The sequence below is a fragment of the Mercenaria mercenaria genome, chromosome 16 (assembly GCF_021730395.1).
Source record: "Mercenaria mercenaria strain notata chromosome 16, MADL_Memer_1, whole genome shotgun sequence".
In the NCBI taxonomy this organism is placed as follows: domain Eukaryota; kingdom Metazoa; phylum Mollusca; class Bivalvia; order Venerida; family Veneridae; genus Mercenaria; species Mercenaria mercenaria.
Window position 1 is genome coordinate 50,520,962 of NC_069376.1, and position 144,179 is coordinate 50,665,140.

The following is a 144,179-nucleotide window of genomic DNA, read 5'->3' on the forward strand; positions in this document are numbered from 1 at the left end:
TTTTCATGAAACTTGGTCAGAATGTTTATCTGATCTCTAGGTCAAATTCGAATCTGGTTCATGTGGGGTCAAAAACTAGGTCACTAGACCAGATCAAAGTAAAATCGTGTTAACACTCTAGAGACCATATTCTAAGTTTGAAACTCATGAGAATTGGTCAGAATGTATGTCTTGATGATTTCTAGCTCAAGATTGAATCTGGGACGTGTGGGGTCAAAAACTAGGTCGCTCGGTCAAATTAGAGGAAAAGCTTGTAAACACTAGAGGCCACATTTATGACCCAATCTTCTTGAAACTTGGTCAGAATATTTATCTTGATGATGTTCTGGCCAAGTTCGAATCTGGGTCATGTGGGGTCAAAAACTAGGTCACTAGGCCAGATCAAAGGAATATCTTGTTAACATTCTAGAGGCCATATTTTAAGTTTGAATCTCATAAGAATTGGTCAGAATTATTGTCCTGATTAAATCTAGGTAAAGTTGATAAAGTTCGAATATGGGTCATCTGGGTACACAAAACTAGGTTGCCCAGTCAAATCAAAGAATATTTGCAATAGGGGCTGCATTTTTTATCTGATGTGCATGAAACTTGGTCAGAATGTTCCTCTCGATGAAATCTCGGATGAGTTTTTATCTGGGTCATGGGGGTCAAAAACTAGGTCACCAGGTCAAATAAAAGAAAAAGCATGTTTACACTCTAGGGGCCACATTTTTTATTCAATCTTTATAGAACTTGGTCAGAATGTTTGGTATCATGAAGTCTTGTATGATTTCGACTCTGGGTCATGTAGGGTCAAAAACTAAGTCACTTGGTTAAATCAAAGGAAAAGCTTGTTTACATTCTAGAGGCCACTTTTTTGCTCCAATCTTCAGGAAACTTTGTCAGAATGTTTTTTTTTTTATGAAATCACGGACGGGGTTCTTATGTGGGTCATGTTGGGTCAAAAACTAGGACACTATCAAATCAAAGAAATGCTTGTTTACACTCTGGTCACATTTTTGGTCTAATCTTAATGAAAATTGGTCAGAATATTTGTCTCCATGAAATTTACAACGGGTTAAAATTGGGTCTGGTTGAGTTAAAAACTAGGTCACTAGGCCAAACCAAAGAAACATCTTGTTTACACTCTACATGCGACTTTTTTGCTCTAATCTTCATAAATCTTGGTCAGAATGTTTATCTCCTTGAAAACTCAGATGAAGTTGAAACTTGAAACTGGGTCATATGTGATTCAAAAACTGGGTCACTAGGTCCCACATGTTTACGCTGTTATGGTGTTTACTCTGGTGAGCGACCTATGGCCATCATGGCCCTCTTGTTTTATGGATTTGTCAAACGAGTTTTTCATTAGATTCCGTTTTAATAAGAACAATGAGTTTGGTTTTGAAATACAAGAAAAGGAAACATCTCACCATACATTTATTTTTGATGTGGTGTTCTAATAAACAAAGATGAAATCATGAAAGGGCAGTAACGCCTTGAAAAAGTCGTATGTCTGGAACATGCAGAATACCTATCACTCCTGTGAAATTAGACATTGGTGATGGAGATGAAATCCAGGCAAGAATTTCCATGTAAACTCAATCTATAATAATCAACAGATGAAATCCAAGCAAGAATCTCTACGTTGACTATGTTTAAAAAACAAGTGGTCATGGAGATGAAAAATGGGAAATGAGTAGAACATGTCTGCAATGCAAAATATCTTGGCGTTGGTTTAGCTACAGATATAAACTGAAATACGCTTACCACTAGAATACATTCAAAAGCAAATATGTCAAAAAATGTCAAAACAGCTGGAATATGCATCTACCATATAGCATCCACAACCACAGCAAACACGCAAAATAAAATATGGTTCAACGCCGCGCACTTTGGTAGGGCACATCTCTCTAGTGTTATAGAACTGCAGGGATTTAAGACTAAATAGGTGCTCTCTTGAACATAGAATGTTGGATTTTAGATAGTCTAGTTATGTTTTATAAAATCTAGAATCTACCGTCATCTTGTTGCCATCAACTTTCCAAGTTACATTCAAGTATCTAGACAGATGCACCGGCTTAGTTTCAGGCAAGTACAATTCACCTCTGATTGTCAAAACTTTTCATTCTTTCTTAACTCAATTCTACTGCGGAATAAACTGCCTAGCCATATAGTTACCATCCTTGACCTTGAGGATTAATAGACAAGAAAGCAATGTGCTACTTCTTACCTAATTCTAATTACATTATGTACAATGCTAACCGTTTTATCCAGTTTTACATTCTCACTTTAGCCGAATTTGGACACATCAGCCTTTTAGAATTCTTAACAAGTCGACGTGCACCCCATGTCAAAAAGTTGACCTTATCAACCTATATAGATAGACTTACTCCGATCCCACGGCTACTAAATCTTAGCTCCACGACCAAACAAACAGTTGTGATAAGAGCTGTCGGCACTTCACTGGTTTCAGATTGTATTAATTTACATTTTGTTTTAAATCTTAATTGATAGAGCTTATTTCGGAAATCGGAGCATGCAACACTTTACTACAGGTTGACTGTAATTGTTTTAAAATATTTTGTTGTGATGTTAATTTAAGGTTTCTTGTCCCCTAAATTCAAAGTAAAATTAGAAAAATAAAAACATCGTTGAAGTTACTTTGAGACAATGCAACTAAATGTCGTTTTTTCTCTCTCTGAAATTGCGTGATGGAAAAATGGTGTCTGGTTAATCTGACTGGTACACGACAATGTCAGCAGAGAGTAAGCTGCGTCCCTTTTTATTTTGAGATGAAACGATTGTGAAAGGAGAGGGTCACTTTGTTTCAGGCGACCCAATCGAGACAGGAAAACGACAGGACTATAGATCGATTTACTTTATATACCTCGATCTTTACTACATAAATAGGTATGTCAAACTAATCGCTTTAATTCATCTAGAAGAATGTTACATTTTTACATGTACTGCGAATAAAGCATTTTACCTTTTCAAGATACACATACGAATTAGTCATTAATTCGTTTCATGTTTTTTTTATAGCACTTTACACGAGCAGTTTCGTGCCTTTCAGTAGTTACCGTCGTCGCCTAGCTGGAGCTACTTTTATTTATACTGTCTTATCACCTTTGGAAAACAGCGGGGATAAAGTATAAAGGTTTGTGTGGAATAAAAAATGGCACAGACTGGACATATGTACATGTACAGAGATACAACCTGTCTGTTCCAGAGATAGCCTTACTCGTTTGGCGTATCGGGATGTCTTATTTTATGATCTGATATTTTATAGTTGTTATCCCTCTAACAGTCAAAATTTATCACGCTGTCCCGAAACGTCCTATTATTTGGATTATTCCAGAGAAGAACAGATCGGAAGCAAGAAAAAAAGAAGAGATTGATTTCAGTTATCATATTCTGTTACTTCCCGGCGATTATATGCATATGGTATGGTGGCTGATTTCTGCCATTTCGTGTTTTCGTGTTGGCGGGGCGAAAACACGACAACACGAAAACTCGACAAAAATCTAATTTGTCGAGTTTTCGTGTTGTCGTGTCGGCGGGGCGAAAACACGACAAATTTTACGCGAAAACTCGACGTTTAAAGGGCGCCGACACGACAGATTTAATTATCTGTCGAGTTTTCGTGTTGGCGGGTATAAAGATGTCGTGTCGGCGCCCTTCATTTGTCGTGTTTTCGCCCCGCACGACAAATACATTATGGTCTGAAATTCTATCCATAAGACACCAGCTATCGTTTAATGGAATGGAAAGCACAATATCTTTAAAAAAAATACCCATATTCTATCCTAGGTACGTTACTGCCACCTGTGATTTGCGCTTGCATTAAAAATGTCTTAAAATGACTGTCTTGTCATTTTAAGAATTAAAAGAAATATCCAAAATCGTCTTAATTAGCTACATATTGTTAGATTGGTATGTTCAGATTGAATGATGCTTTTTATAACTTGATATAATAATTATTTCAAAAGAGGTAATAACCGTTTAGCATACTTACGGAATAGAAGGACAGGACGTCGTAAAACTTGTTTATAAAGTCAAGTCTTATAATAATTAAAAGAGAATGCGTAAGTAGGCCTACTTTTTTCCGCATGTTTAAATAATCCTGCTGGTGTCTCACTCGGCTACATATGACAAACAGAATTCACTGCATACGGACCAAAAACAGGCAAGTTAGTGATGGGTTTTCAGGACCAATCATGACACTTTTATCAATTTGCAGGTTTTTAAAAATGCGACACTTGCCGTACTAAAATTTCTGAATGATTAGATTAAAATGTGTATGTTGTCGGGTAGATCTGTCTCGGTCGGTAGTTAGAGCACCGTCCGGAACGGTATTCTGAGACCCGACTTCGAGTCGTTGTCTGGCTGCATATTTTTCTCAACCCCAGATCTATGTCATTTAGCGCCTTAAGCTAGTGGTCACCATAACGGCATATAGGGCCTAACTAGCTTGTTTGTCCCCCGACGTCTGCAATTGTTTCATTTGTATTTTTTTTAAGCTGAAATTCCATGCGGCATTTCAAAATGGATTGGAAATATGTCGCGGAATAGAACTTTTAGGCCCGCATCCAGGGCTGGACCAAGGGGTTGCCCATGCCCCCACCCCCTCCCTTATTGTGGCAAAGGAATAATATATTTTCTCAATATTCAGACTCAAATATTCCGGGGGTGGGAGAGAGAGAGAGAGAGAGAGACCCCTTGTCGCCCCTAATACGAGCGGAAGGCCCCCTCCCGTACCTACCCCTACTCGCGGCGCCGGTGACGCCTTCGTTACGTTTTCCTAACTTTAAAAATGGAAGATTCTAATTTCAAAGGCATCAGAGATCTGAATAAAATAGTTTTCATTCGCATTTAGGTGGATCTGCCTAGTAATAGAAAGAGCATTGAAACTAGAGGGTAAACGATTGTCTTAATAACCACATGTAGAGGTAGGATATTAAAAGATATCTTATAGACGTCTACGAAAAAACGCATTTTGCGTGTGGTATTAGTTATTCCCCTTCTAGATCTATGTAGGTCAAGATCTAAAAATAAAGTATTAACTATTTTGGCACAGGCATGCACAGAATGATTAGATCTACATGTAGCTCTAGATAGATCTATATGTATATAACCCTTTCGTGAAGGCAATTCCATTATTTTAAATAAATTTTAATTTAAATTGAGTTTTTTCTTCGGTGAAAAAATCATGTTGAAAGTCAGTTTACAAATAAATAGTTATATATTCGTCAAGGTCAAATGAACATAAGTGAAGAAACCGAAACCACGTGTGTTTCTACACGCGGATCGATTGCTTATAAACGCCTGTATAACATTGATGGATGGCTGGTAAACACAGGAAAGATTCTCGAGTAGTAAACGATAGAAAAAAAAGTTTAGATCATTTCATGCTGATGTTAATAAAAAATTGAAAGGCTTAAGAACCTCTGATCCTAAATCTTATTGGGCTCTTTTAAACAAGTATTCAAGTGAAAGGAAGACTGTCTTGAATAAAATTTGTAGTGAAGTAATTTTAATTATAATCATTTTAATAAGCTTAACCAGAATTTAAACGGTGAAGGCACCCAGTTTGATGATATCAGTCTTGAAGACCTTCATGCATCAAATGAGGAGTTAGATGCACAATTGTCCGGAGCGGAAATATCGACAGTGCTAAAATCTTTAAAAAATGGTAAAACGTCTTCAATTTTGCTGTTTTGATGTTATGCTGCATATTTTTTGTAAATTGTTTAATGTTATTCTTGACTCTTCCCGGATTTACGGGAGCAAAGGAGTAACTTTACCATGGTATAAAAATACGGGTGATGTAAATGATTCCGATAATTACAGGGACATAACTATATTAAGCTGTTTTGGTAAACTCATTACTACTGTATTGAATAATCGTCTTAACAAGTATTTAGAGTCATATGATATTTTGTGTGAAGAGCAAGCTGGTTTTAGAAAAAAAGTATGGTACCATAGATCATACAATGTATAGTCTCTTTGAAGATGTTAGTTGATTCTTATTTGTCAAGGGGTAAGAATTTATATTGTTGTTTTATTGATTAACGTAAAGCTTTTGATTCTGTTGATAGACTTGCCTTATGGCAGAAACTGCTTAAGTATAATATTAATCGAAAATGTTTGAACAATTGTGCATAATATGTACGATAAAGCAAAATCATGTGTAAAATCTAATTATAAGCTTTCAGAATTTTTGTAAGTAATACTGGGATACGTCAAGATGAAAATTTTTCACCTGTATTGTTCTCGTTATTTCTGAATGATCTTACACAGTTTATGTCAGACAAATATGCTGGTTTATGTACACTTGCTGATGGTATGAAAACGCTATCAAGTTACGAAGATTTGGAGGTATTTGTTAGACTTTTTCTGCTCCTTTATGCCAACGATACTGTCATTTTGGTGGAAAGTGCTGATGATCTTCAGACTGCATAATGCAATGCTAGAATACTGCAATGATTGGAATTTAGAAGTATACGCTGCTAAAACAAAGGTTGTAATACTTGCTAGGGGCAGGAATCGTTTGGAAAATATACCACAATTTTCTTTTAAAAATCAAAACCTATAATAAGTACATGATTTTTTTATCTGGGTATTCAATTTGCGGATAATGGTAAATTTGCTAAAACTAAAAAACGTCTTGTCAACCAAGCCAGGAAAGCTATGTTCTCCTAATTCAAAAAAAAGCTAGAAAACTGTTACTTTCTGTTGATTTCACAATCCACTTGTTTAATACAATGATTGTTCCTATTCTTTGTAATGGCTCAGAAACTTGGGGTATAGAAAATCTAAAGATTATTGATCAGTTTCAGCTAAAATTGCATAAAAGTATACTAAATCTCAAGCAAATTACTCCTAATTGTATGTTATATGGAGAACTTGGGGTTACTCCAATATCTTTGCAAATAAATAGAGGATATTTGTTTGTTTCAGTGAAATATCAATTTTATTTCACAAGTGAGCATCAAAAACTGATATTTTCACGAGTGGCGTAGCCACGAGTGAAAATGACTTGTTTTGATGATCACGAGTGAAATGAAATTGATATTGCAGTGACACAAACAAATTTTCTTTTTATTTCATGTGTAAAACTCTACTTTTGTTGCGTAATTTATAAAATGTCGAAAATCGCGGGAAAGATCAACAGAAAGCATAACACAAATGACGTCATTTTAACGACGTCATCTTCATTATGGTCCCCGGTATTCATAACGCTCGATATACAATTTGACTTCAATCGCGACGGAGGACCGGAACTAGTGCGGCAAAAAAAAACAGTGAAAAATAAAAATGATAATCTACTGTTTCAAAACTGTGGATTATCACTTTTATTTCACTGAGAAAACTCTATAATTCACGTGAAAACATAAAATAAAAAGTAGAATTATTTATTACTGGTGTTAGCTATTGAACAGTAAAGACGATAAGATTCGTAATATTTTATATGAGACTATATACTCAGTATATGTTAAATATAAAACTGAATTACCATGGCTATCTTTTGTTAAGGATTGTTTTATCAAATTATTGAATAAATCAGTCTGTACCCAGTCCGCTTAATTTCAAGAAACTTGTTAACACAAGACTTCGAGATCAGTTCATTCGAAGTTGGAATTGTGATGTTCAAACTTTAAGCAAATGTTTAAACTATCGTATACTAAAGTATTTAAGTCAGAATTTGTATTTGAAGAATATTTTAACATACTGCCTTAGCAACTTTCTTCAGCTTTGTTAAAGTTTAGATGTATGAATCAATAAGATGCCAACTGAGAAAGGTCGATTCTTTAATATAGATAGAAACTTACGAGTATGTACTTAAAGTGATGCAAACCAATAATGACTCCAATTAACACCCCCGATCGTGTCACCATCACCACGGTAACACACTAATCTGGACAGCGTGTATTGTGAAGCAAACTTTAATATACTATACAAAATATTGGGTCCGCCGATCTGCGGCTCCAACTTTTAAGTTTACAAAAAATCGTTTTTGGGCAAATTATTGGTGCCGCGATCGCGGCCCCAGTTCCGACGCCCCTGTAATTGGGTGATGAATTTCACTGTACACATTTTGTAAACAGTAGACGTAAATTTATTAAACCATATTATTATAGGTATCATAATATATCGAAATTTGAAGAACTTATAAACAGTAGAAACAAAACGCTGTAACGAAATAATAACAACCTGCAAATAATTTTGATAATGTTCTATCATTAGTTTTCTTCTTTAGAAATTTGATAATGATGCATAAATTAGTTTATCATTTGTCAAGTTGTGGCTGTTTAGAGGCTAGTCATTTTCCCGGGGATTTTGGACCTTTGCTATAAATTGCCTTTGTCCGGAATGTGGGAGAAAATATTAGGAGTACAATGTAATTGTTACTCATTCTCCTTTTACTTAGTATAATTTTCTGTGTTCCGGTTGTTACATGTTCACATTTTATATTATTTTGTATTTTATGTCACATGTTCTTATGAACCATGGCAGTATTAGATAAATCTTGAAACCTTGTATAAAATTTCACGAAGATTGTTCAAATTGTTCCAATACGTAAAAACATGATCTGCATAGCTTAAGGAGGAACCACACTATAACTTTTTTTCAGATCCCACGTTATTGACTGGTACCAACAAAAACTGGAAGATATTTCTGATTTAGATCTGTGTATATTTTTACGTTTAATGCATCAGTGACGTTTCCATGACGTCGCAAACATGACCACTTCGCGCACTTTTGACGTCAGATATACGGGGGAAAATCTGCCTTGAAATTATTGTACTGGCAATATTTTTTAACGTAAACCCATAAATTATACATGAAATGAAAGCTGACATGAAACTCCAGACGACGATTTAATCGGAATTGCTCTACGTTTTCGCGTAATAAAATGAGAGCCAAAAAATGAGTTTTCTTTTTACTTAAATTTTCCACAAAAAATAGCTTCGCTCAGCATTAAAAAAAATTCCATCCGTAATTTTTTTACCAAAATTGAATATGTTTTACACTAATACGCCCTGTAAATATATAGTAAAAACACAGAAAGTTTTACCGTGCCGTTTTGTGGCTATAAGAACTTTTTAGCATCACTACAGTAACATTTTTCGACGCTGAAAAAAATGACGTGAATGTGAAGATATGGCCCTTCAGGTTAGGCAAAAAAAGTTTGTTTCTGGTAACATGCTAAACAAATGGGGTAGGTAGCTAAAGTGCCGCCAGGTTTTATTAACACATTTACAATTAACTATAATATAGATTTTTTATTTAATGATGATTTAATCGGAATTGCTCTACGTTTTCGCTTAATAAAATGAGAGCCAAAAAACGAGTGTTCTTTTTACTTAAAATTTCCACAAAATATAACTTCGCTCAGCATTAAAAAATATCCATTCGTATTTTTTTGTTATTAAAACTGAATATGTTTTACATTAGTATGTTTTCTGAATAACAGTCAAAATTTAGAAAGTTCTGCGGTGTCGTTTTTATGTAATTAGCTGTTATGCGTTGATACTAGGTCAACAAATTTACGTTTTCTCGACGTCACCGTTTCAAATTGTTTTTGAAGGATTGACAGGTTACGTAACGTTCAGATAAACGTGAAATTACATTACTTATACCATTATTTAGTAATTGTGGTAGCTTTTATGGAATGTGTAATCACACAGACGGTAATATTATCATTAGTTAACATACTGCCAGATCCGAGACCTGAAATACGGAAATATTATGTTTCTGCGAGGATAAGAATAGGCTGAGACTATGGCATTCGTTTATAGTGATAAGAATAATTATCACATCAGTGGAAACACTAGTGTAAATTTCCTTTCAGTGACCTCATTATCTGCGTGGTCATATTCGAAGTTATGCAAGATAATAAAAATGTATTATTTGAAACTCTTCTAACATATACAAAATTATTGCTAATATATTTTCCGCAAAAGAGAGTTATAGACCTGACCTGAGCCTATTTAACAACGCAAATAGTTAACATATTCTATATACTTTATATAAAGCGTACCATATTTATGTAGTAATTTTACAGAAATGACCGAATTTGTCTATAATAGCATAAAATATATACATTTGTTCAGAGCAAATTGGCCGATCGCGATCACGTGCTTGGTGTGGTCAAAAAGACATGTAGACTCAGATAATAGCGTGTAGTTCTGCACGGATTTCTCGACGCATATTTTACGATTTTTATCACTTCTTTATTACTAGGTATACGATATATTACTCTAGATATCTTAATGAAAGTAACATTCATTTGTAGAACTATTCAAGAACTATTTCATAAAGGTATATCGCAAGGTTCAAACCCGACCCCAAGGGTCGTCCGGGCCTCAACATAGGTGCCATTATGTCAAAAAGCAAAAACATTACGAAAATACACTTTATTTTTCTGAAAAAATATTTTACATCAACTAAGGCTCTTAAGTAAACACATCATTTTGGCGAATATCAATTATTTCTATGGAAATAAATAGTTTTAGGTAAGGTTTGTCCGTCTGTACGATCTGTAGACTTGCTATAGGGACCGTATAACGCTAATCTTGGTCGCATTTTTTCGAAAAATTCATCAATTTCTTTTTATTATAATAAGCGTTAAGAGTAAGATATCAAACTGAAATTTCTTTTAAAAAGTAGTTGGAAATATTGTCTAATCGAATATGAAAACAAATTGTCTTCCCCGATGAGCATGCCGTCGGCAACATTTGCTGAACTTTGCCATTTTTGGCTTAAAATATTTGCCGTAAAATAAGGAAAAAGTACTTATAAAATATTTACTTTGGCGAATAACTGCAAATTAAAACTTGTTTTGACAGAAAATGACAAAATTTGAAAGTTTGTGACAAATAAGACAACATCTTTTCGTCCGTCTGTACGTAATTTCGGAGAAAAGCTGTATTTCCGTACTTTTCCGTACGGTAGAAGGCAGTGTTTTTCATTAACTTCACATAATTGTAGAATATTCCAAACACAAGATATTTGAATGAATGAATTTTTATAAATTATCTAAACATTGTCTAAGCAGATATGTAATTTGTATATTTTTATCGCCGACGGTTTCGTCGGAGGACCGTCTCAAAATGTATCATTTTTTGTGGAAATATGCATATTTCTTCATATATTAAATAGAGGGGCTGGCCTTGTCAGAGGAGTCAAATCTTCATAACCTGGTGTCTGATTTTAATAAATGATACCTTGTTGCGAAGGGCAAGCAAGTACCTAGAGAAAACAGGCCACGTCAGGTTCGAACCCGGTCGACTAGGGGTCAAGGTCATAGGTCAAATTCCGGTAATATTCTCAAAATATGAACTTTTCAGAGCAGTCAAGGCAGTCCTGAAAACTCAAGCACTACCTTCACTGAGTCCAATGACCTCATTGCAGCAATTCTCACGGCTCCCCGGGGCGGGCCAGCTTAGTCTTGGTCAGCACCCTACTGCAAATAACAAGTTTGGTCATTTTCTGATACCTGTCCTTAGCTCTGATGGCATCATATGGACTTGTAAGTAGCTTAAAATGTAAAGCTAAGACATCTACAAACATTTATATATGGTATAGGTAGGTACCTGGGGTGTAGAGACTCGAACAAGGGTCAAAATGTAACATAGTGTCATTATCAGCTGAAATTCAGTATGAATTTAATACAGTATCGTTCCTCCATGTATTACCTCCACTGACACATATGGCTCACCCAGGTTTTCGAACATAGTCTTAATCCGTAGCCAAAACCCATACCTAGTCGACCATGTATTAAAAGGGTACAAGTTAATGTCAAAAGGGACCCAACTGGGTCGAAAACCTTCCAGACATGGTCAAAAAAGCCATTTCGAACCTACTTTGTAGCCGTGACATGGCCTTATACCTAATAATAAATATATTACAGTTAATTGTAACTGTGTAAATGAAAACTGGCGGCACCTTAGCTACCTTCCCTATTTTTTTAGCATGTTAGCAGAAATAAACTTTTTTTGCCTAACCTCAAGGGCCATATCTTCACATACACGTCATTTTTTCAGCGTCGAAAAATGTTACTGTAGTGATGCTTAAAAAGTTCTTATAGCCACAGAACGGCACGGTAAAACTTTCTGTTTTTTACTATATATTTACAGAACGTATTAGTGTAAAACATATTCAATTTTGGTAAAAAAATTACGGATGGATTTTTTTATAATGCTGAGCGAAGCTATTTTTTGTGGAAAATTTAAGTAAAAAGAAAACTCGTTTTTTGGCTCTCATTTTATTACGCGAAAACGTAGAGCACTTCCGATTAAATCATCGTCTGGAGTTTCATGTCAGCTTTCATTTCATGTATAATTTATGGGTTTACGTTAAAAAAATATTGCCGGTACAATAATTTCAAGGCAGATTTTGTCCCCGTATATCTGACGTCAAAAGTGCGCGAAGTGGTCATGTTTGCGACGTCATGGAAACGTCACTGATGTATTAAACGTAAAAATATATACAGATCTAAATCAGAAATATCTTCCAGTTTTTGTTGGTACCAGTCAATAACGTGGGATCTGAAAAAAAGTTATAGTGTGGTTCCTCCTTAATATGGAAAATATGAAAACAAAAGCTCCTTTAAACCCGCTGGTTCTATTTTGAAAAGTTCTTAGAGTGATTCTCTACCATGGCAAGAGTGTTTAAATTGTTCTATCCGTCAATAAATGACTGCTATGGGTCATGGTAATTATTCCCATACTAATCATGCAGTAAGAAACTGATTGCCTAATTTTCAAATAAATTCCCACAAATTTTATGTTCGTTGGGAAAAGCATTGCCGGCAGAACTGAAAGTAGAAAATCCATCAAACATCATCCCCTCCACAATCATTAGTTTTGCATTAAAAAAGAAATACAGGATTCTTCCATAGGTGGTCATCTACTGTAATTGTTCAAACAGTCTTCATTTGTCAAAATAGGCTGCTGCAGTGAGACTATCTTCGGCATTAATTCTCATGCACTGAGCTGTACGAACGCATTGAATGTACACTATTATACCTAGTATGTTAAGCCTAACCCCTTTAGACAGTATAGTGTACCCTCAATACGTACGAACATCCAAAAGAGGCTATTTAAAGTTGGCGAGGAAGGTCAATATTCCCTGTATTATTTGACAGGAATGTTTCTTGGATGATTTTAAAACGAAAATATTTTCTGAAGTATTTAACATAAATCATGTACTGGTACTAATTTCATTTACATCTCACTTTCACATGTTTTGTATGTGTTTGTATTTGTTATTCATAATCGGTTTAAAAGCTCATTAATAGCTGATATTGTTTTCTTTATGCCTTTCAGTCTTTTGTTTGTTTTGGGTTTAACGCCGTTTTTCAACAGTATTTCAGTCATGTAACGGCGGGCAGTTAACCTAACCAGTGTTCCTGGATTCCTGGACGGGATTACGTTTATTTACACTGTCCCGTGTCTTTGGAACATGGTGGGGGTAAGAGTGAGGTTGGGTGCGCACCATAAACCGGTTTAAGCTCCCCAGCGGTGTTTTTGCCACTGACCGTTCCAAGGCGGTGCCCCACTGTGTTCCTTTGTTTGTTCGTTTTGTCCTGATGTGTTGGCTTTGTGTGTGTGTGTGTGTTCCTTTGTTTGTTCGTTTTGTCCTAATGTGTTGGCTGTGTGTGTGTGTGTGTGTGTGTGTGTGTGTGGTGCACGCGTCTGCGTGCTGTGGGTTTCGTTTTGAGGAGGCTGCGTTTTTGGTGCGTGGCATTCCCTGTTTGATATTTGTCTTTGTTTTTTCTGTACCAGTACAATCCTGTTCTCTGTAAGTAACTGCCAACTTCCCCACATGAATCAGAGGTGGAGGTCTAATGATTTCAGACACAATGTCGTTTATCAAATAGTCACAGAAAACATACGCCCCTCCCGAGGATCGAACTCGCGACCCCGCGATCCGTAGACCGATGCTCTACCTACTGAGCTAAGCGGGCGGGCCACCCTTTCAGTCTTATATTAGTCAATGTGAAATAATAAGTTTTACACGACATAGAAATATTATTAAATAAAATAAATGATGTAAAATACAGTCAGATATCTTTTGTGACAAAAAGCTGTGTTTTATTATCTTATCTTTTAGTTATCCTGTATACTTAGAAGAACTAGCTAACACTATACATATGTATAGATTTCGTGATCAGTTTGTTCAGAACTGAAATAACTACGTTCAAACAAAAGTAAATATTAGATAAAGTTGCTTTTGCATGCTGTGTGATTTTTTGTTTTGTAAAGATTAGATTTTCTCATTAAACAAATTTAAATTATTTTTGTGGCCATAAAGTCAACTAACAAAAACACATCCGCAGTTAAATATGCTTCTCATTTCCCCGAATTAAGTAAAACACATGCCACTAATAGATGTGTAGCAAACACACCGTGATTAAAGACCCACCACGACCTAGTGACCTACTTTTTTCACCCATAAAACCTTCATGAAAATCATTCTTATAATACAGGTAATATGTTTTCAGGCGGACAATTTAGGCCCTTCCTGAATAAATGTGTTTTCACAACTTCATCTGCAATCTTATTCAGTCAATCTCTATTCAGCATAGTTTTAAAAATAGATGAATAACTATCTTACACTGTAGAAACAAAATTTGATTGAAATTTAACTTAATACACTGATTTATGTACATATTGTTACATTAATTCAATAACATGTTAAGACATTAAACACACTGTCTTGGCCTAATATACGTCACCGTCAATTTGAAACTAAATTCTTGTATATCTCATATTTTTCATGCAAATCATGTATAATTACCATCACGGAAATACAAAAGAATACAGTTATTTTGTGGCGTGTCTTTAAATCGATACTGTAATGTCGGGCTGCTTTATTCAAACTTTGTTTACGTTCACCACAGTGTCACCGGTTACTTTCAGTTTCTGTTTAGAAAAGTTTTTCAGCAAAAACATGTTCAAACAAGTGGTAAGTATCATAATTGAAAGTTTTACAGCAGTTTTTAACAAAATCTTACGCATGATACAATCTTATACATGATACACTGATGTGATATTTTGTTTGCCATTTCGGCTTATTGATCAGTATGTTCGTCTGCAAAACAAAAAATCACGTGACCACTTCCTTACAATTTCTTTTCAACTATGGAACAGTGAACATGTAGGCTTCCCATAGTTTGAAAAAAAGAAAGAATGATTCTTACAATATTTCCCAGTTTCAACATGGCTGCTTGTAGTTGACGTTGGTTTGCCACATAAAATGACATTTCCTTGAGAATCTTTGTATGATTAGAAGGGAGAGGGACTAAATGATTGCATATTGATAAAATATATAAGTAAGCTGTACTTTCTTTATTGCACTTAATGGTAAACATTAACCAGATCGATACAATGGGTTCCAGGCAAAACACTGGTGACATTGAACCACTAATCTGAATATGGCTCTTCACTGAGCCTGCACTGTGGGTTGCGCTTTGGGAAAGCTGCGTCTTTAGAACGTGGCCAGTCACCCTGTTTTTAAGACTGTGGTGTTACTTAATGCGTCTTTGTGTTTCCTTGTCTTTTGTGTTTTTTATCATGCGTCTATCAAACAGGAATGAATTTCCGGATATGGTCTGATCGGGTGAATTGAATATTGACATGTATGTGGGAAATAAGGGAATTTATCTGGTTTTACATATAGCCAGGTATTCATTTAGAAAGAATAAACAAAAATATCACTGTAGCAGCTGACAAACAGGTAAATGACTCATATAAATTATTGGTTTATTTGATACATTGCGGCGCATGAACCACGTTGGGCAGAGGTTAAATCATGACGTCATGTAGCGGCAGATTAGAAAATAGCTCTCGTCATGTATATTATTCCCGCTATTTATTAACAATGTAAATGTTGACCGATCTCTGTATGAACATATCAGGTAAATTATATGTTGTAGTTCATTTGGAAACTTGGCAGATGTAATGTTTTGGGTGTCATAAGTTTGTCAATGCCTTTCTTGAATATAAAAATAGATGCATAACAGCACAAGCAGTGACAGAAAATTAACAGATACAGGAAGTGCATTTTTTTCTCAGTGGCATGACAGTAGTGCCTATTGGTACAGTTTGGTCGCCAATAACGGATCACTTATGAGTTTTTTTAGCAATAATTCATTTCATCCTACAAAAACTGTTTATTAACTGTTCAGATATGCATTATTATTCCCTTAATAAAACAAAATTAAAAAGATTTTAAAAGATTTCATAACAGTGTAGAAATGTTGTTTGTAAGTCATCATTGTAAAAATGTTGATTTGTAAGTCATCAGTGTTTTCTCCAATATTTAGCGGATCATATTCACCAATACCGGATCACGTGCCAGTGTGTGGGGATCATCTTAAAACCATAAAAAATAACAGAAATCAGTTGTTTTGCATTCTTTAATAGAACATCTAGACATAAGTAGAATCATACTTAAAATTTTCAAGTTTTGCTGTTTTTATTAACAAGACAATGGAAATAACCTTTAAGAAACCATTTTTTTTAGTCTAACCAATACTGTTACCGAAAATCTATTCTATTTTTTCCAGTTCCATTACACCACCTTCTTTGTTAATTTTAAGCAACTGACCGAGTTGAGCAAAGTAAAGATCAATATATCTACTTTTTTTTTAAATGTAGTTACATGGCAACACAACACCACCAGGAGCCGGCAAATCTTTTTGCACTAGTTAACTGCTAATGGCAACTTCACTACAACTTGCTTTGATAGCTACAACATCTTTGTAAGAGCAAATTATAAGTCATTACTTGGTAATACTGGTCTAGAATGGTTAACCACTTAGTTGATGTAGGTTTCAGGTCACCTTATTTCGTTGAAAAGAAATGGGAGAGTTGTCTGCAAAATTTCACTTTCGAAGTGACTTTAATGAGGCGTGATTTCTGTGTTGAGCAAATGCTGGTCAAGCGGTTCATTGACCTTGATTGTGATGACGCAACAAAAGTAAATAAATATTTTTGTATTCATAGTAACTGTTGTAAAACATATATATTCATTACCACAAAGTTTCATCACCTTTGATAAACTTTTTAAAAAAAAATGCAGAAAACAATTATCAAAAGTGATCCGGAATTGGGGAAGATCTGCTATTGGCGACCAAACTATATCCTTCTCAGCAAGGCAGGTGTGTCAAAAGCATTTCTGTTTTTTGGCACAAGGTATATTTCAGCTATAAGACTGGTTTATAATAAATTCTGTAAGATGATAAAATCAAATTGTCCAACCGAACGCCTAGCCTCTAACCTGTCCTCTGTGGTTTTTATAGGTGTCTGGTATACATATCAGTTTATCATTTATGAATTACTAAATTTTTCTATTAAAGATATCCAATGGCCATTTATCTTTCACCTAAATATTTTAGCATGACATTAGATGTTTACTTCAGATGCATTAAATCCTCATAAACTATATTTAGCTTAACTAAACATATAAATTATGTTTGCATATAAAGCTGCATTCGTAATTAAATGCCAGCCATGCAGTAACCAGGTCAGAGAGATGGCCTGTTTGCACCAGGCTGGTCCAATTGACCTATAACAAGACATGTACACATGGGCCTGATGAACCATATTTGTCATAAATATCAAATTGTGATGAAAAACTTGTAAAAATATGCGCTTAGAAACACATTCGCAATCTTGTTTTGGCGTGTACCTTTACTTCTGAGCATGCACTTCGTGCTCAGACAAGCTACATAAGCTGCCTTGACTAGATTATTGCCGCAGATCGAAGAGAATATGGAACAGATTTAGAACTGTCAGTAAAGCAGAAGTTATTTGCATTGAATATATGGTAATTTTCAACTTACATTATTTTGCTGTGTTTCATCAGTTCACCACCATTTTGCAATTTTCCCAGCTGTATTATGATCATGTGGCTGAAAGTAGCCATTTGATGCTGGTGAAAGCAGGAAGATAACTGAAATAGTATAAAAGGAGATAAATGTTTCCATATTTTAGTTACGGATGCAGGGGGATACGAATATGCTGTTGCATCTTAAATCTCTACGTTACCATACAATTTTTGGTTGAGTAGGGTCTCTTCAGTACTATATGAAATAATTGTTCATGTTTTGGAATGTGAATGTTGAATCTAAAATAATATACTTTTGAACTATTGTATTATATTTTAGATAATGAGCTGCTTAACTACATCTGATAACATTTTTGTTAAAAAACACTGCTGCTCATCAAGTTACTGTACTTGTTTACATTAGTGTCCAGGGCTCCAGATAAGATGCGTATTAGCGTAAATTACGCTTTGAAATAATGCATATACACATGTCTGCTAAATTTTTAGCGTATAAAAACGTACATGAAATTACAGAAATGCATGCAGTGACTTTTTACTAGCGTAAACAAAATCTGAATCATCTGGATGCTTTACATAACAGAGCACGATCGGCATTCATTCTGCCACATTGAACGTACACAGGCATTGAATGGTACTCTATAAACCTAGGTTAAACTATATTATACACTCAATTTGTGCGTAAATCAAATTGTTGGGAATTAATATTGATGGTAAGGTAGTGTATTTTAAAGCGGTGTCGATTTAAAATATCAACTTCCGGTGTGGAGTAAACAACAACATGTCTCTTTCAAAGAATGTATGAAGTGAACAAACGTGCTATGCATTCTTTAAACCAACAAAAAATGATTCCCAAAACATTGTTAAAGGTATATATTGAATAATCTATTGGATTTGGCAGTGAGTGTGAAGCTAAAGCAAACCAATGGAGAAAAAGAAGCAAAAACTTGAATGCTGAATTGAAACTGAACTGCAAACAAATTCATGGGTGTTACACCCAATAAATATGTTTTAAAACTCATTTCTGTTTTTTTTTTTGTCATTTAAAAATTTTCAGGAGTAAAAATACTCATAGTCAATTTCAGATTTTACCATTTTACTCATTCGCAGGAATTATGATGAGTAAATACTCATAGGCCAAAAAAATTATCTGGAGCCCTGAGTGTCCAAGTTGTTCCGATACAGATTTTCATGAATAGTAGTTTCAAAGATAATGTTAAGATAAAGTATTGTGTTAGAAGATTTGGTACACTGAAAGTAATGTGTACTGACAGAAATCCCCTTTACTATTTTTTGTGATCATGTCACAACCGTGCTAAAGGCTTTAGCATGGTTGTGACATGCCCTAAGTATGATCACAAAAATTAGAATTTAACACCTTCATCAAACAATTATTTTTAAGAGAATGCAATCGTAGGATATTGTATGGACAACGCAGGCAAGTTGTGCAGAGCTCGCAAAGAGTCCATCCATAGCTTGTACAATGCTCTTGGGTTCGTATGGCGCTTGCAAGGCACTCGTACGGTGTCTGTAGGTACTGTGTTTTTATACCACCTTGAATCACCAAGGAAGTTGTACGGAGCCCGTACGGTGATTGTAACGCCCTGCCATCTTAATATCGTACGAACATCATACGTTGACCGTGCGAGTCCCCTATGAAAGTCCTGTGAGCATCAGCAAGCCTAGCAGTTTTCCAAATCCGTACAAGCTCTTCGAGGCCTGTGCGGTGCCCTTACGGGGCTCTTGCGAGCTGCTCCCGACTCTATGAGCTCATAGAGAACATTTTCACCAAGTTCCTGAGTCATCTATGAGTTCAAAAAATCCATACGACGCTCGTGCGAGTCAACGATGTCGGTAAGGACGCTGTACGCCAAAATTCGACTGAAAACCTACTCATACAGAGCTCGTAGCGTTCTTGTAACTGGGGTATTACCCAGTTCAAAATAAGATCTTTCAACTAAACACATTATTTGGTGTCAAAGCGCATATTAATTGTTAGTATATATATTATTTTCTAACTTGAAACATGAATTACTTTTCTGTTTTGAGCCATTGAAAGAAAAACAACAACAAAAAAATACAAGCAAGAAATTGACAAGGTTTGGCAGATTTCACATAATAACATAAGTTTTTCATTGATTAAAACTTAGTGAGTCTGATGACTGGACTGGCTAACATTTGATGAAACAAATCCCAAATTTTCGTTCTACATTTTTTTTTCAAAAGTAACGGGAAAATATACACTTAGTGACTTTGCAAGGGAATGGGTTCGAATGTCTTGGCCTGGATAGAAAGCCTACTCCAAACTTAGGCACAAATTTTGAAGCAGTCATAAAACACAAGTTAACATTATTGTTGACAATCAATCATTGAGTAACCCTTTCTACTGGCACACCACAAACAGATATGTCTTTGTTTAATATTGTGCAAATGTTTTCCCACTTATGGAATTATTTTAAAAGTGGCCCACCTGTGACTATTCCGCTGAAAGGTGAAAAAAAACACTGTAATGTTTGTACGGTGTTCCAGCTAAGTCAGTTACGGTTAAATCAGACAATGAACTAATTAAACCATAGTACAAGAAAACTCAAATTGCTCAAGGTGACAAGGGGATGTGCAAAATGCTCGTAATCTAGAGTTTCAAGTGATCCAGGGAGTCGGATGCTTGAGTGACAAGCAGTGTTTTAATGATACATATTACTGTCCCCCTGCCCACTTAAAATCTCAAATTGTTTTTTATACTTAAAAGATGTTAGTACACACAAAATTTGATTGATTTTAATATCTGAAAACAATTATACTGAAAATTATTACAAAATCTTTTGAGCAAAACAAAAAACAACTGCCTGTTTTCTTGAAAATACTGTGAAAGTGCCAAACACACCACCTCAGTGGGCCCTAACCCAGTTCACCTTAAAGTTTGGGAATTCCTCGCAGATTATTTACCAACCCTCAATTTTTTTTAATGTCTTATCATTTTCTTCACTTATGATTACTTTTCAGTTCATGGCAACAATGACATGAAAAACATTTTAATATAGTCTAACAACATGAACTTTGGTCGTATTGCATCATGGTCTGCGGTGGAAGTCACCTAGAATAATTTTGGGCACCTTAAAAAGTCGGTTAATAATCTGACCAACATAATTGTTGTTTCACTGTTAGTAAATCACTGCATTGACACTGTGCAGGTAAGTGTTTATTTCAAGTTATATTTTTGCTTGATTATACAGTGTGTTCCTAGAGATATATGATACCAGCCCCAGTGCTGGGGACATAACAGTTATAAAACGTCTAATTTAGTTAAAGTTTTGGGCATTGTTAAAAGTTGATATCTTTATTAAAATGTTAAATTTAAAATAATATTGGTCATTTATAAATACATTGAGTTATGCATATTGACATTATGCTTCCAATGTTTAGAGATAGTACCTAAGTTTTTCAAATCATAGGTTTGAAGTTAAAAAACTTTGAAATGAAGACAAATGTCCATATATTCTCAAAAAACAGAAATATAGACAATATTTTAACCAGAAGTGCGGAGTTATTAGCATTTAATATTTTCATGTTAACGAAAATTTTGTGATCAAGGAAATGTAACTCTTCTTGAACATGGAGTGCATAAACGTCAAAGGGACATAATATAGTCAATATTTTCTAATTGGGTGCATTTGATTTAACATTCAACTTTGATCTGAATTGCTAAATAATGATCCATGCTACTGTGTGCTAAAAATTTAGAACATCTGGAACAGTCTATTAACAGCGAAACTATGCTTTAGCATAATCTAAATAGTTAAGCTCTAACTGGGACTCGAACCCAGGACCTCTCACACCTAAGGCAGACACTCTACCACTTCCCTATAACAGCAGTAGCTAATAGCTATGCAGTTTAATTGCTAGTTACATTGCGTGAACTGGAACAATAATCGGTGAACTCTGGATTATCGGCGTATTCGCTTTGTTACCTAACGGCAATTTTTGTGTAAAGAAAAAATATAATCTAATGCTGCCAACGTCATAATCAGTCAAATCTGCCCAAATTTCTCTGACGTGTTGTTCAGAGTATGAACTTACTAACTGGTAGTACCAGTGAAATATTACTTACACTGAATCTTTTATATTTTTTTTTTTTTTTTTTTTTTTTATATTTTTTGCCCTTTTTGCAGCTGTTGAACGGCAAAGACGGTGAGTTTTGTCCAAATATAAGTAATTATTTTACCAGTTTTGAAAGGATTTCAATTGATGGGAAATTACAGTTACAAACTAAATACCTTTCTGCAACACATGGAGTCATTAGCATTCACTGTCAATCAGTATTATGACTAAGATCGACTGTCATTCATTCATTTCAAAGTTTCATAGACAGAGTCCGTTGTTTACATTTTTATCGTAACCGGTGCACTTGTAAAAATCACTTTAGTTTGAAAAATCAAAGTATGCGAAGAGCTATGGTACGGTCTCTACAATGTTGTTTAAGGTTTCATAGGTACAGTCTTGGCTGAAGAAAAAAATAATTTTGGAATTTTAGCTATGAAATTGGGGAAAAAAACACGTTTTATTTTCTAATGGGATTGGCAAATTGTTAAAAAAAAATGAACAAGACAGCTGTTTAAGTTTTGAAGCACTTTTACTTTATCCCTATAACAGTGGTTTATTTCTGTTTGAGGGGAAGGGTGGCAGGGCCTTTTGTGATAGAAATTTCATGTTGTTTGCTAGAAAAGGGTTTTTCTACATACTTTATAAATACTGTTCTGATGTGGTTATAAATTCCCAAACTTACCAACATGTTTCAACAGTTATAAATCCTGATGCTTATTTATTAAGATGAAAAGTTAACAGAATTTAAACAAACTGGTGTTTAGTTACCATATTAAGCAAAACATTTTCATTAAAGTAGATCATTTATTTGCCATCAAAACACTACACAATATATGAACTATTAATATGCTATTTCTAATGTAAAGCATGCAGTATTTTTTTAGTTTTCAGTCATCAGAAAAAAAGTGAAAACTCACAAAAATAGGGGACAAATGACTTTTGTAACTTTTTGGGGGAAAAATTCACATCCAGAATTCCTTAAATTTATTGTACATGAAAAAAATCAGTTAACATCTTCCATTCATGACAGGAATCTCAGATCTTCAAATTTTATAACTTAACTTTGCAAATTCCTAAACCAAACTGAGAGTTTTGTAGAAAATCTCATATTCTGGTCCTAAGACCTGGAATGACGTACATTTGTCCGTGCATCATTCAGAGATCACTGAGAAAATTTAATGTTATAGGGCTTATACTGTCAGACTGGTTGTATTTGATTTACAGTATCTTAGTAAGTAACAACTTAAAACACAACACAACAACTATGCCTTGTATACAAAAATTTAAATGTACTTCTATACTTTGATAATTATGTACAAAGAAAGATTGTTATCATGCTTATGCCTTGTAAATATTTGTAAATAGAGAATATTTGTTTGTTTTGGTGTAAGATCGAAATATATTTCACCGAGTGAACACTAATCTGCATTGTATAATGCAATATTTTAACAAGTGGCGCAGCCAGATGAGTGACTTAGGACCACTATACCCCCTCGTAATGATGTAGGTTTACACTTGCCAGTTTATTTTTAAATAAATCCCAAAGTTCTGTTTAACAATTATTTGAAAGGTATTTTTTTATCAAAACAGGAGATATTTACTTTTCCAGTGGGGAATGGGGCCAAATACTAGACCTAAATTGGCCGAAGGAAAGCATTGTATTTCTCGATTGATTTGCTTCAAACATAAAATACTTACTTTCATAACTTATATTGAGGAGTTATTTGTGCATATTGATATATCAAAGTAACTAATTGTACTTTTCAGTTAGTTTTAGCTCGACTTTTTGAAGAAAAAGTAGAGCTATTGTACACGCCCCTGTGTCAGCGTCGCCGTTGGTTAAAGTTTTTTAAAAAGTCAAATATCTCTGTTACTATCAAAGCTATTGACTTGAAACTTAAAATAGTTATTTACTATCAAAGTCTTCACCAGGAGAAACAATCCCCATAACTCTGATTTGAATTTTGACAGAGTTATGTCCCTTTTTAACTTAGAAATTTTTGTTAAAATTTTTGATAAAGTCAAATATCTCTGTTACTATTGAAGCTTTTGACTTGAAACTCAAAATAGTTATTTACTATCAAAGTCTACACCAGGAGACACAATTCCCATAACTCTGATTTGAATTTTGACAGAGTAATGTCCCTTTTTAACTTGAGATTTTTTTTCATGACAAATCTCTAATTCAGAGTCAAAAACTGAGAAAAGTCGAGCACGCTGTCTTACGGACAGCTCTTGTTTAGAGAAAGAATAAATGGCCAAATGTTAAGGAGGTCATGCAGTCAGTCTGTAATTGTTAAATAGGTGTGACAGCTGTGCCAAGACATTATATTTTTATGTGATTTCTGCTACAAGATATTCAGTTGCAAGCTTTTTGAAAAATGGTGTTAAGCCCAAGAAAACTAAGACAACATATCAATGTTAGCTGGAATTAGGACAGTGTACAGATATATAGGAAACTGTAGGTAGCAGAGAGATTGTAGGTGTACTAGTTACCATTCATAATAAATGATTGGTAAATTCCTGTAGACTCTTGTCTGGCAGTACTGTCTATACTAGAATATATGAAACAGACAGGTATAATATAAAAGAATATTTCTGAAAATAATTAATTATGATATCTGTATTGTTTTCTATTGTTGGCAAAAAAATTGAATGCATTTCTTCCCATTTTCAGGGGAAGGAAGTATCTTCAATGTATTATAGTTAATAAAATGCTCTGACATGGCAGGTTCAATTTAGTTTGTGGCCAGTTTTTCTGCATTCTCGACTTTAGGGAAAAATTCATATCTGACAGTTAAAATGATTGAAGATGTAAATTGACTTCGTCTAATTTTTTCACATTTTTAACTGTGTTACTACATTCTATGTTTGACTATTCACGCCATGTACCCGGATAATCTTAACTCTGTTCGGCGACCCTAACTCAGTGCCAACATGGCGGATGTAAAGCCGATACAACTTTGTTTTCTGTGTAATTACGATGTATAAAGGAATGTTTCTGTTGTTATATCTATCTCCATTGATCAAGTGTATATTTATTTCAAAATATATCATGTTAAATATATCAACCTTTGTGTATTCAGGTGGAAAAATGACGAACAAGGCAACTTTTTTAATGAAAACTTTTACAAAAAATCTTTAAAAATACTTCTATGCTTTTGATGCCTCGACTATTTTGTTGTTTGAAACCTAAGATATACTGCTTTATAGGCATCTTAACACTATGTTGTTAACCCACTACATGTTGACACAATACATGTTCAAATGTACTGACAGCGAGAAAAGGGATAAAAACCTAACTTTGATTTGATAAAAACCGAACTCAGTTTACATGAAGAATGGATAAAAACCTAACTTACACGAAATTGTGTGACGGATAAACACCTAACTGACTAGTATTCTATAGAAATGAATGAGTTGACATGTACATGGTCTGATTATTGTAAACATTACTTTATAAGCGGTATTGTCTTCAAACTTTGTCATTAATTTTAAGATGTTACATGTATGCCCACTACAGTCAAATATTTTTTCATAATTTTAATATTATGCAAATAGCAATGTTTGGAAAAATCTGGATAAACCCTAAAAAGTAACTCAGTATAAAAGTCAAAATTATTAATATATTTACATAAGAAATTATTTAATACCACCGATGTTCGAAGTTCTGTAGTTCCCAACCCTATCTCCCTCTCTCTCTCTCTCTCTCTCTCTCTCACACACACACACACACACGCACACACACACACACACACACACACACATTCTCTCTCTCTCTGTTTCAGAAGAATTGTGTTTGTTTCAAATCTTGTATATCGTATAGTGTAAGAGATTTTTATAGAGGTACTAATGGAATATTTTTGATGTTGTTTAAATGCGATTAGATTTATGATTAATTATTAAATATGATATTTTTCAGACGGTAAATAGGGAATAAAAGTGTGTGTGGTGTGGTGGAGTGGGGGAGTGATGCATGGACTGACGGGACAGGGGTGTGGATATCCTTACATTTTTCACTTGTCCACGGACACTTAAAATCCACTTGTCCATAGTCAAATTTCACTTGCTCCGATTTGTAATACTAAACCTTCATGAAAGCGCAAATAGACTGGAGTTTGAGTTCTTTATTTAGGACAATGAAAAGAAAAGCATATCACAGTAACTGTGGTAAAATATAAGTTGTTGAAATATTTGCCTTTTAACGTTTATAAAAGTCTGAAATCGCGTAAGCAGTGTTCAGGATCTTTTGAGGTCATGCCCGAAACACTGGCCACGCAATGGTGCAAAGCCAGATGAATTCAGAGAAAGACTCTTAAAACGTTCCGACTTGTTTTAGTCATACTTGCGATCTCTGTGTGCTTTTGATTTTAATTTGGCTGACTACTCTGTCAAATATTTCCTTTGACAGTGACTTATTGTCTCAGCAGTTGGAATTCTACTTACAAACTTGTCATAATACTTTTTAGCTCATCTGATTTTTTGAAAAAAAATGATGAGTTATTGTCATCACTTGAGCGGTTGTCGGCGTCGGCGTCGGCGTCTGCGTCGGCGTTGCCTGGTTAAGTTTTATGTTTAGGTCAGCTTTTCTCCTAAACTATCAAAGCTATTGCTTTGAAACTTGGAATACTTGTTCACCATCATAAGCTGACCCTGTATAGCAAGAAACATAACTCCATCTTGCTTTTTGCAAGATTTATGGCCCCTTTTGTACTTAGAAAATGTCAGATTTCTTGGTTAAGTTTTATGTTTAGGTCAACTTTTCTCCCAAACTGTCAAAGCTATTGCTTAGAAACTTGGAATACTTGTTCACCATCATAAGCTGACCCTGTACAGCAAGAAACATAACTCCATCTTGCTTTTTGCAAGATTTATTGCCCCTTTTGGACTTAGAAAATCAGTTTTCTTGGTTAAGTTTTATGTTTAGGTCAGCTTTTATCCTAAACTATCAAAGCTATTGCTTTAAAACTTGCAACACTTGTTCACCATCATAAGTTGACCCTGTACAGCAAGAAACATAACTCCATCCTGCTTTTTGCAAGATTTATGGCCCCTTTTGGACTTAGAAAATATCAGATTTCTTGGTTAAGTTTTATGTTTAGGTCAACTTTTCTCTCTAAACTATTAAAGCTATTGCTTTGAAACTTGCAACACTTGTTCACCATCATAAGCTGACCCTGTACAGCAAGCAGCGTAACTCCATCCTGATTTTTGCAAAATTATTGCCCCTTTTGGACTTAGAAAATCATTTTCTTGGTTGAGTATTATGTTTAAGTCAACTTTTCTCATAAACTATCAAAGCTATTGCTTTAAAACTTGCAACAGGTTTTCACCATCATAAGTGGACACTGTACATCAAGAAACATAACTCTATCCTGCTTTTTGCAAGAATGATAGCCCTTTTTAGACTTAGAAAATCATGGGTAGGACAATATTTCTATTACACAAAAAAAATCAGATGAGCGTCAGCACCCGCAAGGCGGTGCTCTTGTTTTAAGTTGTTTACGTTTCTGATGTCTTTAAATGTCCTTTTAGTTCTCTGTGTGTAACCCTTGTTTTCCTTTTTTAGTTTTAGTTACAGAATGCTATATGCTGATGATGCAAATATTTTTCTTCAGCTACTTTAAGTAGTTCTTATGTTCCCTTTAGAATGTATATGGTTTCTTCTTTTATGCTGTTTTTTTTAATGCATGTTGTAAAATGTGACTCTTCTTATTTTTGTGTAGTGTCAGCTATTTTTTTATGTTGCTTTAAATATGCTAAATCTGTATGTGGTAAATTACTTTTTCGTTTTATTTGCTAACTTACATATGTGCTATTTTGTTTTAATGCGCTGTAACATGTATGTGATAATTTGTGATTTGTTTCTATCTACTTGGAGCCAGATGCTTTATTTGCTTTAATGTGCTTTAACATATTTGCATTTTATTACAGCTGTTTTACTTATGTTGAGCTTATTTACATGTGGTTGTCGAAAAATAGCTTTAAGCTAGCGTTATATGTTTATACTTTTCCGACGTTAAATAAATGTTCTTGTATCTAAATCTTCTCTGATTTTTTATCATAGTCACCGACTGTGTTGCGCGAGACCTAGTCAAATCAAAGCCTTGAGATGTCTGGTGGTTGCGGGTTTTGCTAGGTTTATTTTCATTTTAAATGCCAATCTATAAATATACATGTATAAGAAACAAATACTAATAAGCCTTGATCTAAGATAAACTCTGCCTGACCTTACATGAACAGCTGGAAGTCAGTGATGTAACCATGGGCTGGAATACCTTATCATTGACAAATCTTATATAATCTAAATGACCAGTGTGAATGGATAGAGGATGAATAAGAAATGCTTGATCATTGATAATTCATCCGCATTGTTCATGAATGGGACTACTTTGTGTAGCACATGAACAAATTCCTTTAGTTGTGATTTGGAATCAAATAAAGATGCTTCATGATTGTCAGAAATACACTTAACTTTGTTTGCGGGATAAACCCGCAACCAAAAACCCATTATCTTTATCACCTCCATACACTTGAAGCAACACACAATCTAAATGATATTTTATGTTTTCTCATTTTATACCTGAAAACGTATGCTTGTCCGCGGACACACAGAATGAAAAATGCACTTGTCCGCCGGCAAAAAATCACGAGTCGAATAAGTTGGACATAGGAATCCCACATCCCTGCAGGGGTGGATAGATCAAAGAACTTCGAGCATCAGCAGTCCATAAAAAAGCACAGACGAACAGCAGTTTTCGTTTGGTTAGGTGTTTATCCATTCTAAGTTCGTATTTATCCAGCGCTGTGTCCTATACCAGTTAGGAATTATCCACTAATTTAAACCCACCTCATAATCAATACAATTTTTAAGCTATAAAAATCGATTTCAAACTTTGATACTGTTAAACATTGTCAAAGAGATATTTATGGAACTAATACATTTAATAAGTAAGGTCTTACTGCAATTTCTGGTACTTTAAAACAGTTAGAAACATAAAACATGTTCATTTTGAAGACTTTTTTCAGTACATTTTAATGAATTCCAGCCACATAATGTGACATCAAGTTCGATTGAAATATTTAATACACAAAACATGTTATCAATACAGGATATTATGACTATCAAAAGTTTTACGCTAACATTGCATACTCACATAAAAACATGAAAAAAGACAAGGAAATTAACCACATACATCGTCTTTCTGTCAGCCATGTTGGCACTGAGTTAGGGTCGCTGAACAGAGTTAGGATTATCCGTGTACATGGCGTGCTATTTAAAGAATAAGAAGAGCTATTCTACTCACCAAGGCGTCGGTGGTTTTCAGATATAATTTTCTGATATGGCATAACCTCCCATTTATTTTTTTTCTCACTGAATTTGAGGATAAATAGATATAATATTTATATAAACTGATTCATATTGTATGTATACATGTACACAATAAGCATACATTTTACTTGCACAGTTTTAGTTGCTTTAAATGGCTATCCCTTAAGTTCAGTTTTATAGCAGGCCTAGTATAAAAAGAAAAATCAGTTGATCATAATGCCTTAAAAGGGAAAAAAAGTTTAACCTTTAGCCTGCTGGCGGCAAGATATTCTGCCAGACCAAGACCAACTTGCAGGCTGATCATGGTCTGCACTGTTCGCTATTCAGTCAGTAAATTTTCAGTGTCACCACTTTGAATGATAAATGGTAGTATTATGGTTCTGCCCAGTGATAGTCCAGTCCATGTTTATGGGTTAGTAATGCTGTGAAAGGGTATTAAGGTACTAATGTAAGCTTGATTTGAGAAAATATTTCTGACTGACTGAGATTTAGTCAGGAATTTATACATGAGAAATAATTGCATGTTTATAAATTAAGTTGCGAATGCCCTTGTTGGGTGTGGCTGTTGGCTTTCTTTCACCCCAAACTATAAATCTTGCAGATCTATAGGAAGTGTTTACTTGTTTTTACCTGAGAAAAAAAATCTGGGTTTATATTCACTTGAAAAAGACGGTTAAGTATACAGATACCTTAGCCCTTTTTACAATATATATTGTGAGAATCATTTAATATAATAATATGTGAATTTTAATATTTGTGAACTGGCTGGAATTGGCATGATTTATATGGTGAAATATTGACAGTACTTTTTATTAATGTACCATGTTAAACGAAGTAATTGAGGTCTGAGTTGTGTATTTCAGGATATAATACTATGAAAAATGAAAATATTATCAGGTGGACTTTGGTTGATTTCAATATTGCATCAAGACTAAATCTCAATGAACAAGTCAGCTTCCCATAGATGTTTTGTAAAAGTTGAAACCCACAAATTAATATTGCAACAGTTGTTTTGGCCTAAACCACCACAGAATTTCTTGACCCCCTCCCTAAAAAAATGGTTCCAGTGTAGTCTGTGTAACATTTAGTACAGCTCGAAAAACAAAGTGTAACTAAATTTTCTTGTTTTGAAATTTTTTATTTTGTTGCAAGAAAATTTGATATTATGACAAGAAATGGTATTCCATAGAGAAAAAAGGTTTTCCAAAATGGCACTTAAGTGTGATAGCCTTTTGAAGTATTGAAATTAAACAATTTTTTAGAATTTTTTTTCATTTTGTTCCAGTTCTTGAGTTGACAAGACACAAAAGAATCAACTCATCAGACGGAAGTTAAAAAAAAAGTGTTTAGAGGAGACAGATTATCAGGATATTTAAAGCATTTAATTGACTTAGAGAGGTTTCATCACAGATTGCTGAGACAGAGCAGATTTTAGTGGGAAGAAAATCAATAGCTTTATTGAAAAAGCTAAACCAAGTAAGTGTTGTTCAGTTGTGATTATCTCCCTTCCTTTGACAGTCTGTGCAACCAAATTGTTAGGTGAAAAATTTAGAAATATTTTTGATGGTATTAATAATGCTCAGAATTCACCCAAAAAAGACCTTCTAAAATGAGTAGTTTGGTTGGTTCTTGCAAATACTGGAAGGCACACAAAAACACTGTCATTTGTACTTAGAGACTTTATTATTGAATCAAACATTAAATATATTTATGTTACTGTGTATTTTTATAAGAATTATGACATTGCAGTTTTAGGTAAAAATATGAAAAAAATATTAATTTTATAATAATATATTATTTTTAGTGAAAGACAATAAAATAAATTTGACTTGTTATTCCCCAAGATACAAATTTAATTGGGTGGGGGGGTGGTGGGGGGCGCGGTGCAGGCAGTATAATGTTTAGCCTGTCTGTCCATTGGCCTTTCCATAGAAGATTGTAGTTCGTGTCTGCTTGTCTTTAGTGATAGCTCTAGTTGTCTAGTTGTACTGTATTTTACGCTCTTAATTATTATGGGAAACAATTCTTCATAAATGATGAATTTAAGTTTAATTAGGCGGTGTCTTACAAAGCTTGCATTATGGATCTTTTTCTGTTTTTTATGTAAAATTAACTTAATTGGAGCGTTATATCAAAAAAATCTTTTTTTATTCTAATAAATTACAGGTAATGTTCATTCATTTTGTGACACTTTTTTGTGCATATTATGACTGATCTTTATGCAAATATTTTGTGAGGTTACCCCCAAAAATGTTTTGTATAATTTTAACTGGGCTACTAGGTTAGAACTAAAAACCACACTGAAAATTAGGCACAAGTTGAACTGTATTTAATTGCACTTTTCTAAAGTACCAAACAATTGACTGGCTTCAAGCAGCCTGTCTAATAAGTTAAAAATGCTTCATATGCTATATTATATACATGCTTTTGACCTTCGTGAACAAATGCTCGGAGAACGTTCTGTATTATTGGGGGAAATATCTTCACTGCCGTCCACTTACAATTTTGTTAAATTTTTAAAACTTAAGACAAAAACTGATTTGAAATAGAAGCAGAAAGTAAAAAAAAAAATGGTACAGTGTCACATCTTCTGAAATATTGTTCACCTGCCAAAATATTGCTGTACTCTTCATGGCAAATAAGATCTCAAACAAATAAAGTCTGGTGTGACAGTGGTTTCTAGTAATTGATTAATTACTATCAAGCCCATCAAAAATCTAAAAGTCCTAAATAGTCCTTGCTTATGGCCTAAAAAAATTGTTTGTTTGGTCCTTGCTTATGGCCTAAAAAAATTGTTTGTTTCCGGTATCCCAACCAACCCTAAATGTTTGGCACGACCCTGAATGTTTTTATGGCATTGGAGAATTTTTTTTAAAACTTTTTAACCAAATGTTGCAAAACTGCACTTTTTATGTTTTTAACATGGTCAGTGATGTTAGAAATCAACTTACTGAGGCTCTAAAAGCATAAGCCCCTTATTTGTTATTCATTTTTTTTTTTTACACAAAGAGTTATTTTTTTAGCAATTACCAGAAACAAACAATTATTTTTTAGGCCTAATGGGTTCATACATTTCTTAAATTCAAACATGTAGGTCACAAGTCTTGAAGACATCAGAGACTTTGCTTTTCTTAGGTAATTATTGAACACATGCTTGAAAAAAGTAACAAGAGATGAACTCTGCTTGCATATTCAGCCTATTTTTATATTGCTCTGCAGCCTACAGCTGTGTATATATATTCTCTAAGTTCTCCAATGTATAAATACTGGATTATAATGCTTTATTGATATCTGATAGCAAGCGGATAGTTTTTGAGATAATTAACAAGATTTAAAAGAACAATCTTTTGTAAAGGAATAACTATATAATACCGTGTTCAGACTACGTTTTTAATCCTACATTAACTTGGGTTTATTTTTTAAACTCGTTTGCGTCCACACTATATGTGGTGTAAAACGTGAATTTTGTAAAGGTCAAGTGGTTTCTGTAATGTAGCATTAAAACTACCTCGGGAGGTGGTTTTAATACTACATTAAAAAGTAATGCTACATTATTTTACCATTGTGAACGCAAATGTGGGTTATAACTGGTTTTACAATCCCAAATCCACAGATCTTACCTTTTGGAGGAAGAATACCATGTGTTTCTCTTTTGTATTAAACAACTGATGCTGTGGCTGGCAAAAGTAATTGGACTGTTGTTGAAACAAAGACATTGAATTGCGATATGGAGTCATGCTGACGCTCAAAATGGACAATAGATGGAATGAACAGAAATTCTTAGATGAACAGAGAAGTTTAAATATTGATGACCCCTTCTTGTTTCTGTTAGCCTCAATTCTTTGTAACCTTTTTTGCTTATTGCAAGATATTTGTTAACTTCCAACATTGCATGTATATATTTAAACCACATTTCTTTGCCTAGTGTGGACGCAAACTAGATTATATTTTGATGGGTTTTGAATGTCAAATACCAATTATAGCCAATTAGTGCCTAATAAAAATAAAACCGTTCTGCTAGTGTGAACACGGTATAAGTTGGGTAGTGTCATATATACTTGTGGTTCCCACTGAAAAAATGTTTTGGTTTTTCAAAGCTTAAAAAGTAATAAATGGGACCTTTTCATTCTGTTTGTAGGGATAAGATTTCAAGGATGGGCTTAACATTCATGAAAAATAGTTCCTCACAAATACTGAATTTACAACATTTAAATCTACTATATTCTGTTTTCAATACAGATTAATTTAAGGGGCATGTTTAAGTCTCCATTACAGAAGTCAAATTCTAAATTAAATTTTAAAAAAGTTAATTGAAATTTTAATTATTGCATAAAATTATATTGTCACTATTGAATTTTTTTTAGAAGGAAATTAGTGTTGACATTTCCAAAGGATGTTTTACATTGTTGTTGAAACAATAAAAAACAAACGGCTTAAAATAAATTCTAGTGTGCGCTATTTGACAGACACTCCTGAAGTGATATAGCTTCACTTATGATCAAAACAACAATGCTTTACTTGACTGACTTTCCACTGATATCTGCATTCTTACAGACTGGAATTGATTAAGAAGGATATATAGATTGAAAGTGAACAACTTTGTCATAGGTATGTTTTAACTTAACTTTATTTTGGTCGCAGATGTTCAAAGGGATAAATTAAATTGTTCACATATTATACAGCCAGCTTGTCTTGGGTAGATCAGGATGTCATAAGTTCTCATTGATAGTATCTATCTACGATCATTTGTCTTTACTTTCCATTTATAATGTGGAGCTGTCAGTTCTTCTCTGAACAGGTGTCTACTGATACAGAAGAACATTGGCGGATTAGGTTAAATGATCACCATACATAATAGAAATATTGTTACTAAACAGTGTTTAGATATCAAATATACTGATTGCTTATAGGTAATAGTTGAATTAATCAATGGTTGTACAAGGAAGACCTGTACAATTGGTTAGGAAACATTATATCGCAATAGACACAATAATTTATATTTGGTCATTAGGTGTCCAGTGTTTATTTTAGAATGCATAGGCTAATGTTGACCCTTAGATTAAGTGGCAGGTATTGAGCAAGTGGTCAATAAGAGTTAGTGTTTGGAATTAGGATTTAGTGGAGGAGATTGTTCCTGCTTGACATGTCCAGTCTGCATTGACCTTTGACTAACTTAAGCTAATCCAAATATATTGATCAATGTTCCCACCATAATTTTTTGGAGAGAGTTTTTTACTTTACCCTACTAATGGTATCAGACATACAGTCTGATGCCAAGACCCTTCATGTCTGACCTAGTCATTTTTTTTTTGTCATACAGGTCCTACTGGGATTTAGCCATGGCTGTTATTTTCTCAAAAAAGAAAGAACTTGACATAATTGAAACCCACACCACATCAATTTCAGCCTGTACTGCATCCATAAATGTAACTAGCATCACATTGTGGTGGTTCCTTAGGGACTTAAATTAGATAATTTTCCCTGCGTAGTTAACCAGTAGCAAGAAAATATTTTGACAATGATTTGCTGTTACTATTTTGATATATCGAAGTTAGAAAATAACATATTTTAACGCATCTCTTTATCACTAATCTTTCTAACATTGAATGCACAATTAAGATACTTTCAATAGCTCAGATTCGGTCTCACACAAATTCTTGATATTTCAAATAGATATGGAATAAAATTAGCGCAGAAATAGACAGCTCTGCATTTTATGTTATAAATACTGTTAAACTTAACCTTTACCCTGCTAAATTTCTAAAATGGACAGGTCTATCATTTTGTTTGGGCAGAACCATTATTATTCGAAGGGGTGTTCAATGAAAATTTAGTGATTGAATAACGAACAGTGCAGACCATGATCAGCCTGCCAGACGTACAGGCTGATCTTGGCGTGCACTGGTCACAAAGGCATAATCACTTGCTGCCATTGAAATCATTTCCAGGGTTAGACACTAACTTATTTGAACAAGGTTCCCAAAGGAATCTCTACTTTTTAAACCTGGGGGTCCTCCTCAGGCTTTGGGATCCCTCATAATCTGATATATAAAAACAATCACAACAGGTGTCTTATGAGAAGTTACGGTCGTGACCCCAGTGGGATTCGAACCCGCAACCTCTGTATTGAGTGGCTGACACCTTAACTACTACAGAAGAATGTATCCAAACTGATATCAATTTACATGTTTGCCAATGTCAAGACAAGGTCTCGATTTTGGAGACACTTGTACCTTATAGATATAATCATTGTCAAGTCTATTGTGACAACCACTAAAAATTATAATATCAAAAAAAAAAAAATCTTGAAATTCTTGACTTCTCTTCATATATTTTAAAATATAAAATCTTAATATTACCTGGCATATATCATTCCGATGATACAAAATTTATTGTAGTTTCTCTTTGAGGTTTGAAGATATAAAGTGTTAAAGTAAGGGAATTATATTTTTAGGCATAAAATTCTGTTTTGGATAACTTTCAGATTGAAATTCGTAATATACAATTTCATTTTGATGTTTGAAAGTTTGATTTATAGTTAATAGACTTATCTTCCGAATCGGAATCGGTAAGTATTTATATAAAAAAAAACAACCATCAAACTGAATAACACTACAAAAATAACGGATTGTAAAATTTCTGAAAGTGCAAAAAGATCGCTGAGATCGAGACTCGTAACCGACTACAGTATTCTTGTGCTAAAAATTAAAATATTTTTAGATAATATTACGTAATATTTTGATGATCAAACGTCGGTACATCACGGGTGACTTCCGCTGCAATTAACTCTTGGGGTGTCATAAAATATTTGGAGGCCGCGGTCCTTCTGTTTTGATTAACACTTCCCGTTACGTAAGGCCATAAATTCCAAGCCATCGTAAACACAAATTGTTGTTCAGGGGAAATCTGCATGTATCACGCGTGACCTTCATGACCTAACACATTTAAAAATACTTAGATGTGAAATGGTTGTTATTTTTAGAACGAGGAAAGTCCTGCGAACCGGCCAGTTGCAAGCATTTTTCTCAGTAATTTTCCATGACGTAGCGTCGTGCACATGTAGGAAAAAACCCCGGTGTCTTTCTTTGCAAAGTACTCGATATATTTAAATAGTAACCACATGATCTTGTACGTAAATAATGATGACGAAATCCCATTATTTTGAGTTCAATAGTAAACATCTGGAATTTGTTTCTTTAGGAAAAGAACGAAAATAAAGCGATTGATTATGAGACATGGGATAAAACGATTCTGTTCAAATGGCCGTTAATCGGTATTATACGTTTCTATCGGGTAACCGATAGACACGGGTCAATACGTTTCTGTTTGGTAATCGATAGATACGGTGATAAACGTATCGATGTGGGAAAGGGTTAAAATATTTTTCAAACAGGTATTTATCTTTTACTTTTTGGATATCATTGACAAAAAAAAATAGGTATCCAGCCGGAATCCCAGCTTTTAGAAGTTGGTGTTCCTCCTCAAAATTTGGGATCCTCGGGCCCCCGGGACACCGTTAGTGTCGAACCCTGATTTCATCAGCACAAAATAATTAATGGAATGCATTCTATATCAACAGACATCTCTGCAGTATTTTATTTCATTGTATAGATATGCTGTTTATAGATATGCTGTAAACAAATCTTATTTGCCAATAAAACATTGATGAATGTGGCCTCTGTTGTAATGCTTCATTCATAAGGACTAATGACCCAGTATAATTCCCCATTTTCAAGGACTAATGACCCAGTATTGATGATGCAGTATAACTCCCCATTTTCAAGGACTGATGATGCAGTATAACTCCCATTTTCAAGGACTCAGATGATGCAGTATAATTCCCCATTTTCAAGGATGTAGAAGAGGCAGTATTTCCCATTTTCAAGGACTCTGATGATGTAGTATAACTCCCATTTTCAAGGACTAAGATGAGGCAGTTTAATTTCCCATTTTCAAGGACTGATTATGCAGTATAACTCTTCATTTTCAAAGACTTTGAAGAGGCAGTATAGTTTCCCATTTTCAAGGACTTTGATGTCCATTTTCAAGGACTGCCAGTATGAATGTCAGAAAACAGATATTGATATAACTATTGATTAGACAGTAATTATTTAGACTGTTTTTGTATGAATTAACTTGAAGGTAACCATTTAGACTCTTTGTAGCATCTCAATAATTAAGTGTGGTGGTGTTTTACCTCAATACATCAAGATGATTAACAGTTATTTTGCTTTTCGTGCAAGAAATTAAACTGGTATAGGTAATAATTAGATGTGTGTCAGATGACTGTTTTTCGAGGAAGAAATATTTGTGTCATTAAACCATTCTGTTTTCTGCTTGGCTAGTTGTTTTAATTACAGCATTAAATTGCTATTTTCATACCAGGCCTGTCAAGTTTCCAAAATATGAAAGAGTGAGATTTGTGCGATCGAGTCGCGACGAGTGGGGTTGGGTGCGGGAGGGGTTGTCCTCCCTCTGGGAGAGGGGATGCCCCCCAAGAAATTTTTTTTAAATATTATATACATGAAAATATGCACTCTGGTGCTTTCTGAGACCATTAATATGAATTTCAGGTCCACCCTTTTTTGCCTTGCTTTAACACATTCTATAGGGAAAACACATGATTTTTTTGGTTAATTTTATTTCATGATAGATCTACAGGAAAATTTAGTTTTTTAAAAAACAAATAAAATAATGTGATTTTGTCAGTGAAACTGTTTTGAGTTTTTATTACAGCCGTGATATAAAATGTATCTATGAACCTAAATAATTAATACAAATGTCTTACTGATCTACATTTTCTACTTTTGATTTGAAATGTACTTTCGGTTTGAACCTGCACCGGAAAAACGGTTGTGCATACAACTCACTTCCTACATAGCTTACAGAAAGCAAAACTAGGTCCATTGTCTGCTTTTCTGAGCCAAGGAAATTCCAGTTCCCACACTTTGTTATATTTTGACAAATAATTCTTCTTTTTTCCTGGCGTCTTCATGTTTTTTTTAGTGTCGGTCAAGGTCAAGTGCCCGAATGGTTCTAATACTTTTCCGAAAATGCAACGTCCACGAATAGCATAAATAGTAACCAGTCAGTCAATATCGATAACGCATCAATTTGATTGGTACAATTTCGGTTAAAGCAAACTCTGGCCAGAACCAGTTTTGGCAGGTCTGTTACGTAATCAGTACATTGAAAATGACACTTGACATGTGTTTTCTGTTTATTGCTGTCTCATCCTGTCTTAAAATAACGATGCCAGATGGCAAATTAGAGAAAATAAGTGGTCCACAAATTTTTTGGTCTGATTTTTAGCTCATCTGATTTTTTGAAAAAAAATGATGAGTTATTGTCATCACTTGAGCGGTTGTCGGCGTCGGCGTCGGCGTCTGCGTCGGCGTTGCCTGGTTAAGTTTTATGTTTAGGTCACCTTTTCTCCTAAACTATCAAAGCTATTGCTTTGAAACTTGGAATACTTGTTCACCATCATAAGCTGACCCTGTATAGCAAGAAACATAACTCCATCTTGCTTTTTGCAAGACTTATGGCCCCTTTTGTACTTAGAAAATATCAGATTTCTTGGTTAAGTTTTATGTTTAGGTCAACTTTTCTCCTAAACTATCAAAGCTATTGCTTTGAAACTTGGAATACTTGTTCACCATCATAAGCAGACCCTGTACATCAAGAAACATAACTCCATCTTTTTTTTTGCAAGATTTATGGCCCCTTTTGGACTTAGAAAATCAGTTTTCTTGGTTAAGTTTTATGTTTAGGTCAGCTTTTATCCTAAACTATCAAAGCTATTGCTTTAAAACTTGCAACACTTGTTCACCATCATAAGTTGACCCTGTACAGCAAGAAACATAACTCCATCCTGCTTTTTGCAAGAATGATGGCCCCTTTTGGACTTAGAAAATATCAGATTTCTTGGTTAAGTTTTATGTTTAGGTCAACTTTTTCTCTTAAACTATCAAAGCTATTGCTTTGAAACTTGCAACACTTGTTGACCATCATAAGCTGACCCTGTACAGCAAGCAACATAACTCCATCCTGCTTTTTGCAATAATTATTGGCCTTTTTGGACTTAGAAAATAATTTTCTTGGTTGAGTATTATGTTTAAGTCAACTTTTCTCATAAACTATCAAAGCTATTGCTTTAAAACTTGCAACAGTTTTTCACCATCATAAGTGGACACTGAACATCAAGAAACATAACTCTAACCTGCTTTTTGCAAGAATGATGGCCCTTTTTAGACTTAGAAAATCATGGGTAGGACAATATTTCTATTACACAAAAAAAATCAGATGAGCGTCAGCACCCGCAAGGCGGTGCTCTTGTTTTAGAAAGCGTGAGAAAGTGCTCCAAATTCGTTAAGTCGTGATCAAACCTTGAACTCGTGAGAATCACGATTCAAGCGTCAGACTTGACAGGTATGTATTTTACTCATCTTTGGTCCAAAATTTTACGGTCACAGACCGCAAAACATTCTTTGTCCCATTCTGAGTCTCAGCATGGCGCAGTTTTGTTATGGGTAGAAGTTAGTCACATAGCTTGCAGAGGTCAGTCGTGTTCGCGGGGGTGCCAGTCTGTGTTAAAATAATGTCTAGTGTGGCACCTGGGGTCTTATTACAACCATAAACTCAACAAACAAAAAATTGACATAAGAAATTTATGTGAAAAATACTGATTTGCCAACTAAATTATCATATGTAAATTTTTTAAGAGGAAACAAGTCAATCATTATGATGAAATGCCAAGGACAATTTCATAGCCCTTCAGTAATTATTGCATGTGGTTATTGCATGATTTCAGTGTATCTCAACTCATCTGGCCTAATATTCCAGTCTTCATTAGTGTTGAAAATGAGATCGGAATATTCCATTAATGATTTGTTTTTCTTTGAGAATTAACGGCAGCAGTTTTTTTGTGCTCTAATATTGCTGCAAAATGGTTTTCTGCGTTACATTTAGCTATATTCGAACAGCTAGTGCATTCAAGTATGATTACTTTTCAGAAAGATATTAAGGTGACATCAAGTGTAGAACTGAAAACTGGATATAGAAACGTGTACTCTTTGATTGCTGTGATTTTTTTTTTAGATATGGATTTGAATATATTTGTTTGATTTTTTGAATATTGCAGCATGTTTACAAGTGACTACTGGCAAATTGTGAATGATGATTGGATCTGGATTGTTGTGGTTGCGTTCCTCATTGCGTTCGTTCTTGCATTTGGAATCGGTGCTAACGATGTGGCAAACTCATTTGGATCTTCAGTTGGGGCTAAAGTCTTGACCTTGAAACAGGCATGCATTCTTGGAACCATATTCGAAATCCTTGGAGCTATTTTGATAGGTGAGCAGTTGTGAAATAGTATCTATAGATATACAGTATCTATAGATATATTGTATAGTATTTAGTAAACTTTGTTTTTGCACCAAAATAGCCATTTCATTGGGACTTTGTACATTTAAAACAGAAAATCAGATTAAAAGGAAATTTGTTTGTTCATTTGGATTTATTTTGTGGTTTGACGCTATCCCAAAATCCACAAAAATTAATCCCGCACAACTGTTATTATAACTATTAATTATTTCACAATGGTACATTCATTTAGCAAATGTTTGGAAAGAAATGAATGTACAATGAATAATACAGGCTTAAAACCAGATTAAGGGAGTAAGCAGTAAGCTAATTTATTTGATTAAAATAAAGTAAGACAGACTTCATGCGATTCACTAGGCAGTTGGTGGAGAAATGATTTTATCAACTGAACATCACACCAGGGGTCCTGAAATAAGCTGTCCGAGTTGTCCGATTCGTGGATTCCTCGGTCCGGACAAGCAGTTATTAGAAGCTGGCTTGTCCGGGGACAAGTAAAATTTCCATGGTAAACATTTTATGAAAACGAAACTAATCGGCGTCATCTGTGATTTCCGCATGCCTAAAGGCAATATCTAATCTGTTTGTGATCATTTATGACCCTTAAATTATCAAAACAAAAATGTATGCAGCCATTTGTAGACACGTGGACTGGTTTACTACATTTAATGATCATTATTGGAAAGTTATACCGTGAAGTTGAAAATGAGTGCCAGTCTGGGGTTTCCCGTTATCTACTTTCATTTTTGATTTTCAGAAAATCGATGAGCGAGGTTGGCGCTATGTAAAAAAGTTTAGTAGCCAAAATTTGTGGCTTAATTGTTCGAGTCGATTGTTTTGACATTTAACAACTCTGAAAGCTTATTTCAAGACCCCTGAAAGACCAGTGCAGTATTCAGTGAATGTTATGGGACCAGGGTAGAAATTCTAGGCATACTGAGATTATTTTTGTCAATGGCATGTGTTCAAGTATTCTTAATTATTCTCTACTCACTAAACTTGCTAGTCATAACATATTTTCAAGTGGATGTTCTAGTCACTTAGCTTGCTAGTCATAACATATTTTCAAGTGGATGTTCTAGTCACTTAGCTTGCTAGTTATAACATATTTTCAAATGGATGGTTCAAGTCATAACATAAAAACTTTATATAAGTCAAAATAGAAGTCAACAGAAGTGTATGTTTGTATTATTTGTTTATTTAGTAATGATAATGCTGATCCTTTCCTTTTTAAACTGAAAAGTACGGACAAGCTCTTCTTTGGTACGGACAAGTGGATTTGTGGGCCCAACTTGTCCGTGGACAAGTAGACGCTGAAAATATTTCAGGACCCCTGCACACAGGATGCACATGCAAAGCAATAGTGACAAATAAAGGGCCATAACTCCTGGAATTTAAAAATTGTATCTGAAATAATTCAACACAAATGTTTCTGGACACATGGATAGGCAGCCTGTATCTCCATTTGGGCAAAAAGAGTGACTTGCTCTTGGTAGTATTGTTGAATATGTTGAATAATATATGAACTAAGGAAATGAAATCTATTCTTCAAAGCTGAGCCATCTCTTGATAGCTTTATCAATTATTGTTCTGACATTTGTGCCTGTCAGAGGTATTTATGTCTGTTGTATAACACCAAGGGTATAACTTGAGACTTTGAATAGTCTGCTGAAATGGTGTCTGTTACTTATATCCTGGATAACATGGAATTGGAAATGTCAGTGACCTTTCTGTTGTATTTTTTCTGTCTAAGAGTTCAGTAACCAGTTATTCAGGTATATTTCGTGAGCCTGATAACCCTACTGCTTACCTAAGTAGGCAGTGCATAGCACTTATTATTTGGATGTTGCAGGTTCAGATCAGGGCCAAATTTGGTTAAGGTCACTGGCTTAGAATCACTTACTCCTCACTGTGATGGGTTTGAAACCTCTCTTGGGGAGTAGAATTCTTACCAGGTAACCTGTGAAGTCTCAATCAACTGGCTATTAACAGAATGTCCATGGTTTCAGGTGCTTGGCCATGCTTCATATAATACGGGGGTGGGGGGATCTGGGGTCTTCGTCCACCATCAAAAGCTGGATGTTTTTAAAACCCAGTAACACCAACAAATATTAGCTTAGGCAGATGTTCTTTATGATAGAATGTTTAAGGTCATCAGTCGTCCATTCATGTAGAGGAGTTGTTAATTGTGGGAAATTGTTATTACTGGTTAACAATTCAGTAACAGGTGGTTGATTAATTATGAAAAGATAATTAAACCCAACAAGACAAACAGTTATCTATGTATACCTGATATATTTGACTTTAATTAGGAATACATTAATAGTGGTAGATGCTGCTGATGAAGCATTATAGTCTGTTTTATAATGTCAGAATAGAGAAAAAATGAATTCATTCAAAGTGGTTAGTTATGTCTCCCATCACACAGTGGTGTGGGAGACATATTGATTTACTCCTGTGTGTGTGTGTGTGTGTGTGTGTGTGTGTGCGCGCGTGCGTGCGTGCGTGCGCGCGCGCGTCTGTCTTCACAAAGCACGACCGCACTCTTTAAGTCGAACATTTCTCATCCGATCTTACCAAACTTGAACAAAATGTGTTTGTCATATGACCATAAGACCTTGGCCAAGTTCGATAACTAGCCAAATCCGCCCAGGCTTTTTTGGATTATGGCCCTTGAATTACTGATTGGATATATCATCTAGACAATCTAGACAAACTAGACATTTTTGATAGGAACCATTGGTCTGAACAATCCAGACAAACAAGGCAGTTGTGGGAGACATGCGCTTTTCTCAAAAGCATCTCTAGTTTTGATTTAAATCTGTTGCTAATCTCATTGTTCTGTAATTGCTGTCTGCAATACATTTTATGCTGTTTGAAATACCAGAAAGATGTAAGGTGTTATACTTTTATGTTGATATATTATGTTTTGCTAATGTACATGTACACATGAAATCAAGGAATTATTTGTATATATTTAGGTGCAAAGGTATCAGACACTATACGGAAGGGTATAATATCTGTGGACCTGTTCCCAAATGGTACTGAAGCAGAGTTTATGGTGGGAAATTTGGCTGCATTATCAGGTGAGATTTTCTGTAGTGTATTAAACTTTACGCTGCTAAATTTCTAAAATGGACTTGTCCATCATTCAATTTGGGCAGTACTATTTATTATTCAGAGGGGTGTTCACTGAAAATTTACTGACTGAATAGCGAACAGTGCAGACCATGATCAATCTGTGCAGACTGATCTTGGTCTGTACTGGTCGCAAAGACAAATTCAATTGCTGCCAGCAAGCTAAAGGCTAAGGTATGATCACGATGATACAGGCTTGTTTGACATGCGTGGACAAGAGGAGTTTTGTATATAGTACCAAATCTCAGAGCACGGTGTACAGTACTTGGCCTGTTTGACCAGCCAGGTATGGATAAAGTTGCCCTATGGTTGCATAGATAAATTAAGATACTGAATTTTACCAATATTCAATCGCAAGTCATTGTAATTCTCCTTTAACATTGTGTTAAACAACATTGAGTTATATAGCAGATCTCGGACCAGTTACAGACTGTTGAAAATAAGAACAAAAGATAGGTGTCTCAAAGTTATCATATCACAGTAACTGCGTATAAGGCGATGTGAAATAGTAACGCCCATTAGCTTTAGTTGAAGTTTATATTATTCTAACACTGTTAACCCTTATCATGCTTGACACGATTGATTCTGACTTTGTGACCAGTGTAGATCATGATCAGCCTGCACATCATGATCTGCACTGTTCGCCATTCAGTCAGTATCTTTTTGGTAAAAAGCCCTTATCAGTAAATGGTATTGACCAAATTGAAAGATGGCCAAGTTCATTAAAGAAATTTAGCAGGGTAAGGGTTAAGGTCATAACTAAGGCAGGAGCATAAGCATCTAGACATATATGTTGGGTCCAATCCTTGAAGGAGCCAAATGTTTGAAAGATACAATGGTTACAGGAGGGGAAGCTGACAGTTGCTATAGAGAAACACCTTAAAGATCTGTACTCACTGCCAGATAGAAATACAATGGCAAGAGATGTTTTTCTTGGTTAATTTATTCCTTCAGATAACACATAATAACATAATGGTAATAGATACTGCGTGGTTGTCAACTGAGACATTTTCTGCTAGGATGAACTAAAAGCATTTCATATCTAGAGAGTTTTTATTTGTTTTAATAGCATCATTTGCAGAACAGATGACAGGAGAAATATCAGTTTTCCCAAAAGGATATATTCTTGCAGTATTCTAACTCATTTATCCAAAAGTGCAAACCTCAGGGTAAAAGAAACTTCACATCTTGTTCTGTCCGATCACTATTGAAAGATACTCTGGAGATTCCTGTGAAAAATTTCAGACACGTAGTAAATAAAATTTTGGAAAACAGTCTCGCATGTTTACAGGAAAGCTAGACGATATTGATTACAGCTTCTCTGGTATAAGGATTGGCTGAACATTATTGCGTGTGTGTGTTTACGAAACTTCCTATTTGTATGATTATATTCGAGACCGTTATTTAATTTTCTGCAAAAGTTAATGCGTAGACACCAAGTTATTTGCAAACATTGCCTAGTCACTTTCCAATACCAATATTATGGTAGTAGCAGACCGTGGGAGAGAGTGACCAGATAAAATATTGTGATATATGATGGAAGAAAGCAGTTGTCTTGATATTGGAAATGTAAAACAGAAGACTGATTGACCAGTCACTCATTTTCTGCAATATTGTTGACAGTTACAGTCCCATCAAATGATAAATCAAAGCTAAAGATGGTTAGTCACATTTAAGCAACATTTAATGACAATTTTCCACATTTTATAGATTATGTTGGTGTTATATTTAAAAGGAACAAAAAGGTCAATTATGGAGTGTTTTTGTTCTTTTTATACAACTTTGTGTAATTCCTCCCTTAAATTTTGATCAATAACTGGAGAACCATTTGACCTAGAACCTTCAAACTTCATAGGGTGGTAGGGCTTACGAAGTAGACAACCCCTATTGTATTGTGGGTCACTAATTTAATTTATTTTTCAGGGTCGTGCATATGGATGTTGATAGCATCATTTCTCAAACTTCCAGTGTCGGCAACACACAGTATAGTGGGAGCTACTCTAGGCTTCTCACTAGTTGCACATGGGGTTAGTGGTGTCAACTGGAAACAACTTGGATATATTAGTAAGTTTATATTTAGCTTTGTGCATTTACCTTGGGAACATATTTAAGAAGTCACAAGGTCATTATTTCCAAGAAAAACATGTCAAGTTTGTCATTTGAAAAGGTATTAAATTCTTTTCAATCATTTGTCTGAAGTTTAGTTGAATTTTATGTCAATTTCAGAGTTATTTTTGACCATCTTTGATCACAGACACCTTGCTCTAAAGACCGCTAAGTCTTGTTTCATCCTCAGTTGAAGCAATTTTGTAGTCCAGTGGAACATTACTGGCTGAAATTTTGTTTGCTTGAGAACTTGGGGCTCAGTTGAACAATTTATGTGATCCATGTTGATTTTCCCTATAGTTCCTGGTTTTGGATTGCAAAAAAAACAACCCTGGTCATAACAGCAATTTATTCATCCCCTTGTGACCTTGGGTGATAGGCAGTTTGCTGTTTGTTCTATCCAGCAAATAAAGACCTCTTCTTAGCATGGTCTACAAGCCTGGACTTTATACAACATGTGTGACATGGCACCTTCCTTGCTGAATGGTGAAGGTGGCTTACCTAGAATCACTTGGCCATAACAGCTGTGTGTTTGAAACTCATATTCTAAGGAAACTACCGGTATCCAGGTGGCTTATGGATGGTTGTTGGTTCTACCCTGGTGCCTGAATGTACCATAAATAATGCCAGAAGTGGCATCTAGGGTCTTTGTCTACCATTATAAGCTGGAAATGTTTCAGTTTTGAACTAAATTTTACAGGGTTCGAATTTAGCCAGATTTTCTACTTGCATTTTTTCCCAAGTGGTATTTTTTATGCCCCCGAAGGGAGGCATATAGTTTTTGAACCGTCTGTCTGTCGGTCTGTCCGCAATTTTCGTGTCCGGTCCATATCTTTGTCATCGATGGATGGATTTTCAAATAACTTGGCATGAATGTGTACTACAGTAAGACGACGTGCAGTGCGCAAGACCCAGGTCCGTAGCTCAAAGGTCAAGGTCACACTTGGACGTTAAAGGATAGTGCATTGATGGGCGTGTCCGGTCCATATCTTTGTCATCGATGGATGGATTTTCAAATAACTTGGCATGAATGTGTACCACAGTAAGACGACGTGCAGTGCGCAAGACCCAGGTCCGTAGCTCAAAGGTCAAGGTCACACTTAGACGTTAAAGGATAGTGCATTGATGGGCGTGTCCGGTCCATATCTTTGTCATCGATGGATGGATTTTCAAATAACTTGGCATGAATGTGTACCACAGTAAGACGACGTGCAGTGCGCAAGACCCAGGTCCGTAACTCAAAGGTCAAGGTCACACTTAGACGTTAAAGGATAGTGCATTGATGGGCGTGTCCGGTCCATATCTTTGTCATCGATGGATGGATTTTCAAATAACTTGGCATGAATGTGTACCACAGTAAACGACGTGCAGTGCGCAAGACCCAGGTCCGTAACTCAAAGGTCAAGGTCACACTTAGACGTTAAAGGATAGTGCATTGATGGGCGTGTCCGGTCCATATCTTTGTCATCGATGGATGGATTTTCAAATAACTTGGCATGAATGTGTACCATAGTAACACGACGTGCAGTGCGCAAGACCCAGGTCCGTAGCTCAAAGGTCAAGGTCACACTTAGACGTTAAAGATCATTTTTCATGATAGTGCATTGATGGGCATGTCCGGTCCTTATCTTTGTCATTCATGCATGGATTTTAAAATAACTATGCATGAATGTGTGACACAGTAAGACGATGTGTCGCGCGCAAGACCCAGCTCCGTAGGTCAAAGGTCCTAAACTTTAACATCGGCCATAACTATTCATTCAAAGTGCCATCGGGGGCATGTGTCATCCTACGGAGACAGCTCTTGTTTTAACTTGCTAAATGAAAAAACAACTTGCATTTTCCGCGACTTGTCACTTTCTTAGAACATTAACACAAACATCCATGTGACGAGTCCAGCCAATCGTATTTGCGCTATATAGATAGTAACTTATTATAGATTACCAAAAAACCCACCGGATGCGGTAAACGTCATCAAAATTGGTGCAGGTACTTGTCACAGTTGAAAAGACATGCACACGGGACATGTATCAAGTGTAAACTTCCGTTTACGACGAAAGATGAAACAGTGCTCCGAAATTCGTTCTGCAAATGACAATGCGCTGCAATGACCGCAAGTTGTTAAAGAAAGAACAGTGTAAGATCGAGAAGACTGTTAGAAATGCACATTATTCGGCCAAAAATTTTCACTCGCAAAAAAATGCTGGTGTCTGAAATCTCACCTTGCAGTTTGAAATTTGCACTCGCATTTCGCGAGTATGCGAGCTTAAATTCGAACCCTGTTAATTGTTTGAGTGTATCATAAACTGAGTGAAACAAAACAATCATGGTTTATTGTAAAGCTCTTGCATGCTTTGCATATCTTCATACCTGTATTACCGAAGATAAAAGGTAAGGGTAGATTTTCCGAAAGCAGTGTTCGAAATTCACGGTAGTCCGACAGCCCGTGGCTACCAAATTTCAGCTCGGGCTACCGATTTTCCACAGGTACAAGCCCGACTGGGCTACCGAATTTTTCTCATTTGTTAAAAAAAAAAAAAACATGCTAATTAAACGAGTACTGCATCGTGATTTTCCAGACTGAGAAACGCTTATGGAATTATTGGTTTTTGCACTCTTACGTGTTGACAATCAAACACAGTGTCAAAGACGTAACCGCAGCGCTAATTGGTTGAATACAATCATCTCTAGCGTAACGGATAATTTGCTTAGCTTTCACACTTCTCGCGAAAATCTCACAAGTACCTGCAGTAGGTGGAGCTTAAATTATGCTATCAGCGTGTGTGTAATGTGTATTCAGCACTCGGTATTACATCTTAAAAATTGTCAACAGTCCGAGTTGCAGTAATTGGCGAGTGCGGGTCCTAAAAAATCGGGCATAACAGTTTAGATTTCGTTTTGGCAAGGAGTGTTTGGACTCTGACGATGCTGATCTGGACTGGAGTATTTCGAGTTAAAATTTTTCGAAAACATGGCAAACATGTACTGGCTGTATGTCGTTTTTATTACTTCAAACAAGCATAGAGATGTCTGTAAAACAAAATGTTATATGGTGCAAAAATTATGTATTTTAAGGTGTTAAAGTTCGGGCTAGTGAAATTGGTGTCGGGCTTGGAAATTTTTTAATCTGGTAGCCCAAACGGGCTATTGGATTCAAATCTGAATTTCGTACACTGCGAAAGCACAGAGCACCCCAAACACACGCATAGAGTCATGCATGAAATATTGATATATTTGAATAATGAAATATATTCCATGTGTTTTTATGATTTCAGTTGGTTCCTGGTTCGCATCACCTTTACTGTCTGGAGGGATCTCCACACTGCTTTTCTTCTTCATATTTAAACTTGTGCTAGTCAAGGTAGGAACCAGCTAAATGTCTTCGTATTACATATCTAGAAATCTCTTGGAATATATTGGAATTATCAAGGAATGGAAATAAAAATTGTTGGAAGAGATATTTCTGTGCACCTTACAAGCTTTACATAAATCATATATATAGTTGAAGGGGGATACAATTATATCCTCTTGAACAAATAAATTCCCATTAAATTTTTTCATTAAAGTAAAAATATGTTTCATACTTGCACAGAACAGCCATTTCAGACAAGATCCACAGTGTGTGCAATAAATGTCTGTAGCTTCTAATCATGTGTCTGTATTTCTGCTTTTAAATTGCCATTTTAACACCAAGAAACAAAATGAGAAATGATGGCAGGAAATCGGAATAAAATGGAAGTCATGATTGATTTTACTCCTGAATTTCAGAGGTTTATCATAACTACACATTAGACATTTATTGAGTGGCTTGCCATTCAGTAGTTTAAACTATTGCTTGAGATCCAAAGGACCAATAGTGTTGAACTATAGACCAATCAATAGGGTCAGCTGTTGATATATATAAAGATTTATGTACTGTAAATATATAAATACGACATTCTGTCAAATGAAATTGCCACTGTTTATATTTCAGGAGAAGCCATTAGAGCCAGGCTTGAAGCTTCTTCCTATATTCTATGGGTTTACGATAGCAATCAACTTTTTCTCTGTATTCTTCAAGGGATCCGAGCGTAAGTGTTAATCAGCGCCATTATATCTCTGTACTATAATTATAAGTAAATATTTTTGTCATAAAATTTCAAGAAAATCTGAAGTGATCACACTTTTTAACAAACAGTCTACTAACACTTATGGTAATTTTTTTTGTCTCTTTAAGAGATCTTTCTATGCAAGGGCAACTATGGCCCTATCTTCAACAGAAGTACAACAGATTTCTTTAAAAGAGTCCTGAAATCCTGACAAACATATCGTCAGTTCTGCTTTTTCTGTTATTGCAGTATTACATTTCAACAAGATACCTCTTTATGGCACGTTCATATTGACGTTTGGGCCTGCTATATTGTTGGCGATTTTTATCAAGTTTGTAATTGTACCATGGCAACGAAATAAAATTGAAAGTAAGTATAATATTTTAATACTTAAAAATTTTGTATTTGTCTTAGTCTAAATGTTAGAAAGTACTGATTATATCATCCTGGTAGATAATTGGGATATTACCTGTAAAAAGATGTTAAAAATGTCACGCTTATCAACACATATCAATCATGCTTTATCTTCATTTAGGTAGGAAGTTATTTTGGAATTGATGCAAAGAAATGATAGTGAGCTATAGAGACATACAGTTACCTGTAGACAATTCTTGAAAAAAAGCTTTTATCAGCAGGGCTAGACACTAACTTTTTTCCAGTGGTGGTCCGAAGGACCAGCAGCTGTTGCAGACTGATGGTCTGACAGAATTTCAGGTGGTCCTACCTAGATGGATGTTGTTGTTTTTTAAGTTAACGCAACCAGTAACATATGAGACCCCCTCTTCTTTCATGGAGTACTTTTTACAAACACTGCAAAACATGTGATTTTTATATTATTATTTTGATAAACATCTGCCATTTAATTATTAAAAATAATTTTGAAAGTCAAATTTAAAATAAAGATGTCAATAAAGATGATTTTTTTCAGCAATTCATATTTTAAGTGGGTGGGGTTTGGTGCCTCTTCTCGAAAAATGCTTCAAAACAAGAGATTTTTTTTGCAACAGTTGTCATTTTTTCTTAAATGCAGACTTTTTATTGACTTTTCATTAAGATTGCCTAGAAAATCTCGTTAAAAATATCCGAAAATCACGGCCGTGAAAACGGGTGACAAATATGGAAAACGAAAGTAACATTAAATTCTTGATAAAATATGTGTTATAAAATTTTTTTTTTTCATTATACCTATTGAATACTTATAATTTCTGCTTATTAAACGCATTTTTATTTGTTGCCTCGGTAATGATAATGAATTAAATAAAATGCTATAGATCATAACGGCCGATCGGCTTATATAAACTGATAAACGTGTCAAGCACATAAAATAAATGAATTTCGTTATCCAATTTGTTGTTCAGTAATAATCGGCAAGAAGCTGTATACCGCTAATTAACAAGTTGTACAAACACGATAATAGGCTGCATCTCGCATTGTTTATCAATTAACTTTTAACTTTTGATCAATTAACATTATCTACACTAAATACAAACCGCGAGATGACAACGTGTCAGTCGGCGCGTGGCGTAATTGACATATGTCAGTAGCTAATTAATATAGGACGCTCCGCCTACTGCCATACTTCCGCTTATGGCGGCAAACAATATTTAAATTCACTGGGATTTTGATTGGCACAGGGGCAGAACTTTCGAACTCGAGACGAAACAAAGAAAATTTCCGCGGGTCACGCCGACGCATGGTACATTTTCTGTGCGAGTCAGATACGAGTTTTTCTCGATTTTCGCGGGTCAAAATCCAGAACCTCTGGTCTACCGAACGCTGGATACTGTACTGATACCTCAATAGTTCGTAAAAGAATACTTCAAGCAGATAGATAAGTTACCGTGTTCCGATCCCGGGTTTTAGTACCAGCGTTACATCCGGGCATTCCAAATTTCAAGAAAATATACACGGGGAAAACCAAATTCTATTTTTAAACTGCAGTATCGTGAACAATGTTTATTAATTTATTTTAAAAATGACTTGCTTGTAATTTTCGGTGGTCCACCGGACCACACAGATTCAAGAAGCTAGTGGTCCTCCCTGAAAAGCACTGGTCTCGGACCCGCGGACAAGCGTTAGTGTCGAGCCCTGTTATCAGTAGTTTAGGTGTTTGAAATAGTTAAAAAAAATCTTCTAAGATATAAAATTTTCAAAATATTTTGATATTGTCTAGAAGGTTTTAAAATTTTTAAAAGGTGCTAATTATATTATTTGAAAAGGAAAAATGCTTACAACTTGTTTTCACATTTGATTAACATAGGTTTGGTACTTAAAAGATGTAATTCTCTTGGTAAAAATTCTTGAGACAATAGATTAAAGTTGTTAATCCTCTAGATTTGCTTTGTGTGGACAAGTTGTCCTTCATCTGTTTTACTTCAAAAGATCTGGTTTGAGATCTAGAAGCGTCCTGTACATTTGATTAATGTTGAGGAGTTGTCCTCAGTCATTGTGTTACTTGCAGAGATCTGGTTTGAAATGTAGAAGCATTCTGTATCTTTCCTTCATGTGGAGAAGTTGTCCTCCATTTTTGTATTACATGAAGTGATCTGGTTTGAGATCAAGAAGCTGTAGTAGATGCTTGTGCTTAGAAGATGTTGAGTTTGATCCTAAGGCGTGGTGTATGTACTTCTTGACAAATGGACAGTATACAGTGTGTGTCTAAAGTCATTCATTCTCCACCTTAAAGTCATTTTTTGTCCTCCAAGTCATGTTGTGAAGTTGTCAGTCATTTATAAGATAAGTACATACTGGTACAGAATCTAGGAATATATGTTTGGTTAATTGACTGGTTTTACGTAAGTGGACATTAAAAACAGAACCAAACAGACAGACAAACAAATATTTGTTAAAGTGATTCAATACAGTTTCTGAATGGTGTAATAGAAGAAAGTTGAACCATATGAAATAATGAAGTTTTAATGGATATCTGTAAGCTATTTTAGGATTCTGTGGAATATTAAGATTTATTGATCTGTTTGCAGTTCATGAGGCATAAAATTTATTTTAGGTGTAAACATTTACCAATATAGGCTGCAGATTAGATAAGAAACTTGCTATTCAATAAGGCTCATAAAGTAGTAGAGAAGGTTCCTGAGTGCTTCCAGTACAGTCACACCTGGGCTCAAGGCCTTCCACAAACAGGCAGACCATTGTTTACATTTTCAGTTTAAACACTTTAGTGGGAATTTACCTTTGAATAAATCCCACCTGGAGATGAATTTTTGTCTGTAGTTGAAAGGAGTTAGAGAGTAGTTTTAAGTGTATTTAGAAGTAGAGATTCAGTTAAACCTGTATTTAGCAATCGGTCAAGGGAGTGACACATAAGGCAGGTTGCTGGTTAAGACAAGTTGAAATTAGGAATAAATGTTAATTTTGAAAGTAAACTGCTTGGCTGCTTTAGACAAATGGCTGCTTAATTCAGGTGGTTGCTTTAGACAAGTGGCTGCTTAATTCAGGCGGTTTCTTTAGACAAGTGGCTGCTTAATTCAGATGGCTGCTTTAGACAAGTGGCTGCTTAATTCAGATGGCTGCTTTAGACAAGTGGCTACTTTATTCAGGTGGTTGCTTTAGACAAGTGGCTGCTTAATTCAGGTGGCTGCTTTAGACAAGTGGCTACTTAATTCAGGCAGTTGCTTTAGACAAGTGGCTGCTTAATTCAGGTGGTTGGTTTAGACAAGTGGCTGCTTTATTCAGGTGGTTGATTTAGACAAGTGGCTGCTTAATTCAGGTGGTTGCTTTAGACAAATGGCTGCTTAATTCAGGTGGTTGCTTTAGACAAATGGCTGCTTTAGACAAGTGGCTGCTTAATTCAGATGGCTGCTTTAGACAAGTGGCTGCTTAATTCAGATGGCTGCTTTAGACAAGTGGCTGCTTAATTCAGATGGCTGCTTTAGACAAGTGGCTACTTTATTCAGGTGGTTGATTTAGACAAGTGGCTACTTAATTCAGGTGGTTGCTTTAGACAAGTTGCTGCTTAATTCAGGTGGCTGCTTTAGACAAGTGACTGCTTAATTCAGATGGCTGCTTTAGACTAGTGGCTGCTTAATTCAGGTGGCTGCTTTAGACAAGTGGCTGCTTAATTCAGGTGTTTGCTTTAGACAAGTGGCCGCTTAATTCAGATGGCTGCTTTAGTCAAGTGGCTGCTTAATTCAGATGGCTGCTTTAGACAAGTGGCTGCTTTATTCAGCTTGCTGCTAAGGCAGGTTCAGCTTCCAATACTTTAGAGGTTGCTCAGAGGTTCTTTATCTGCTGAGTGAGGAAGGAGCCCTTGCATGTTATTTGCAAGGAAAAATATCTCTGTATTTGGCCAAAGGGGAATACAATTCCTGAGGTAAAAAAAAACTGCATGGTTTGAAAAAAAATCTGATGGGAAGAAGTGAAAAATGGCCTGGGCTGCTATAGAAAAGCTTTGGCATAGTAAAACAGAAATATAAACAAAAATATGTTAGTAGGAAAATCAGGGAAACTTGTTAATCAACTGCAATATAATTTGTAAATGCTAATTTTCATGTTTTCAGCATACGTGAAGAAATGTAATGTATTATAACAGAAACAGTACATATTGAACTTGATCATAAGTGAATTTCATATACAGTACATCTGTCTGTTTGGCACTGAACCAATGTTTACTTCAGTTAAGCAAATGTTACAAAGTACAACTATGCATTTTTACAGTTAAATCAATATTAACTGGGCATTTAATTAACAAGTGATGTACATTTATGTATATGTTATTGTTTATTTATACAATTGTTTATACATTAAAATTGTTTTGACAAAGTTCACATGATGAAATTGAATAGACTAAATTTAGAATGAAAAGTCGGAATAAAATCAGCTGAAATTTGCGTTGGATCACTTATGATATATCCTGGTCAACTTTCTATATCGTTTGTTTTTTCATAACTAGGGAATTTCCATTCTGAAGAAGCTTTAATTGCAATAAGGTTACATCCCGTAGCAAAACAGGCTTTTTTTTTCACACCTGACATGCTTTGAAGATTCCCCCCAAAAAGTTTGACATTCACATAAGTGAACAATTTATACAGATAACTTTAAATTCTAAATGATTGAATGTTAACCACAGCTGTTGACTTTTTGCCACAGGACACATTTAAATTATTTATGTAAATTCTTTAGTTGTGATGAATTAAACAAAGATGCAGTTTGATCTGTTCCCATTTACACAATATTTTCTTGGCTATTATGAGCGCCAGTCTACCGTAAACATGACATTCATCTAATTGTGGTAATTGTTTGTATTCTGATGTTTCTTGACCCCAAAATTATGTAAATCATGATGGAACAAGTTGTGCAAAGCCAGCTTACATGGACCAGTAACCTTGATTTCTTGTTTTAGTTTACATTTTAATATACAAACAAAATAATTTAGATAGTACACTTGATGTGTCCTTACATTAACTGAGTCAAATTAGATGGTGTTTGGCTTCCAGGGGTTCTTTTTAGCTCACCTGTCACAAAGTGACAAGGTGAGCTTTTGTGATCGTGCGGTGTCCGTCGTCCGTGCGTGCGTCCGTAAACTTTTCCATGTGACATCTCTAGAGGTCACATTTTTCATGGGATCTTTATGAAAATGGGTCAGAATGTTCATCTTGGTAAATTCTAGGTCAAGTTCGAAACTGGGTCACGTGCCTTCAAAAACTAGGTCAGTAGGTCTAAAAATAGAAAAACCTTGTGACATCTCTAGAGGCCATAATTTTCAATGGATCTTCATGAAAATTGGTCAGAATGTTCACCTTGATGATATCTAGGTCAAGTTCGAAACTGGGTCATGTGCGGTCAAAAACTAGGTCATTAGGTCTAAAAATAGAAAAACCTTGTGACCTCTCTAGAGCCCATAATTTTCAATGGATCTTCATGAAAATTGGTCAGAATGTTCACCTTGATGATATCTAGGTCAAGTTCGAAACTGGGTCACGTGGGGTCAAAAACTAGGTCATTAGGTCTAAAAATAGAAATACCTTGTGACCTCTCTAGAGGCCATATTTCTCAATGTATCTTCATGAAAATTGGTCAGAATGTTCACCTTGATAATATCTAGGTCAAGTTCGAAACTGGGTTATGTGGGGTTAAAAACTAGGTCAGTAGATCTAAAAATAGAAAAACCTTGTGACCTCTCTAGAGGCCATATTTTTCATGAGATCTTCATGAATATTGGTCAGAATGTTCACCTTGATGATATCTAGGTCAAGTTCGAAACTGGGTCATGTGGGGTTAAAAACTAGGTCAGTAGATCTAAAAATAGAAAAACCTTGTGACCTCTCTAGAGGCCATATTTTTCATGAGATCTTCATGAATATTGGTCAGAATGTTCACCTTGATGATATCTAGGTCAAGTTCGAAACTGGGTCATGTGGGGTCAAAAACTAGGTCAGTAGGTCTAAAAATAGAAAAACCTTGTGACCTCTCTAGAGGCAATATTTCTCAATGGATCTTCATAAAAATTGGTGAGAATGTTCAGCTTGATGATATCTAGGTCAGGTTCGAAACTGGGTCACGTGGGGTCAAAAAATAGGTCAGTAGGTCGAAAAATAGAAAACCTTGTGACCTCTCTAGAGGCCATATTTTTCACGAGATCTTCATGAAAATTGGTGAGAATGTTGACCTTGATGATATCTAGGTCAAGTTTAAAAGTGGGTCACGTGCCTTTAAAAACTAGGTCATTAGGTCAAATAATAGAAAAACCTTGTGACCTCTCTAGAGGCCATATTTTTCAATGGATCTTCATGAAAATTGGTCAGAATGTTTTATCTTGATGATATCTAGGTCACATGTGCTCAAAAACTAGGTCACTATGTCAAATAATAGAAATAACGACGTCATACTCAGTTCAACACTGGGTCATGTGGGGATAGGTGAGCGATTCAGGACCATCATGGTCCTCTTGTTTGTTGTTGTTGCCAAGGGAGTAACTGTTGATCCTGGTGAAGGAGTATCTGTTTTAGGGGGTGGGGAGTAATTTTGATAAATGTAGGGGGAACTTTTATAAATTTTGGCAGAGTGAAGTTAGGATGCACTGACATTGATCTGCTGTGAGAAAAGCAAAATAATAATTTCGTTTTAAATGCATTAAAAGTATATGAAGCAGTTATGGGTTAGATCAAATAAGCCAGATGTCAAAGTGATAGATGTATAGATCTAGTATTGCTTTAATTACTTCTCGTTCATATTACAAATTAAAATATTAGAAGCATTTTGATGTGGATGGATGCTGAATGTCCAAGAAAAAAGATTAAACCAGTTGTTGGGCCAGTTTCCATGCAAATATGTGATGAATAGAAGAAAATGAAGTAAATCACATGGTGTTTTTGTCTGCCTTGAATAAACAGTTTGGTTTCTTTTCAGGTCATGCAAGATTTATAGCGAAACAGAAAGAGGAAGAAGGCTTGATAGAAAGTGATAAAAATTGTGAGTTTTTCATGTTACTGTTTCGCATATTTTTATATGCCTGTGAAATGGGATGTATTATGTGATAGATGTTTTTATTGCACAAACCTTTTGTCCAAACAATAGTTATTGCTGATTTCTAGCTAAGAGGGAAAGAACTATATGTACAATTAGACGGGGTTTTCTTATACCATTTCAGATCAAGACACCTTGAATGCACATTCCAAAGAAGCGGCTGCATTACGTGCCAAATTATCTGATAAAGAAAATTTGGGTAAGGTGTTGGTGGTTTAAGACTATCTGTAACTTACAACAGATCAGTAATTCTAGTAGAACTTAGGGAGAAATTTTGCTGTATATTGTGTAAACCAGATGTTCATTGATACGAAGATGCTTATTTAGTTCTACCTTATAAGAGTTCAGGCATTTGATGTATTGAACACAGTGGTTTAGGAAGAAAACTGGAAGTTTCAGTTCTGTAATTTATTATTTCTTTGACTATCTTTTCAAAGGTTGGTTGGAACCGACTGTTGGTGATCTGTCCGTCTGTCCATCCCCTGTCACTTCAAAGCCAGATAATTCTTTTTGCAGTTTTAATCAGATTTCATTCAAAATCTGTTTCATACAACTTTTATAATGATTATAAAATAGTATATTGAATAATCAGACAGCATAATTATAATTTAGGGATAATGCATGTTTTTTTGTGTTATAACCTCTGCAGAATCCCGAGGGATTCTGCAGATGTTATTACACGAAATGAACATGCACTAACGCTATTCTAGCATAAAACGCAGAAAAAATACTAATAAATGAATACATCCTACCTCAACGTCACTAAATTTCCATGAAATGCGCGGGATGAGCTGTTTTTTTACGTTGACGTCATTTTGTTTTGAATTTACCGTTTTGGGGCCGAATGACGTTTACGCTTTGCCACGGAACTCGCATATATAAAAAGATGTTATAACAGCACGTGAGCGTGAGAATCTCTCTGTTAACACACGTTTTCTCTCCTGTTAAAACACCCCCGAAATGTGGCAATAACAGAAGTTTTATGCTAGAATTTACATTGAACTTCTTATATTACTGTAACAGGTGATTTACAACCAAAATCAACAAGTACGCCCGCCAAAAAGAAGAACCTTCCACTCAGCGTGAAAGATTCAAATGTCGACGATATTCTGGACGCAGCACAGAGCAGAAGCAATATTAGTGCTAAAAGTAGCACTTTGTTGATCCCGAAAATTGAGAGGGAAGAGTTCATAATCGAGGTTTCAAAACCCGAGGGAGACAGCAACTGTAGTAGCAATAGTGGGAATACGACAGGTAGCACTGCCAGTCTCGAAACAAATAGTCTGAATGAAGAGGTAGGCCTGATATTTGCACCACTTTGATATATAAATTTAATATTATCACTGTAAAATTTAAATGTTATATTTCTTACTAAGCAGCTTAAAAAAATCACATTGGTTGAAGCCACCGCTTTGGTCAGTGGACTGACCTTGAATCACTTGCCATCTTGTTGCTGTTAGTTTTAAGTCAGGTTTTAGTTATAGAAGTCTTCCATGTTAGCTATCTAGCTGGTGGTTTTACTCAGGTGCAGACAGATTGTAAAGATATAGATTTAACATTTTACAAAGATCATGTTTAGAATAGCATGAATATTCTTACTGTTCCAAATAGGAAGGAAGATTTGTGAGTAGAGGAATTTTGTAAATCAAGATGGTGAAATAAATACATTTGCTAGGTTACGCTAATCCATCGTCTTCTGTGGGACTACATCCGCACTGGATAAAATATAAAAATGTGCCAATATTTCTATATTGTACAGACTATTTTCAGTAGAAAAGAATATTGTAATAAGTCTTAATATGATTTAAAAAAAAATTGCTTGAGTATTGCAAGGGAACATTTTAGAAAATGAAATGCCAGCATGTACTCATAGCATTGTCAAATCAAGTTACAGTTACACTCCAAATCAACCCTTACGTTTTATAAGTACAGCACCTGAAGGCATTTAGTTTTGTCTAACCTCAATTTATATTTTGTTTATTTCAGGAAAGACGAGAATTAGCAAGAAAAAAAATCAAAGATACCCCAGAGACTACCAGTCTATTTTCATTCCTACAAGTACTTACAGCTGTATTCGGGTCTTTCGCTCACGGTGGTAATGATGTAAGGTAAGTAGAATACAAATGGCAAATTACACTCTTCTGATTTGTTTTCAGATAGTTTTTATTTCTTGATAATATTGATAAGAGCTGTTAAGTTTTTTCAGTTTTCATAGCTTTTAGATAAACTCGGTGCCTTTGTAAATTGAAGTTTGACCCGAGTCTTAGTGAGCCAGGGCTTTGTTTTCATCTATATAGGCCCATTCCCCTCATAAATCTTTCTTCAGATCGGACAGTTTCCCTAAATATTGACCTTGCTTCAAGATTTTCTTTCCCATTGGCTGAAATACTGAGCTATTCTGCAAATAACAGTGGCAGGACTGTTTCATCGCGAACCCACTGTCTTTACTTGTAGGCTTTTAATTAATGACCCTTGATACTTACTGTTGTGTGAGAGCATGAAAAACTTTATCATACTAAAATGGCTAAGGCGGTAATTAAAAAATTGTTTGCGGTAACATCACCCAAAGTTTTTTGTGTGGGCCTAAAGCCAGTAAATTAGGTTCTATCAAGGCTGCATAGTTCACACAAAAAAAACAACGCTTTTTGCCATTCTTGTGAATTAGAAATTTCGGAATGTGTTTTGTGTTGCCGATATTTTGTATAGTGAGAAGACATCTTGAGCCCTGAAAGGATGGACAAGATGAATTGAAATTTAATATGAATTTATTAATTTTACAGTAATGCCATCGGGCCATTAGTAGCAATTTGGATCACAGCCTCAACAGGAAGTGCCGCACAGAAGGCCCCTGTCCCAATCTGGATCTTGTTACTGGGTGGTTTGGGAATTTCGGTCGGACTCTGGGTCATGGGGAGACGGGTGATGAAAACTCTCGGGGAAGATCTTACTAGGATAACACCATCAAGGTTTGTAGCATTTTGTTGTTTTTAAGTTGGGGCCTCCGAGGCCTAGTTGTTGAGGTGGCTGAGTATGAATCACTTGCGCGTGAATGTGTTTTGAACCCCTCAGGTTGGGGGTATTCTTACATATGAGGGAGCTGTTTGGCTCATTGGTCTTAGATGAGTGTTTCTACCATAGTGCTGTCCCATGTTTGATATGATTCCCAGGGGGGGTGGACATCTGTGGTCTGCCTCTATTATTAAAAGCTAGAAAGTGTTGATGTGATTCAAAAAGTGATAAAAGGAACAAATGGGTAAAGTTGTTGCAGAGAATTTCACTGAATATTCTGGCTATACTTTCTCATAGAGAAGAGAGAAAATCTGGCTTGCAAAGAATAAGCATAATGATTGTTAGAAAGGCATCATTCAGTCCTCTCCAGAAATTCTGATTAAAAGATATTTGCTCAGAAATTATTTGTATAAAAATTTTAGCATAAAATCCCCATTAATGCTGCCTGCTGATGGCAAATGAATTTGCCTTTGCGACCATTGCAGACAATGCAGTGTAGTGTTTTCGCAGTTTAGTAAGTGTAGATCTATATTTTTGTGTGTTGTTTTTTTTTCAGTGGGTTTTGTATAGAAGTTGGATCAGCATTAACGGTACTACTGGCATCAAATATTGGTATTCCAGTATCAACGACACATTGTAAAGTGGGAAGCATAGTGTTTGTTGGATGGTTTAGGTCACGGGTCGGTGTGGACTGGAAATTATTTAGAAACATTATCATAGCCTGGTTTGTGACTTTGCCTATCGCTGGTGGACTTAGTGCGGCATTTATGGCGGGCTTGAGAGAATTGGTGTGATAACGGGAGAGAAAAAAACCAAAGGCATCAGGAAAGATTATCGAGTACCTGTCAAGTAGTCTAGATAAATCAGTATTGGCCCTCAGCCATGAAATGATCATGTAGAAATTACGTAGAAACTAAACAAGAAAAGGAGTATTGATTTGAAAGTAGAAAATAGGTAAAAAAAAAGTATAAGAAGAATTGTAATCAGTGGAAAGGAAGTTCTTCAAATGTTAGGTACAAAGGCAACGAAAAAGATAAAAAGAACAGATGAGTTAATGAGAGTGGAACAGATAAAAGTAGGAATGTAAAAAATATCGAGAAAAGATAAGGTATTTTAGAATGGTTAAGTTGGCAAGAAAGGAGTCTCTATAACGATTGGGCTCTCCCCAGATATATAACTATAAATAACATGCTGCCAGAACCTAAGTCTCTTCCAAACGGACACTAGTATAATGATGTGAAGTCTTCAACTTCATTTTTATAGTTGCTCAAGATATTGAGTTGTAGTGTGTGGAAAAGGTACCTCAAGGTGTGTAGCTTCAAGGTATGTGACCATTTTGTGTCGATTTGCAGTAAAACCCAACAGACTCACTCATGTGTAGAATAATGTAAACTATAAACTTTTTTTCTACCACTGAATATAATACGAAAGCTGCCACTTTCCCATGGGCAGTAGCTATCATCTACGCTCTTGCAGATGCTTTGCAGTTGTATTATATCCAGGTGCTTTTAATGATATCATGAAAGACACATGGGTACCCTCCTCTTGTGAGGCCAGGAAAATTCTCTTACGAAAGAAATTAACTATGCATAGCCCATCAAAATGTTGGGGTACCATTTACCATACTGCAGCTCATGTTTTACATGATATACAAAGTAAATGATGATCTGATGTTAATTATTTTTCTACAATGACAAGCTGTTGATTGTTGATATATTCTTAAGAGTTACTGTTGTGTACATTTCTTGGATATCTTGATTTGTGTGTTTCATACTGATAACTTTCAATGTTTTGTATAGATATATGTTCATTGTATGTAAGCTTGAAGTTTTATTTTTGTGCTATAACTTATTTTGTATGTATTTCTGTTATGAGAGATGATACAATGAGTGTAGGTGGGGTAAAAGGTGTAGACACTTTATTTATATTCAATTAGACCATGTTTTCATTTTCATCTTTCCTTTAGTTGTATTTGAATAATATGTAAGGTAATCAGTTTTACAAATTCATTTAATTTTTTTGTAATAAAGGGTGCAATTATTGGAACTGGAACTCTCTTGATTAAACACCTATTTGTATACAATTACATAATTATATACCACAGCATTTTGTAAATAGATTTTAAAACATGAAAAATGTCATTACCATATGTTTGGACATGTCCTAAATGCAATTAAATATTCATTTTTAGAAGAAAACAACAACAGAAATTATTAAAACAGAAAACCTTTTATGATGTCATTCTTATCCCAAAACATTTTTGTTTTCACTTAACTTCGATAAGACGATGTAAATTGTTCAAGATATCACCTTTGATATATTTGTCAGAAATTTTGCAATAAATCTACAATAAATTCTCCTGCTGACACTGTTTAAAAATGGTTTTATTTATGCTTTTTATAGCATTTTTCTTATGTTGAAGAAATTTTATGTTATTTTATTTTCATTTACTTTTCTCATTTCATATCAACGTAAATCAGAAATTTTTTGTACGTTTATGTATATGTTTAATCCTGTATGCTTTGAAATTTTCTGTAAAAAAAGGTTCAGACATATTTCTACAAATTTGAACATTAACAGAGTGTGTGCTTTATATGAAAGTTCTCAGTAGCATCTGTGACTGCCCGAGTTGACCTCTGTAAGGTGAAATGAATTGATTTGGTTGTCAAAAAACTGTTTTGGCCAGAATGTCAATTTTTTGGAAACATGAGTTAAAGAATTCAATTTTCTAATACCAAATAAAATGGAATGATTTTATTTTTTTAGGATTGGCACATGAAAGGATTCAAAAAAAGAAATTATTTGTGAAAGGAAAAATGGCCACCATCTATGTTTGCTTATAAAATGTTTGTGTTCACCAGTAAGACACTTCAAGTGGAGAGCATCTTCAAAGGACAAATAATGCATTTGTCAATAAGGTGTAGCCAATTTAATAGAATCCACACTTTTAGCTTTTAGAGAGAAAAAAATTGCCTGAAAAGGGTGAATGTGTCTTTTGTTAAGTTAACAACTTAACCCTATACTTTCATTTCAGGGCTTTGGTCTACAATATTTTTGCTGTTAACACAGAAATAGTGCTTTCATTTTGTAAATAATTATCTTAATATGCAAATATAAAAAAAAAAAAAAATTAAAATTGCAGAACTAATGAAAATTATTCTGGCACAAAAAAACCAAACCAAAAAAAAAAAATATATATATAAAACCCTTTATTGTAAAACTGTGAATAATGTTTCTGTACCAGCGTTGTACATGCACACTTCAAGGGGTATTGAAATGTGATTGTTGTACAGTGATAGTTATTGTATAGAGGTCAAGGTACTTACCTGAAGGGAAAGAAAGCTTTGTATTGAGTTTTTTCTCAGTGTAGGTTACACTGTTTTTATACACCCGAAGGGATGTAAAATATGACGCCGGTGTCTGTCCTTTAGCAATTTCGTGTCCGCTCTGTAACTCATGAACCCCTTGAAGGATTCAAAGAAACTTGACACAAATGTTCACCACATCCAGATGACGTGCAGAGCGCATGTTTAGGATGGCTTGCTTCCAGGTCAAGGTCACACTTCGGGGTCAGTGGTCATATGACTTTGTTTCGTGTACTCCTCTGTAACTCTTTAACTGCTTGCAGGATTTTTAAGAAACTTGGCACAAATGTTCACCACATCGAGACGATGTGCAGAGCGCATGTTTCGGATGGCTCTCTTCAAGGTCACACAGGGGTCAAAGGTCATACCTTCGGGAGTATATTGCGGTGCTCTTGTTATGGTTTGGTAATGGAAACATCTGGAAATAGTTGAGAACTTCTTCCTTTAAGGTGAAATACCAGTAGTGACACTGTAATATCTGTATTCACGTTAACCAATTTGGCATTCTTTAGTTGTTCATGTAGCTGGTCACACACATGGCCTTCAATCAAAAAAACAAGAAGACAAGAGAAAGCCTATCATGGAGAAAACATGTATTGCACATTGTTATTATGGGCCCACTACTTAAAAGAGAAGTAAAATTAACCTTTAGCTTGCTAAGTTTCCAAAATGGACTGGTCCATCATTCAATTTGGGCTATACCTTTTATTATTCAAAGAGGTATTCACGTAAAATTTACTGACTGAAAAGCGAACAGTGCAGACCATGGTCAGACTGCATGGATGTGCAGGCTGATTTTTGTCTGCACTGGTCGCAAAGGCAGAAACATTTGGTGCCAGCAGACTAAAGGTTAAGACCCTAACAAGTTAAAAAATAGAAATTAACTTTGAAATTACTCCTTCCATGTTCGGGTGGACATTTATAAATATTAACAGTTTTACAGCATAAAAGGGGGAAAAAGTTAAAAAGAAAAGAAAAAGAGACAAAAGAAAAAAAAAACTATGTTGTATAATATAATGTACCCATCCCTTTACTTATTTGAAAGTTTTTACTAGGTGTTAAAAACTGTTATTGAGTAATAACTTATTTAAAGTGCTGAGATTTTTATGTTTTCTTTTACTGGTTATCTCTGTTTACCTGATATTTTACGTGGTGTCTCTGCATTATGTACTTGCATATAAACTTGAATGTCTCTGCATTATGTACTTACATATAAACTTGAATCTGTTGGATCAGATTTTCAGCCAAATAATTAACTAATACAGGAAAATATTGCATAGAAGGAATAATTGGCTATCATGAAATAATGCCTTGACTGGCACAACATTGAATGCTGAGACATCTTCTGAAGATCTAAACTGTGTCTTTGTGGCTATAACCCCAACAGATCAATAATTAATATATATAGTGACGCAACTTGACCCCGATGGTTGACCTTTGCATTATAATACATAAGGAGGCACAACCTATTATTGAAAAGGAGTGTACATAAAACTTGAGCTGCACGGGAAAAAGGAAATATAAATCTATGTAAATATAAATTACTGTATTGGAAAGTTTTAACTGATCAAATGTAAGTATATATACTTTCATACTGCAGTGTATACAAACTAATTCAATATAAATATACATGGCTACCCCAAGCACCCTTGAATACTATAATGAAATAATCGATATGAATAATCAGCCTAAGGTCAACCATCGCGGTCAAGTTGCGACTACTATACTTAGTGTATGTATTTACTTATTGTTAAACACTGTTTTCTATTTATTGGTTTGTCATAAAGAAAAGCCTAGCCTTGGTGCAGTGATGCATTAAGTGCCTTAGTTAAACATACGCAGTTACTTTAAATGCTGCATTATATTTTTGTTGTTAAAAAGTTAATAACAGAATTCCAATATGAGGAAAGAATCTTTGTATTTTGTATGTTATACAAATGATGTTCTTTAACCATGTACAATTTTATTTGAAACTGAACATGACCACAACATTTTATGCCCCCGAAGGGAGGCATATAGTTTTTGAACCGTCTGTCCGCAATTTTCGTGTCCGGTCCATATCTTTGTCATCGATGGATGGATTTTCAAATAACTTGGCATGAATGTGTACCACAGTAAGACGACGTGTCGCGCGCAAGACCCAGGTCTGTAGCTCAAAGGTCAAGGTCACACTTAGACGTTAAAGGTCATTTTTCATGATAGTGCATTCGTGTACGGTCCATATCTTTGTCATCCATGGATGGATTTTCAAATAACTTGGCATGAATGTGTACCACAGTAAGACGACGTGTCTCCCGCAAGACCCAGGTCCGTAGCTCAAAGGTCAAGGTCACACTTAGACGTTAAAGGTCATTTTTCATGATAGTGCATTCGTGTCCGGTCCATATCTTTGTCATCCATGGATGGATTTTCAAATAACTTGGCATGAATGCGTACCACAGTAAGACGATGTGTCGCGCGCAAGACCCAGGTCCGTAGCTCAAAGGTCAAGGTCACACTTAGATGTTAAAAGTCATTTTTCATGATAGTGCATTGATGGGCGTGTCCGGTCCATATCTTTGTCATTCATGCATGGATTTTAAAATTATTGGGCATGAATGTGTACCACAGTAAGACGACGTGTTTATTCATGAACAATGCCATGTCTGCATTGTATTTAATATGAATGCTTGTTAAGTAATAGTCCTTTGGATCTTATGATTAGTGTAGTCATTACTTCAAAATTTGTATATGTAACAGTTCTAGTAAGTAGAATTAGACATTTTGATTTTGTTGTTGTGCAGCTAAACTGAGAAAAGCAGTATTTTCAACGGTGTGATTGATTACCGTGTCTTTAATCACCAAATATTTGATCACTGTGTGCAGATCTTGTCATTACCTCAAGTATTGTTAGTTGGTGATTTTATTGCTTTGTTAGTTTTGATTTTGAAGAAACAGTTCTTCAAGTATGTGAATTTTTGTAGGTCCATGCGTTTTAGCTATACACATTTGTTCATGCTAACTTTTAACTGCAAGATAGAGCCAGTCTGATTAAAAGGTATATCATAATTATGATAAAAAATGCAGGCTTTGTCAGAGTCCATTATTGGGCATTAGTATCATTTGAAGCATCTTGTCCATTTTGTAGTCATCAAAAATTATTTTTCTAGTGGTGTACGTGGCTAGCATAAGGAATTTTAAGAGTTCAGTACTAAATCAGAAGGAAAGTAACGTATGTTGTTGTGTATATGATATAAATTAACAGCTATTGAGTTACAATGAAAAATTGTTAAGTTTGTAGCCAGGATTAGATACATTCCTGTTTCTTTGAAAGGTAAATTTTTTGATTATATTTCTTGATAAAATTATATCATGTGACTGTATCTCTAAATAGAGTCATATCTTGTGACTGTATCTCTAAATAGAGTCATATCATGTGACTGTATCTCTAAGTAGAGTCATATCGTGTGACTGTATCTCTAAATATAGTCATATTGTGTGACTGTATCTCTAAATATAGTCATATCGTGTGACTGTATCTCTAAATAGAGTCATATTGTGTGACTGTATCTCTAAGTAGAGTCATATCGTGTGACTGTATCTCTAAATATAGTCGTATCGTGTGACTGTACCTCAAAATAGAGTCATATCGTTGTGACTGTATCTTGAAATAGAGTCATAACGTGTGACTGTATCTCTATATAGAATCATATCTTGGTCATATCTCAAATTAGAGTCATATCGTAGTCACATGTCTAAATGAAGTCATATCAGCTTCTAGAGCATTCCAGTTGCTTAACATTAGCTATTCAGGTCATGAAGTATTATGCTTGCCATTGCTTTCATCAGTTTAATTTGTGGTAGTACTTGGATACTTAGTTTTAATCACTTGTCCCTCAGCCATGGGTCTAAGTCCTACTCAGATTGTCCTGTGACGAAGCTTTTCATCTGGCGTGCAGAAGGCTGTTGGGTCTGCCCAGGTTCCCACCATGCCTGAAGTAATGTCTGGTAAGGCACCTTGGGTTTTCATCCACCATTGAAGCTGAAAAGCTGCCTCACAAATTAAATTGGGTTGTGATACAGAGCCCAGCAAAACAAACAAACAAACAAACTATAATTTATAGTTCGTTCAGGATTAAGGCATTGTTATTTGCATACCACCTCTGAAGTTAAAAGAACTGGATATTGTTTTAAAACAATGCAGGGGCATTTTGACTTGAACTGTTTATAATGGTTGACAGGTATTTTGATCTTTTACTTTTCGTTTAGAGTCAATTACCATGACTCAAGAACTGCTTAAGTATTGAAGGATGGTAGATAAGAAATCTATACTTTGTCAGCACAATGCAAATATCATGGATTGGAATGAGATATAACTTTGTCACAGAAAGTCTTTCTGTTATGATAATCATATAAAACTGAACAAGAGCTGATTATTTTGATATGGTGCTTAAGATGGCCTAAAATTGTTTGTGTGGAATACCTCTGAAATGTAGATTCTTGGATTTTTTTATGTTTGTTGTGTTTAGTAAGTGTCATGTTTTATACAAAATTCAGTTAATCCATTTAATAAAAAGCCTATAAAATTTTATGTTATTGAAAAGTCATAATATCAGATTATGAGATTGTTTGCTGTTTTACATTGGCAAAACTTTTTTAGCTCACCTGAGCACGAAGTGCTCAAAGGTGAGCTTTAGTGATCACCCTGTGTCCGGCGTCCGTCGTCGTCCGTCCGTCCGTCCGTCGTCAACAATTTGACTGTTAACACTCTAGAGGTCACATTTTTGGCCCAATCTTAATGAAACTTGGTCAGAATGTTACCCTCCATAAAATCTTGGACGAGTTCGATATTGGTCATCTGGTTCAAAACTAGGTCACCAGGTCAAATCAAAGGAAAGCTTGTTGACACTCTAGAGGTCACAATTTTGTCCCAATCTTAATGAAACTTGGCCAAATGTTACCCTCCATAAAGTTTGGACGAGTACGATATTCGGTCATCTGGGGTCAAAACTAGGTCACCAGGTCAAATCAAAGAAAAGCTTGTTAACACTCTAGAGGTCACATTTTTGGCCCAATCTTAATGAAACTTGGTCAGAATATTACCCTCCATAAAATCTTGGATGAGTTCGATATTGGGTCATCTGGGGTCAAAAACTAGGTCACCAGGTCAAATCAAAGGAAAAGCTTGTTAACACTGTAGAGGCCGCATTTATGACTATATCTTCATGAAACTTGGTCAGAATGTTAATATTGATGATCTTAAGGTCCAGTTTGAATCTGGGTCATGTAGGATTAAAAACTAGGTCACCTGGTCAAATCAAAGGAAAAGCTAGTTAACACTGTAGAGGCCACATTTATGACCATATCTTAAAGAAACTTGGTCAGAATGTTTATCTTGATGCTCTTTAGGTCAAGTTTAAACCTGGGTCAGCTTCGGTAAAAAACTAGGTCACTAGGTTAAATCAAAGGAAAAGCTTGTTAACACTGTAGAGGCCACATTTATGACTATATCTTCATGAAACTTAGTCAGAATATTAAACTTGATGATCTTTAGGTCAAGTTCAAATCTGGGTCATGTTGGGTCAAAAACTAGGTCACGGGGTCAAATCAAAAGAAAAGCTAGTTAACACTGTAGAGGCCACATTTATGAACATATCTTGATGAAACTTGGTCAGAATGTTAATCTTGATGATCTTTAGGTCAATAGGTCAGGTGAGCGATACAGGGCCTTCATGGCCCTCTTGTTTAGAGATTGAACATTGTTTTTTGCTGTTTTTTTTTTTTTTAAAGTTTTTGCAAATGCCCTTTTTTCTTTGTTTGTCACGTAATTATCAGAATTCCAGAAATAAATTTTACGCTGTTACGACGGATGAGTCTACAAATAACTTTATTAATACATTTTTCTTCTACAAACAAGATCATAACTATATTTACAAAAATTGCATTTTGTTTTCCGTTTGCAGCTTCACAAAATGGTGCAAACTCGTACTTTGTTGGCATTTTTTCCTAGAAGGGGGTCAAACTATTCATTTTCATAATTCATTCATCTGCTTAAAGTTCAGCGTCACTAGGGTTACCTCTTCCCAAAGTCCCTTTCATACTTTTCCAGGTGGATAAAAAAAAATTTCTCTGACTTGGAGGTATTACCGGTAATCACAGTAACAGCTGTAGAAGTAAAAAGAAAATTTATGCATGTGTAATTGGCTTCAGCAAACAGGTATATGTATGTCACAGCTGAACAGTTACAAATTAATTCAGTTGGCACCTGTGAGTGAAAGAAAGTCTGTATTTACATTTGATAGGAAATGATTTGGTTCTTACTGTTCAGTTTAAGGAACACATTAAATCATTTTTAGCTCGACTATTCGAAGAATAAGTAGAGCTATCCTACTCACCACGGCGTCGGCGTCACACCTTGGGTTAAGTTTTTCGTACCAGTCCACATTTTGACAAAGTCTTTTGAGATAAAGCTTTGAAACTTTCAGCACTTGTTTACCATCATCATGGCCAGTTATAGGCGAGAGCACATAACTCCATCAAGGATTTTGGCTGAATTATGGCCCCTTTTGACTTAGAAATCATGGTTAAGTTTTTCGTACCAGTTCATATTTTGACAAAGAGTTTTGAGATAAAGCTTTGAAACTTTCAACACTTGTTTACCATCACCATGTCCAGTTATAGGCAAGAGCACATAACTCCATCAGATTTTGGCTGAATTATGGCCCTTTTTGACTTAGAAATCTGGGTTAATATTTCGTACCAGTCCACATCTTGACAAAGTCTTTTGAGATAAAGCTTTGAAACTTTCAACACTTGTTTACCATCACCATGTCCAGTTATAGGCAAGAGCACATAACTCCATCAAGGATTTTGACTGAATTATGGCCCCTTTTGACTTGGAAATCATGGTTAAGTTTTTCGTACCATTTCATATTTTGACTAAGTCTTTTGAGATAAAGCTTTGAAACTTTCAACACTTGGTTACCATCACCATGTCCAGTTATAGGCAAGAGTACATAACTCCATTAAGGATTTTGGCTGAATTATGGCCCTTTTTGACTTAGAAATCTGGGTTAATATTTCGTACCAGTTCATATTTTGACAAAGTCTTTTGAGATAAAGCTTTGAAACTTTCAACATCTGTTTACCATCACCATGTCCAGTTATAGGCAAGAGTACATAACTCCATCAAGGATTTTGGCTGAATTATGGCCCTTTTTGACTTAGAAATCTTGGTTAAGTTTTTCGTACCAGTTCATATTTTTTGTAAAGTGTTTGACATATAGCTTTGAAACTTTTATCACTTGTTTAGTATAATAGTCTCTATCTGTAGGAAAGAGAACATAACTCTGTCATCTATTTTGGCTGAATTATGGCCCATTTTGGACTTTGAAATTGGTTCTGTTTCCATACAAGTCCATGTTTTGTCAAAACTATTTGACATATGGCTTTTAAACTTTGAACACTTGTTTATCATTATGATTTCCATCTGTAGGCATGAGTACATAACTATTTTGACTGAATTATGGCCCTTTTTGGACTTTGAAATTGGCTCATATATTGTCATTTAGTGCAAGACTTATCGAAATCAAAGTAATACAGGAACATTGTTTGTCTAATCTATTTATTTCTTTTGTCTGAATATCCGTGGAAATATTTTGACACCATTCTTCAATCAATTCTTCGAATAGTCGAGCGCGCTGTCATCAGACAGCTCTTGTTAGAAGTCACAAACAGCCAAAATGCTTGGTAAACGTTTATTCTACATAAAATGTGCTATGCTTTGAACAGTTAAATTCAATTACAAGACATTGTAACGGTTTGTGTAAACTTTACTATGGAGTTGCTTTATGCATGTAATGTCAATATGCATTTTTTTGTGCTTTTTTTCTTCTTCATTTTTTTGATGAACTTTTTCATTTAAATGTTTTTAACTATTGAATAAGGATAACAACTGATGTACATAAGTGATTGAAATGAAAATGAAATAAATAATTTATGACTGAAAATATGTGTGGTGGTTGTTCCTATCTTTATGAAACCTTGTATTACTAGTTTTGATAAAAAAAAAAGAGATTGTCGTAACACTGTGTTAACGAGTACATCATCTTGGATCTCTGTTGTTAAACACAGGCAAGGTCTTTCAACTAATTTTGAAAGACCCTGTCGTAGTAAATGTTCATGACAACGATTTTACTAGTGTAGCATGTTGTTTTACGCATTATCTGTCGGTAGACTATTGGTTTCCTGTCAATAACTAGAAAACGCTTGGTCTTCCAATGTAAGTGATTTGCGGGGTCAGAAGGTCAATGGTCATAGTGTGAGTGACATTAAGACTGAAAAACTGTTTCAGCCTGATAAGTTAATACTGCTTTGGCCTATAGTCTTCAAACTTCATCACCTGTGGTCAGTAGATGACCCCTATTGTTTAGGGTCAGTAAGGTGTAGGTCACGGTGACCTCAAGACTGAAAACAGTGTCTGTTAAAGAATGCTTTGGCGTAGTCGTCAAACTTGATAGGATGATATCTTGTGATCAGTAGATGAACCCAATTGTTTGCCGGGGGGGTGTTAGTAGATCTTTGGTTAGTGTCACAGTGACCTAGACTGAAAAGAAGTTTCTGCTCATTAATTAAAAGAACACTGTCACTGTCAATCTTCAAAGGACTGTTGCTTGTAGTCAGTAGATGGTCTCTTGTTTATAAAACATTTGGTCAAAAGTCAAGATCACATACAACTGCATAACCACTTGCCCGTGACGGGTCATCACAGCGGACGTGTGTTTACAGCTCTTTATGAAGGTGGGCATATTAAAATCGCACTGTAAGTCCGTCCATCCGTTCGTGTGTCTATGCATGCGTCCGTTCGTGTAAATTCGTCTCCGGGCTGTAACTGCCATCCATAAAGGGATTTTGAAATAACTTGGCATTAATATTCTCCATAATGAGACGACGTGTCATGCGCATGACCCAGACCCCTAGCTCCAAGGTCAAGGTCACACTTGAGGTTAAAGGTTAACATGGTCAGTTTCGTGTCCTGTCAATAACTCTGCCATTGATGAAGGGATTTTAAAATTACTTGGCATAAATGACCCCTATATTGAGACGGCGTGTCATGCGCAAGACATAGACCCCTAGCTCCAAGGTCAAGGTCACATTTAGAAGTCAAAGGTGTTTCTTGTCTGGTCAATAACTTTGCTATTTATCAAGGGATTTGAAAATAATTTGACACAAATGTTAACTATATTGAGGTGTCAAGCTTATGACCCGGGTCTCTTGGGTCAAGGTCAAGGTCACGAAATGATATGTGTTTTTTTGCGCAGACAACTGTAGCATTCTTGGGCATGCTTCGGGGGCATTTGTCACCAACAGTGACAGCTCTTGTTCTATGAGATGTGCAAATGTGTTAGTTCCTAGCAAAAAAAAAACGATGTAATTTTCTAAATCATGCTTTTATTTCAAGTTTATCTTCATACATGGCAATCAAGAGCATGGCAACGTATCCTAGCAACAGACCTACATTTTGTCCAAGGAACATTTTGATTGTGCATTTCGTCTTAAAATATTCTTTACACTCTGGTACCTGTAAAAGTAAAGAAATATAAATGTACTGAACACTCTCTGATGCCTCTTAAGACATAATAATGTGCTATAAAAGAAGACAACCAGCTGTCACAGTAATACCGGACTTTCCATCCTAAACTTCAAAACAATGAAACAGTCACCATGTTGAGACCATCTACCTATATGGCCACATTTTAAAAATTGTCACTTGCAGCAAATACGATGGTGTGCACGGCAAGCAACGGAATGTCCTTACAAGAGCACAGCAGTCAGGTCCTAGATCAGTTTGCCTAATCTAAACCTAAGGAATCTATGCAGCACGTCTAGGCATGTCTAAAACACTTGTTAGACCAGTCTTTGAGGCCGCGTGTTTTCAACAATATACTCCTAGGCTTAATTGGGTATTCCTTAAGCGCAAAAGATCCTAAGACAGTGGATATGAAGCACAACTTGCTTTACATTGTCGTAAATATTACCGCGAGACTGTTCTGTGTGCACAATGATCAGCACACGTTCTAATCATTCCAGAACAATACTAGTATTCCTTTTCACTCCCTTGAATATGTGCAGAATTTTCTGAGTACTAAAAGGAATATGACCTCCAAGGTATTGTTAGATTTGTCATTGGCTCGAACGGTCACAGGGTCAGTGCCGAAAACAGGTATCAGTGACGTGCATACAAATGCGTGACAGTTTAAATACATTGGACAATATAGTCCCTTTACCTTATTAAAGAGAACTGCCGTTGACACTTTGATACCGGTAAATCGTGGCGATACTAATGACACTTCATGAAATGTTCTCTCAACAAACAGAATATATTAACGGTATGTACAAAAAATAAAATCATTTACCAGATCGGTCAGTGCTACGTATAGAAACATGCCGGCGCCGACGGCAAATATCCACTGTGACGCCTCTTCCTGCTCTCCGAGAGCCAGCCCTAAGTACAGTCCAGCAAAGGCAGTCAGACTTGACACAAAGTTCAACAACATAGCCTTTTTGATAGACATTCCTGTAGATACAAGTACAGCAAAATCCCCTGCAATACAGAAAGTTTCTGTAAGATATTGTGCATACTTGCCAATTTAAGAAATAAGAATTTGATACTTTCTCATTTTTTGAGATTTATGAAAAAATAATCTGATGCACATAATACCTAAAAAGGTATACGAATAGCAATGAATTTCATTAAACTATTTGTATCGAAGAATGTTAATAGTCTATAGTCTGTTAAATGTCTATAGTGAAAAATGTCCTTTACTCCACATACATACATAGATACTTTGCAAAATATGATATACATGTATATAAATAATTTATACCAAATGCCATTTTCTTTCTGTTCATAACATACAGATTTTTTACATTCAAGGTGAGAGTGAAATCAAGAGAACAGTGTTGTCAAAATTGAAGTAAATTCCTCTGACTATCACACTGATGCTAGTATTTTCATAGTTTAACGCTTCGGTCATTACTATTGCAAAAAAAATGAAATGACATCGTAGAACTATTTGGCATATGTAGAACAGTTTTGCACGTATGGAAATTAAATAAAGATACAATGCAAAGAAACGACATACGAATTTAGCAGGGCGGAATATAGTCCTACCTAATTCATGTGGCAGTTCGTGACACAATACTGTAATTGATGTTGAAATCCCCTTTGTAAATGTGAGAGCAAAAGCTGCTCCTATTGCAAGCCCATCAGCAAAATTGTGAATTCCGTCCCCGATGATTATCATCCATGCAAGGGCTTTCACCCCTAAAGTGAAGGAAACATCAATTATCTCGTAGACTATCAGTATTTGATCAAATAAGGGAGTCAGTTACCTATAGTTTATCTATGCTGACAGTGACTACGGTTAAACTGAGGTAGGATTTATGTTGAATAAATCAAGTCAATAAAAAATATTCATATAACACGACACAGGAGTTTTGGTAGTATTTAGCCAGCTTTTGTGGGGAAAATCCTGTTGTGATGTTTCATTGGACTTCTTTTTTAAAATTTCAATGAAAAAGCATAAAACAATGCTAAATGTCTTTTTTTTAAACAAACAACGATTAGAATGTAACGTTTAAGGATACAATCAAACCTGTCGATAAAGACCACCCTTAGGAGAGCCAAAATGTGGTCTTTATTGGGAGGTGGTTTTTATTCACAGATTAAAATACAGTACACTGTAAATGTTAAAATGGGAAACAAAACATGTGGTCTTTAGAGCCAGGTGGTCTCTGTTCAGAAGTGGTCTTTAACACAGGTTTGACTGTATATCAATTTATATGATAGACTTTTAAGCCCATTTTTTTAAATATTGAAACAGAACAAATTGCAAACAACACAATTTGAAAAATCTTCCGTGCGGATTTTGTTCCAGTTCATAATTCCTCAGACGACAACTATTGGATGATGTATGCATAATAATTGCATGAATAAATAAGAGATTAATATACGGCTAGGTTGTGACATCTTGCCATAATGGCACATTTAGTGCTGGCTGTTATGAAACCAGGCGTGTCATTTGCTTATATTATTATAGACATTCTTATCTATTCATTATGGTGGCTGATTTCTGCCATTTCGTGTTTTCGCCCCGCGACCCCGCCGAGCGAAAACACGAGAATTTACAAGCTAGAATGGCGGGGGCGCGGGGAGAAAACTCGCTATTTAGCGGGGGCGCGGAGCGAAAACACGATAATTAGCGAGGTCGCGGGGCGAGAGTTAGTAACTTGTATGTCGGGGGCGCGTGGCGAAAACACGATAATTTGCGCTGCTTAAACGTCGAGTTTTCGCACCGCGCCCCCGACATTCCAGTGACTAAATCTCGCTCCTCTACCCCGCTAATTATCGTGTTTTCGCTTCGCGTCCCTGCTAAATAGCGAGTTTTTGCCCCGCGACCCCGCCGAGCGAAAACACGAAAATAAACAAGATAAAATGGCGGAGGCGCCAGGCGAAAACTCGCTGTTTAGCGGGGGCGCGAAGCGAAAACACGATAATTACCGGGGCGCGGGGCGAGATTTAGTGACTGGATTGTCGGGGCGCGGTGCGAAAACTCGACGTTTTAAGCAGCGCTAATTATCGTGTTTTCGTCTCTCGCCCCCGACATACTAGTTACTAAATCTCGCCCCGCGACCCCGCTAAACAGCGAGTTTTCGCTCCGCGCCCACGCTAAATAGCGAGTTATCGCTCCGCGCCCCCGCCATTTTAACTTGTTGATTTTCGTGTTTTCGCTCGGCGGGGTCGCGGGGCGAAAACGCGAAATGGCAGAAATCAGCCACCATAATTCCTTTATGATTATTTTATTGCTAAAGAAACCTCAAAATACATTCTTATCTTCTTTTTATCTTGATATTTTCGGCTATTTCCGTATGTTCCACACACAGTATTACTATCAATTATATTGCTTTTTCCCACGATACTATCAGTGTCTGAGAAGCGACCTGAAACCTTTCACCAACCATAATGACGTTGCTATATGAGCGTGTACTTTCGCGTACCCAGGGCTATTCTGACTATGGCGCGAGAAGCACACCGCGCCATTATGGATCCGTGAACGGCGTCCGCATCAGTCGTTTTCAACGACATTTTCGTCTCTATAATATGAGCCGCGCCATGAGAAAACCAACATAGTGCATTTGCGACCAGCATGGATCCAGACCAGCCTGCGCATCCACACAGTCTGGTCAGGATCCATACTGTTCGCCACTATGTTGGATTTCTCATGGCGCGGATCGTATAATGATCGTTTCTACGCGATATTAAAATTTTGAACATGTCCGCACGGAAAAAATTCTAGTGCACTAAAATATGAGGGAAAGTTTTTTTTCTTTTTATTGGTACAAAACACTAAGATAATACAGAATTGTCTCAAATACTGGTCCTTCACCCATCCAAACTAAAACAGAACTAGGAAATGGTTGTGAAGTTTACCAACATCCTAGTTTTTGCGACTTTGAAAAACAAAATCGGATGTGTACTTATATTGCACTTTTCTAGATCAGACGCAGCCCTAAAAGATGCACTTTTGAGTGGCACACAGTGCGATAAATATTGATACAACACAGCTTCTTAGCACCAAATGAACTGATTCTGAGAGTAAATTTACGACTCACTTGTTTAAGCAGACGTACTATTGACGTCAGAACTGACTGTTTGTATCATATAAAAAACGGTTGATTATTTGTTTTGCGTAATATGTAAAGATATAGGTCTTCAAGCGGAAGAAAAACTATAATATTAATCAAACATCTGTCTTAAAATGATCTTTATTCCTTAGACGTAACAATACTTTACAGTATTCCCATACTTAACAGTATTTCCTCTATAAAGGTGAAGGCATTGAAACACTCATACCTGATTCAGCGTCGTGTATACTGATTCTATCACTTGTGTTTGAGCACCTGGATTCGATCACCTGTCTACTGGGTTCTGTCCGAGATGCATTATTGTGTTGGTTTGGATTAGACAATCGGGGTTCGAGCACGTGAATGCTGCTGTCTGTTGGATGTCCGCTGTAATTAGATGCCATGCTTGTGTTGTTTTCGTGATCTATGTTTAATGTCTTTGGAATACGGGCATTCGTCGATCTATTGTTCTGAAAGACCATTGGAATGTCAAAACCTAATGAAGCATAATTTCCTTAAGAACAATTCTTGCGCCTTTTCTATTAAGAATCGGGTTAGGCGTAAAAAATCTTTGTTTCCAGTAACATGCTCAAAAAATTAGGGTAGGTAGGTCGGAAATTTTTTTTTGCAGGGGGATTGGTGGGGGGGGGGTTGGGGGTTTACTAAGGGAGACTTTCAGAAATTATTTTTGTGTCAAAAATGAATAGAAACAAGGGGATTGTGCCTTTAAATCATCAGTAAGTTGATTTCTAACATCACTGAGCATGTTAAAAGCACAAAAAGTGCAGTTTTACAACTTTTTGTCAAAAAGTTGAAAAAATATTCTCCAAGGCTATAAAAACATTTAGGGTCGGGCCAAAAATTTAGAGTAGGTCGGGATACCAGAAACGAACAATTTTTTACGCCTTATTACTGTGTTTTGTAAAAGTGATATTTGGTTTAAACTGAATCAGGGTTTGTCTGCAAAATGTTCCAGTAAATCACAAAACGAAACTTTATTAAATAACGAAGAAAATCAACACCTTTCATTGATTTTTGCCAACATATTTTCATTCAATGTCACATGATTTTTTTTCAAAACCTGCATAAATGATGAAATCTCAGCTTTAAGTGTCTTTTCGTTTAGAAGTTCTAATAAGAAGATCAAATTCCAGTCCTTTAATCTTGCAGGTTAATATATAAATGCGAAATTCTCACCAGACTCAAGTTTGTTTCGAGGATCACATTATCGTCCTTTCTGTATTCGAGACTTATCTGTAAATGTTAAAATTACATATGATGTTAATTAAGTCAAATAGGTATCAAAACTGTAAATGAAACTACAAAAAAAACTGCTGCACTTGTCATTTTCAATCAGTGTTTTAACAGGAGAGTAAACATGTGCCTACAAGGAGTTCACATGCTGTTAACACATCTTATTTGGGCGATCCGTGGCACACTATTAACGTATTTCGGCCCTATAGCACATATTCGAAACATGAATGGGTATCGCAAATTTGGATAAAGTTGTTTATACCACTGGCGCCAGACCAGAAAGAAAACAAAACACTGTTCATGTCATACCCTGACCCTAAAATACTATAAGAAGGGAACATGTACTAACTCATTCCAGTCGCGCATTTCTCACTTAAAGACGGGTACTATGCATACTAAACAAGTAAGTGGTTTATTTTCCATCGTCTAAATATTTCATATCGCTACGGCACTCCGCATATTTTATGGCTTTCGTCAACGTAACAGAAAAAACTTGGATGAACTTCCGTTTTAATATTAGGTAGAGTGATCCCTGGTGGTCATGTTTGTTGACGATGCTGAATACTGCAGAATGATGGATGATGAAACACACTTACTGATTTAATTTGTTCACTTCCCATATCCAGTGTATGACTGTGGCTATGACGAATAGATAATAACAACTCCAGTATAAAGAAGGCGTATATACTGGCTAGAAAGGCACAAAGCTTTCTCAGATAGGCCGGTACCAGTTCTTCACTGTCCAAATCTTCGTCACTCATTATGATCTAAAATAAAACAAATTACAGTGCACATCAGCAGGGTAGATACAGTTTATATCTCATGGAACAGTTATTTGTGACAAGAAGATCCTTTGGAAGCATAGAACGCAACAAAGCAAAATGATGGCAGACTCGAATGGTTAAATCTGTTCATGGAAGCCAATGACATGTGCAACACCAATGACGTCAACCCCCCCCCCCCCCCCCCCCCCCCCCCCACACACAGACACACACACATTACTGCCTTCATTGGAACTCTCTGATAGCTTCTACAATAACAAGGAATTGACTCAATGATACAAATCGACTCAATGACACAGACACTTCACATATTTATTGAACGATCGATTCAATATTTATTTATCTTCTGTGTTGTTACAAATAACAAATCTAGACAATCATCATGAATAATATCGCAAAGTCTCATTTACTATAGCAAAAAATGATTTGGTATAGTGTACTCATACTAGTGAAAAGCTGTACAGTTTTGTTTAAGGTAATGATCCGATTTAACAGTTCAGACATTACTGAATTTCGACAGAACTACATTGTTTCTTTATTTTCTAAAGAAGATAATTAAATCCACTCATGGAATATATAATAATACCGCTTTTAAAAGCGGGGGCTAGGGGTTCTCAGCTTAATAAAAAACGCCGATGAATATCTAAAAGGGAAGTCGCAAGATCCCCAACCTTCAACTCACAGCACGTGGAAGCGCACACGACCAGCACATACATACGCACGCACGCATGCACGCACGCACACTTACAGAGACAGCCAAGGAAAACGAAGAAAACATATAATGCCAAAACGAACACTTCAGTAAAGGAACACATTGGGACACCGCCTTGGAACAGCCAGTGGCGAAAACACCACTGGGGGCTTAATCCGGTTAATGGTACATCTAACCTCACTCATAAACCGTGTCTGTTATTATTTTTACTTTGTTTCTTCTTAAATGTTTTACTACTTAAAATAGGTCTAAATATAAGAAAGACGTTGGCACGAGCTATGTAGTGTTACCTCTGGAAGTAAATGAAGGGCGGCGTCGGCAACAAGGCATCCGACCGCTAGGGACAACATGGATCCCATCATGTATGTCTTTAATTCTGTCCGGGAAACCTTCATAAAACCGGCACCGACGATGCTACACAGGCTTATTACTAGTACCGATAACGATCCGTACAGGTAACCTGGAAATAAAGACTACATTATACAAGTTCTAAACTGTGCCTGATTTCTTGTTATGGTAGCTTTGACATTACATGTTTATTGTCTTGAATAATAAGGGAATAACGTTGCGATTACTTTCTATAGACGATAGGACAGTGTCGTTTTCGAAACTGTTTACTGACGTTCGTTTCTCTGAATTTTACATTCCATTAATATACCATTTTCAGTTATTTCTAGCTACATTTGTATTAACGTACGGCTATAAACTGTAAAACTCTCTGCAAGCAACAGTGCTTATGAAGATAAAACGTCCATTAATTTTAAACCTGTTTTATAAGATAACACTTTCTGATGCTCTATCAAAACTGACCTGTGTCGGTCTTTCATTGGTTGCTTGTTGTGGGGATCTATATCGCTCAATGCAAAGATGACGTACAGTATTAAATACAAAATAAAGTGTGATATGGATAAACATACTTTTATACCGAGGCATCGTCTCCTCAGTGGATGAACTGTTCAACTTGGAAGCCATACTGGCTGAAGGTGATGTTGTTGTCGTAGTGGTGGATACCATTGAGGGTGTATGTGTTGGTCGGTGCGGAGGGTGTGGAGGATGTTGGGAATGATGACATGGTTTAAACAACGTTTTGTAAAGTAATGCAGGGCACATGTCCAGAAATAAAGCCATCGGAACTTTGTCGTGTGGGGACACAGGTCTTCCAGTGAATATTGATATAAGCTGATGTGAATCAAAGCACTAAAAAGACAGACCATGCTTACATGTATATCATTATATTTAAATATTTGTTTACAAATTTGTATTTATTTTGCAACAGACAGAAATGAAGTGTTGTATTCCTGATATGAATTATGTATTATTATTATGATTGCTATTTAACTTGAATGTCTTGTACATCCTCATGATATTTGCTAGAAAAAATAGATCAGTAAAAGACAATTTAGCCGCGCCATGAGAAAACCAACATGGTGCATTTGCGACCAGCATCCAATCCGCGCAGTCTGGTCAGGATCCGTGTGGTTTGCTAACGGTTTCTCTAATTGCAATAGGCTTTGAAAGCGAACAGCATGGATCCTGAACAGACTGCGCGGATGTCTGGATCCATGCTGGTCGCAAATGCACTATGTTGGTTTTCTCATGGCCCGGCTCAAATAATAAATCAGATATTACCTGTCTTGCATTAGATTCACATTCTTTACATTGAGTATCGTAGTTCAGGAAAATAGTTTCATGGTCTGGCGCTAAATATCGGTGACCTTGGTCGAAAGGCCCTTTATCATGAAATTCTTGAAACCTGTTCTCAACATCCAGAGGTGACGGGTGAAATCCAGGGGCCTGTCTTTTCTCTCCCTGAGAATGAATATGACCGGTTTCTTTGTCTGACTGGACATTGTGCTGTGGCTGATATCTTAAACCCTGCATCAGTTTAGACAGTTCTGTAAAACGATAAGATATATATTCGAGAACATTTATTTTCCGTCCATGTATCATAAACCTAGAGTCATATGCTACAAGCTTTCATATTTGTTTTAATCAGATTGTGTGAAATCATTTATTTAATTTGTACATAAGGCTAGATGATTTGCCTGAGTACATTTTTGGTTTTTTCATCTAGGCATATTATACTAGAACACGTTGTTTCAGATTTACTTGCAGGGATGAAAAGATTCTTGACTTTCGGTTTCAGTGGCTTTTCACGGAAATAATGTATAGATAAGTCAGTTAATTTACCTCCATGTGACATAAATCATATCTATCTCTTATCACAAATAACTTTCACCAACGAATTTTGCGTAAAAGAATGAGCCAAATTTTATATCTAGGATGTGCGTACTGCTAAAATCATCATTGTAACACACATCGTACTGAAAACCTATATGATCTACAGTCTTACTTTTGAGTAAGTTGTATGATGTTTTTCAGAGTATTTTTTATTTTGTATCAAGAGTTACTATATAGTATATACTGTAAAATCTTTTAATTTTGGTTTTGCACAGAATGGCCTATTCACTAGGATATGAATGCGTGAATTTCTACTTTTTAGCGTACTAGTAAAATGATTGGGAATTCTACTTGTTCATTGGTATTACATTTCATGTAGATAGGTACAACCGTGAAATTCCCGAAAATACGTCCTCTCTCTCTCTCTCTCTCTCTCTCTCTCTCTCTCTCTCTCTCTCTCTCTCTCTATATATATATATATTTGCGCAGTATATGACATTGCAATCTGACTAAAGTATTTGCGCAGTATATGACATTACAATCTGACTAAAGTACTTTGATCCTCTAAAAGAAGATCTGAGTATGACCATTCACATTCATCTTCTGTATAGTTTGGATTTCCAGTATTGCTATTTTTATTTTCGCAAATCTATTTTTATTTGAACCAATCAGACGACTTGTTTCAACAAGCATTTGGCTGAACCATTAAAATAGCGTCGAATGTCAAAGAGTAAGAAAAATGCGCAGTCAGTCCGGGGCTCGATACCAGGACCCCTCGCATACAGGGCGAATGCCCTACCGACTGTGCTAACCGGTTGTCTGATACTCTACGTGACCAAGTCCGTACCATGACATATGATTTCTCTCAAAACACGAGGGCGTAGTCGCTATGTGGTCGTCATTTATAAGAATGGTTAATATGAGATTTACAAAATGTTGTAATTTAATAAGGCTCTGATTGGCTAGCAGACACCGGAAAGTTATTTCATACTTAAACAATTTATCCCACCCACCCGTTATTGTACAATGGTATACAAAATTTACACCCTTTTCTGGTAACACTGGCACCTTTTGGTGTTTTTCTTGCTGTTGCTTTACAGTATTTTAGTATTTTGCAGGTAAACCAAAGATTGCCTGGCTCCAGGAAAAGATACAGAATACATTGAAATAAACTATGCAATTGTTTCGTAAATCGAAATGGTGTCAAATACAATTGCACGTAACCCATATTCTGTTTTTGGTGTATTTGTAGTTATAGTAACAAGGGATAAGTGATTATTTTATGTTTTTCGGTGGTTTATCGAAATTTATTTTATGTTTTTCGGTGGTTTATCGAAATATAACGGTGAATTATATCCTGATAAACTCACTGGCCACTCAGTGAAAATTATCAAATCTGATACCCGGATTAACGTCAAAAAGTTTACCGAGCGTACTGAAAGCCGGAAACAATATGACGATGACGTCGTTAAAATGACGTCATCTTTGCGATGCTTCCTGATAAAGTTTCCCGCAAATTTCGACATTTTATTGAAATAAACACAACAAAAGTAGAGTTTTAGACATAAAATAAACAGAAAAATTGTTGGTATCGATGTAATATCACGGTAATTTCACTCGTGAACACCAAAAGTTGTTATTTTCACTCGTGGCTGCGCCACTCGTGAAAATATCACTTTTGGTGCCCACTCGGTGAAATTATAACGTGATATTACACCGAAACCAACAATTATCCTCTATATAACGGTGAATTATATCCTGATAAACTCACTGGCCACTCAGTGAAAATTATCAAATCTGATACCCGGATTAACGTCAAAAAGTTTACCGAGCGTACTGAAAGCCGGAAACAATATGACGATGACGTCGTTAAAATGACGTCATCTTTGCGATGCTTCCTGATAAAATTTCCCGCAAATTTCGACATTTTATTGAAATAAACACAACAAAAGTAGAGTTTTAGACATAAAATAAACAGAAAAATTGTTGGTATCGATGTAATATCACGGTAATTTCACTCGTGAACACCAAAAGTTGTTATTTTCACTCGTGGCTGCGCCACTCGTGAAAATATCACTTTTGGTGCCCACTCGGTGAAATTATAACGTGATATTACACCGAAACCAACAATTATCCTCTATATAATTGATTTACTCACGGTTTAAAGCGGCATGCCTCCAGATCGTGCGACATTGTTTTTTTTTTTTTGAGATATATTGAAATAAATGCTATATTTCTTAAGAAGGCTTTAAAATTTAATTACTGACAAACTTTATGTTACGAAAACACATGAGAATTTGCTGTTTTTACTACTTTTCAAGATGAAAATCTAAAAGCGTTTGTCACGCTTTTAGTCCAGGTAAACTGTCTCGGTTATTAATTTTGAAGCCGTTATTCACTACTTCAGCTATAGCGCTACTGGTAATGATGACGGGAAAATGTCTTTATTGCCGCAGCGGTCTGGGGTTCGATTCCCGACGCAGTCATCTTTTTTTTCTTGATTTGGAATTTTTTAAATATTTTAGAAACAAAAATTCATATTCTAATGTTCATAATAGGACCAAAACTTCAATTTGAAAGAAAGATTATTTTTAAGCCAAATCTGGAGGCATGCTGCTTTAAATGAGTAAATCCTTTTAACGTTCCAAGACTTGAAATATATGAGCTGATTATTAGCATTTTCTCACAAACAACCAGATCTAATTAAATGAAAATACATCATCATTTAATTTTCCACAGAGAGGTTAATTTTGAATACAATGTTATTTTGTTCATAAATAACACTCGGTTGAGTGATATTCGTTTTTATTATCCCTCAAGTAAACAATGTAATATAGCCATAGACCAACGGAACCTATTTTGCTGGGAATAATACATTTCAAACAATATTAAGGTATGATATTTTTTTAATATCATCATGCCAGATGATATTCATTTGAGTGACACTCTGCCGGGGAATATTCATTTGCATAACATCAGGTCTGGTGATATTCATTTCAATAATACCCGTGCCGAAAAGCGTTCCAATTATTTGATCATTGGACAGAGTTGACAATACTATACAATACAGAGTTTAGCAGTATATCACAAAACAACAGATTTTTTTAGAAAACGATCAGCATTTTGACAAACAACTTATCTGTTCAATACATGTTTTATTGTTCTGACCAATAGAGTTGGATACTTAAAATATTCTACAGGAGTTGTCCCCCTTTAAAAAATGTCATTTGTAAAGAAATAAATGTAAACAATTGAAAAAAAAAAAAAAAACAAAAAAAAAAAAAACAAAAAAACAAACAAAAAAAAAAAATAGAAACAAAAAGTACGATGTTTTATTTAGTTATGTTAAGTTTAAACACTATTACGATGTTGCAAATGCATCAAAACGAAGACATGTAACAGCTTTTTAAAAATGGTGAGTTTTTAAAGGCAATGAACTGTCCAGAAGTGTGGCCCCTTCTTTCAGTCCCTTCAATACATATATGAGTAAGTTGTTAATGGTTTTGTAGAATAATATATAGTAAATGTTTTTATGCTGTTGAATTTTCCTGTAAAACAATGCCTTCTCTCTATGATTTGATGTTGCCGAACTTTTTTTCTCCGAAACATGGACCTAACTCTTCAGCTCTTAATTAAACAGAGAAAAGATAGTGAAACGCGACAGTACGATGGCGAAGCGCGACAGTACGATGGTGACATTACGATGGTGAAGCGCGACAATGCGATGGCGAAGCGCGACAGTGCGACGGTGAAGCGCGACTGTACGATGGCGAAGCGCGACAGTACGATGGTGACACTACTATGGTCGAGCACAACAGTGCGATGGCGAAGCGCGACAGTACGATGATGTCATTACGATGGTGAAGCGCGACAGTGTGATGGCAAAGCTCGGCACTACGATGATGAAGCGTGACAGTACGATGGTGAAGTGCGACAGTACGACGGACTGCCACCATTGTACTTTCGCGCTTCGCCATCGTACTGTTGCGCTTCGCCAGTTGGACGGATAGCTCAGTGGTTTGCACACTGGCCTTCCAATCCTGAGGTCGGGGTTTCGATCCCCGGCAGCTACTCGGGAATTTTCAGAAACGCTTTTCAGTTTTTCCCACCCAACTAGAGGTGTACTGGTCAGGAACCCAGGCAATCCTTGCGTGTATCAGTGCTATACACTGGGCACGTTATAGAACCTGGCTGTCTGATAGTTTGTACTTACCATACTGAGACATTGCACTGTGATCCCTGGAGTAGTGCCTATATATACTGTGAAGGTAGGCTCCCGGACATACCTCATTATCATTTCTGAGCAAATTGTACCCTGAAATAAATGCATTAAATTGTTTAAACGAGGACATACGCCAATATGCATCAACAGTTAAGCTGTTTTACAGTCTGAAATCTGTGGAAGGACTGTAAGGGTAGACAACTAGAGTCGTGGATTGGGACTAGGCCGTGATAGACCTGCAAATACAGATTGGGACTAGGCCGTGATAGACCTGCAAATACAGATTGGGACTAGGCCGTGATAGACCTGCAAATACAGATTGGGACTAGGCCGTGATAGACCTCAAATACAATGGCGGGCTGATAACTGCAATAGATGGGACTAGGCCGTGATAGACCTGCAAATACAGATTGGGCGCGGCCGTGATAGACCTGCAAATACAGATTGGGACTAGGCCGTGATAGACCTGCAAATACAGATTGGGCGCGGCCGTGATAGACCTGCAAATACAGATTGGGCGCGGCTGTGATAGACCTGCAAATACAGATTGGGCGCGGCCGTGATAGACCTGCAAATACAGATTGGGACTAGGCCGTGATAGACCTGCAAATACAGATTGGGCGCGGCCGTGATAGACCTGCAAATACAGATTGGGACTAGGCCGTGATAGACCTGCAAATACAGATTGGGCGCGGCCGTGATAGACCTGCAAATACAGATTGGGCGCGGCCGTGATAGACCTGCAAATACAGATTGGGACTAGACCGTGAAAGACCTGCAAATACAGATTGGGACTAGGCCGTGATAGACCTGCAAATACAGATTGGGACTAGGCCGTGATAGACCTGCAAATACAGATTGGGCGCGGTCGTGATAGACCTGCAAAACATAGTTTGTGGGCGGTCGTGATAGACCTGCAAACACAGTTGCGTCCGGTTACCGTTGATCTCTAGCAAATGAATTGACATCATGAATTTTACCTTTTAATATGTAGAAAATGAGAACCGTTGATTGTACACTTCTTTTCCGATCTTCGTTAACAATCTCATGGTCTGGGTTAATATTCACTGTCCTCAGTAGTGACTTCTCATCAACGCACTGGTAATAAGAAGAACACATATATGTTTATCGTTTCAATATACTGGAGACTTTTATTCAAATTTGTAATTCTTAGGAAACTCTAACAAGTTTTATAATTAGCAAAACAAGACGAAAGTTTCTAATATATATTTTTTTTTTTACAAATTGAAACCTTTATTACTCACTGTAAATCGATTTGCATACGTATCCACGTCGTATATTAAACGTTCGTTTGCATTCATTCCTACTGGAGGAGCAAGCCTTTTGTATTTCCTTGTAATTATTTCATAGACTTGAGAAAATGTCTTCGTTTTCATGTATTCTTCCGCCTTGAGTATGCAGTCTTCAGGTGTTTGGCAACATGGGTCGGCACTAACAACCACTGATAAAACCCGCGTGAAAAATGTGTAGATTTCTGTTACGTCTGATAACAACTTCGATGTATCGTAATCAACAAGTGATTTCTTGAACTGAAAACAATAATAAATGCTAAATTGAGTCAAACAACAACATTGATAAGATACTAATACCTAAATTAAACAGGACAACTTAGATACATGAAGGAAAGATAACAAAGTAAAAAATATTTTTTATTTTAAATGCAGTTTCAGTTGTCTTGTGTTTTAAAATGAGAGCATTTTAATAGTAATTTATAAACTTACAATAAAGAAAAAAAGTTTGAGTAAAATATTAGTCCTAACAGGAATGCTTCACGAGTTTGCTTGTTTAAAAGGGGACGGAATTCCTATTATATAGCCGTGAACAAAGACATACAACTTCCGCAACCGACTGTGCACCAGGAGTGTTACCACAATAGTCCGTCTCGTAAACTCCGAGTCTCTCGAAAACTATTTCTATGATGTTGTTCACGCTGTTATTGCTCATCCGTGATTGTATCCAATGTTGAAAGTCTCTGCTGAAATCCCCTGCATCTTTGTATTCTAGAATGTAAATATATTCACTCAATTATATATTTTCTCGTCAAGCTGATCTTTAAACTGTATGTTCAAGTATTACAAGTCGGCATAAAGTGACATTTTATATACAACTGGATGAAGAGATGACACAGTTCACTTAAGACTTAACGAAGGGAGTAACTCTCAATTCCCTTTCTAATAAAAAAGTTTACCGTTGAATTAGAGGTAAAGCTTTGGGCCCAGCGAGGTTTCAAACCGCCACCACACATTTTAATAAGGAATCGATCCTACCGATTTTCGTCGCGAATCGGGATCGATCCCTTTACGGTAACATGCGATATTTACCGAAGAGATATACTATCGAATTAAAAAATGTGGTCTCCCGGCATGTGCACTGAACGTCTGACTTCGGGTTTTTTTTTTTGGAAGAATACGTTTTTTCCTTGTGCGTATATATAGTAAGCGTCCACATAACTTGTCTGAATCTCAACGTCTTGCACATCAGTACAGATATGGGCAGTATTGTTTTTTTTTATTCCAAAATCTACCTTTAAATTGATACAAACGCATATTTCTGGGCAAGCTGATGGACTGTAATATATATGCTAAACAGAATAGTGTTGATCATCCACCCTCATATGTATATAGATAATTAATCATAGATCAGAGACCTTTATTTATATTTGTATATTTTGTTATAGACCATAAACTGTAAAATTTAGAGTCTAACAAAATATTCTTCTTCTATAATTTCTATTCTGAAAAGTTTTTTTTTATATAAAGTAGTAGATCAACATGACACCAGGTAATATGTCGGCGTGACGTCATATTTTAATTTGAATTATTCTTAATATTTGTATATGTACATTACACTTACTAAACTCCGGTGGTCTATGATCGTGGTGCGGATGTACTCCCAACACAGATGTTACCCAAACCAAGAAAAACGTCTTCATCTGTCGTGCTGCTTCGAATTACACAGATATATTCTTAAAAAACGGGTTTGATATTAATGCCAACAAACTTCATATGAGCCGTGCCATGAGAAAACCAACATAGTGGGTATGCGACCAGCATGGATCCAGACCAGCCTGCGCATCCGCGCAGTCTGGTCAGGCTCCATGCTGTTCGCTTTTAAAGCCTATTGGAATTGGAGAAACTGTTAGCGAACAGCATGGATCCTGACCAGACTGCGCGGATGCGCAGGCTGGTCTGGATCCATGCTGGTCGCATACCCACTATGTTGGTTTTCTCATGGCACGGCTCAATTATGATCATGAACAGATAGAAAAAGTCTAAATGATATTACATCAGCAACGTTCTGAGACGCTTTTTTCAAAATATATTACAATAATCCACATGTGCCAATACAAGCGCAGGTAAGAAATCTTAATCCGGGTTTATGATAAGAGTTCCGTCTTTAGAAAATCATACCTTATAGATATTCTTTTAGAGGAAAACAATCGCAGTTTATTTAAAATAATAGCAAAATGTGAATTTAGACGTACTTTCACGGTGTCCTTATCTCACTGAGGTTCAGTTCTGTCACGTTTCCAGTTAGATTTGGGACCGCCAGATAAGCCATATGCAGATATGCACTTAAGTAGTCGTTTTTGTCGTTCACTTAAATTCTTCCTTGTGTGATTAACAAAGTACAGATATGTTTCTATACAGGGGTGTAGCACAATTTGATAGATTTATAGTCCTGAGAAGAAGGACATCGAATTCTGGACATTGCTTGTTTTTATTCAGGTAGCATTTATGCTTTAAATGCTATATTTTTACCTTTTGACAGTTCGCACCTACATGTATATCGTTTCGTTTTTCATTTCATGTCACTTTCGTCCTCAGTTTTTGTCTTTTCATTGTTGTAGATATATATTTTCATACCAGGGGACACTTCCGGAACTGGTGTTTACTTCTCAGTATCCTAATCGAAGCTGACTGATATTTTTCATGTGGAACCTCCGATATGTGCAGCAAATGGCGACTATACATACATTTTGATACAAGCAGACAGATAGTTCACTACTAATCGACTGAGGATGAAATGAATAATTCAATATATACAATGTTACGAAGCCTAACCTCTGTCAGTGCATGATAAGCGTTCCACAGACATTGGCAAATACACTATCGTTGTTAGATAAAGGAGCCGAACGAAAGGGGCCGGAGCAAATAAGTTATAATTATGTGGTAGTTGAATGTTTTATATGATAGCTCACATTTTTGTAGATTTTTATCTTATCTCAGATTTGGTGATGTTTTAGTCAAAAGAGGAGTTACATCTTAACTATAGATACGTTGAATGAGAACAATATATATATATATATATATATATATATATATATATATATATATATATATATATATATATATATATATATATATATATATATATATATATATATATATATGTGTGTGTGTGTGTGTGTGTCTGTGTGTGTGTATGTGTGTGTGTGTGTGTTTATCTTTATACTAGTCGAAAGGTATAAATTTGATAGAACATAAAGTAAACCTACTCGACATTTTAGATGTCTTTGCTTTGTTCACACTTAACTTCTGATTCATTTCCTTAAAGCCAAGCATCAGACCCCAAGGACTCGTGACCAATTTATTGAACTGCACATTCAATTAGAAAGACATAGATTGACCATCTATACAACAGGACATGTATGTTGTAGTTCAAAGACATCGTCTTAAAAGAACTTCGACATAAAGATCAGTCAAGATGTTCATCCTTTACGAAATAAAGCTGAACATCATAAGTTATGTGCTGTTACTTAAAAATATCGAGCTATCTTCTGATATTTGTAATCATTAAACATTTAATAAATAAGAATCATTCATGCATCCGTCTCCCTTTAGATTTTTGACATTTCATTTTGAAAGAGGGGTCACGCTGAAATTGAAATGGTCATTTAATACTAAATGACAAAATTATACATTAATATACAAGTTAACGCTACTTGCATATAAAATAAAGTTCACAGTATATAAACATATTAAAAAGTCTTAAAATAAAATAATTTGAAATCACTGGTACGCCAACAATTAGTCAAGGTTACTGAAGGTAGCCTGTGGAAAGCTAAATGTATTATACATCTGGAATATTAAAGTCTCACCAGCTATGCGGTTTTACCAACGGTAATAAACCTAGTCTGGCAGCTAGTATATATTGAGGGGTAATCAACCTAGCCTGAAAGCTTGTATGTATCGAGGGATGTCATTATATATCGAGGGTAATCAACCTAGCCCGACAGTAGGTATATATCGAGGGGTAATCAATCTAGCCTGACAGCTTGTATATATCGAGGGGTAATCAACCTAGCCTGACAGCTTGTATATATCGAGGGGTAATCAACCTAGCCTGACAGCTTGTATATATCGAGGGGTAATCAAACTAGCCTGACAGCTTGTATATATCGAGGGGTAATCAACCTAGCCTGACAGCTGGTATATATTGAGGGGTACTCAACCTAGCCTGAAAGCTTGTATATATCGAGGGATGTCATTATAACTCGAGGGGTAATCAACCTAGCCCGATAGCTGATATATATCGAGAGGTAATCAACCTAGCCTGACACATTGTATATATTGAGGGGTAACCAAACTAGCATGACCGCTTGTATGTATCGAGGGGTAATCAACCTAGCCTGAGAGCTAGTATATATCAAGGTGTAATCAACCTAGCCTGACAGCTTGTATATATCGGGGTGTAATCAACCTAGCCTGACAGCTGGTATATATCGAGGGGTAATCAACCTAGCCTGACAGCTAGTATATATCAAGGTGTAATCAACCTAGCCTGCCAGCTGGTATATATTGAGGGGTAATCAACCTAGCCTGACAGCTGATATATAATATACAGATTTAAATTACTCCATGTTCCTAAAGTACGGCAATATATAACACTACTGAGGGTCATACTATTCTGAGAGTTTATACGCCCCCCACACTGCACAAAACCTAACCAATACCCTCAATCTACTTCGAACGAAAACTAATTACCTATATAAATTCAGTCCCAACGTAAATCCCCGCTTAAGTCTGTATTATGTGATCAGGGGGCCAATGATATTTGGACTTCAGTCTAACAGTAGTGGTCAGACTGCTACACAATTTGGTTCCAATATACATTCAAGGTCATAATTAATTAGAAACTCACTTAGTCATGTAATTAAATTAGGAGTCTATAATTTTCCCTTTTTTCACATTAAAATACAATGTATAATGTACTTAATATTCTTGTTTGAGTAGTCTACGAAGCAAGTGATAATATGTCATTTTTAAATATGTCGTATTGAAAATTCTAAAGAAGATTTGAGTTTCTTTTATCAATGTACGTCCCAGTATTATATATCAAACATATGTTAGATATATTATACCAGATTTATATGGCACCCTTTTTCATGACAAACACGTTCAAAGGCGCTTTTCATACAAAGGCAGTCACTCAGGGCGCAAAGTCATCCTAGAGGGACAGAGCAAGACTAATACACGCGAAGCCGTCTTTCCTGAGAACGAGTAATAGCCTCAACACGACTGTAGTCTATATTATTATTATTATTATTATCATCATTTTTAATATTATCATTATGTAATATTCACTGGAGTAATTAATTTCTGATAACTCCATTGCAGATTTCTGTACGGTCTAGAGAAGACCCCATTCTGTGCTAAGTACCATACAATTAACAGCTACATGTATATCATAATCACTGATAAGCTGCAGATAAGGTTAGAGTTGTAGGGGACACACCAAGTTTTGGCTTTGTGCTTTTAAGATAAATGCATTTATCTTTAAACACGATTACACAATTGTGTGGTGTTGACACAAAACTCGCCGATAAAAATATGTAGATTTATATATCCTTTTAAATCTTATTTAATTATGGCAGCGTGTTTATTCACCATGACCGTTACAAGTGGAAAGTTATTAATAAATGTTAAAAGAGCATATCAGTCTGAATATGTTTAATTTTTCTTCTTAGAAAATCTTTTGTAACTTATTTTGATTTGTATCATAGTTTCATGGACATTATTTAAATTATAACTATATCGAGATATAGTGATAATATAGGCATTTCATGACACATGAAATGAATTTGACACCCAATTTCTTAAACATTAATTCTACATAATGACCCATTTAGCGTGACGACACTCAAAAATATTTGTTGTTTTTTTTACGGATTTTTCCTGCGTTGCCAATTTCATAGCGGACAGCTGCGCAGGAAACATCGTTTGATATAAACAGTTGTTATCTTTAAATTATTTCAAGTGCGCTTTTGTGGCAATTTGCAAAATTTATTCCATAAGTTAGTAACATAATATTACTATTTTTTTTTCAATATATTCCATATAGGTTATAAATCTGCCAGGTAAAATATGCCGCGGGAAGGCAGAAAGCGGCGTCGGCGTGCCGGAAGAGACAACCTCGTGCTAGATAGACCACGTCGTAGTTGACATGCCATGAATATCCTACCACTTTAGATTTCATACAGTTTGCCGGGATTTAGTGATGAATATAGCCAGTCTATCCCTCTGATCCATGACATTCCGTGCAAAGCATGGTTGCAAATTCTTTCCGTGCAAAGCATGGTTGTAAATTATCTAAATACATGTACACTGCTTACTAGCGTACTTAAACCAACTATAAGTCAAATCGGGTCTGCAATATTTACTATTTGTTTTGTCCTCGTTGCTTCTGAGGGATCTATTTTCAGATTTTGTTAGTATTAGACCCCTAATAGTAATGTTTAAAAAATGGCATTTGCTTGGTATATTCTTACAGATGACCGTGCTTCGCACTGTGTTGCAAATTTTTAGAAACTTTTACCGTGCCGTTTTTTTATAAAGTTTGTGTAATTGATGGTATTTCCTCGAGCTCAAGTAGAGACAGATTTCAAAGTGATGGTCTTTATCCAAAACGTTTGCAGAGAATTCATTATACCATTATTTTTTATAAAAGAAACATCAAACTATTGGTAAACAATTATAAAACTTAAAATAAAATTGTCAATATCATTTTTTCTAGGGTGCCTCAAGTAAACGGATTTAATGAGACAGAATTGTAACTCCAACATTGAAAAATTAAGGTCGAATCCTGCGAGTCTGTTTTGAATTTTGCTCATTTCATTCCAAAATAACCTTTAAGCAGAAGTAAAACCTACCTACATTTCTTCCACAACATGTTATCTAAAGAATGAAGGCAAAATGGAGAACTTTTACCGCATGTAACTCAGTATTTTTAAAGATGTCTAACTCTACCCCTTCTGTTTCAGAGGTAAATTCACCTTGAACAGCAAGAAATCACTTATTAAATGTTTTTTTTCTACTTTTGTACAATAATAAGTCTTGAAAGAAGTAAAAACTTACTAGAAAAAAGGAAAATAAGGGGGAAAAAAATTGGTCCCAGTGGGGCTTGAACCTACGCCCCCCTGAAAATTGCAGTCAAAGTAGGTTTATGGTAGGAATTGAATACTCTTCAATAAGGAGGTACTCTATTATTGGCCAGTCAATAACTCTGTCATCATCAAACATTATTTGTCACAATTTTCCCTATGATGAGTTAGTGTGTCATGTTCAAGACCCAGACCCTAGCTCTAAGGTCAAGGTTACCTTCGGAGAAATTTTTTCTCTTGTCGGAAAATTAGTCATACCTTAACTATTCTGGCATATTTTGCGCATCGAACTGTAGCATTCTTGGACAAACCTCTGGGGGCGTTTGTCACTAATAGTGCCATCTCTTGTTTGAGCTTCAATTCTAACTTTGAGAGTTATATATATTTGTACTTATCCCTTTAAAATGCCAAGGTCAGTAGTGGCTATTGTCAAGTTACCTTAAAGACACACCACTAACTGTAACCTTTTGTATTTCCATAATGCTGTCTGACTAAAGTATATCTCCTGTTACGCTATACTTAGGATCTGAAGACGTGCTGTTGATAGCCTCGTTCTGACGACCATTCCGTTAGCCAGGCAGAAGGCTTACCTACAACATTTTGTAAGAATAAAAAATGTGTAAGCGACTGGTCCCGGATTCGAGTCCCTGACAGCCTACACATTTTTACTTACTTACAACATTTTGTGAGAATAAAAAATCTATATTTTGACTGGGTTTTTGATAGTTACATTTTTTATGACGTAAAGTGTCAGCCTGTTAGCTCTGTCGGTAGAGCACTTGCTCTGTAAGAGACTGGTCCCGGATTCGAGTCCCTGACAGCCTACACATTTTTCTTAATCTTTGACATTCAAACAAGTCGGCTGATTGGTTAAAATAAAAAAAATAGTATTGCGAAAATAAAAATAGCAATTCTGGAAATTAAAAATATACAGAAGACGATTAAGAATGGGTCATTCTCGGATCTTCGTTTAGAAGATCAAGTACTTCAGTCAGATTGTTCCATAATTGTAATTATACATTTTTGTATGGAGAAATGAGAAATGACAATGGTCTAATTACAGTTTGGCAGTAACAGATATAAGGCTAAGACAATGTATTACTAAATATATTATTCAATTAATGTACATGTAGTAGTATGCACGGCACTTCATGTATTAAGGTGAGTTTAGATCACACTTTGTTTCTATATACAGTGTAAGATAGTTATTATTCTATTTTTTTTATAAAACTTTACTGAGAAGAGAATGACTGAGTAAGTTTGCAGATGAAGTTATGAAAACCGGACTGAGCTTGTCCACCTGTCATCTTGTAGAATAGTTGTATGATACCAGTATTACCAGAATTATTTGCACAAAGTTCATGTGGGAGGAAAAAGTAGACCACTAGGTATTGGTGGGTCTTTAACTCTTCTAACTTGTTAAATACCGATGAATAAAAATAAATGCTATAGTCTATAATTAACGGTCAATGCGAATACGTTAATGTTACACATCGATAGCCACACGAAAACTACATGCAGATATACACTTGCCACAGTTCTCTACTGCGAAAATCTAAAGTGGTAATTTTGACTGGGAATTCACGGCATGGCACCGGCACGGAGCCATACAAGGAGACCACAAGTCCAAAACGCTTTGGTGGACAGGAATGGTGATGCTGACTTTGTCCCTCCCAGCAAGACAACCTGTGGACCATGAACTGATGAAATGGCGTCCGTGGAAATTAAGACTGACCCTGTAATAGACCCACGAAACAGGAATTTCCTCCCAGAACATGGTGAGTTACCATTATCTGCTTTTGATTTACATAATCGGGGAAGAAATCCACATTTTAGTACACCGTTTGGTCTATCACAGCAAGGCATGATTTCGAACCCGCAACACCTTCAGCCTTTCCATTCATCAGCCAATATGTCTTTGCTATAAACCATAAATGGCAGTGTTAGCGCACAAAATCAGATGCATCTTAAAGAAAAAAAAATGGCCTGGGAAGTATATAACTGAAATCTTCAGAGTTCAATAGTATTCAAGGGGCGCATATTCTGTCCAACGAAGGTTTCTTAGAAACCCGCCCAAAAGGTCCAACTAAAAAGTAAAAAAGAAACAACATAGAATAATGGACCGATGCATTTTCTCACATTCACAGACATAATTATATCTTGTTCTTGCATAAAAAAAACTCCTTTCTTCACTGGATCCACCCGTGTATTAACGAGAGAAAAATCGTGTGCAAACAAGAATGTTTTGTTGTATCAGTTACCAACGACAAATACACTGCCCCCAACAATGTTCCCCTGTTTACTCCCCTTATAGAACTCGGCGTCGTTTCAGTTTTTGCAGATAACCGTGAATGCTTAAGAATCGCGTATAAATTGTGCGATTGTTTGTTTATAGGAATCATATTTATGATTATGGTAACTGTATCAGTCGGTATGTTTTTATCTAATTTCTCAAACAGCTTGAATTCGTACTCATCCGTACTCAAATGTATCCGTACTTAAAATAACTCGAATGTAAAGTTATTATTCTTGAAATTGTGCTCCTGTTTACCAAATTTTGAATTTAGATATCTATATGAACAATTATTGATAATTTCATGTTTGTAATAACGAGAGATAGAAAAAAATCGTTTAAAAATCTTCTGTATGTACTTTTGGTAATGTTGTTGATTTCTGGGCCCTGGATACGTATACTTAAAACATGTTTACCGTCATCAATAAATCTATACATTTAGTCGTCGTGTAACGTTTCTATGCCAGAACAGCGACAGTACACGTTTGTTTTGTGTATCAACGTCTGCAGAAGCCCTTGGGATATGTTTGTGACTTCGAGCTTCGGTCTCGGTCACAAACAATCCCGCAGTATTCTGCAGACATTAATACACACAAAAAAAACGTGTATTGTCCCTACATTCAAAATCCACAGTCTTCCTCTAAACTGTTAAGCTACATCTCATAGAAATGACTTTGCTTTGAGAATTTACGTCGAACAGTTTCGTCTGACTTGCAAGTATGGTCCAGTCTAAATGCAGATTAATTGTTGAAGGTTATGACTATCCCAAGTATACACCAGTCTCGCAGTTATTCTAATACTCAATGTCTAGACAATTTAAGTCATCTCAGCAAGGTGTTTGTGCAAAGCCTAACGAAGGTTATTGTAGGTACAGACACACCTGCTCAAGCTGTAACAGCAATGCACACCAAAAAGTCAGTGCTTTACTTTTTGAAGCAAACTAACAGCAACGACATCTTTAAATCATGATTCTCTAGACGAAAAGTTTTCGTTAGATACATCTCCTATTGATCTTTTGGCTTTGAATGAGGAGTTAAAGGACTATCCTGATCACGTGGTGACGCGTGAGCTTTTTGATGGCTTTTCTAAAGGGGTTTCATTAGCTATTTTGGTCCAAGATTTCCAGTAAAAGCGTTGAATCTAAAATCAGCAAAGGAAAGGTCAGATATAGTTTCTGACAAGTAAAATAAGGAAATTGAAGCAGGAGCAGGCAGGTTAGGCGGCCTCTTTAATGAGCCGCCGTTTACCAACTTTAGAGTGTCACCAATAGGCCATATAGAAAAGAAAGAAAAGAATGACTTTAGATTTAATCCATCATTTGAGTATTTGCCCGTTCAACAATGGACTATTTCTTTATATATAGCATGTGATGGCTCTATCATAATGGCATGTCTTGCGAGATAGCTAACACATACTTATCAGGGTTGGCATATATTTATAAAATAAATAACTGGTATGATCCCACAAATACTTTTATTTCAAAAAAGTTATGGAAGGCTCTAAGCGCCGACATCCATGCTCAGATACCCGCCTTCCTATAACCATAGATATGCTTGATGACCTGTATTTATCCCTTCGTTCTATCTGCTCATCTTGGTATGAAATTTTTATTTGTCAAGCAATATATCTTAAAGCTTTCTTTTGCCTTTTTCGTATAAGTGAGCTCGTGTTTTTGCTTCGCACTCATTCGAGTAAAGAATGTAGGAGGTGAATCCGTCGCATATTTTGTTTTGAAAAAATAAACATATTACCAGTGTGGATCTCCTTAGACAAAAGCCTTGATAACAGTTCAAAATAATAAGTTATGTCCCGTCAAAGCAACATTTTATTATTTAAGACTAAAGTCTTACATTTTGAGAAAAAAATCAAACAGCACAAAATCGTAGAAAAAAGGGTTGTTTCTCATGAAAATTTAACAGCATATAAAACATGTATATTACTTTAGAACAAAAACTGTCAGTTTACTGATATATATACATTGAATTCCGGAAAAGAGCAGGCAGTATAAAGGGGCCACACTTTCGGACAGTTCAGCGCCTTTAAAAAGTCATCGTTTTCAAAGAACTATTACACATCTTCATTTCAATGCATTTGCAATAATGTCCCGGTGCATAACTAGATCGAACGTAGTTTTCAGCAATTGTTAATTTTTATTTCTTTACAAATGATTTTCATTCTTAAAGGGGGCCATTTTTTAAAGAATATTTTAAGTTTCCATCGTACGGGACTGTTCGGCAGAACATGTAATGGCTAGGTAGATTGTTGGTACAGAATTTGTTCGTTTATCGGAAGATATACCCCTAAACCTTAAAGATAAAGCCTTTTTCAGTTTACTTATTTTGTCATGCTAATGGTTGTCATGTAACAAGGTATCAGTTTTCGGCACTATTAAAAAACGTGCTTGCTATCTCTGTGGTATTTTCCGGAGGACTGCTGTCTCAGTTTTCGTATAGGTGCTGCAACATACTTAGATTTAATGGGTATACCTCACGAAATCATCAAGCCAAAATGGGAGGTGGACTTCTAATGCATACATGAAGTACATTCGCCAATGATGATTTCATTTGGTGTATATATATTTTTCAGTAATATGGATGGTCGGTTCTTCTACACCGTACTGGTCTAAACAGCGCACTATACGGAGGTCGTCTGTAAATCTGGGCCTGGATAAAAAGCACTTCATCATTAAATGGACGACAAGGAGCGGTATGGCATGGGATGAGGTATTTCCGAGTGGCAAGGCAAGCTTCCCTCCCGATATGATCGTGGTACATTTTGGTGGCAATTTAGTTTTAAAGGTAAATAAAGGTATTTTATCTTATGTAATAAGAGACGACATTTCACATTTCTTTTTACTTGGCTGGCCAGACCACATCAATAGTTTGGTCGGACATATTCCCAAGACTGGACTGGGATTCTATTTGCTCGAGAAGGATCGAAAGTGCATTAACAGGTCTGTAGGTCGCAATTTACTGCAGATTTACGGCCGTTAGTTAACATTGTTAACACCAGATACACCAGGCTTGTATCGTAAAGCGGTGTTCACTTGTCACTTATTTATTACAACAGGGTTACCGTTATCATAAGCTACGGAAAGCTTTCAGTAAATTTTACAACAGATCGTCCGAACTGTTAAAGAAAAACTAATTCTAACCTTAAAAAACTTTTAAAACTTGATCTTACATGCTCGGAATACTGTGGAGATGTCGTTTATAAAATTCGGAAATTTAAACATACTAGAAGTCCTTATTTTAATCCGATATTTGTAAAATGTGTTAAAAAGTTTACCAAAAGAGGATAAAATGCGAAAATCGTGAAGCACAGTGCATGTTTGGTGACTGACCCCTCTACAGTTAATCGCTACGGTTTCCTATTTGATGGTGCGATGACTAATAAAGTGTAAAAGTCCTTGATGCTCTTCTCCTAAATCTACTAAGGAGGGGAGTGGAATTTCGTCTTGCAGCTTTCTTAAAATTACTCGTGCCCTTAAAAGTTTAGGCCACTTGTTGACGTCCTGTTCTCTCAAAAAGGAACATGTTATGTTGAGAACATTGGCATGTAGTTAAACCTTCAGATATTTACACTTAATTTTAATGTTTTTTACTTTTGTGTTGCGTATATTGTCTTGTTTGTTGTTAGCGTTTCTTTCCTCTTTCTCCTCACCCCACTATCGCCCCATCCATTTGCGCTTCCTTGCTTTGTCATTCCTTCCCCTTTTACTATGAGTAAGTTATCGTGCCGGAATCCTAAGGCGGTGCCCGATTGTTGTTTTTTCCTGCGTATGTGTGTGCGTGTGCGTCTGTGTGTCTTGGGCGGTGCCCTACAGTGTTGTTATATCTTACTTGTTTTGTTTATCTATGTAAACTGGTTATGTGTGCTTGTGTGTGTGTTTGTCTTTTGTAAGTGAGTGTCTGCGCTGCTGTGGTTTACGTTGTAAGGTAACTGTGACTAAGGAACGTAGCATTCCCTTTCAAATATTCATCTTTGTTCCACTTCCCCTTCAACCCTCCCCAACCCCTTCCTCCCCCTTTTCTATATTTTGCATAAAATTTAAATGTACTCGTTGGATTTTTGAAGCAACCCGTCTATAACATTTTTCCGTTACAGCTTCTTTTTGTTGTGGACCTACTTTGCAGATACGTGGCTCTGGGGATGTGTTTGTGCTGCTCTGTGCTTCCGAGAAATCAAATCTACCCTTACCTATTATCTTTTGATATTTTCATATCATCTATACAGGAAGTAATTGAAACAATGCTTTACGGCATTCTAAAAGGTGTTTTTGAATAGAATACAGCTTCTTTTGGCAAATCTTATTTTCATAACATATTTAGTGGCCCTTAATACACGTAAAATTGTAATTTTAGCGCATTTCGGTATGGCATGTTGTAATTTTCCTTTTTCTATTTTGACAAGATTACGTATATTTATTCATTCAAACAACATCATCTCTTTGATTAAGATACCTCTGGGAGCATTTCCCCACTTGTCTCCTTGGCTGAGGATTTCTAGCACCTTTAGTTCCGTTAGGTCTAGCTTTTTTCTTGCCTGTTATCCTAGTTTTCAGCATCATCGCGCTGCTATTTTGGTTCTATGCAGCTAGAGCACGTCTTTCGTGGTTTTCCATCAATATTTACGATAGATTTGACATGTACAATGTGCCATGATCATTTGAAATTAAAGTCACGGCCTTATCCCAACATGAACTTGTTTGTTGGAGTTTTCAGTTTATCAGTTAAGTACGAACAAGGTTTGTTATGAGGTCATTTGGTTTCGTTGGCGTATAGTTTCGTGGTTTCGGCAAAACAACTTACGTGGTGACATGTATTAAATATTAAACGTGCCTATTCATCAGCTTTTATATTTCATGGACTAATACCACCCCGAATTCACGAGATTGTACTCCGCGATACTGGATGATATCATGGTATCTATGTTATGCATAATTCAGAATTCTGACCAATTTGCAGAGTTCATACATACTGCGATAGTCCATTAATAAGATATCTTCTGGTGCTTCCTGTATACCTGGTCGCTCCCGGATGAATTAAGTACAATTATAAGTACAAGGGACATAACTAGTCCTTCACATTAAAACAAACTGCTTTATTGCTAAGTTCCAAACCAAGTAGAGCTTTGTATGGTTTCAAGTAGTAATTGCTTATTTGGTCTGTTTGCAAATTGGAATTGCAAACGTGAAAAATTACGTTTAAACAACCAATAAAATAATTATATACTCTCTTTACGAGCACATGTGAATTTGTTAAATCATGTAGACCCTGAAGTCTGCGCAAAAGTTCACAGATGCAATATGACTGCTTACCATATCATTGGGCTACATGAGTAAAATTTTCTGTTCCATTTACTGTAAAGTATATTCTTCTAGTGGTCCGTACATCGGCTTATAAAGATCCATTGATTAATACTATAGAGTCTCCAAGTATTCGAGTTCTACTTTCAGGTAATCACTTACAAAATGTAATTTACTGAAATCCTTTTTTCATGTACAAAAATTGTACATCACCTCAAGAAGAGTGTTGCCCAAGATGTTTGACAATGTTTGACAATGATTTGAGTTTGATGCCCTGTCCATTACGTGCCAGTTTTCAAAATTGAATAATGTTATCAATAAGTCCCCGCCCGCTTAACTCAATAGCTCTGATTTATGTGGGGAAGTTGGCAGTTACTTGCGGAGAACAGGTTTGTACTGGTACAGAATCCAGGAACACTGGTATCGTTAACTGTCCGCCGTTACCAAACTGAAATACTGTTGAAAAACGGCGTTAAACCCAAAACAAACAAACAAAAGTAATCAGTAACCAGTGTCACAACGCACTGGTCTTGAAGTCATTCATATGTAATTGTAACAAAAACTTCACAAGTAAAGTTTGTCATGCAGGGCCTCAAAGCTGTGCCCTGTATTGACTCCATGTCCATGTTATTTTAGTATAAAATGAAATTATACATAGTAACATATAATAAGCTGCATCACACCTGGATAATGAACAAAGGCAATATGTTATATACAAATATCTCACAAAAAGAGATGAAACGATCTCTTATTTCATTGTAGTCCTTTTGCAACAATAGGTTGACATAGAAAGGTATGACTAATTATGCCATAGAATGATTAAAACATAATATATCCCAAACAGTGATTTATTGTTGATTAAAATAGTTGTTTGGAGTTCAGAATCGAAGGAATTATATCATCAGGGTGCAGCCCGAGTGATATGATATACGAAACCGAACGACAAACAATGATTTTATTCAAGAGCAAATCACTGTTTGAGATATATTATATATATATTATATATTATTCACCAAATATTTGCCTGTTCTGTGTTTTTATTTTCCAGTGCGCCTCAATGACGTTTGACACAATGGTGTAATAAATATGACGTGTGAACAGTGCATGCGTTGCATAATAACAGTTTCAGTCTTTTTTGTTTAACTGGGAAATAAAGTGGGTCGTGTTTAGAACATTGAATAAAACTGTTACATATTAAAATATTAATAGCTGTAATGGCAGACATTTAAATAAGAATGTATACATGACACTGAAAAATGAAAAAGTGGGTGAAAATAAAAGTTAGATATTGATGAAAATGCAAGAAGAATGTAAATTTTCTGCATTATTTCAAAAGCGTTGCAACGGTTTACTACCTTCTGCACAATATTTTTTGATATCTAAAAGCATACCTTGCAAAAAGATTATGTCAATAAGTTTATACCACTAGTCATTTTCAGAGTACAATGGATTTTACTGCTATTATATATACTTTCATTACTTGTATTAACATGATTACGAACAGCCTTTATAGGGTCCAAACATCATATATTTCAGGTTTACATGTTTAGTTACTTTCTCGGTCATGGATATGAACCTGCGCAAGCGTGGCTTGAACTAATGCACAACGGAGTTAAAATCAACGCTGCCGTAACTGATACGTTTCACAGTGCCGAGGATTTACAGGGCGGAAACGTTGCCATCCTTCGTTTGAACGCTGGAGACAGTGTCTGGGTGGAGTCTTGGCATCAAAACGACGCCTATATAGACGGTCCTTATGGATTTACAAGTTTCTCCGGTGCACTTCTGTACTAAATAAAACGTTATGACTGTTATTGCAAAATGTACTCCAGTAAAATCGTAGGACGTATATATTGGTGATTTTTGATTAAATAGTATTATCCCTAAACATGAAATCTATGCTAGCCAGAGTTGATACTTTATTTCTTCCTATATGTTATCAAAATTATATTTTGCAAAGACACAAAAATGCAACATACAAAATACGAATAGCCGATGTAAAGCTCCGTTGTCTTATTAATATGCCCCTGTAATATTTCGAAATAATTAGTACACCACTGTAATTTTCTAAGAGAGATTACTTCATAACGAGAAATAGAACATGTTAAAATGTTAATTTCTACAATATTTAAACAAAATAAACTAATTTATCATAGCAGATAATATACCGAATTTTAATTTAACAATGAAACCAGTCAAGAATGTTTCCTTTTGACCGAAAAGGCAACCTAACGCGCTTGTTAGGGTGTGCGATGTTGTAATTGTATGACAAAAGATAAATGTCTATATTATGATAACATATAAACTCTTAAAATACCAATCGTGGTAAAATATACAGATTCGAAGTTTCAACAATATGTCTGTCATAATTTAAATGTTTTACACGTTGGGAACAGTTTGGATTTATAAATTGATTTTTTTAAGTATTAGCTCCGTGGACACATTTCTACATTATGAGATGTTTGGGTGTCTTTCGAATTCAAAAGAATGGTATTGGGAATCCATCTCTAATGTCCTTCAGAAGATAGAAAGAATAATAATACACCTGCCTCTCAAAGACAGTTTACGCAGCTTGGGTGATTAGTTTGAACATAAAGTTAAGGTGTTTGTTTATCATAGTATCATACCATTGAAAGATCCAGCCTTTTCGACATTTTAGACATCTTCGCCTTGTACATATTTACCTCCTGATTCATTTCCTTAAAGCCAAGCATCAGACCCCAAGGATTCCTGGTAAATTTATTGAGCTGCACCTTCAATTTGAAAGACATAGGCTGGCCATCCATACAACAGGACTCGTATGTTGTAGTTCAAAGACATCGTCTGAAAGAAACTTTAACAAAAAGACCAGTCAAGATGTTCATCCTTTACGAAATAAAGCTGACAAACACTTTCAAAAGTAAAGTGTTAACTATAACTGGTGCGATGCATGACATTATTATTCTTTTTTTAGATAATCAATGATGTACGTAGGGAGTTGAGATACCACATGCTCTACAGTCGTTTTAGAGACATCCGATTAAAATAGTTGCCGTGACCGACAAGCTAGAGAGTGTTATTTTCAGACTTACGTTTTAGGAAGGAAAATGAGTAACTTTCTGACAACAATTCTTTTGGTTTTCCTCGGCTTATGCAACGCCCACTGCACACTAGAAGATCACGACAAAAAATGTTTGAGACAAGATAAGATACTGAGAGAATATGAACAGACTTTTGAAAAGCAGAATGAACAACTGAAGCAGCAAGATGAGATACTGAAAATGTATGAAAGAAAACTAGAAATCCAAAGTAGGTTATTAATGAACATGCAAAAAGGACACTTTAAAGTTCAAGACAATTTGTTGAGGGACACCAACAGGACAAGTCAAATGAAACGTAAGAAATTTGAAACTGATAACTTTAAAAATGTTTGGTTTTGACATTTTGTCGTAAAATGCCTATTGCGGATACATTCCACATTAAAGGGTGTAATTTACACAACGGCTTTTCTGCTTTATTTATAGATTATATGAGTTTCTTTCTTATTTTCCAGAATTAAGAAGATCTGTTGCCGAAGGAGCAGCCTTCTCCGTTCAGTTGTCTGTGAAGCAAACTCATATTGGTCTTAAACAAACCATTAAATACGACAAAGTACACCTGAATGATGGAAACGGTTACAGTGTACATTCGGGCGTCTTTACAGCACCGCAATCTGGGGTTTGTAACTTAAATTTAATATATGAATATTACGATGCTGATACCGTGATGGTACAGTGATGAAAAATGCGATGGTACGATGGTGAAAACGCGATGGCACGACGGTAAAAACGCGATGGTACGATGGTGAAAACGCGATGGCACGATGGTAAAAACGCGATGGTACGATGGTGAAAACGTAATGGCACGATGGTATTATGATGGAAATGCGATGGTATGATGGTACATTTTTGAATTTGTGAAAGCGCGATGGTACGATGATGAAAAAACATTATTACCATTGTACAATCGCACCATCGCAATTTCATAATGGTGCCGCTGCGTTTTCACCATCGTATCATCGTTGTTTCATCGTGCCATCGCGTCAATTGGATTCAATAGAATGTCACGATTGTCCAAACGGAACACCGTACACAACGGTGTAATAAATGTGACGTGTGAACAGTGCATGTGTTGCATAACAGTTTCAATCTTCTTTGTTTAATAGGGAAATAAAGCGGATCATGTTAGAACATTGAATAAAACTGTTCCATATAGAAATATTAATAACTGTAATGATAGACATTTAAATAAGACGAAACTGAGGATATAATGTATTATATTTTAAGATCAAAACTGATATTATCTAGAATGTTTTTTTTTTCAGAACGAATATCATGTCTGTTCTTATATCAGAATTACAGGGATATTAAAGCTCTACGCCCATAGTTGAGGTGAACTTTTTCAACATGTTCATTTCAACCAAATTTGGCATAGAATGTATATATGACACTAAAAATGATAAAGTGGGTGAAAATAAAAGTTAGATATTGGTAAAATGCAAGAAGAGTGTATATTTTCTGCATTATTTCAAAGCGTTGCCACGCTTTCTGCGCAATATGTTTTTGATATTTAAAATAATATCTTGCAAAAAGATTTTGTCAATAAGTTTGTACTACCAGTCCCTTTCAGAGTACTCACTTTTAACGGATTTTTGCGCCTAAAATGTGTAGGTTAGACCTTTTAATGTACAATGAATTTTACTGCTATTATCTATACTTTCATCACTTGTATCAACATCATTAAACAGCTTTTATAGGGTCCAAACATCATATATTTCAGGTGTATATGTTTAGTTACTTTCTCGGTCATGGATATGAACCTGCGCAAGCCTGGCTTGAGCTTATGCACAACGGAGATAAAATCAACGCTGTCGTTTTTGATACGTTTCACAGTTACGAGGATTGACAGGGCGGAAACTTTGCCATCCTTCGTTTGAACGCTGGAGACAGTGTCTGGGTCGAGTCATGGTTTCAAAACGACACCTATATAGACGGTCATGAAGGCTTTACAAGTTTCTCCGGTGCACTTTTGTATTGAAAATAGAAGCGTATTGAAGTTCTGACTGTTGTTTCAAAATGTACTCCAATGAAAGCGCAGCGTACATATTTGTTATTTTGTATTAAATAGTATCATCTCTAAACATGAATTCTATGCTAGGCAGTGACATTTTATTGTTTCTAATATGTTATAAAAATTTATATGTTGCAAAAAAAAGGCACAAAATTGCAACATTCAAAATACGAAATACCGAGGTACAGCTTCATTGTCTTATTATGTATCTCTTTAATATTTCGAAATAGTTAGTACATTACTGCATTCTTTTTTTGTAAGAGAGAATACTTTGTAACGAGAAAAAGTACATGTTAAAATCTGTTTATTTCTACAAAATTTTATACAAAATAAGATAATTTTTCACAGTAGATAATTTTCTGAATTTTATGACAAGTTGTCAGAGCAAAAGTGGAATAAACATACTTAAAGTCACGGTCACATCACTTCAAGCTGATTTTCTCCTTATGAAACAAAAACAAGCAGCAACAGAAAATTTGAGAACGTCTGAACTTAAAGCCGTAAAAGCATCTATAAATTACCTAAAATAACTTCTCTGAAACGAAGACTTAACAAAGGCCAAGCAAAGTATTACAAAACTTGAAGAAACTATAACAGATGTACGAATAAGATGTGCATCTCAATCACTTGATAATTCTAACAAAAAAAAACAACAACAAAGTAATGGACTTACTTACTACGGTAAATAGCTTTCAACAGTTTGTAGAACGTTTCTCGAGTCAGCGTATCAACGACTCGGTGCTGCATCCAGATTCTGACAAATGATCAAGATCATGCTCGTTCATTTAATGATCAAGGTACGAGTGTCCTGTAAAAAGTTCTGTCACTAATGGGCTTCCGTAGTTTATCCCAGGTATTAGTATTTTTAAAACGATTCATTGTAGAGATAGACCCTAAAATTTTCAATGAAAGAAACGCATTAAATAAAGTCTAGAAATTGATATCCAAGTCCTTGAAATAACCAAAAATGATTTCACAAATGAGTTTTGTTAATATCAATTACAGAAGTTTAAATATTTAATTTAAAGTTGTGATCCGCAAAGAATGACAACTCTTGCCTTGGGCTAGTACTTATAAGCAGAGATATCTATTAGTTTACTTCCCTTGCAATTACACAAATGAGTGGAAAATGAAAACGGTTTAAGACACAATATGATACTTTTTGCACAACAAAAACATCTAGGATTTATTCATATGTATTTGATTTAGACCCTCAAAACCTGGTTCCTATGATTTTGTCAACTTACTTATGGTAAAAAAATAACTTTTAACAAGCCGATAATAAAATTAAATACTTGTAAGTATAAGATAGCGCAGATAATACAGTTTTGCTTGTATCAAAATGTCACAATAGAATCACTTTTGTAATACAGAACACCTGGTAGGATTAGTAAGGTGCAATTATATTGATCTCTATTTCCTATGCCTATTCATTGCACTTAAATGGTGTGTCCTATAGCTAACGATATCCGTTTATTTCGTGCAAATTGCTTTTCAAGTGACTTGAAATATATGCAATCATATACACCGACCAATTTACTTATCACATTGTAAAATGGACTAAAAGACAGAAATTCGTAGCTATATTAAATGCCACATTAGGCTTGATATAGATTCAAAGCAGATATTTGATGAATTGTGTGGTATATATGGACCTAAGGCCATTTCAATGCGCACAGTTTTTACGTAGGTTAAAGCTTTTAAAGCTGGGGAATTATCTGTCGATTCTTGTAGGCCTAAAGCATCTGTTACCAAGGTAAACATCACTACTATAAAAGCTGTGGTCAAACATCTGGTCATACAGTCACTGGACGATTCTACGAGACCTCTGTACTGAAGAAAGTGAAAACGTTTTATGTCTCATGAAAATATACAACATCACGTAGTTCCGACGGATGTTCATTATATCCCTGGCCTTGAGACAGACTCTCGTTATCAAAGAAGTCAGATAGGTCAATGCTCTACCAATTCTGCAATTCTGCAATGTCTCATCTGGAATGGACACCCGTTACTGAACATAAGCCGCGAGATACACAACAGGAGCCACAAGACACCGGTATCTTATCAGCAGACCAAAGTTATCCCGCAAACCCTCAAATAAGAACTATGCAGAAGGGGGTAGAACCGCCTACTGAATGCAAATCCCAACTGTTACACCGCGAGGTCGTCATAGAAACCCTTAAGACAAGTCGGGACAGTCACGACCCAAGAATTTTTAAAAGAAATAAAACTATAAATTTTGGCAAATTAATTAACAATGGGGTTACCGCTGTTAGAGAACGTCAAAAACAAATGTTTGAGTTTTATATTAGTTGCCGCATATATGATGCAGACAAAGCTCGATGGGGAGAGCGCAGATCTACAGGTCGCGAGTTCGATCCCCGGGCGGGGCATATGTTCATCGTGAGGATTTGATAGAAAACTTTGTGTCTGAAACCTCTGGTTCATGTGGAGAAGTTATCAGTTACTTGCGGAGGACAGGTTTGTACTGGAACAGAACCCGGCAACACTGGTTAGGTTAACTGCTCGCCGTTACATAACTGAAATATTGTTGAAAAACGGCGTTAAATCCAACAAAACAAACAAAAAGCAGACAAAGCAGAATTCGACGCCCACAGATATGAAGATGATGATGAAAATTTCGATCAAAATATCCAAAAGAAAACTAAACACTTTTATGTTTGAGGAATTAAGCCCTCAATATCAGAAGACAAAAATGCCGATTATGTAAGCAGACGTGGGCCAAAAGTAACGAACGTAACTATTTACAGGAAACGAAGATTCAACAATGTCGTGATTAGATTAAATGTCGGAGACGATGATACAACATCTCCTCTTACTGATGATAAATACTTCTAGCCATCAGGTGTTACTTGCAGACCTTGGCTCCCGTACAATGCATTGAAAATACGCAATAATGGAGAAGATAATTACACAAGTAACGGATATAAATATGCAGCAGACCAGACATTATTGGAATAAGTGAACATCGGCTTTTCCCCAACAATTTGCACTTCCTCGGTTGCATCCATAACAAATATAAAAGCCACCCGAGTTACAAATACCGGGAAATAGACGTGTCGGTAAAGACGGCCTATCAATAATGAGGCATAAAAGGTTAGACAATGTCATATCCACTTTGGAGTTAAAGTTCAGATATATCATAGGAATTAAAATTAATACATCTCCTGGAAATCATTTATATGTATTTCAAGTATATCTGCCCGATTTGTACGTAAGAATAGCATCGATAATGTTGAAAGCATAATATGTAGTTATAGACAGAAAGGTACATTACTTATAATAGGGGATTTCAATACTGAAATTATTATACACGAGAATACATTCAATTTTGACAACAGGGGCAATTAGCATAAACTCTTCAATATTTGCCTTATAAACTAACATTCAAACTAATGACTTATGACCACAATCCATAGTTCAACATACTGGACAGTAAAAAGTACTTGTTTTTCGTATTCTGTAGTATCACGACAATTAAAACATGTTCTTTCTATTTACTACATCAATATTTTCATATCTACCCGTTTCTAATTTTAGTGGTGCTACACCACATCTGAATTTTGTAAAGGCTGGTCTGTAATGAAATGACAGTTTACACATCAGGTATTTCTCAGTACGAAATTGATTCTTAAACTTCATGCTCTCAGTTTATTACAACCATGTTCTCTTACAGCATTTTCTAATTCCAACAATAAAGGCCCATTTATTTATTTCAGTATCCATCAATATAGATTCTAGCATTGGAATATATTATTCAAAAGGAGTTGAGAGGATTTATAGTGTCCCCTCATGTGTAACTACACAACTAATTTATAGAGATCTATTTAAGCTGAAGCTAGAATCTTTCGCGTTTTTGTTAGATCAGAGTTTCTTCGCGGCTTTTTAATTTCACGGAAATATACTACCCGCGAAAGGCGCTAATTTAAAAAGTGCGTAAACAAATCTAGGTTTACAGTACTAGTAGTAAGTTTTGCATTTCAAATATAATCATTTAATATATCATTGATGTTTGGTAAAAGTTTCTTGATTTTAGAAAATCCATTTTAAACATTACTTGCTTTAGACCACACCTATATAGATTTATTAATTCTACAGTTATCCATATTAATAACTCTAAAATATTTCTAGTCACTGACCCGTATTGTCTAACAATCGGTGGTTTCTATCCCATCTCTCCACTTAATGCCACATTTCAACACCCAAATGCTCTGTGATGCACTGCATAAATGCACGAATAAGACTTATATGTACACTGGAATATTTATCAAATATGTTTGTTTTTTTGTGTGCAAATTTTGAACTTAAAAAGTGCAAATTTAGCGTTGATAAACATTCTAACGTTCAAATACTTTGGACGATTTAGAAAAATAACAACTGAACTTTGTTACTTTTGCAAACATAATAAAATTGTCCCAAATTTTCAAAATTTGGAAGACTGAACGTACTATCTATACTTAACCCATATAGTATATTATATAGTACTCCACTATACAGTACGTCTGTCAATATTTTGCTTTAGACTACACAGAAGAAACTCTAACACGCAATTTCCTAAAATTATATTCTTTTGTCAATTTGCGGGCATTTTTTTCTACCCTAAAATAATTATATGTAAAAGATTCTAAAATAATTATTATATATATCTGTAATTGTGCCTATACTGATATAAATTGTTCAGAGATTCACACCATTTTTTGTAAGCAAATTTGTGGGCGGACGTACGTGTGTGTGACTGCCGTACGATGCACAACAGCTCAGACCGAGAAATTTAACTGAAATCTGCTAATTTTCTACTTTATAATTCCGACAAACTGTAGTGCCATAATTTGTTAAGAAGGCATAACCTTTAATATAAACCTGCCAATTATAAATATACACTGCTGCTTTTAATACAAAGTGTAAAACTGAACAAACAGGATATGTATTTCAGTTTCAACTTAATTGTGTATAAAGCTATTCCTTTCATTTGTATTCCCTTTCACAAGATATTTTACAGACAGTAATAAAGTTTTGTGGTGCAATAGCGATTTTGTGGTTCAAACGTCTAAATTTAAAAGACATGCATATTAATGAAAATAGTCCGGCAGCATACAATACGGAAGGTACAATACGGAATTTAAAAGGTACAATACGGAATTTTTGTCTGTCTGTTCATATTTAACTGTGAAATACAAGCCGATTTTTTTACAGAATTTATATAGGTATATAATAAATATTCATATTGTTATTCTGAAAAGTATAGACTGAAACAACTTCTTCCAACTCAGTATTTTGAGAAAACGCGTGCTTAATATTTCCTGAATGAGAAAGATACGTTGAGTAATAGTAGGACTGCAATGTGTACATTTAATATATTTGTAGTTTCAAAATACATTTGTACAGTGAATTGGAATCCTTTCAGGTATCTGCTGAACTTAACCAATATTGACACTGTGCAACTCATTCAGTAAATTACTTTACTTGATATACTTAAGGTAGTTCTGCACGTTTGATAACCCGGAAGTAATGTCGTAACATCATTTATCCGGAAAATGTAGAATTAATTAACCGGTGGATTAAATTACAACTTGTCTATCTTTCTATAGTTAAAAATAATATTAAAACATCTGACAAATTAAATAAATCCCAAAAATGTCTTAAAACCAGCTTGAAATGCGAAGATCTCTTTAATCATGGGCAAATATAAACGACCCTATACATTTTTTTACCATTGGCCATTTGTTTATTTACGGCTTTGAAAAGTTTCATTAAAATGTACAAAAATTCTATTCTAGGAAATGTTTTCAAAATTGTGATTTTACCATAGACTCCGATTATAAAAACATGCGTACGGTCATTTTTTTTTTCAAATTATTCTAGCAAAAAATCTCGATCTTGTATCTGTTTCATTTGCCAAATTTTCTTTGTATATTCTGAAGTTTTGAAAAATCAGGGTTTGATCAAACTCTACATTGTACAAAAATGATCTGAACGTGCATATCTATCTTAATATACAGATAAAAAAGGAATTTATGTTCTGTTGAGAAATAAATTAATTGTTTTAGTAGGCACGCAAAAGCTATTATTTCTACTTTTCGCAGATGTGGTCATTTTACAATTTAAACCAGTTCGTTCCTTCACAAATAACTCAGCAGTCAAGACAAAAAATATGTACAACACAATGTTTGAAGAGCTAGCGCTTTCCAGAGAGGATTCAAGCGAAATGCAGATAAGTTATTGAAAAAACTCTGTCGATTTAGCTTATTACGTATTTCATAAAAAATAAATGTATGGATAAAATTTTTGTCCGTTCAAGCTCATCAATTATTTCAAATATTAATTCCTGCGTTATTTGTATCAAACAATCGTTGGTTATTCAATAATACCAAAGCCTGGGTTCTGGGTAACCCCGCTTTAGGGAGGGGGCGGGGTGGGGGGAGGAGTGGGGGAAGAGACCATCATTCTTTGTTTATTACCATTTTGTGAAGACATTGTGTTATGGATAATAAATCAATTGACGGTTTTACATGTGTCATGTCCTATATCATGATTTAGGACGGAAAAAAACATTTTTTACACTGCTTATAAAATCAAATCTCTGGTAAATGTATAAAACTTACAGCTATAACTATGCAGACATTCCAAAACGGGCAATTATTTAAATTAGTGCATTAAGTATATGATTGTGTTAAATTTGGTTTAGTATACAGCACAATCTGACTAAAGTACATCTCCTATTACGCTACGCATAGGATCTGAGAACGACCTATTCATTGCCTCGTTCTGACGACCCTTTCGCTAGCCAGTCAGAGCCTAACTTACAACATCTTGCAAATCTACCTGTAGCCTTGACTTTTGATATTTACAATTCTTATGTCATAATGTATCAGATAGCCGCCTAGCTCAATCGGTAGGACACTTGCTTTGTAAGCGAGGGGTCCCGGGTTCGAGCCCTGGAATGACTGCACTGCACATTTTTGTAACTCTTTGACATTTGAACAAGTAGTCTGATTGGATAAAATAAAAATAGCAATACTGGAAATCCAAAATCTACAGAAGACGAATGTGAACGGGTCGTTCTCAGATCTTCGTTTAGAAGATCAAGTACTTTAGTCAGATTGGTATACAGCAGTACAATCTTTTGTTTTGTTTGATATTTTAGCAGATATTGAAGCGAATTTTCTTTTGAGCCATTAGTGGATTTTCAATGTTAAAATTAGAGGTCTACTTTTAAATCCTCCTGGATTATTTAATTGAGTTTATTTTGTTCTATGAACATTCTACTTCAAGAAAACTATCATCCTCAAATGTTCATGTCAATATTTTGGCGGCCATCTTGAATTCAAAATGGCGGCCATGGAATTCAGTGATATAAGCAATAAGAACTGTACATCTTGGTCAATTTTAGATATATAAGAACCAAAATAGTATCAAAATGTTTATAAAGCATTGCCCTTTCATTTTCAGTTACTTTATGTAAATAAACTAATTTGCATATTTATGAATATAAACTGTATTTTAAAACAAAAAACTTATATTTGTGTAACATAGATGTCTGTACTGGTTGGGTAACAGTTTCCGGACACATGTAATATCCGCTTTATTTCGTTGTTATTCATGTAATTGTTCATCTATATCATTTAGATGTGTGCAGTAGATCATTCTTGCGGAGGTATCAAGTGGGGAAGAAATAATAAATTTACATTTTGATTGTCTGCTGATATAGTTACATAAAATGCAGGGCTGTCGAGTTTTGCATTAATTTCATTCTATATCTATTGGAATTATCAAGAATTCGCGTTTGACGAAATTCAAGATTTTTATTGTCAATTTTTGTTTGCTTTCGTAGCTTCTTTTGAACGTCGGTTTATGTTTCATGTGCATTTTGAAGAGATGAATGATAAAAAAATGTGTAAAAATAGTTTAATTACTTATTTCGATATCAAATTAACAGCAAAACACCGCCAAAATATTTGTCCGGTTACTGGTTTACCTCACGGGGAAAATAACTTCTTTTGGTGACCCCATTTGAGGCCCCATGGAACCCATATTTTACATCACAACGCGATGCTGATTACAACATCGGCTGCTGAAGGAGCTGGAGTTTGTGCAGTGTGGGCTTCATATATTTCAAATATTTTTTAGGGATTAATGGAGCCGAAATATGAAATTGTGTCCGGAAAATGGTTCCCAACCAGTAGTGTAAATTACAGCAGTTACATACGGATGTAAAACTATTGTCACACAGTTTTAAAAAGCTTGAATATATCACATATCATACATTTGCCATTTTACCAAGCCAAAACTAATTCTTTGTTTTTTTTCAAGATGCATGTTAGAAATCTAATGGAAAAAATCAGGGTCTTTTGAAGCAAATGGCGGCCATTTTGAAATAAAAAATGGCTTAAATGACCTATAAAGTTGATCAAAAATCTTGACATTGTATCTGAGCTTAGAAGTATCATTTAAATAAGATAATTGTGCACACACATGCATTTATACCCTTCTTCTTTAATATTTAGAAGGTATTTAAAGCAAAAACAAAAACAAAAAAAAAACGGCGGCCATTTTGTTTTTCAAGATGGCCGCCATAAAAGTGACATGAAAATTGGAGGATGATACTTTTCTTTCTAATGAGAGGTTATTCTTTCATAAAAACTCACTTTCAGCAAATCCATTAGGATTTAAAAGTCATTCACCATTCGCAACCCACTATGGGTAAAAAAGCAATAACATACATATGGACAACAGAAATTTATATTGGTTTTGGGTAAAGTAGTTAGAATGAGCTATTTGGTAGCAATACCTGAAAGTAAGTATACAGGTAAAAGCTAAATGCTATTAAACCATTGTCTTTGTTCCATCAAAGACATTCTGTTTTGTACTACTATACACTTTTAATTTGTGACCAAAAGATTGATGTCAGCGCTTGTTAATCTGTTTTGCTGTGGATGTTGTAAAATCAGATTTCCAAGGTAGCGATATTGATCGAACCGAATTGAACGGCATATGTCAAACTAATTTTGGTTTTGAATTGTGACTCTGGCTGCGTGCTCGATGCTTCCTATGCATGCATGTATACAGGACTACGTAAGAAAGTAGTCCCGTAATATATTTTCGATTGCTTAGTCGTACGTGTATTGCAGTTACATTCATTCTTGAGAATTTTATCCGCATACACATCTTACTACCGCCATCTAGTTATTAACTTTCTTCCACAGTGCCAAACTTGTGACGTTATCGTTAGAGCGCATCAATAATCGAATAACTGTACAGTAATTTCTTTCTAACAAATTTGTTAGAAGAAAAAGTAGTATTGGAAACATTGGCTTTCGGCGGATCAATTAATCAAAGCCTTGAGATGTCTGGTGGTTGCGGGTTTTGCTAGGTTTATTTTCATTTTAAATGCCAATCTATAAATATGCATGTATAAGAAACAAATATTAATATGCCTTGATCTAAGATAAACTCTGCCTGGCCTTACATGAACAGCTGGAAGTCAGTGATGTAACCATAGGCTGAAATACCTAATCATTGACAAATCTTATATAATCTAAATGGCCAGTGTGAATGGATAGAGGATGAATAAGAAATGCTTGATCATTGATAATTCATCCGCACTGTTCATGAATGGGACTACTTTGTGTAGCACATGAACAAATTCCTTTAGTTGTGATTTGGAATCAAATAAAAATGATACATGATTGTCAGAAATACACTTAACTTTGTTTGCGGGATAAACCCGCAACCAAAAATCAAGAGAAATAGCAGTGGTCAAATATAGTAGGGTGTACCTTTTATTGTCACCTTTGAAATTACACAAGGTGAAAAAATCTGACGTTATTATGTAAGCGGTTATGATATTAAATGTACAGTTTTAATGGGCAAATTTTATTTGATAAAATATTTAGTGGCCCTCAAGACACTTTGTGCATTTCAAAGGCCAGAAAAGATAACAACACTGAGTCCAAGTAAACTCTCTTTTATGTCAAACAATTCGGAATAAGTTTCTGATAAAATGGTCGTGTAAGTAATCTACATCAGGTTAGATAGTTTTTAGAAACTGGCATGGAACTAAATTTAGACGTGTGCGCCACAAAATCGCTATTGCACCACAAAACTTTATTACTGTCTGTAAAATATCTTGTGAAAGGGAATACAAATGAAGGGAATAACTTTATACACAATTAAGTTGAAATTGAAATACATTTCCTGTTTGTTCAGTTTTACACTTTGTATTAAAAACAGCAGTGTATATTTATTGTTTCATAATTGGCAGGTTTATATTAAAGGTTATTCCTTCTTAACAAATTATGGCACTACAGTTTGTCGGAATTAAGAAGTAGAAAGATTAGCAGATTTCAGTTAAATTTCTCGGGCTGAACTGTTTGACTTCTCACAATTCATATCAGTATAGACACAATTACAGATACATAATAATTATTTTAGAATCTTAAAATTAGGGTAGGAAAAATAGCATGCAAATTGACAAAAGAATATAATTAAGGACATTGCGTGTTAGAGTTTCTTCTGTGTAGTCTAAAGCAAAACATTGACAGAGTGATAGTACGTTCTGTTTTCCAAATTTTGAAAATTTGGGACAATTTTATTATGTTTGCAAGTGTAACAAAGTTCAGTTTTTATTTTTTTTTAATCGTCCAAAGTTTATCAACGCTAACTTTGCACTTTTGAAGTTCGAAATTTGCAAAACAAAAAAGATATTTGACAAATATTCCAGTGTACATATAAGTCTTATTCGTGCATTAATACAGTGCATCACAGAGCATTTGGGTGTTGAAATGTGGCAGTAAGTGGAGAGATGGGGTGGAAACCACCGACTGTGAGACAATGGGGGTCAGTGTTTAGAAATATTTTAGAGTTATGAATATGGATAACTGTAGAATTAATAAATCTATATATGTGTGGTGTAAAGCAAGTAATGTTTAAAATGGATTTTCTTTACTTAAGAAACTTTTACCAAACATCAATAATATATTAAATGATAATATAAGAAATGCAAAACTTACAACTAGTACTTTAAATTAGCGCCTTTCGCGGGTAGTATGTTTAAATTAAGTAGCCGCAAAAAAACTCTGATCTAACAAAAACGCGAAAGGTTCTTGCTCAGCTTAAATAGATCGCTATAAAACAGGCTGTAAACACTGGCTCCAACTCTTTATAGAGGTGAGTTGAAAAAAGAGCCAGTGATACTTCCGAGGCGGCGCTAATGACCGGAACTAAACATGAAATATAAACAAAGACAGAGGTTAATTTTTTACTTTCTGTAACAAATTTAAGTCCTTATTTCAGAAAAGGGGCAATGCTATTTCACTCAGAATTGGTTAAACGTCTTATGTATGCAGATCGATTTGCAAAGCGAAGGCATTTTGTTACGCGAGAACTTTTGAAAGTTGTGAAATAGGACCGAATTAAACCGAAAGTGGGCATATGTCTATCTATTTCGCCCTAACTAATACAAGTGGGGGTTTTCAAAGTCATCGTTCGGATGTTTTTGAAAAGAATGTCTTATTAATGTATAATTTACGTGATTTATTGGCAGATTACTACTATCTATATGTATTTTTTGGCCAAGAGGAGGAGCCAGCGACACAGAGAAGGCATTTAGAACCAGAGTGGGAGCCAAGGTACATTTAATATGAGGATGTTTAACGCTTTTAAGTTATTAGTAAACGATCTGTTTTCCCTAAACAGCATTTAGATAGATATGTTCTCTGTCTCTATTGTTACATGTCTACTAGCTGTCGGACATAGGGTCTTTATTTGTATGTAAAGGGAATATGTCATTCGAAAACAGTTTTCATGGCCTATGAATTTTGAAACTGAACTAAGTAGTGCAAGATATGTCGCAGTGGTTAAAATAACCCTTTTTATTTTGAATATTTGCTTTGTTGTGTGTTTAGTCAAGTATAAGTTTTACTGAAAGTCTTACGGATGGACATGTTCATTACAGTATTCAAGAACAATTTGAATAAAGAAATACGAAAATAGGTAATATACAGCTAAAATTAGAATGACACATATTCTAAAATATTGATGTATTAATTCCCCGTTAGAATTTGTAGAGAATAGCTGTGTCCATTTCTCTGTCGTTATATAGCTGTATATACAAACGATAACACAATTTGTAACTCAATATGACTTTTGAATACACAGCCATTGCTTCAGAACGACAGACGAACTGAGATAGAGTGAAAGTGCATTAAAACTTTAACCTGAAATTCTAAGTAAAAAGGGGAGATTATTCATGAAATATTTGTACGAGAGCTATGAACCTTGTGTCATATTATGTAGGAGATGATGTGGAACAACTACTTTCAGTGTGAATCAAATTCATTAGTAATAACTGAGATAGACTGAAAGTGCATCAATACTTTAACCTGAAATTCTAAGTAAAAAGGTGGATAATTCATGAAATATTGGTGTGAGAGTTATGGCCCCTGTACCATATGATGTGAGTGATGATGATAAATAACTATTTTAAGTTAGAAAAAATCCATGAAGTAATTACAGAGATAAAGAGAAAGTGCATCAAAACTTTAACCAAAGTGCCGACGTGGAAGGACGCCGGCGCCGATACCGACGTCGGGTCGAGTAGGATAGCTCTCCATACTTCGTATAGTCAAGCTAAAAAGTACTTGTTTTTCGTCTTTTGTAGTATCACGACAATAAAAACATGTTCTTTCTATTTACTACATCAATATTTTCATATCTACCCGTTTCTAATCCTAGTGGTGCTACGCCACATCTGAATTTTGTAAAGGCTGATCTGTAATCTTGTATGATTTTTAAACACATATACAATAAAAAGTTCAATGTAATCACGTAGAACAATTATCACTTGGAAATGAAAATTTGTTGTTCTGGCACTGAGGTTGTTACCATAGAAATCATACTCTGATAAAGCTAAAAAAAGTTTTAGTATGTGTTGTACTTCATGAAGTTTATGATTAATTTATTTTTAACTTTTTTTTAGAAGAAGAGAAGTTCTTCCTGACCTTATGTGACTGGTTGAAGTCGCATAAACAGACTTTTATAGACTTATATTTTGTCCTATTCAAGTGATCCGAAGAAATTCATCGTCAACACTCGTCACCAAACATTTAAAGTATTTAGATTTATTATTTAGAATACAGCGAAGCATGTCAAAGGTTACTTCTGAGCTCACGATCACACTTCCAGATTAATCATTTATTTATTTGATACAATTTAATCATTGGCTAAGCTACTTACTATTGTATGCAGAAATAAAAGATTAACATGCACCGCAAAAAATATGAGTATGAACATTTTATTGAAAACAAAATGAAATAGATCAGTCTAGACATTTTCGTCAATATCTTTTTGATAACAGCCTTTACCATATACAAATGTTCTGAAAAGACAAAATTCAAATAAAGGAAAGATATGTAAATAGAGATATTGAAGTATTTTGAAATAATGTTAATTGTATTATCGTGTTTGAAAAGTAATTCTATACCTATTTCATGCATTCCTATATTTGTTATAATACTACCTCAAGATAACACAACTTGAAAAACAAAGCCTTTGCACACCCACAGCGCGATTAATAACAAAACGTTACAAGACGTACCATAAACAGATAGATCTGATAACATTAGACAAGACCACAAAGACCAAGGAAACATTTCCGTAATAAAAGCACAATCATAGCGGCCTTAATAGTTTGTATTTTATCCAGTCATAGTAATTCCAAGTTAAAAGTGAAATATTATAAATTTCATAAAACTTTTATGTTGAGAGTGGTTAAGGATGCGGATTTCAAATCACTTGACCCTCCCCGCCGAGGTTTCGAATTATTTCAGGTAAAGAAACTATCAAACCTGAAAGCTGATGGTTCTACACAAGTGCCCGCCTTGAAATATTGTCTAGAGGGGCACCTGGAGTCTTTCTCTACCCCGAAAAGCTGGAAGGCCGACATATTAACTATAATTGTGTAGGTATGACGTTAAACCCAACACAGTCGAAAAGAAGATTCAGAGTTTAGAATAAGAACACTTAGTAGACATAAAACCTAACCAATTATATCGGCTTCCAAACATTCAGTAAGTCAACAGTTTGTAGAAAACCTACACTGAGGTTAATCCTCTGTTTCCTTGTGATGTGAATGTGGAAGATGTAACACGTTTTAATATATACTTGTAATAGAGATCAATAAGCCCTTTCCATCCTTTCATCCTGTTATCATAGTCACGTAATTTCTTCCATGCCAAAAGTTTATAATAATTAAGTATTTCACACTTATCTACCGAGCAGACTTAACTCGCCGATATAGATATATAGATTTATCATTGTCTTTTTGAGGTGCCCTCCGAGCTGATTGTACATACATGTACAAGAGTTTTACAACATGCCACCGTGCAACATTATGTGTTGGTCTTTCTTTCAGCGACATCCTATAACATCCCAGTGCGTCTGCCATTCTGTTCTCAAGTTCCATGCACTGTCCAAGCAGATTGAAAGCGGTGTCCCTGTGGAAAAGATTGGGTTCCTCTAGAAACACATTCTGAAATTTTGTTAAGACTGCCATTTGCTCTTCCCGTTGATTCAGCCTTCCGAGAGTCAGATATTTCAAGAAATATAGAAATGGGAAGCTATCCACTACTGCCCAGTCCATCCAGTAGTCCTGCTTGTCATTTCTGGCCAATGTTTCCTCCCTTGTACATCTAAACATTTCATACTTTAGAGCTTTGGGAACACAGTGCATCTCGTCTCTTGTATATACTACCCCAAATGCTACGCAAGAGTTAAGCTTGTGTTCATTACTACCAAATATGTCTAGCGGAACACGAATGTCTTCGAGAAAACGAGTGGTACTCACACAATGGCACATCGGTTCAACATTGTTTGTATCATAATCTTCTTCCACATACTGGAGAGCCAGATTTGCGTTATCGAACTGACCTGCAAGAAGTAGCACAGACGCAAGCTTTAGATACCCAGCTGCCACATCTGAATCAACACCGAGAAGAAGATATTCCATAGCTTTAGCGGAAACATCCGCACCAAGTGATAAGCAGTATGATGCTAGAAATGAACCATACGAAGTGCATAGCAATGGTGCTAACATCAGCGCAGTAGATTTCTGTAGGGCATTTCCCATACGATAAAACAGCAATACGTTAACCACTTGCGTTTGCCATGAAACAGCCTTTAAAGGTGAAACAAGTTGATTGGTAAAGTTGCAAATTCTGTTAAAAAGTCCCGCAAGTCTACCATTCGGCTGAGGTGGCGGTCGAGGTGCAGATGGAAAATTAATAATTTCCATATATTTTGCAAGGAGCACTCTGAACAATGCAGTAAATTGTAAATGTTTTGTTTGCACTGAATCATCTTCTGAACTATCTGAGACATTGCCTCCTGGACGCAATGGACTGCAATGTAAGTATAACCTATCGCCTAACTTGTCTATTTTGATACCTAAGATGAAAAAGCATTTGTCAACGACCAACTGCTCCAACTGCTTTTGAATGGCTAGTCTTGATTTTGTGTCCAGCCTTCCTGTGAGCAAATTATTATCTCGAATAAAGTAATGTGGACAATTATTTCTTGAAAGAAATATAGATAACAAGCGAAGGCACAATAACACGCAAATAAGTAAGTTATCTTCCCTCCAAATATTTCCGTCTGTACTTGATACCAAATGCATAATTGCAGTTTTACACTGAAAGCTCGAGAGTGTCTCACCAAGGAGAATCGATTTTGTCACCATTTTTAGTAAAACGTAACATCTTAACTGTGTAATGTTCAAGTTAAACATAAAACATCGTTCAGCTAATGAAGTGGATATTCTCCACTCAAAACTCTCATTCGATTTAGACTGTCCAACTGGGACAACAAAGCAACCCCCACCGATACTGTATTTCATCATGGATTCGCCTTGCCATTGTACTATATCATGCCCTCTGATAGCATGCCTTGGCCAAGATTTGCAGAAAATGGCGTCTACAACATCAAAATTTGGATTTTCTTTTGTAATAGCAGGCCCATGGATATATCCTCCTAACTGACCGTATTGGCAGTATGAATATAAGGCTGAGTTCTTCATTAAAACTCTCCGACGAGGATCCAAACTAAAGTTGTTCTTCGGGTCATTAGGTAACTCTTCCCTAGCTTCCGGTCTATTTTTCTTCCAAAGTTGAAGTTTTACGTACCCCGGTGGTGTAGTGTCATCCTCTATCATTAAAAGATTTAGTTTTCCTCTCATCCATTCACTTTCATCTTGCATGGTATTGAATCTTTCATCACAGTATAATACATCTAGGTCTGATTTCAGGTCCTTTGTAGTTGTTCCCTCTGTCTGACTCCCGAAATGGAAGAGTGTTTTCTTCTCGGAGCGTACTCTATACTTCAGCGTAAGCAGACTTTCTCTCAGCAATCCAAACTTCCGCCGCATTATAACGGTTTCTTCGTTTATACCAATATCGTCCAAAACATACGACAACCTTTGAGATACACTCGGGAAAAAGTCCGGTATCTTGAACATACTGCACTGAAAAATGTATATATCTGCTTCTAAGGAACTTAAATTACTTTTTACAAAGTCAAATCAGCCCATTCATTGCAAGTTTTCGATCTCTAACAGACGGAAATATAATTTATTATTCTTCTTTGAGAATGTGTATACCGTTTAATTACCACTACATTGTAATTTAAAACGCAATTTAAACGTGCATGTCTTTATTATATTTAATAACTTTCACAGCTGAATAGATCTTTGATATTTGATAATACCCGGCACTTAAACATTTACTTTAATGGGTTATTTTTTAAAGTTTTGAAAGTCGTTCCTTAAAACAGAATAAGAAAATAAAATCTTTGTTGACAGTGAAATATAAAATATAACATCATGACTGTACCTTATGTGTTTCGTTTCACTATCCTAAGAATAACTTTGTTTTAACTTGCTTTTTATCTGTATATCAAGTTCAACCACACTATATGTAAAATTTAAAATTAATTATTTATTGAATACACAGTGTCAGTGGATTTGGAAAGATTCCAGTTCTATTTAGTAGTCTATTGACAAATATATTTTGACTATGCATACAAAACTGCATACACACTATCATTCCTTGTTTTATTCATATCTTAATTTTCATTCTTCTTTATGTAAAGCTAGTCATGCGTTTCCTCAAATAGTCTTTTTCAAAGTCTAGTGAGTTTGGAACAATGTGTTCTAGTCTATACTTCCTAGAATAACGATATGTTCAAACGGAAAACTCGTCATTCTGTCAGTATCTTGAAAACTAGTGAAAAAGAACGTTTTGTTTGAATTGAGCCTATTGTGGAAATGAAATATTAAAATCGCAATGAAATACAAAAATATGTATGTTATCATACGACTCTTTTAAACAGATCCAAAATTGAGAATTAATAAACGCGCAAAGAAACGTTTTAAGAAGGAAAGAAAAAGATAAGAAAAACAAAATATCATCCTATTCGTGACTGATAAAAAATATTTAATTTTTTGTCTGATAATTATGTTCTTTAGTAAAATGTCTCTGTATTCTAATAAATGATCATCGGCTGTTCATAAACGAAAAGTTTAGAATGTATTTTGTGACATGAGGACGTTATAATTAATACAAGGCAGTCTGAAAGACAGCTAAATCCTCCGCCACTGCTATGGATAGTGAAAGGGTAAAACCTTTGATTTTAGCTGTGACCTTGACCTTGAACTGACACGGCTGACTCATGAATTCTGCATAACGTCTTGATGAGGTGATCATTTGACCAAAGTTTCATGAAAATCCTTCAAGGGGTTTAGGAGATACAGAGCTGAAACCTTTGACCTTCAGTTGTGACCTTGACCTTGAGTTGACATGGCTGACTCATGAGTTCTTGACGAGGTGATCATTTGACCAAAGTTTGATGAAAATCCTTCAAGGGGTTAAGGAGATACAGAGTGGACACCAAATGGAAGGCTCAAACCTTCAGCCCTTAGTTGTGACCTTGACCTTGAGCTGGCATGGCTGACTCATAATTTCTGCACATCATCTTGATGAGGTAATCATTTGACCCAGGTTTTATAAAATTCCTTCAAGGGTTTAGGAGATATAGAGTGGACACGAAATGGAAGGCTCAAACCTTTGACCTTCAGTTGTGACCTTGACCTTGAGCTGACATGGCTGACTCATAAGTTCTGCACATCGCCTTGATGAGGTGATTGTTTGACCCAAGTTTGATGAAAATCCTTCAAGGTGTTTAGGAGATATAGAGCGGAGACAAAATGGAAGGTTCAAACCTTTGACCCTAAGTTGTGACCTTGACCTTGAGCCGGCATGACTGACTCATGGGTTCTGCACATCGCCTTGATGAGGTGATCATTTGACCCAAGTTTTATAAAATTCCTTCAAGGAGTTTAAGAGATATAGAGCGGACACAAAATGGAAGGCTCAAACTTTTGACCTTGAGTTGTGACCTTCACCTTGAGCCGGCATGGCTGACTCATGGGTTCTGCATATCGCCTTGATGAGGTGATCATTTGACCCAAGTTTTATAAAATTCCTTCAAGGGGTTTAGGAGATATAGAGCGGACACAAAATGGCAGGCTCAAACCTTTGACCTTGAGTTGTGGCCTTGACCTTGAACCGACAAGGCTGACTCATGGGTTCTGCACATCGTCTTGATGAGGTGATCATTTGACCCAAGTTTCATGAAAATCCTTCAAGGGGTTTAGGAGATATGGACCGGACACGAATTTGTTACGGACGGAAGGACGGAAGGACGGACGCAGACCATTCCTATAATCCCTCCGCCACGGCGGGGGATTAAAAATTGTATCATTCCATTCAGACCGTATTGGTCTCAGTAAAATTCAAACATGCGTTTTAAATTCCTTTAAAGATGTTGTTTAAAAATAAACTGTTTAATGTGTTAGAAGAGTCGTAAAATGCGTGTATCATTAGCCTGGTCTGATATATATTGAAAGTCTCTAAGTATAAAGGGCGATGAACTCTGTTTAGGTCTTAAGGGGAAGTGATAATAAAGATAAGGTACGCAAGGGTCTTTGTCACAGATTACTTTCAGCCTTTCTTAAGATATACATGTATATGAAAGTACACTATAAAAACTGTTAATACCTTCGTATGTGAATAAGATAAAATGTACAAAATTAATACCTGGATAATATCCTCATTAATTGTGTTAGCAAAATTCGGATGTAACGCAAGTTTTGCAGAAAGGACCTGTAATGGTGTTAATGAATTAAAGCAAATTATGGAACGTAAATTGGAGGAAATACAATCTGTCTGCGACAATAGATACAGTGAACTTGAACAAAAGCTGGAGGCGAAAGGCGAGTGAAATAGTTACCTACCTTGCGAAAAAATAAGTAAAAAGATAAGGAAAACAGCTGCCACATTTTCTTTTACTACAAATATATCAGTAAAACCTAAATGTGTAATTACAGTTTCCTCTGTTGATTCATTTATTTATTATTTCTAATCATATGTTTACGACAACAATAAAGAATAGTTTTATGGCATATCAGATGATTCAAGTAAAATACAGCAGCTATATGGAATTTCATTTCCAAACTATTAAACTGGTGACAGTAATCATACTACTCACTTACTTTATGACACCTATGACGTTGGACTCCGTGTTTGAATGTATGGTCGCTGGCATCAAATCCCTTGCCAACCGCCGATGTGACTCGGAACCACGCTTAATGGGTTGAATACGTTCATGTGATTAAGTCATCCAGCTGGTGAAGAAAATGGCGGTGGTTCCACCAGGTAGTCCACCAGTGACGAAATAATGCCCGGAGAGTCACATGAGGTCTTTCCCCACCACCAAAACTGGAAAATCAGTATATAATATGATCTTATACTGTGTCGGTGTGACCTTAAACCCGACAAAAACAAAACAATAAATATGCCATACTACTAAATACCATTGTGCCATCCGATCTTGGTACAAATGTATTATCAAATGACGCTGTATAAATTCAAATTCAGTACTAATTTACTAATTGATAATATGGAACATAGGGGCCTTTGTGGCGCAGACTTCCGAATCACTTGCCATTACCAAAGTGGCTTGGAGTCTCACAGGGGGCTTTGAATTCTTCATGTGAGAAAGCCATTCAGCTGGATTACGGAATGTCGATGGTTCTATCCAGGTGTCCGCCCGTGATGAAATAATGCACGGAGGGGCATCTGGGTCTTCCTCTGCTAACAAAGCTGGAAAGTTGCCATATGACTGTCGGCATGAAATTAAACTCAACAACAAAATTATGGAACGTATATGCTTGAAAGAAAACACAGAACTGAAATAAGTTTTGGACAATTTTGTTTGACAATGATATTGGGGTTTGAATTTAGTTGCTAAGAAATGTGGTATTTAATATCATGTGATTTTACAATGCAGTTCATCTTTAACAGACTTTTCTCTTTGATTTCCAGTTTCAAAACGTTCCGTAGCTGGTGGTATTGCATTCTCAGCACAACTGACGGCAAAACAGTCGCATATTTCCCTTGGCACTACTATAAAATTCGACAAACTTCATGTGAACGACGGGTCTGGTTATAATTCGCAAACAGGAATTTTCACAGCACCAGAAACAGGGGTGTGTATATATAAATTTTCGAGACAAAATTATATTTTTTGTTTAGATTTGTACAGGGAACCGTTCCGATTACTTCCCAAAATGGACTCTAAAAAACTGAGTAATTTTCAATCTTTTCGGGTTGCGCACTTTTAGTAATTTTCATGTTTTTGTAAAAACATAAAACAAACTTAATATGAACAGAGGAACGTTCATCTGGAAAGTATATATTATAAGTCATTTCAGATGTATTTTCAAGCGAAGTATTCAGAAGGATATAGGAGACTTTCATTTCCTTTAAAACATAGACAACAAATGAGAAAGCACAACAACCGAAACAACTGTATAATCTATTAAATAAATAAGATTAAACAAACAAAAAATAAAAAAATAAAAACAACAATCACCAACATTGCATTTATGTCTTTTCAACGACAAATACGATCACCCATTAATAACCAGACTGAAAATATATTGTATTTCAGGTCTACATGTTTTCCTACTTTCTGGGTCACGGTAGTGAACCTGCTCAAGCTTGGCTAGCACTGATGCATAATGGTCAGAAAGTAAACGGTGCCGTCACTGACACGTTCCATGTAAATGAAGACTTACAGGGAGGTAACCTAGCTGTCTTCCAAATGAATGCAGGAGACCGTGTCTGGATAGAATCATGGCATCAAAATGACGCATACATTGACGGCCCGAATGGGTTTACAACTTTTTCTGGTGTATATTTGTACGGTTGAGAATAAATCAGATATTCTTGTACCAGGTTTTAGGCAGAGAAGAAAACTGAAATCTACTCAAGTCATAGTTTATTATTTTTTTTAAACATGGGACTACCATAAAAACTAAATAGAAACAAATGTCCAGCAAAAGTGTCAAATGGTTTTCTAACATTATAAAAGTTCTCATTTATACTTGTTATAGATAAGGGGCGTCTGTGATATAAAATTTGAAAGCAGGCTTTTGCTAAATACTTAACATACATACAACATTATCTTGATCAGACAATGTATCATAATATTGTTTATTTCCTGAATTTTATTTAAAACCCTCTTCCCGTATATCAGTATATAGAGGGCATTTAAATAACACATGTATTTCATCCTCCACACACACGTTACAGATAAAACAAGTTCTGCAATTAATATCAATATTCTCATATCAACCAGTTTCAAGTCGAATTGGTGCCAAACTACAACTAAATTTCGCAAATGAACTTTAATGATGTAAACGCAAACTACTTTTAACATATCTATAACAATAAAAGCATAGGTTTTTATGAATCATTTTCGGACTAGTTATATTGTTTTCTTTAAAATTAAGTGCATATCTAAATAAAAAAGGTAAGGGAAGATATCCCAGAAGCACAGAGCACAGCAAATACGGACAGACTACTTTCTCCTCATATTTCTACTTCTACTTCTACTAAGTTACTACCAACAATCATTTACTGATTATAACTGGGAGGTCGGGGACAATCTGTTAAAATAACCTATGTTACATGATGAGAACATAAAATTTAAGACTACATACAATGTTAAAAATAAAAACGACATGATGGATTAGTGCATGAAAGTATTTAGACTGACAGTGAAGCTTGCTAGGCTTTCGCTGGCCTTGATGTTGTAAGGCAAGTTGTTCCAGTAACGAATAGTCCTAGGAAAGGGACAAAAGTCCAACAGTAAAAGCCACATTCAAAGAAAGCAGCCGCCCAAGCAGCACTCCACGTGTAAATATGAACACGTGTAACTGTATATTCCTACAAACTGACTGAGTACATGTACAAATTAATACAAACAAATGTAATGATAACATAAAAGTAACAAACACACACAAACATACATGAATAAGGAAAACAGTAGGGTGCCGCAAGGGAACTTTCAGTGGCAGAAACACCACTCGGGTGTTTAAATTAGTTTACTTGTGTCAACCCTCACTCTTTGGCCCACACCATGCTCCTATATAACAAGACAGTGTGAATAAAATTACTTTAGATGAGTCAGTTACACATGGAATAGAAACCACAGCAAATCAAGAGCTCGTCGAACACGAAATGTCCCCCTTGATGCATTCAGTAATTGCACAAGGAACAGAAATTATATGCTCACTGTAAACAAGAGTTCTACCATTCTGGTTTAATCAGACCTAGACCTTTAACGTATTAACCTAACAAGAGATTACAAAGTGATCTTGGCGCCATCCACTGGGCCATTTTTGAATGTTCCAAATTTCAAGACTAGCTCAAGGTCAAAATCAAGGTCAAATTTCATTTCGGTACAAAACAATGTGTATGTGGTCCAGATTTGAAAGCTGTGGCTTGAGAAATGTGAAAGCAGGTCACTAGATCAATTTCAAGGTCAAAGTTCATTTTGGTAGACAGAACTATGTACGTGCTTCAAATTTGGAGGCTGTAGCTTGAGAAATGTTAAAATAGGTAATAGATAAAAATCAATGTCAAATTTCCATTCAGAACACAGAAATATGCATGCGGTCCAAATTTAAAGCCTGTAGCTTGAGAAATGTAAAAGTAGGTCACTAGGTCAATCTCAAGATCAAAGTTCATTTCGGTACACAAAACTATGCATGTCGTTCAAATTTGAAGGCTGTAGCTTGAGAAAAGTGAAAGTAGGTCACTAGGTCAAAATTAAGGTCAAATTTTATTTCGGAACACAAAACTATGCAAGTGGTCCAAATTTGAAGCCTGTATCTTCAGAAATTTGAAAGTAGGTCACTAGGTCAATCTCAAGATCAAAGTTCATTTCAGTACACAAAACTATGCTTGTGGTTCAAATTTGAAGACTGTAGCTTGAGAAATGTGAAAGTAGGTCACTAGGTCAAACTCAAGGTCAAATTATATTTTGGAACAAAAAACTATGCTTGTGGTCCAAATTTGACGCCTGTACCTTCAAAAATGTGAAAGTAGGTCACCAGGTCAATAACAAGGTCAAAGTTTTTTTCGGTACACAAACCTATGCATGTAGTCCAAATTTGAAGGCTGTAGCTACAGAAATGTGAAAGTAGGTCACTAGGTCAAGATCAAGGTCAACACATGTCAAGGTTCATCTTGCCACTCAAAACTATACATGTGGTCCAAATTTGAATGATGTAAGTTATGGACATGAAGATTCTAAGTTTTTCCTCTATATAAGTCTATATGAACCATATGACCACTGGGGCGGGGCCATATTTGACCCAAGAGGGATAATTTGAACAAACGTGGTAGAGAACCACTAAATGATGCTACATTACAAAATATCAAAGCCATAGTCTTTGTGGTTTGGACAAGAAGATTTTCAAAGTTTTTTCCCTATATAAGTCTATGTAAACCATGTGACCCCCGGTAGAGGACCACTAGATGATGTCATATACAAAATATCAAAGCCCTAGACCCTTTGGTTTTGGACAAGACGTTTTTCAAAGTTTTTTCCTATATAAGTTTATAGGAAACCATGTGACCCCGGGTAGGGGCCATATTTGACCCCAGGAAAATAATATGAACAATCTTAGTAGAGGACCACTAGATTTTGCTACATACCAAATATCAAAGTCCTAGGCCCTATGGTTTTGGACGAGAAGATCAGAAACCGTTTAACTGTTCCTGGCCAATGTGACCTTGACCTTTGACCTAATGACCTCAAAATCAAAAGGGGTCATTTGCTGGTCATGGCCAACCTAACTATCAATTTTCCTGACACTAGGCCCAAGCGTTCTTGAGTTATTGCCTGGAAACCATTTTAAACATGGGACTACCATAAAAAACTAAATAGAAACAAATGTCCAGCAAAATGACAAATGGTTTTCTAACATTATAAAAGTTCTCATTTATACTTGTTATAGAGTAAGGAGCGTTTATGGTATAAAATTTGAAAGCAGGCTTTCGCTAAATGCTTAACATATATACAACATTATCTTGATCAGACAATGTATCATAATATTGTTTATTTCATGAATTTTATTTAAAACCCTCTCCCCGTATATCAGTATAAAGAGAGCATTTTAATAACACATGTATTTCATCCTCCACACACACGTTACAGTTAAAACAAGTTCTACAATTAATATCAATATTGTCATATCAGCCAGTTTCAAGTCGAATTGGTGCCAAACCACAACTAAATTTCGCAAATGAACTTTAATGATGTAAAGGCAAACTACATTTAACATATCTATAACAATAGAAGCATAGGTTTTTAAAAATCATTTTCGGACTAGTTATATTATTTTCTTTAAAATTAAGTGCATATCTAAATAAAAAGGGTAAGGGAAGATATCCCGGAAGCACAGAGCACAGCAAATACGGACAGACTACTTTCTCCCCATGTTAAAAGATAACAAAAGATTATGTTCGTGAACCCGATTACACTACTGTATTCGTACACTAACATGGAGCATATAACAGACCAACTATTCTACGAATATACAAGAATGTATTTGAGCAAACTCGTTAGAAACATTTTTGAAAATCATAGACAGGAACTAAATACTTGGATATTTATTTATTTCGTGAAAAATATAGATTACAAATTTATTGATTCATTGTCAAGTTTCACAGATTTATTTAATAGTTTCTATAGTGGTTGGGAACCATTTTTCGGACACATTTTCATATTTGGTTCCATTATTCCCTAAAAAAGTATTTGACATAAATGAAGCCCACACTGCACAAACTTCAGCTCCTTACGCATCCGATGTTGTTATCAGCATCGCGTTGTGACGTAAAATATGGGTTCCATGGAGCCTCAAATGGGGTCACTAAAATAATTTATTTTTCCCGTCAGGTAAACCAGTATCCGGACAAATATTTTGACGGTGTTTTGTTGTTAATTTGATATCAAGATAAGTAATAAAACTATTTCTACACATTTCTTTATCATTCATCTCTTCAAAAATGCACATGAAACATAACCCGACGTTCAATAGCAGCTACGAAAGCAAACCGAGGTTGACTATAAAAAGCTCGAATTTCGTCTTATACGAATTCTTGATAATTCCAATAGATATAGAGTAAAATTAGTGCAAAAATCGACAGCCCTGCATCTTACGTAACTTTTAGCGCGAAATTAAAAGTAGAACATGTTATCAGCAGACAACCATTATGTAGTTTGATCATTTCTTCCCCACTTGATACCTCGGCATGTGTGAACTACTGCGCATGTGCAATGCTACCTTCATACCCCGTTAAGACAGAAAGTTGTTTTGTAAACGCAGGTGAGTTATCATCAAAAACCCAAACATTATACAGCCTTATAAAATAATGGTTTGTTGTAGACAAGAAGAACAAACATCTAAATGATCTAGATGAAACAATTACATGAATAACAACGAAATAAAGCGGGTATTATATGTGTCCGGAAACTGGTCCTGTCCGGAAAATGTTTCCCAACCAGTACACTGTGATGTGATAATTTTTGCTTGTGACGTTACCAAAATTCAGGGACAAAAGTCCAACAGTAAAAGCCACATTCAAAGAAAGCAGCCGTCCAAGCAGCACTTCACGTGTAAATATAAACATGTGTAACTGTATATTCGTACACACTGACTGAGTACATGTACAAATTAATACAAACAAATGTAATGATAACAAAAAAGTAACAAACATACACAAACATACATGAATAAGGAAAACAGTAGGGTGCCGCCAGGGAACGTTCAGTGGCAAAAACACCACTGAGGTGTTTAAACTAGTTTACTGGCGCCAACCCTCACTCTTTGGCCCACACAATGTTCCTATATAACAAGACAGTGTGAATGAAATTACTTTAGATAAGTCAGTTACACATGGAATAGAAACCACAGGAAAACAAAATATGATCATGTAAATGTACATAAATCAAACCCAACGGATCGTAAACATATGTACTCCATGACTTTGTAGAAGCAATATCAACAAAGAAAACACCATTTATGACAAGAGGAAGCAGGACAGGGGACAAATATCAAACCAGCCGTTCTCAAGTGAGGGTTTTATATGCTAGCAATTGTTGAGTCTCCTACCTGTCCCGTTGTCGCACAATCAAATAAACGTAGTGACCAACTGTTAAAGTGCTGAACACTTAACACGCTGAGTGTTTCAGCCTCTCGCAATAAAATGTTTGATGATTTTAAAAACAAATAGCCGAAAATGGTCAAGCCCGGGATTTGTACAAAGTATGTATGTCACATCTCCATAAAAATCAGGCTGTGAAATGCCTTGTCGCAAAAGGGTCTCTAGTTTACTTTTGAACTTTATCGCTAACTGCGTATTACGGCGATAAAATTCAGCAAGAGAAGTAAATAATAACAGTAGGCCTGCTGATCAAACTTTCTGGTAATAGCAGTATAAGGAACATGAAAGTCTTCTACATGACAAGCTCGGGCAAATCTTATCAGTTGTGAAACATAAATCCCGTAAGATGTGGCAAGGGGTACATCTCCATCAAGTTGTGTGAAAGTGACAATGGAATCATCTCTCTTGTCATATACTTATCATGATCGTGCATAGGCCTACAATAATATCATAAGTTGAGATATTTGATCTAAAAAAGAAGCAATGGAATCCTCATTGTGAGCTTTGTAGGGCTGGAACAAACCAGGAAGTATACTAAAATGGAAAAAAAACAACAAAAAACAAAGTGCTATAAACACGACAAAAAGAATATGTCTCAGTTGTTTTTAATACTTGTAACACGTGCAAATGTTGAGTTCTGCTCAACCCGAGGCTAGGGGCGTTGTCGGTAGCATGCGTTTCCACAAGCGTCCGTGAAAACCAAACCGAGTTTGTAACATTTTCATTTGTGTCGTGTTGGACGACCGTTGGAGTTTCCATATTTTACAAGTACCAAAGTACAAGTAATAGAGATAGAACAATATTTTTTCAACTGCAGAATTAAAGATTAGAAAATATAAAAATATGTTTGGAAGTCCTTCAGTATACTTAAAACAGCAACATATATTTACAATCTATCATAATTGAATTAATATTTTATTGCAAATTATCTTCTAACAAAACATTCCTGTGATTAAGAAAGAACTGCAACTCTAGCTTGCTTTACATTTTTTTGCAAAGGGAAGTAACCTTAACATAATTTGAACCCAAATGACCTCTTGGTTTTGCTATAGTCCATTTTTGTGTTTGAATATAGAAATGGAATAGTTAAAAGCAATTTTTGACAGCTTAAAACATTTTAATGCTTTTGATATTGTACAATAAAGTTCACAAACAAATAATGTTGCTATATACAGAATACAGTATAAAAAACCTTATGTTATATAAAGGGTTCAGCATAAATATTCTGTCATACACAAAATTCAGTAAAAATATTCAATATCATTGTAAATATTAAAATAAACGATGATTAAAACAATAAAAACTTGATTTAACCAAATATGGCAGGTCAGGGCACATGATGTATGTTGTGGAATAGTAAATACATACATACTTTATAATGTTACTGAGAAGATACACAGGGGACAAATTGCAGCCCAAAAATATTTATACAATAAATCAGTAGTAATCAAAATTCTTTCAACTACACAATATTCACTAGCGGCCATTAACATATGGAGGTAAAATTAACAGCTTAAGAAGTAGTATTAGTAACTTTTTAACTTGAAACTAGACAACTTTGGCAAAAAAGCAAAGAATGATTTATAAATTTTCCAGGGTTTCTTACATAATTCTAAATCGTCAAGTATTGCCTAACCATTGTGTACACACTGCTCAGAATATAGAACTGCCAGTACATATTACTGTAATGCTAAGGTAATTTATGAATGTTAAAAAAGGATGCACAGCTTTGGCTTTGTGAATGTTAAACAATCCTTTACATGTGAAGTCAAAAGCTGCTTTAATATCCATTGTAACTCCCTTTCAAGGAAAAAGTAAAGTAAAATAACATTCTATTTAAAAAATAAAATAAGCCGCGCCATGAGAAAACCAACATAGTGGCTTTGGGACCACATGGATCCAGACCAGCCTGCACATCCGCTCAGTCAGGTCAGGATCCATGCTGTTTGCTTTCAAAGCCTACTGCAATTAGAGAAACTGTTAACGAACAGCATGGATCCTGACCAGACTGTGTGGATGCGCAGGCTGGTCTGGATCTATGTTGGTCGTAAAGCCACCATGTTGGTTTTCTCATGGAGCGGCTCAAATTATATCTGACACTTAACAACTGAAATGGTGCAAAGGGGACATTTTGGGGTGTATAAACATTCATCAAGGTTCTGCTAAATTGATTTATCAAACAAAAAATCATATTAATTGTATCTTCATAGCTGAAAATATTAATATCTTGTAAAACATTAGGACATAAGAAAAGCAATAGGGTTATGAAATTGAAGTGATCAACATTTTAAATTTATTATTTTTTCATATTTATTTGTGAAGGGGGTTCCATCACTAGATTTGACACATTGGTAAGAATAAAATGTAGTTTATGAAAAAAAGTATTTTCTTTTAAATGTGCAGTGTTTGAGTTACATAAAAAATTAAAGCTGTTACAATAATGCTTGGTTTGAAAAAATAAATCACAGTTGAAAACTACCCTTCATATAAAATGTCACACTTTCTAGGATTCACAGGGGACAAAATTTACTATATAATTTTATATAAAACTGCTTGAGCCATTCACCTGAAACTGCACACATTCATTGACTACATTGATTTGAATATAATTTGCCCCAAAACACTTTCTAAAACTGAACTTATTTAAAGTATGGTGAGAGAGGAGAAAAAGCTTCGTTATTTTGAAAAGCAATCATATGCATTATTACATGGTTAGAAAAGCAATGCTGTATATGTACTTGTACAATAATGAGCCAAAAAAGGAGGCAGTAAAACAATGGATTTAACCCTTATCATGCTGGACACGATTGATTCTGCCTTTGTGAACAGTGTAGATCATGATCAGCCTGCACATCCGTATAGCCTGATCAAGATCTTCACTGTTTGCATTCAGTCAGTATGTTTTGGTAGCCATCCCTTTCATTTAATTATAGTGTCCATATTGAAAGATGGACATGTTAATTATAGAAATTTAGCCCGTTAATGGTTAATAATAATTTCTACCATGCTTGTCAGCTATTCAAACCTATGGCAAAAATCTTACATACCAATGATTGACAATAATAGATAACAAGATATTGTATCTTCAAAAATGCGGGATTAATTTTCTACAGTGTCTATATTGCATTCATACTCATCATAAGTGATTATATATAATATATACAGTGAAAGTTGAAGTTAAAATTTTCCAAATTTTGCTATTATGTAAAATAAAAAAAATGTTTTCTTTCTTATTTGGTTATCAATATCTACCGGTATTCTAAAATGTGTATCTACTTGAAGTATATGCAATATAAACTAAATGCCCACAGGAAACATGTCGAGCCCACCAGCGGTCAAAAGGACTGGGAGTTCAACACAACACTGTCTAGCTGAGCAAACATTTAAGCCCGTTTATGCGTTGCAAAGTTACAGCCCGGACAATCTCTAAAATGACCTTTGACACCCAAGTGACACAAGAGAAATATAGCTATTCAAATACATTTTCTTTTTAACATCAAATCATCATTGTTAACAATATCCTCTGGAAGTCTGAAGTACATGTACTTTGCCGAGTTTTAGTATCTGTTGCTTGTGACTCTGTGGACGGACCATCTGGTGAGGTAACCAGAGGCAATGATTGGGACTAGATTGAATCATGCTGTGGAAGATATAGTTGACAGGAAGGTAGTAAGGAATAAATCTGAAATTGAATATATTAACATTTACTGAATAAATAAACAACAAATATATACAAAAATAATTAACAAAAATTGATTTTCTATAAATGAACCGCACCACGATAAAACGAACATAATGCGTTAGCGACCAGCATCGATCCAGACCAGCCTGGGCATCCGCACAGTCTGGTCAGGATACATGCTGTTCGCTAACAGTTTCTCTAATTGCAATAGGCTTTGAAAGCAAACAGCACGGATCCTGACCAGACTTCGTGAATGCGCAGTCTGGTCTGGATCCATGCTGGTCGCAAAGCCACTATGATGGTTTTCTCATGGTGCGGTTCAAATAATTTATTTAATACGCATAAAATTTGGTTTTCATATGTTACTTTTGCAGATAAACGATATAATGTTATTAAAACACACTGGCTACTTTATTGTCATACATCTACTGGTAGCTATTGAGGATTGTTGATGTTTCCTTGCTTATCTAAGTTATCCGAATGTCAACTTATAACCCTTATAATATACCTATATGAACTGAAGCGTGCCATTTCTCAGGTCCTCACACACCTCGTCTATGCTTACATCAAACACACTATGATCTTCATATTTAATCTGAAAAATAAATGAGACATTATAAGATGCACATATAAACACATATTCAGCATCAGAATGGTTATTCATTACTCAGTTTTACTAGAAATATAACTAACTGATAAATTACTTATTTGTAGTCAATGTATTGGGTATTGAGGTGAAGAAATACATAAACTGTTACTATTTTACAGTAAAAAAACAATTGTCTGATACATCTCAAAATTTGATTAGAATATTTATCCATTAAAAACAACATCAGAATTAAACCATTGTCCCAAGGGAAGTGAGTCTAAACATTATATGAGCCGTGCCATGAGAAAACCAACATAGTGGCTTTGCGACCAGCATGGAGCCAGACCAGCCTGCGCATCCGCGCAGTCTGGTCAGGCTCCATGCTGTTCGCTTTAAAGCCTACTGTAATTAGAGAACCATTAGCGAACAGCATGGATCCTGACCAGACTGTGCGGATGCGCAGGCTGGTCTGGATCCATGCTGGTCGCAAACCCACTATGTTGATTTTCCCATGGCGCGGCTCATATGTGTTTATTATATCTGTCAATATAATATCTTAATACCAAATGTGCATTATGTTATTGAAAAAAGAGTTTTTTTAAGTTAATAGTGAGGTGAATTCATACAATCATGTTCATTGAAAAATTAACAGATGTGTGGTATCCAAGTTCTTATTATAAGCCTTCTACCATTCACAAAAAGATGAAAATTAAGGGGAAAATTACAACTTTGTTTAAAAAAAAGTATCGCTCATCAGTATAGCATTGTTTGTGCTCTTCTATGCAATCAAATCTGTGCAATAGCATAGTAAATCTTCATTAAGCAGCTTTTAATTTTGTCTTTGTAATTTGGCCAAATGTACTAAACAGTTTTCTCTCTTTTACCTGACTGGTAATGACAGGTTTAATTGCATAAAGATAAAAATAAAGGAACCTCTATCATTGTCTTTCATTGTTGTCAGTGAAATTAAACGAACACATGCAATTAGTTAATAAATTTCTGAATTGCCAAAATCACCTTAAATTCTCCTTTGTCGAAAGACAGAATTTCCCTGAGTATGACTTATCATTTCCATTTTCTTCTGTCCAAATATGATAAATTCCTTTTCCTACACATTCCAGAGGGTCAGATATTTGTGATTGTAATTCCTTCTTCTTTAAGAGATGTAATAAATTGATTTTCAGTTCCTCAACACCTAGCACTTTTCCAGCCTTACTAAATTGTGTTAAGGTTTTATTATGCAGAAATATAGAGTTCTTTAAATTGTTGATTTGTGTTTTTAGATAATTAAGTTTCTCCTTTTTGTTTGACCTATTATTTAATTTATGTTCTATTTCTTTTTCACTATTTGCAATCCCATGCACACTTATGTCTTCTTGTAGTTTTAATGCCTTTGCACTTTTTCTTTCTTCACTTTCAATTTTTCTTCTTTTTCTTTCATTAATTGTTATAATAGAGGCCTCATATATTTCTTTTCTTTTATCATTATTTATTTTCTGAACTTGAGTTCTTTCCATTCTTGCTTTTGATATGATTTTGAATTTTTCATTTTGATCTTTTATCCCAATCCATAGTCCTGTATTATTATTTTGATAAATTATTCTTGATTCTAAATTTTCTATATTAATATTAGGTGCCTTATTGAGTCCTGAATCCAATTTTGCCATAAGCCTTTCAACTGTAATATTATTTTGTGGACAAAATTCAGACTCTTTAATAACATTTTCTGAAGGTTTTTTGAAATTTGCCACCTTCAATGTAATCTGCAAAGGTCTTTTTACACTTGTTAATTAAAACTTTTGAAAATCTCTTGACAACATTTTCTATGAAAGCATTGTCTGATGCTACTGAAAGGATTTCATCTGAAATGTGTATATCACTTTCCGTTTGCGGTCCAACTTCTATTTTCACTTTGTTCATAATGATACTCCTTGGATCATTTACTCCGATACATAAAACATCAAAACAACCTTTGATAAAATGAAGCCATTTGTAAAGTACTATAGTCATTCCTCATTGTCATTTTCATGTAAGGTTCTGTTATCACTTTGTAAATTATAGCTAATGCACAGAGCATGTTAATGATTAACTTATTGTTTAATCCTTCAACAATTATCTTCTGAATGAAATTCTGTGAAGTCTTTGTTTGTTGGAGATAATCAATGATGTGTACTCTAAGTAAAAAGATACCTAAAGCATTGTAAAAAAAGGTGTTGAAGCGATTACCTCTAAAATTTTCAATAGGTACTTTCTCAAATCCCTTACTTTTAATATAAGCTGTTGCCAATTTTGGATCCCCTGTACCATCTTTGAAAAAAAGCTTTGATGTACTCTTTATTACATTTCCAGTAGATATATCTTTCTTAAGATTTTCACAATTTTCTTTTTCTATTACAATGATTTCTTTTTCACAAATGTCTTGAAATTGTAACACAGGATGAACAGAACACTTGTAAGAATTTATTTTCATATTGTTTTCCGTTTGTAGTATCTTGTTTACTTTTTCTTCTGTTGCACATCTATCTGTCATAGAATTCTTTACTTTTTGAAAAAATACTGGGCAATCTGATTCATTATTGACTTGATTAATTTCCGAATGTAAATCACTGATTACATTAACATATGTCTCAGCTTTTGCATCAGGCACTTCTCTTAACGCTGCTGTATAAGTCTGTTCCTTTCCAGATATCTCTACCCCATAGAAATGTCTTCCCTTTTTAGTAGTTGCATCCCGATGCATTGTTAAGTTTTCACTACTGTTTATAACTTCACTCAACTGATGTTTGGTTAAAATGCCCAACTCAGTTTGAAAATTTCTGACTGTCCTTTCAGATGGAAGATTGCTTGTTTTAACATTTACTAATTTTAACACTTCTGAAATAACTTTCTCAATGTTATTTACTCCTACATTCAAACTTATTAAATCATAATATACTTCCCTTACAATGTCCTTATAGGGCTTGCCTGTGCTTTCAGTCCTACAATCAAATACTCCTGGTTCAGATGTTTTTCTGGTATTTTTTTCATTTTCTTCGTTTAATTCATCGATTCTTTCCTTTATTTCTTGTATTTCAAATTTAAAAGTGTTACACTGTGTAGACTTAGTCGACTGATTTCTTTTCAAAATCTTTTTCAGCTCCTTTCTTAATTTACTTATAAGGATTTTGTGTTCTGATCCTTAATGACTGCCTCTTAATTCTTTGATTAAGCCTTGACAAATTTATTGATTTTAGTCTTTGTCTAAGCAGCATTACATCACTTGTAAGTTTTCTGATCTTTGTATTTTGTTCAAATATTGTTTTCATTTTTTCAGAACTTTCTTCCCTCTTGGTTTCTTCAATATCTTTTTTAAGTGCACAACTCTCAGGTAGTTTGAAGAATGATGTAAGAAATCTGGTATATTCCACCTCCTGTGTTGAATTTTTCAATCTATTAGCTTTTATTAAAGCCCTTTTCAATTTGCCATAGAGGCTCTTTGCATGTACTTTTTCTGGTTGAATTCCAAATTTTGAGCAAATAATTTCATGAACTTTAGCACAATCCTTGTTTGATTTTATAAAGATATTTAGCACCTCTTGGTATGACACAGACATTTTGGCAATTCAAAAGTTTTTTAATGTACCTCAAAAGCTGTATTAAAGTCAAACAAAATATCTTTCTTAATTCTAATATGCATATCTATTTTATTTTCTTTACTGTTTTATAAATTATCTCACTAGCATAAGGATCAGTTTTTCATTTCTCAAACTTTTCACCATTTTACTTTGTGATAATTTTAAAATATTACTTTTCACAATTGAAGAATTAGATATGCGTAATTTCATAACCTGCATTAGTGGCAAAACATTCTAAATTAAAAATACCAAATTTTTAAGAAAAAAAGTCAAAAATAAACATTCAAATATGAAAATTGGAAGAAGTTACCTTCACCAGAACAAGACTTGCAATGGTTTTATATAAATCAGATATTTCTTTTTAAAATCATAAAAGGGATATCAGGTTGCCATGCATGGCCTGTATACTAGATGTCATTTGTGCTATAAATTATGTATATCACTAAAATGACATCATACATTTCAATATTTGGAAACATTTTTAATAAATAAAATATTTTTGTTGTCATCATGGTGTATTTGTATGTTTGATCAGAGTTGTCAAGAAGACAACACAAATAAAATTTATTTGTAAACTCTGTCCTGGGCAACTTAATTACAATGTAACATCTTTTTTTTGTTCTACAAGCAGAAATTTGTAGGTATTCAAAGTATTTAATTTCCAATAATTTTATCATATCACTAATACAGGTTTTAAAATTGAATTTCCCATATTGTTTCAACTTATTAACATGAATACAATCTTTTTACATAATAATGTTAAAAGATATGGCTGCATTCAAATTCTATATATGTAATACATATGATTTTGTTAATTTTGTCAATATACAACAGTTGTAGACTTAAAAACCAACTATACTGAAACAACACTGTAAACTGTTTTAATTGCTGTCCTTTCTTAACAAAATTAGTATACAAAATTGATTTGTTTCAGATCTTTATCATTCTCTTGAGTCAGCCTTATATTTAAATTGCACTTAATTCTACTGCTCTATTTTAAATTTACCTTTACATGATGATCTGTCTTATCAGTTTATAATATCAGACAGAAAAGTTTAACACTGTTGTTTCAGGTTCAGGTTACTGCTTATTCTTGTGTCATGTCTTTAAATAATTAATTATCAAATAAGTACTATGACTGAGTCAAATTACATCAGTGTCTTGTACAGAACTCCGAGCACTTTTTATAAGGTTTAAGTGTTGTTGAAGTCAGGGTGAGTATAAAAGCTCTTCTTTGTATAGTCAAACTATAATGAAATGTAATAATATAATACATGCTTCATACCTTTAGTTCTTTAAACCATCACACCACAATATCAGCTCTGCAAGCCACAATATAAGTAGTCGACATGACAATCTCAGCTGTCCACACCACAATATCAGCTGTCCACGCCACAATCTAAGCTGTCAAACGTTCTTTACCTGAAATAAAGTTTTATCTACATACCTAAAACCTATCACCCTTCTTATATAAAACAATCTATCCTATAATTTATTCAGATTGAAAAAAAAATGTCCCTGTATAAGTTAGCACATTTGGACTTAAAAACCAACTGTACTGAAACTGACATTGTGTACATATTTAATTAAATTATTAGTTATCCTTTCTTAACATAATTAGTATGGAATATTCATTTCTTTTAGATCTTTGGCATTTTATTTGGTTACCCATATATTTCATTTTCAGTAAATAATTATACTCTTGAAATGTAGAGTACTAAATTTTGAAATTTACTAGGGCTGTCATCGATAGAAACGATATCGATGTATCAACGATATTTTTTTGTCGATCGATTATCGATTCCCATTTTCAAAAATCGATATTTTACAGAGAGAAAAAACTATCCAGATAAACACTCAGACCCTCAAAAACAATTAAGCTTACAAAGTTGTAA

At 35.3% G+C, this 144,179-nt stretch overlaps 5 protein-coding genes across 8 annotated transcripts; 3 read left to right on the forward strand and 2 right to left on the reverse strand.

The window, feature by feature from the left end:
* Window positions 1-15,590: 15,590 nt before the first annotated feature.
* Window positions 15,591-63,613, forward strand: LOC123539610 (sodium-dependent phosphate transporter 2-like). Of its 4 annotated transcripts, XM_045324266.2 has the most exons (15): window positions 15,591-15,729; window positions 20,845-21,032; window positions 30,561-30,751; window positions 40,416-40,627; window positions 43,636-43,740; window positions 45,716-45,856; window positions 49,174-49,259; window positions 49,872-49,968; window positions 50,236-50,355; window positions 57,352-57,414; window positions 57,593-57,667; window positions 58,492-58,763; window positions 59,455-59,576; window positions 60,249-60,434; window positions 61,034-63,613. In XM_045324266.2, the coding sequence occupies exons 4-15, from the start codon at window positions 40,417-40,419 to the stop codon at window positions 61,269-61,271; spliced, it is 1,716 nt and encodes a 571-aa protein (XP_045180201.2). In that variant the 5' UTR covers window positions 15,591-15,729; window positions 20,845-21,032; window positions 30,561-30,751; window position 40,416; the 3' UTR covers window positions 61,272-63,613. The 4 variants fall into 4 exon arrangements, with proteins under 4 accessions (XP_045180201.2, XP_053383029.1, XP_045180200.2 ...); XM_053527054.1 differs by lacking the exon at window positions 57,593-57,667; XM_045324265.2 differs by lacking the exon at window positions 20,845-21,032 and having other exon boundaries at window positions 15,594-15,729.
* Window positions 63,614-73,261: 9,648 nt separating this feature from the next.
* On the reverse strand, window positions 73,262-89,652 carry LOC123540866 (metal cation symporter ZIP14-like). Its single transcript, XM_045326182.2, has 14 exons — window positions 89,533-89,652; window positions 88,513-88,679; window positions 87,924-88,208; window positions 87,639-87,756; window positions 86,650-86,751; window positions 81,885-82,150; window positions 81,173-81,452; window positions 80,546-80,715; window positions 79,358-79,528; window positions 78,705-78,761; window positions 77,737-77,977; window positions 74,995-75,147; window positions 74,237-74,424; window positions 73,262-73,401 (listed from the first exon to the last, which is right to left on the reverse strand). Exons 1-14 carry the CDS (start codon window positions 89,609-89,611, stop codon window positions 73,264-73,266), a joined length of 2,415 nt encoding a protein of 804 aa, XP_045182117.2. The 5' UTR covers window positions 89,612-89,652; the 3' UTR covers window positions 73,262-73,263.
* A 16,097-nt stretch (window positions 89,653-105,749) lies between these two features.
* On the forward strand, window positions 105,750-107,586 carry LOC123541482 (uncharacterized). Its single transcript, XM_053525938.1, has 3 exons — window positions 105,750-105,951; window positions 106,196-106,359; window positions 107,461-107,586. Exons 1-3 carry the CDS (start codon window positions 105,750-105,752, stop codon window positions 107,584-107,586), a joined length of 492 nt encoding a protein of 163 aa, XP_053381913.1.
* Window positions 107,587-121,047: 13,461 nt separating this feature from the next.
* Window positions 121,048-124,803, reverse strand: LOC128549703 (uncharacterized). Its single transcript, XM_053527055.1, has 2 exons — window positions 124,653-124,803; window positions 121,048-124,285 (listed from the first exon to the last, which is right to left on the reverse strand). Exon 2 carries the CDS (start codon window positions 124,277-124,279, stop codon window positions 122,039-122,041), a length of 2,241 nt encoding a protein of 746 aa, XP_053383030.1. The 5' UTR covers window positions 124,280-124,285; window positions 124,653-124,803; the 3' UTR covers window positions 121,048-122,038.
* Window positions 124,804-126,788: 1,985 nt separating this feature from the next.
* LOC123541213 (otolin-1-A-like) lies at window positions 126,789-129,154 on the forward strand. The gene is made up of 3 exons (XM_045326626.2): window positions 126,789-127,093; window positions 128,205-128,368; window positions 128,833-129,154. Exons 1-3 carry the CDS (start codon window positions 126,901-126,903, stop codon window positions 129,091-129,093), a joined length of 618 nt encoding a protein of 205 aa, XP_045182561.2. The 5' UTR covers window positions 126,789-126,900; the 3' UTR covers window positions 129,094-129,154.
* Window positions 129,155-144,179: the final 15,025 nt, after the last annotated feature.

Bases quoted from the DNA above. Each gene is read 5' to 3' on its own strand.
- LOC123539610 (XM_045324266.2), top strand. From the start codon at position 40,417: ATGTTTACAAGTGACTACTGGCAAATTGTGAATGATGATTGGATCTGG. The intron at 40,628-43,635 runs GTGAGCAGTTGT...GTATATATTTAG, and splicing joins CCTTGGAGCTATTTTGATAG to GTGCAAAGGTATCAGACACT. The intron at 49,969-50,235 runs GTAAGTGTTAAT...CTGTTATTGCAG, and splicing joins ATTCTTCAAGGGATCCGAGC to TATTACATTTCAACAAGATA.
- LOC123540866 (XM_045326182.2), bottom strand. From the start codon at position 89,611: ATGAAGACGTTTTTCTTGGTTTGGGTAACATCTGTGTTGGGAGTACAT. The intron at 81,453-81,884 runs GTAATATCTGAT...CTGTCTTTTTAG, and splicing joins GTGAATCTAATGCAAGACAG to TGCTTTGATTCACATCAGCT. The intron at 73,402-74,236 runs GTAAATGATTTT...TTACTTTTACAG, and splicing joins ACGTAGCACTGACCGATCTG to GTACCAGAGTGTAAAGAATA.
- LOC123541482 (XM_053525938.1), top strand. From the start codon at position 105,750: ATGAGTAACTTTCTGACAACAATTCTTTTGGTTTTCCTCGGCTTATGC. The intron at 105,952-106,195 runs GTAGGTTATTAA...CTTATTTTCCAG, and splicing joins AAGAAAACTAGAAATCCAAA to AATTAAGAAGATCTGTTGCC. The intron at 106,360-107,460 runs GTTTGTAACTTA...CATATATTTCAG, and splicing joins TTACAGCACCGCAATCTGGG to GTGTATATGTTTAGTTACTT.
- LOC128549703 (XM_053527055.1), bottom strand. From the start codon at position 124,279: ATGTTCAAGATACCGGACTTTTTCCCGAGTGTATCTCAAAGGTTGTCG.
- LOC123541213 (XM_045326626.2), top strand. From the start codon at position 126,901: ATGTACAAAATTAATACCTGGATAATATCCTCATTAATTGTGTTAGCA. The intron at 127,094-128,204 runs GCGAGTGAAATA...TTTGATTTCCAG, and splicing joins ACAAAAGCTGGAGGCGAAAG to TTTCAAAACGTTCCGTAGCT. The intron at 128,369-128,832 runs GTGTGTATATAT...ATTGTATTTCAG, and splicing joins TCACAGCACCAGAAACAGGG to GTCTACATGTTTTCCTACTT.